Source organism: Oncorhynchus nerka, linkage group LG26, assembly GCF_034236695.1.
Source record: "Oncorhynchus nerka isolate Pitt River linkage group LG26, Oner_Uvic_2.0, whole genome shotgun sequence".
Taxonomy (NCBI): Eukaryota; Metazoa; Chordata; class Actinopteri; order Salmoniformes; family Salmonidae; genus Oncorhynchus; species Oncorhynchus nerka.
The window spans coordinates 18,287,023-18,399,949 of NC_088421.1; the positions used below are offsets into that span (position 1 = coordinate 18,287,023).

At 42.2% G+C, this 112,927-nt stretch overlaps 5 protein-coding genes across 10 annotated transcripts; 1 reads left to right on the top strand and 4 right to left on the bottom strand.

Moving 5' to 3' along the window:
- Positions 1–14,717: 14,717 nt before the first annotated feature.
- LOC115110886 (ral guanine nucleotide dissociation stimulator-like 1) lies at positions 14,718–30,145 on the bottom strand. The gene is made up of 17 exons (XM_065010192.1): positions 29,800–30,145; positions 24,777–25,066; positions 24,080–24,124; positions 23,824–23,993; positions 23,559–23,716; positions 23,214–23,450; positions 22,949–23,052; positions 22,480–22,564; positions 21,527–21,598; positions 20,421–20,507; positions 20,232–20,264; positions 19,753–19,874; positions 19,258–19,347; positions 18,908–19,034; positions 18,181–18,441; positions 17,649–17,763; positions 14,718–17,405 (listed from the first exon to the last, which is right to left on the bottom strand). The coding sequence occupies exons 1-17, from the start codon at positions 29,821–29,823 to the stop codon at positions 17,266–17,268; spliced, it is 2,160 nt and encodes a 719-aa protein (XP_064866264.1). The 5' UTR covers positions 29,824–30,145; the 3' UTR covers positions 14,718–17,265.
- Positions 30,146–46,588: 16,443 nt separating this feature from the next.
- Positions 46,589–71,200, bottom strand: LOC115110448 (choline transporter-like protein 2). 4 transcript variants are annotated; one of them, XM_029636115.2, is made up of 22 exons: positions 71,044–71,199; positions 54,333–54,381; positions 54,150–54,223; positions 53,882–53,966; positions 53,643–53,727; positions 53,421–53,531; positions 53,140–53,200; positions 52,811–52,937; positions 52,635–52,718; positions 52,398–52,510; positions 52,105–52,236; positions 51,738–51,837; positions 51,483–51,575; positions 51,269–51,353; positions 50,850–51,112; positions 50,617–50,711; positions 50,343–50,446; positions 50,091–50,164; positions 49,923–49,993; positions 49,683–49,771; positions 49,475–49,559; positions 46,589–47,531 (listed from the first exon to the last, which is right to left on the bottom strand). In XM_029636115.2, the coding sequence occupies exons 1-22, from the start codon at positions 71,075–71,077 to the stop codon at positions 47,425–47,427; spliced, it is 2,121 nt and encodes a 706-aa protein (XP_029491975.1). In that variant the 5' UTR covers positions 71,078–71,199; the 3' UTR covers positions 46,589–47,424. The 4 variants fall into 4 exon arrangements, with proteins under 4 accessions (XP_029491975.1, XP_029491976.1, XP_029491971.1 ...); XM_029636116.2 differs by lacking the exon at positions 71,044–71,199 and adding an exon at positions 57,292–57,700; XM_029636111.2 differs by lacking the exon at positions 46,589–47,531 and adding an exon at positions 47,843–48,844 and having other exon boundaries at positions 71,044–71,200.
- Positions 71,201–77,103: 5,903 nt separating this feature from the next.
- On the top strand, positions 77,104–85,821 carry LOC115110447 (glutaryl-CoA dehydrogenase, mitochondrial-like). 2 transcript variants are annotated; one of them, XM_029636110.2, is made up of 12 exons: positions 77,104–77,212; positions 77,842–77,961; positions 78,090–78,125; positions 78,249–78,389; positions 78,564–78,626; positions 81,620–81,790; positions 81,887–82,016; positions 83,429–83,645; positions 83,765–83,868; positions 84,021–84,146; positions 84,306–84,466; positions 84,730–85,821. In XM_029636110.2, the coding sequence occupies exons 2-12, from the start codon at positions 77,859–77,861 to the stop codon at positions 84,801–84,803; spliced, it is 1,326 nt and encodes a 441-aa protein (XP_029491970.1). In that variant the 5' UTR covers positions 77,104–77,212; positions 77,842–77,858; the 3' UTR covers positions 84,804–85,821. The 2 variants fall into 2 exon arrangements, with proteins under 2 accessions (XP_029491970.1, XP_064866265.1); XM_065010193.1 differs by having other exon boundaries at positions 77,173–77,263.
- A 697-nt stretch (positions 85,822–86,518) lies between these two features.
- Positions 86,519–87,558, bottom strand: LOC115110885 (synaptonemal complex central element protein 2-like). The gene is made up of 4 exons (XM_029636804.2): positions 87,553–87,558; positions 87,321–87,409; positions 87,028–87,244; positions 86,519–86,886 (listed from the first exon to the last, which is right to left on the bottom strand). The coding sequence occupies exons 1-4, from the start codon at positions 87,556–87,558 to the stop codon at positions 86,692–86,694; spliced, it is 507 nt and encodes a 168-aa protein (XP_029492664.2). The 3' UTR covers positions 86,519–86,691.
- Positions 87,559–96,162: 8,604 nt separating this feature from the next.
- LOC115110446 (phenylalanine--tRNA ligase alpha subunit) lies at positions 96,163–110,501 on the bottom strand. 2 transcript variants are annotated; one of them, XM_065010194.1, is made up of 13 exons: positions 110,431–110,501; positions 103,186–103,323; positions 102,878–102,976; positions 102,643–102,761; positions 101,668–101,760; positions 100,937–101,065; positions 100,704–100,819; positions 100,403–100,487; positions 99,766–99,865; positions 99,459–99,627; positions 98,754–98,831; positions 98,477–98,591; positions 96,163–96,872 (listed from the first exon to the last, which is right to left on the bottom strand). In XM_065010194.1, the coding sequence occupies exons 1-13, from the start codon at positions 110,479–110,481 to the stop codon at positions 96,767–96,769; spliced, it is 1,398 nt and encodes a 465-aa protein (XP_064866266.1). In that variant the 5' UTR covers positions 110,482–110,501; the 3' UTR covers positions 96,163–96,766. The 2 variants fall into 2 exon arrangements, with proteins under 2 accessions (XP_064866266.1, XP_029491968.1); XM_029636108.2 differs by lacking the exon at positions 110,431–110,501 and adding an exon at positions 106,946–107,120.
- Between the last annotated feature and the right edge of the window lie 2,426 nt (positions 110,502–112,927).

The window sequence follows — 112,927 nt, forward strand, 5'->3', positions numbered from 1 at the left end:
GCTATTTTGTAAATTACATCACCAAAGTCAAGGATCGGTAGGAAAGTCAGGTTTACGAGGGTATGTTTGGCAGCATGAGTGAAGGAGGCTTTGTTGAGAAATAGGAAGCCGATTCTAGATTTAATTTTGGATTGGAGATGCTTAATCTGAGTCTGGAAGGAGAGTTTACAGTCTAACCAGACACCTCGGTATTTGTAGTTGTCCACATATTCTAAGTCAGAACTGTCCAGAGTAATGATGCTAGTCGGGCGGGAGGGTGCGGGCAGCAATCGGTTGAAGAGCATGCACTTAGTTTTACTAGCATTTAAAAACAGTTGGAGGCCACGGATGGAGTGTTGTATGGCGTTGAAGCTCGTTTGGAGGTTTGTTAGCACAGTGTCCAAAGAAGGGCCAGATCTATACAGAATTGTGTCGTCTGCGTAGAGGTGGATCAGAGAATCATCAGCAGCAAGAGCGATATCATTGATATATACAGAGAAAAGAGTCGGTCCGAGACTTGAACCCTGTGGCACCCCCATAGAGACTGCCAGAGGTCCGGACAACAGGCCCTCAATTTGACATACTGAACTTTATTTGAGAAGTAGTTGGTGAACCAGGCGAGGCAGTCATTTGAGAAGCCAAGGCTATTGAGTCTGCCGATAAGAATACGGTGATTAACAGAATCATTAGCCTTGGCCAGGTCGATGAAGACTGCTGCACAGTACTGTCTTTTATCGATGGCGGTTACAATATCCTCTAGAACCTTGAGCGTGGCTGAGGTGCACCCATGACCAGCTCGGAAACCAGATTGCATAGTGGAGAAGGTACGTGGGATTCAAAATGGTCGGTGATCTGTTTGTTAACTTGGCTTTCGAAGATTTTAGAAAGGCGTGATGCTAGATAGTATTCCAAACAGATGTAAATAACAATTATTGGCTATCCAGCAAGCTAAATTGACTAAGAGTGAGGAGAAACAATACAACCATTTAACTGTTGTAAATCTCTACAACTGATAAGCTGGTTTTACTATACAAGTATTTGCCTAAGCATGCAGTTAGACATGGATGTAGCTAGATACTGTCTGCCTACCTACCTATGTACATTTGTACAGTCTGGTCACTGTGCAAATGTTGAGGGTTATGCCATATTTATTTATATTAGGCTAGATATTGTTCTAAATGTAATCTCTGTGCCTATGCACATGTATGCCTGTTCAACTAGTCTGTCCTAATAGTGTTATGCTGGCACAGTACAACTGTCATTCAAACTGTGGAGTATAATTTATTATCTTTTTTTGCCTTACAGATAATACCATGTGGTGCCTGGGCTTCTTTCTGGATTGTATTCTTGGAGAGAGACAGAATTCCTTTGCCTGCGTGTGTCATTGTAGCAGAACTGAATCCCGTGAACTGTATCCCTCTCGAATGGATTGAACAAGCGGAAGATTACTCAAGAGGAGATGAATAGCAGTTGGAATGACAATTTCATCATGACCACCTCTCCCATCATCTGCTGATCACCAGTGCTCTTAGCTACAGATTGTTACACCAAATAATGTGATTTATCCAAAGATTTTTGGTATCCATTACTGGGAGTTACAGGAAAGGTACTGTTTGGTGTAGAACCAAATTTTACACCAACCTTGGCGATGCTGTCATCCTCAATTTGTGGAAAAAGGAGTCTCATAAAATGTCTGTGTCCAGTTGCAAGGGGGTCTGTTTGAATTTAGAAAACGTTCAGTTACTTTTTTTGCTCCATTAAGTAATCCAACAATTTGTACGCTGCCATCTTGTCTATTTCATGTCTTCTCTCATTGATCAAGACAGGTGTCTGTCATCATAACATGTGGCATGGACACCTTTCAATGGTCTGACAAACACAGCTGTAGCTCGGCCACCTTCCACCACAGATGCGGAAGGCTAACAAAGGCGGATGCGGTGGATTGAGATGCAGCCCGTGCAAAAGAACACATCTCTAGTTTAAATGTATTAATTCTGATGGGGATTTTTTTAAATTAAATTACTTTGATGCACGAGTCAAGACTCTTAAAGTAGCCACACACTTACAGGTTAATTTAGAATGTGCTCCAAAAAAGATACTAACTTGTGGTAACACGATACAGCTCTGATAATGTACTGTAAATCCAAACCTTCAAAAGCTAACATTACATGGAATCCAATTACATTGTGAATACATGGCATTCAATTACATCAGGTTCAGCAGCGGGACGATTTTTGTTGTTGAGGTGATGGTCAGGGGGCTGGAACATAATGACAAATCATTTGTATTCTGCAAATTGACCGTAAACAGATATTATTTCACATAAACAATCTTTTCAAACCTTGCTTACATTTGTATACGATCACAAACACTGAGTGTAGCCTACAATACATTAGGAACACCTTCCTAATATTAAGTTGCATCCCCCTTTGCTGTCAGAACAGCCTCAATTCGTTGGGCTATACAAGATGTCGAAAGCGTTTCACAGGCCCATGTTGACTCCAAAGCTTTGTTTTCATTTAACAACCACCCGATTGGTTTGTTTGGTAGAAGACAAAAAGGCTATGCTGCGCACATGCTACGGGGTGTGGGGGGATGTGTAATTTTGCTGGTCTAAATGATTTTGACCAGCAGGTGCCACTAGTGTTGATCAAAGCCTCAAGTAATGAACCTATTTTCGACACTATTGGTTGGAAATCCTCAATATGAATATATTATTATTATTTTTTACTGTTGCATTCACTTCTCCCCCCTGCTGCTCCCCCTTTGGAGATTCCCAAACAGACTCTTCTCCTACCCCCACCACCCAAATCAAACTTTGTCACATGCGCCAAATACAACAAGTGTAGACTTTACCGTGAAATGCTTACATACAAGTCCTTAACCAACAGTGCAGTTCAAGAAGAAAAAAAATATTTACCAAGTAGACTAAAATAAAATGTAATAATAAAAAGTAACACAATAAGAATAACAATAAGGAGGCTATATAAAGGGTCTCACCAGTACAGAGTCAGTGTGCGTGGTACAGGCTAGTTGAGGTAATCTGTACATGTAGGTGGGGTCGAAGTGATAGGTAACAAACGAACAGTGAGTAGCAGTAGTGTATGTCGTGGAAATTTCCTGTATTACCAAATCATGAGAGGGCAAACCACACACACAAGTCAGAGTTATCATAAAGTCCATCTTTAATTATATGAGCTTCATCACAACCCTGTGACTCTCAGATCAATTCAGTGTCATAAATTAATTCTCTGAGAGTCCTTACAAAACAGTCCTTAGTGTCATTTATAGCCAAGACACACCCATCAAAACTCACATGACGAATAACAGATCTTAGGAACATTATACAAATAACCTTTTACCAGAAAAAGGAGTATCCCATAATTTATAGCATTAGCTATAAATTATTGTTCAGTTTGGTCTCCTAAACCAAAGCTCTTATCTCATTCTTGGTACCACTTAGGACCCAGAACATTACCTCATCCAATGGAATATATATCAAATACACCCCCTCCTGGACAATCTTACAGAGAGACATGACTGGCACACAGGCATTGTGGAGCCACCTAACTGGTTCCCCATTAATCACACCATCCCTTCACATGGTTTAGGAATAGTTTACAGACACATTCACAGATAAGACTAACCCGACCTGTCCCCTCTCTGGGCCCAAGTATTTTTTCCCACATAAGCATGCTTATGAAAATTAATAAAACATCTTATTTATAAATGTTTCCTAAAGAATTCTGATTCTGCCACGACATGTACAAAAGGGAGGGGGGGTCAATGTAAATTGTCTGGTGGCGATTATATTAATTGTTCAGCAGTCTTATGGCTTAGGGGTAGAAGCTGTTGGAGCCTTTTGGTCCTAGACTTGGCGCTCCGGTACCGCTTGCCTTGCAGGTAGCAGAGAAAACAGTCTATAACTTGGGTGACTGGAGTCTCTGACAATTTTATGGGCTTTCCTCAGAAAACGCCTATTACAGTTGAAGTCGGAAGTTTACATACACCTTAGCCAAATACATTTAAACTCAGTTTTTCACAATTCCTGACATTTAATCATAGTAAACATTTTGTGTCTTAGGTCAGTTAATTTTAAGAATGTGAAATGTCAGAATAATAGTTGAGAGTTATTTATTTAATATTTTATTTATTCATCACATTCCCAGTGGGTCAGAAGTTTACATACACTCAATTAGTATTTGGTAGCATTGCCTTTCAATTGTTTAACTTGGATCAAACATTTTGGGTAGCCTTCTACAAGCTTCCCACAATAAGTTGGGTGAATGTAGGCTCCTGACAGAGCTGGTGTAACTGAATCAGGTTTGTAGGCCTCCTTGCTCACACACGCAAGGAGGTCAGGGCTTTGTGATGGCCACTTCAATACCTTGACTTTGTTGTCCTTAAGCCATTTTGTCACAACTTTGGAAGTATGCTTGGGGTCATTGTCCATTTGGAAGACCCATTTGCGACCAAGCTTTAACTTCCTGACTGATGTCTTGAGATGTTGCTTCATTATATCCAAATGAATTTCCTACCTCATGATACTATATATTTTGTGAAGTGTACCAGTCCCTCCAGCAGCAAAGCACCCCCACAACATGATGCAGTCACTCCCGTGCTTCACGGTTGGGATGGTGTCCTTCGGCTTGCAAGCCTCCCCCCTTTTCCTCCAAACACAATGATGGTCATTATGGCCAACAGTTCTATTTTTGTTTAATCAGACCAGAGGACATTTGTCCAGAAAGTACGATCTTTGGCACCATGTGCAGTTGCAAACTGTAGTCTGGCTTTTTAATGGCGATTTTGGAGCAGGGGCTTCTTCCTTGCTGAGCGGCCTTTCAGGTTATGTCGATATAGGACTAGTTTTACTGTGGATATAGATACTTTTGTACCGGTTTCCCCCAGAAACTCGGTCTCAACCTTTAAGTCTTTACTGAAGACTAATCTCTTCAGTGGGTCATATGATTGAGTGTAGTCTGGCCCAGGAGTGTGAAGGTGAACGGAAAGGCTCTTGGAGCAACGAACCGCCCTTGCTGTCTCTGCCTGGCCGGTTCCCCTCTTTCCACTGGGATTCTCTGCCTCTAACCCTATTGCAGGGGCTGAGTCACTGGCTTACTGGTGCTCTTCCATTCCGTCCCTAGGAGGGGTGCGTCACTTGAGTGGGTTGAGTCACTGATGTGATCTTCCTGTCTGGTTTGGCGCCCCCCCTTGGGTTGTGCCGTGGCGGAGATCTTTGTGGACTATACTCGGCCTTGTCTCAGGATAGTACGTTGGTGGTTGAAGATATCCCTCTCGTGGTGTGGGGGCTGTGCTTTGGCAAAGTGGGTGGGGTTATATCCTTCCTGTTTGGCCCTGTCTGGGGGTATCATTGGATGGGGCCACAGTGTCTCCTGACCCCTCCTGTCTCAGCCTCCAGTATTTATGCTGCAGTAGTTTGTGTCTGGGGGCTAGGGTCAGTTTGTTATATCTGGAGTACTTCTCCTGTCTTATCCGGTGTCCTGTGTGAATTTAAGTATGCTCTCTCTAATTCTCTCTTTCGGAGGACCTGAGCCCTAGGACCATGCCTCAGGACTACCTGGCATGATGACTCCTTGCTGTCCCCAGTCCACCTGGCCGTGCTGCTGCTCCAGTTTCAACTGTTCTGCCTGTGATTATTATTATTTGACCATGCTGGTCATTTATGAACATTTGAACATCTTGGCCATGTTCTATTATAATCTCCACCCGGCACAGCCAGAAGAGGACTGGCCACCCCTCATAGCCTGGTTCCTCTCTAGGTTTCTTCCTAGGTTTTGGCCTTTCTAGGGAGTTTTTCCTAGCCACCGCGCTTCTACACCTGCATTGCTTGCTGTTTGGGGTTTTAGGCTGGGTTTCTGTACAGACATTTAACATTTACATTTAAGTCATTTAGCAGACGCTCTTATCCAGAGCGACTTACAAATTGGTGCATTCACCTTATGACATCCAGTGGAGCAGCCACTTTACAATAGTGCATCTAAATCTTTTAAGGGGGGGTGAGAGGGATTACTTTATCCTATCCTAGGTATTCCTTAAAGAGGTGGGGTTTCAGGTGTCTCCGGAAGGTGGTGATTGACTCCGCTGTCCTGGCGTCGTGAGGGAGTTTGTTCCACCATTGGGGGGCCAGAGCAGCGAACAGTTTTGACTGGGCTGAGCGGGAACTGTACTTCCTCAGTGGTAGGGAGGCGAGCAGGCCAGAGGTGGATGAACGCAGTGCCCTTGTTTGGGTGTAGGGCCTGATCAGAGCCTGGAGGTACTGAGGTGCCGTTCCCCTCACAGCTCCATAGGCAAGCACCATGGTCTTGTAGCGGATGCGAGCTTCAACTGGAAGCCAGTGGAGAGAGCGGAGGAGCGGGGTGACGTGAGAGAACTTGGGAAGGTTGAACACCAGACGGGCTGCGGCGTTCTGGATGAGTTGTAGGGGTTTAATGGCACAGGCAGGGAGCCCAGCCAACAGCGAGTTGCAGTAATCCAGACGGGAGATGACAAGTGCCTGGATTAGGACCTGCGCCGCTTCCTGTGTGAGGCAGGGTCGTACTCTGCGGATGTTGTAGAGCATGAACCTACAGGAACGGGCCACCGCCTTGATATTATTTGAGAACGACAGGGTGTTGTCCAGGATCACGCCAAGGTTCTTAGCGCTCTGGGAGGAGGACACAGTGGAGTTGTCAACCGTGATGGCGAGATCATGGAACGGGCAGTCCTTCCCCGGGAGGAAGAGCAGCTCCGTCTTGCCGAGGTTCAGCTTGAGGTGGTGATCCGTCATCCACACTGATATGTCTGCCAGACATGCAGAGATGCGATTCGCCACCTGGTCATCAGAAGGGGAAAGGAGAAGATTAATTGTGTGTCGTCTGCATAGCAATGATAGGAGAGACCATGTGAGGTTATGACAGAGCCAAGTGACTTGGTGTATAGCGAGAATAGGAGAGGGCCTAGAACAGAGCCCTGGGGGACACCAGTGGTGAGAGCACGTGGTGAGGAGACGGATTCTCGCCACGCCACCTGGTAGGAGCGACCTGTCAGGTAGGACGCAATCCAAGCGTGGGCCGCGCCGGAGATGCCCAACTTGGAAAGGGTGGAGAGGAGGATCTGATGGTTCACAGTATCGAAGGCAGCCGATAGGTCTAGAAGGATGAGAGCAGAGGAGAGAGAGTTAGCTTTAGCAGTGCGGAGCGCCTCCGTGATACAGAGAAGAGCAGTCTCAGTTGAATGACTAGTCTTGAAACCTGACTGATTTGGATCAAGAAGGTCATTCTGAGAGAGATAGCGGGAGAGCTGGCCAAGGACGGCACGTTCAAGAGTTTTGGAGAGAAAAGAAAGAAGGGATACTGGTCTGTAGTTGTTGACATCGGAGGGATCGAGTGTAGGTTTTTTCAGAAGGGGTGCAACTCTCGCTCTCTTGAAGACGGAAGGGACGTAGCCAGCGGTCAGGGATGAGTTGATGAGCGAGGTGAGGTAAGGGAGAAGGTCTCCGGAAATGGTCTGGAGAAGAGAGGAGGGGATAGGGTCAAGCGGGCAGGTTGTTGGGCGGCCGGCCGTCACAAGACGTGAGATTTCATCTGGAGAGAGAGGGAGAAAGAGGTCAGAGCACAGGGTAGGGCAGTGTGAGCAGAACCAGCGGTGTCGTTTGACTTAGCAAACGAGGATCGGATGTCGTCGACCTTCTTTTCAAAATGGTTGACGAAGTCATCTGCAGAGAGGGAGGAGGGGGGAGGGGGAGGAGGATTCAGGAGGGAGGAGAAGGTTGCAAAGAGCTTCCTAGGGTTAGAGGCAGATGCTTGGAATTTAGAGTGGTAGAAAGTGGCTTTAGCAGCAGAGAGAGAAGAGGAAAATGTAGAGAGGAGGGAGTGAAAGGATGTCAGGTCCGCAGGGAGGCGAGTTTTCCTCCATTTCCGCTCGGCTGCCCGGAGCCCTGTTCTGTGAGCTCGCAATGAGTCGTCGAGCCACGGAGTGGGAGGGGAGGACCGAGCCGGCCTGGAGGATAGGGGACATAGAGAGTCAAAGGATGCAGAAAGGGAGGAGAGGAGGGTTGAGGAGGCAGAATCAGGAGATAGGTTGGAGAAGGTTTGAGCAGAGGGAAGAGATGATAGGATGGAAGAGGAGAGAGTAGCGGGGGAGAGAGAGCGAAGGTTGGGACGGCGCGATACCATCCGAGTAGGGGCAGTGTGGGAAGTGTTGGATGAGAGCGAGAGGGAAAAGGATACAAGGTAGTGGTCGGAGACTTGGAGGGAGTTGCAATGAGGTTAGTGGAAGAACAGCATCTAGTAAAGATGAGGTCGAGCGTATTGCCTGCCTTGTGAGTAGGGGGAAGGTGAGAGGGAGAGGTCAAAAGAGGAGAGGAGTGGAAAGAAGGAGGCAGAGAGGAATGAGTCAAAGGTAGACGTGGGGAGGTTAAAGTCGCCCAGAACTGTGAGAGGTGAGCCGTCCTCAGGAAAGGAGCTTATCAAGGCATCAAGCTCATTGATGAACTCTCCGAGGGAACCTGGAGGGCGATAAATGATAAGGATGTTAAGCTTGAAAGGGCTAGTAACTGTGACAGCATGGAATTCAAAGGAGGCGATAGACAGATGGGTAAGGGGAGAAAGAGAGAATGACCACTTGGGAGAGATGAGGATCCCGGTGCCACCACCCCGCTGACCAGAAGCTCTCGGGGTGTGCGAGAACACGTGGGCGGACGAAGAGAGAGCAGTAGGAGTAGCAGTGTTATCTGTGGTGATCCATGTTTCCGTCAGTGCCAAGAAGTCGAGGGACTGGAGGGAGGGCATAGGCTGAGATGAACTCTGCCTTGTTGGCTGCAGATCGGCAGTTCCAGAGGCTACCGGAGACCTGGAACTCCACGTGGGTCGTGCGCGCTGGGACCACCAGATTAGGGTGGCCGCGGCCACGCGGTGTGGAGCGTTTGTATGGTCTGTGCAGAGAGGAGAGAACAGGGATAGACAGACACATAGTTGACAGGCTACAGAAGAGGCTACGCTAATGCAAAGGAGATTGGAATGACAAGTGGACTACACGTCTCGAATGTTCAGAAAGTTGAGCTTACGTAGCAAGAATCTTATTGACTAAAATGATTAAAAATGATACAGTACTGCTGAAGTAGGCTAGCTGGCAGTGGCTGCGTTGTTGATTCGGGGGCTAGCTGGCTAGCTAGTAGTGTTGATTACGTTACGTTGCGTTAAAAGAACGACAATAGCTGGCTAGGTAACCTAGAAAATCGCTTTAGACTACACAATTATCTTTGATACAGAGACGTCTATGTAGCTAGCTATGTAGCTAGCTACGATCAAACAAATCAAACCGTTGTACTGTAATGAAATGAAAATGTGATACTACCTGTGGAGCGAGGCGGAATGCGACCGGGTTGTTGAGTTCTAATCGGTAGACGTTGGCTAGCTGTTGGCTAGCTAGCTGTGTCTCCTACGTTAAGGACGACAAATAGCTGGCTGCGTTGTTGATTCAGGGGCTAGCTGGCTAGCTAGCTAGCAGTGTTGATTACGTTACGTTGCGTTAAAAGAACGACAATAGCTGGCTAGGTAACCTAGAAAATCGCTCTAGACTACACAATTATCTACACAATTATCTTTGATACAGAGACGGCTATGTAGCTAGCTATGTAGACGGTGGGCGTTAGTTAGCTGGCTAGCTACTGGGCAGATACGTTAGGACGACGAAATACGATAATTACGCAATTATCTTTGATACAAAGACGGCTATGTAGCTAGCTAAGAAGAAATTGCTAAGATTAGACAAATCAAACCGTTGTACTATAATGAAATGTAATGAAAAGTTATACTACCTGCAGACCGAAGTGCAGACCGAAGTGCGGATGCGACTGCTCGCTCCAACCCGGAAGTGTCGACGGCACTTTGAGATATCAGCTGATGTACGAAGGGCTATATAAATACATTTGATTTGATATTAATTTCCACAAAGTTTGCTGCTTCAGTGTCTTTGGATATTTTTTATCAGATGTTACTATGGAATACTGAATTATAAGTGTCAAAGGCTTTTATTGACAATTACATGAAGTTGATGCAAATAGTCAATATTTGCAGTGTTGACCCTTCTTTTTCAAGACCTCTGCAATCCGCCCTGGCATGCTGTCAATTAACTTCTGGGCCACATCCTGACTGGATGGCAGCCCATTATTGCATAATCAATGCTTGGAGTATGGCAGAATTTGTGGTTTTTTGTTTGTCTACCCACCTCTTGAGGATTGACCACAAGTTCTCAATGGGATTAAGGTCTGTGGAGTTTCCTGGCCATGGACCCAAAATATTTATGTTTTGTTCCCCGAGCCACTCAGTTATCACTTTTGCCTTATGGCAAGGTGCTCCATCATGCTGGAAAGGGCATTGTTTGTCACCAAACTGTTCCTGGATGGTTGGGAGAAGTTGCTCTCGGAGGATGTGTTGGTACCATTCTTTATTCATACCTGTGTTCTTAGGCAAAATTGTGAGTGAGCCCACTCCCTTGGCAGAGAAGCAACCCCACACATGAATGGTCTCAGGATGCTTTACTGTTGGCATGACACAGGACTGATGGTAGCGCTCACCTTTTCTTCTCCGGCCAATATTTTTTCCGGATGCCCCAAACAATCGGAAAGGGGATTCATGAGAGTAAACGATTTTACCCCATACCTCAGCAGTCCAATCCCTGTACCTTTTGCGGAATATCAGTCTGTCCCTGATGTTTTTCCTGGAGAGAAGTGGCTTCTTTGCTGCCCTTCTTGACCCCAGGCCATCCTCCAAAAGTCTTCGCCTCACTGTGCATGCAGATGCACTCACACCTGCCTGCTGCCATTCCTGAGCAAGCTCTGTACTGGTGGTGCCCCGATCCCGCAGCTGAATCAACTTTAGGAGACAGTCCTGGCGCTTGCTGGACTTTGTTGGGCACTCTGAAGCATTCTTCACAACAATTGAACCACTCTCCCTGAAGTTCTTGATGATCCGATAAATGATTGATTTAGGTGCAATCTTACTGGCAGCAATATCCTTGCCTCTGAAGCCCTTTTTGTGCAAAGCAATGATGACGGCACGTGTTTCCTTGCAGGTAACCATGATTGACAGAGGAAGAACAATGATTCCAAGCACCACCCTCCTTTTGACGCTTCCAGTCTGTTATTCAAACTCAATCAGCATGACAGAGTGATCTCCAGCCTTGTCCTCATCAACACTCACACCTGTGTTAACGAGAGAATCACTGACATGATGTCAGCTGGTCCTTTTGTGGCAGGATTGAAATGCAGTGGAAATGTTTTTTGGGGATTCAGTTCATTTGCATGGCAAATGACTTTGGACTTTGCAATTCATCTGATCACTCTTCATAACATTCTGGAGTATATGCAAATTGCCATCATATAAACTGAGGCATCAGACTTTGTGAAAATTAATATTTGTGTCATTCTCAAAACTTTTGGCCACGAATGTATACCTTCCTGGTGACTTCTCATGGGGATAGTAAAGAAGAACTCCCTAAGAGAATAATGGCGCAGAGATCCTATGTTTGCAATTCCCTTCTTTGCCACCCTCTTTTCCCAAGACTGCTTCCTAGTTCTGCTGCTATGACTGCATTTCATCAACAACGCTACTGCCATCCTAAATGACCCGTTATACAAAATAAGAAATGTCAACAGCTGGTAGTAAAGTGCCATGACAAACGAGACGTCCATGTCCTCTCCACTGTCCATACAGCAACCATGTCGGCCACAGGGAAGGTGGACCACCTGACGGGAGAGAGAAACATCAAACCAGACTGCGTGCTTGACTATAACCTCAAAATGGGGCAGTGGATAAGGCGGACATGATAAACAGCTTTGTGGAATGCACTCAGAAAACGACCAAGTGGTATAAGATATTTTTCAATTTTTCCAGGGTAGCTTCAAAATACAATAAGCCAATACTTCTGACGCAACTAGCATTGTTTTACAGAGCTAATATAAGAATGTAACTAGCTACATAAGCACGATTGAATATAACACCATAAAGGTTATGACATGAGTAACGTTACCTCGCGTGTCCGCGGTTATAAGGAATATACACAAATATATATTTGCTCCATACACACAGTGAGCTACATTAGAAACGATATAACATGACACAGAAACTATTATAATGGAATAAGGCACTTACTTTGATAGAAACGCAGTCTGGATTTGAAGATGGGTGTCTGTAGTGACGCCTCTAGCACTGAGACGCTGTGCCACTTGGGAGTCATAAGGCCAGGGTAGCTTCAAAATACAACACATGCTAATACTTCTCTGACTCAATTAGCATTGTTTTCCAGAGCTAATAGAAGAATGTAGCTAGCTACCTAAGCATTGAGTATAACACCATAAAGGTTATGAAATGAGTAACGTTACATCATGTGTACACAAAAACATTATGCTACAGTAGAAACGACATAACACGACATGCAGAAAGTATTACAACGTAATATGGCACTTACTTTGATATAATGCACACATTTCCAAAGTAATTATTTGTAACGAAAAAGACTTTGATTGCGATGCAGGCAACAGACGGAAAATGTGAACACGTGTATGCAGGACAGGAGATGAGCAAATGTCTGCAGACTTGAACTGCACAAAAAATTGTGAAGTGTTTGGGGAATTCTGTCCGGGTCAGAAATGTCAACAAAAAGTCATTGGTCCGCAAAAGTAAAAATGACTACTTTTATGTGAATGAATGATTCGGAACACACCTCAATTCAAACTGTTATTAGAAAATAAAAAACTTGTTAGAAAATAATTAAAAATTGAGCGCGGATTAAATGTACTGTTACGTAACAATCACATTCTGGAATGGAGAGAACGTTCTAACACCATGTGCATAAAAAAACTCACGCTGGGGCGACCGTTTGAGATATTTGGAACTCACGCATGAAAGGGTTATTCCTGTATTGACGCTTTGCTTGTTTGATGGTTTGTCTGAGTGTATAGCGGGATTTCTTATAAACATCTGGATTAGTCTCCCACTCCTTGAAATCGGCAGCTCTAGCCTTTAGCTCGATGTGGATGTTGCCTGTAATCCATGGCTTCTGGTTGAGATATGTACGTACAGACACTGTGGGGACGACATCATCGATGCAATTATTGATGAAACAAATGACTGAGGTGGTGTATTCCTCAATGCCATTGGATGAATCGCAGAACATATTCCAGTCTGCGCTAGCAAAACAGTCCTGTAATGTAGCATCCGCGTTGTCTGACCACTTCCGTATTGAGAGAGTCACTGGGACTTCCTGCTTTAGTTTTTGCTTGTAAGCAGGAGTCAGGAGGATAGAATTATGGTCAGATGTGCTAAATGGAGGGCGGGGGAGAGCTTTGCATGCATCTCTGTGTGTGGAGTAAAGGTGGTCTAGGATTTTTTCCCCCCTTGTTGCACATGTGACATGCTGGTAAAAATGTGGTAAAACTGATTGAAGTTTGCCTGCATTAAAGTCCCCGGCAACTAGGAGAGCCGCTTCTGGGTGAGCATTTTCTTCTTTGCTTATGGCCTTATAGAGTTGGTTGAGAACGGTCATCGTGCCAGCTTCGCTTTGTGGTGGTAAATAGACGGCTACGAATAATATAGATGAGAACTCTCTTGGTAGATGGTGTGGTCTACAGCTTATCATAAGGTACTCTACCTCAAGCGAGCAATACCTTGAGACTTCTTTAATATTAGACATCGCGCACCAGCTGTTATTGACAAAAAGACACACACCCCCAACCCCGTTCGTCCAGAGGTAGCGCCTCTGTTCTGCCGGTGCACGGAAAATCCCGCTAGCTCTATATTGTCCGCATCTTCGTTTAGCCACGTCTCGGTGAAACATAAGATGTTACCATTTTTAATGTCCCGTTGGTAGGATATTTATCCAGAGGTAATTTATCAGTGATACAGTTGTAAAAGTGTTTTATTTGTATTAATTATTATTATCCATATTTTGTTTCATTCACTTATTTTTTTACCTGCACTCTTGGATCCCGGAGCATAACATTTTCATTGTACCCTGCAATTACATCTGCTTCCTTGTACGTGTGACTAAACACAATCTAATCAAGAAGCTTTGTTTCCCTATCACTATGAAAACCCCAGCAGTGTTGCAGTTCTTGACACACTCAACCAGTGCGCCTGGCACCTACCCTGTTCAAAGGCACTTCAATATTTTGTCTTGCCCATTTGCCATCTGAATGGCACACATACAGGATCCATGTCTCAATTGTTTCAAGGCTTCAAAATCTATTGTCTCAAGGCTTAAAATCCTTCTTTAACCCATCTCCTCCCCTTCATCTACAATAACAGGTGACATCAATAAGGAATCATAGCTTTCACCTGGATTCACCTGGTCAGTCTATGTAATGGAAAGAGCAGGTGTTCCTAATGTTTTGAACAATCAGGTATATCACTCTAATATGGGTGGGAATACTTTAGAACACATTTCCCAAATTAAAATCACTAGGATCTGATTTGCTGGTGTTTGTAGTATTTTATGTCCAACAACTAAAACAAATCAAAGTGAATTATTTTTTTTGTTCAGAAAACTTGGGGGGCCAAATAAAATCACCCGTGGGCCAAATTCATGGCACCAGTTGGGGAACACTGAATTACATCATGAATATAAGTGCCAGTCTTACAGAATGGCATATGTTAGCCTATATATTCAGAGATATGGAAACCAATAATCTTAGAATGATAAAGGGAAATACAGTGTAAGAAATGTTGACAAACACAGAGAAGGTGTAGAGAAACTTTATTTGGAGCACAGAGACAATGAAACTGGGCAGCTCAGTAAAAGTGCAAGTTCAAATGACCCATTTGCAAGCGCTGGATGAAAGGGTTACGTCAATGATCTGGCACCTCGAGTTATTTATAGCGCCTAAGTGTTTGAATTTCTTTTCACCTTTTTTCAGAATGTTGCATAACCAACTTGGTTCAATCATAGTGGAAAGTTTTAATATATCAAACACTTATTTGCATGATAGTCCTTCTAAATATCTAAATTGAGCTACTGTAGTGTCGTACACTGATATTTTAAAAAACTATTTTGGAAATGCCTATCAATCGGTGATTCATCTGCAAGTTTTAAACAGTCAAGAAACCTGCCATGGTTTAGAATAAAAACTCAACAGAAATACAAAATGCAACATGTAAAGTCTTGGTCCCATGATTTCATGAGCTAAAATAAAAGATCACAGAAATGTTTCTATATGCACAAAAAGCTTATTTCACTCAAATGTTGTGCACAAATTTGTTCACATCCCGGTTAGTGAGCATTTTTTCCTTTGCTAAGATAATCCATCCACCTGACAGGTGTGGCATATCAAGGAGCTGATTAAAACAGCTTGATCATTACACAGGTATGTGCTGCTGACAATAAAAGGCCAGTCTAAAATGTGCAGTTGTCACACAACACAATGCCACAGATGTTTTAAAGGAATGGGCAATTTGCATGCTGACTGCAGGAATGTCCACCAGAGCTGTTGCGCGAGAACTGCATGTTCATTTCTGTACCATAAGCCGTTGTTTTAGAGAATTTGACAGTACGGCCAACCGGCCTCAGAACCGCAGACCACGTGTAACTATGCCAGTCCAGGACCTCCACATCCAGCTTCTTCATCTGTGGGATCGTCTGATACCAGCCACCCGGACAGCTGATGAAACTGAGGAGTATTTCGGTCTGTAATAAAAAACCTTTTGTGGGAAAAAAAATCATTCTGATTGGCTGGGCCTTGCTCCCCAGTGTGTGTGCCAGTCTCCCAAGTGGGTGGTCCTATGCCCTCCCAGGCCCACCGATGTCTGCGCCCCTGCCCAGTCATGTGAAATCCATAGATTAGGGCCTAATGAATTTATTTAATTTGACTGATTTCCTTACGTGAACTTTAACTCAGTAAAATTAGTTGAAATTGTTGCGCTTATATTTTCGTTCAGTATACTTTACATTCAATTGACAAGTGCACACAGCCTTGCCTGATGACTCAAACTGAATTCTTCCGCTGCTCTATCGTTGGTAACAGACTTCAGTCTGAGAGTGCGATCATTGAAGTCGTTTGTGGCGACGTCATAATGAGGGGTGTTGTACAAAACAAGGCATCAGCGGTTGATCATATCTAACCCATCAGCATATCAAAGCCAATGACTAATTTTCTAAATGCCGATTTACCCACGTGTTCTGGCTCAACCCATTGGTTTCTGGAACCAATCAGACGGTCTAGATTGGATTTTCATAATAGAAATCATCAGGGAGGTACTCAAATCAAAACTCATTGCGGAGGAGAAATTAACGTCCGTTGGCGTGGCATTTGGCCGGAACAAGTAGTTTGGGTAGCTAGGCAACACAGCCATGGAGGCCCACCTAATCATCAAGAGCATTATAGGAGAAAAATAGAAAACAATGTAAAAACAAATCTAAGTAATAACACTGAAATGCAACACAGAACCATTTAACACACACATTATCACCATCATTAAAACTTTGACAGTCTGAGTCCATAAATGTTTGTCAGTGACCCCTCTACAGCAGCTGACTGTAGCGTATGTGGAATGCTATCCAGCCAGTCAGGGCAGCCCCTCCTTTCACACGCACAGCCCCAATCAGTATCGCCATGACGGCGGGCTGATACCCTGGGGAACATAGTGATCCGGGTGAGAACATTCCCATCCACTGCTCAGGTGGCAGGCCGTCTCCTGTGACCTCATTCCCTTTTAAGGCTCATAGGGTGTCTCTCCCTGTTGGGAAACGTCAGTCATGTCTCTCATTAAAACAAATAGGTGACTGGTTTTGCTCAGAGGAGAAGAGACAAGAGGAAACAACTATTACGTGTCTGTATATTGGTGTGTGACTGAGGGAGAGAGTCACTGCTGATGCTGTTCCAATGTGACTCCTTTCCACAAAGTAAAGCACCTCAGGGATGTCTAGTAGGAATGTTGAGTATTGAATGGTGGAATTCGTGTAGAGTTCGCTCCACCAATAAATAAAGGACATTCTGTTCAATGGGTTTCAAAAATGTAGCCCCAAATCTGTTGTCTTCAGACGTATATACACACACCACACGTGTATTTTACATGACGTGCCATCATACTATCATCTTCCACCTGTTCCTCTCATGTCACCCACTTGACAACAAACCAAGCAGGGGTCTGTCCATCATGGAACATTTAAACATGATTTTTGTCATAAAATAAAGTTATTAAAAACAAAAACTACAACCAGGTAAATGTCTTTACAAAATCCTTTGAACTCAGTCCTGGTTTGCAGTTACTCATCATTGCCATAGAACGGTGTCTACTTTGAATAACGTCCAAGGCTGGAAGTAGCGCACAGAGGTTTCTTTTGACCCAGTGGACACTGGTGCAGAACAAAGTCAAAGTTTGCTGACGTGCACATAGCGTAGAAGACGTTAGCTTTGTCCGGAATGAGTAACTCTGAAAAACAGAAGATGATGGGGTTGGTATGAGAAAGGAGAATATTACATACAGTATGCGTACACTATTAAAAAGTAAATCATTCCAGGACAACAATATCTTCAGTAATATTTCTACTATAGGTATGTGTAGTTAATGCCAAACTATAACAACTCTTTGCTTGACCAACACTGATCTGCACAGTGATGTGGCATCTTTGAGTGGGCATTGTACTGTGTAAGAGCACTGATTGTTTTAGCTCACCTCTTTCCTGGGAGATCAACTGTGTGAGGGTGAAGTCTTGACAGGTCAGGTGCTCCAGGTTGTGTTTTTCCAGGGCCCTCTGGATCACCTGGGCAGTTTTGTCCTGACTAGTCAGCTGAGAAGGACAAGTCAAACAAGCAGTTAATATGCTGTAATGAGGTAGCGAAAGCTTTGGCTGCAAAACCTCCCTTCAACCAACCAGAGTATCTTAAATAACACCCCCCCCCCCCCTCCCGACTTCGCTGATAACTTCTTTGAGGAAAAATGTACATACTACGACTGTGATATGTGGTTGTCTCACCTAGCTATCTTAAGATGAACGCAATAACTAAGTCGCTCTGGATAAGAGCGTCTGCCAAATAACTAAAATGTAACCAACACAGCAGTTCTTATCTTAGATGTCATCATAACCAAATGTACAGAGCTAGAGTACTACACACATGATCCCTTTTACATTTCCATAACAGGACCCCAAGATAATCCCTACCGCCAGATCCCAACCCAAGCTCACCAGATCCCAACCCAAGCTCACCAGGATGCTCTTGTACATGTTTCCGTTGCCAGCCTCCACACTGACCCTCACTATACAGGAGTCAGCCACCTGTCTGTTGTAGAGGGGGAGGGAGGTCATGGACACAGAGCGCTTGTGATGAGAGGCCAGCATGGGTTTAGGGTGGGCAGCCACTGGAGCAGAGAGGTCAGGCTGAGAACTGGAGGAACAACTGGAGGGAGTGGAGCCATCCAGGGAGGAGGGTAAGGCCTCCGCCACATTTTGAAAGGAGCTGGACAGAGACTGGGACAAGGTAGAGAGACCGTACATGCATGAGTGCCTATGGAAATAATGAATTAGTCTTTCAGTTTGTCTGTCTGAGACATTGACCTCAGCACATTTGTGGACAACTGAAGTATTGAGCCATGCTTCACCAGTGAGGCATGTGCTAAGCAAACACCACTCCTGCTTGGCTTCGAGGACCTGGTCAAAAGACATTCCAGTTCTCAAGGACATCAGTTTCGATGAGATGTCAATGGGGATCACTGTTATGAATGGGAGGTTATAGAAAAAGACACATAATGGCAATTACTTTTGAATTGCTTCATGGTGTAACTACTGGTATTAGTAAAGTGTAACTAGAGGATGTTTTGTAGTGCAGTGTGTTCTATTAAAACATTTGACACAGCTTTAACCAGGGTGTGCAATGACTGACAGAAAGAGAGAGACAGTCAGAGGCATGTCTAAAGGGGATCGGCGAGAACTGTACCTGCAGTCGGAGTGTGGAGGGAGGGGTGGAGAGATCCTCCATCTCAGAGCCACTGGACCCTGAAGACGACACACTGATCTCGTCTGCATGGGTTTTCCTGCTGGATCCCTCACTCACTTTCAGGAGTCTGCAAATACACACAGTTAGAACTTTCCACTAAATTAACAAATGTGGTCAACGTACACTAGTAAAACCTTAAATACTGCATTTTGTCATTGTTCTTTTACAGTTCTTGTTTATTTGCAAAAATGTTACAATAGTTGTATATGTTAGAGATGGGGTGAATACTACTGTCTTAAGTAGACTTAACAAGATGGCAACTGCTATTAAGAGAAGTGTTCAGTACTCACGAGGACAGTTTCTTGCTGAGCAAACGGTGGCTCCAGGCGCTTGGGGAGCAGAGGTCTATTGGAGGCTCCAGGTTTCTGGACAGTTCATAGCTGTGGCAGAACACAGAAAACACTTATGAGCCCCGAAGTCAGGGTGGACTTGTCTAAATGTATACAGCCTTTTGTTCCAGCCCTGCACTAACCCATCTGATTCTAAAAGCCTGAACACACTGCAGCCCTGTGTCAACCCCAGCTCTAGATGGGTTTTCTATTCATTTTCCTTAACAGGCAAAACCAGGGTAGGGATTATGGGAATTGTGTTTTACATGTCATTTGAGTAGTACATTTGGGTATACAGTATATTAGAAAGAGACAATTCAGGTTGTATAAAGGGTTTATTGGCTATAAGGGGCATAATTTTAAGACATGATTAGGCATCATCAATCCTACAAAGCTCACCAGCTCTTTATCTCCTCACTGATCTACAATAAAAGCAGTGGGGGGGCAGGTTCTCACCTCTCCTGGTCAGTGAGCAGCTTCTGGCCCTGCAACCAGGCAGTGATCCTGGTGTGATGGGGCAGGTTGTACTGAGAGCAGGAGGCTTGGAGCTGCCGGATCTGAGAGAGAATCTCAAACTCCTGCAGAGAGAGGGAGATCATGAGCCCATGTCAGCTATGTGGTTGTTATGTAACGTGTCCTGAACTAGTAACACCTGACAACAATTTTAACAGTCATGGGGCTCCAGTAAAGGCTAGGAGATAGTAATTTAGAGCAGTAAGCAAACATCCTTAAGCATAAAGGTGTGCACTTTTCCCTTCGGCATGTGAAATTACCACTAAAATGTGGTGGTGAGTGTACAACCAATTCAATGCATGTCATATAACAAGGGTGAAATATTTATTGGACATGTTCGTACTGCATCTTTTTGTTTTCTTTACATAAAATCCTATTCCCTACCAGTTTAGAGATCGAAGACAAAAACAGCAACAACTTACCCTCCTCCTCTTTTCAAAGTTTATGAGGTCCCCCTGTCAAAAATAGCACAACATGCTATTATACCTGACAATATGTCATATTTATTATCAATATTAAACATTAAGATAGCAATCCGCTAAAGTAAATATAGAGTTAACTTAAAGTAGCTGCCATAACTGAGCAGTCTGTTTCAATGGCTGTTTGCTTACCTCCACAGTATCTGGTAGAGCAGTGTCCAGCATTGTGAGGATAGTCAGGTATGTGCCCAGGTAAGGAACCACCCCATTGGAGGTGCTCTGAGGAGACAACAGTACAGAGACAGCATGTCAGCAGAGGATTCTAGTAACACAGCTTTAGAGAATGTGCATATGATGCTAGAAAAGGTATTGGTCTATGATTACTGTCCTTTCATAGCCTAGTAATCTGTGGCCATTTGAAACATCAGTGGCTAAGGATAGGATGGCTTCCTCTTGTCACACATGACACTCTCGGTCTTTGAATAGATTTCTCCTAGATCTTTCCTCGTGGGTTAAAAGCCGATGGGGATAGGGGGCTTACATGTGACTTCAAGAAGCAGAAACTGCCACCGCAAAATACTGAGTAGACAGTACTAGGATGCTTCCTCCCCTTTCCACCCCCGTAATAGCTTATAATAAATGTATATGTATTTTTTTTGTTTTACTTTCAGATACACAGAATTCTGCTATCATTTCTATTTTATACCCCCCTTTTTCGTGATATCCAATTGCGATCTTGTCTCATCGCTGCAACTCCCCAATGGGCTTGGGAGAGGCGAAGGTCGACTCACGCGTCCTCCAAAACATGACCCCCCCACCCCAAGCCGCGCTTCTTAACGCCTGCTCAACCCGGAAGCCAGCTGTTCCAATGTGTCGGAGGAAACACCGTTCAACTGACGACCAGAGTCCGCTTGCAGTTGCCCGGCCCGCAACAAGGAGTCGCTAGAGTGCGATGAGCCAAGTAAAGCCCCCCCCCCCAGCCAAACCCTCCCCTAACCCGGACAATGCTGGGCCAATTGTGCACCGCCTTATGGGACTCCCGGTCAAGGCCGGGTGTGACACAGCCTGGGATCAAACCGCATGCTGTAGTGAAGCTGCAACACTGCGATGCAGTGCCTTAGACCACGTCGCCACTTGGGAGGCCTCTGCTATCATTTCTGTCCATTTAATGTTGCATGGAAAGAAGTGAAAGCTAAACTCAAACTTATTGACCCCCACTATATATAGATAGATATATATCTCATGTCTACATATCATGTCTGCGATGTCTCTTAATCGCTCTCTGAAGCATTGCTTACCATCTGTCTGGCAATAGGACATCGCTTGGATATCTTGGGAGAAATGTTATCCTTGGCTGTTTGGCTTCCATCCTGAAACGGGGTCAGATAGAAGCTAAATTCAGTCTGCATTTATGGCCTTCCATTGTCAACCTGTCCACTCATCTGCAATGACCTACAGCATATGCAAAGAGTCAGTCAAATATGTTCTAGGTCAGAACTTACTTTACCAGCTTATAGGGTCAACACCACATTGGTTGTTCTTAGAATAGACCCTCACACACACACATTATGTAAACAATATATTGAGCTTTTAAAATCCATGCAAACATGTGAACAAAAGCAGTTTTGTGCTAAGGAGCATTTTGATAAGAACATGTGCCAAAAACACAAATCCTGTGAGGCTGTTAATGCAGACACAGAGAGCAACTGAAACTATTTTTCTGGAACAGCTCAATTGAACAAGGGGTGGACCAATACAGTAAAATTAAATAAAGACATGAGGCAAATGAAGGTGTTTCTCAAGGAACTGCTGGGGAAATTGTCATTAGTGTAGTGTTTGTTGACAATGATGCTAATATTAGCATGTTATTTGGAAATTCTGGACAATATGTAGAATTTTACTTTAGAGCCCGCTCACTGTAACCAGACCTAGTGAAGATTTGACGCAAACACCCAGAGCCGACAGAAAAATAGAACACCCTCTCTTTTGCTTTGGGACAATGGCTTACTATTAACACATTGTAAGGCAATTTCACTAAACATTAACTTGACAGAAAAATGGGTTTTAATAAGTCGTAAAAGTAGAATATCAAGGTCCCTTAAGATGTAAGTAAAGGTCAACTGCTCTCAAAACAATAAAACACTCCATATTGTGTATTTCAACAGTGTCATATCGTCTGCATTACATTTGTGCAGACTCAAGTAAAGAAAAATGAAGTCAAATCAATTTCCTTAAGGTACTTGATTCTTACCCCCACAATGATCTCTCTGTTGCTCAACACACAGTTCTCATCAGGGAAGGTTTCACAGAGGTTATCAAATATGGCCACGCTGTCCCTGAAGAAAAACAAACCAATTAAATCAATCCAAAAATAACACTCAGACAAGACACCACTAGCAACTTCATTACAAAAGATATCCTTGAAGCTTCAAAAGGATTTAGAGTTGGTAAGGCATGGCATGTTGACCTAAAATTATTGTTAAACTATTCTTGACTGACTCAATAAAAATTGCTTATTGCATAGTTATGGCATGAAGTACAAACTAAGGTTAGTTGAATAAAGTAGGTCAATTACTAGTAAATCATTTCCTTACTAAGCCTTACATTCTCAGAGGATAAGGACACCATTGTTATTTTTTTTGGCCATATTCAGTCAATGTTATTGGCCCTCTAGCTTCATGACTCAACTAACCCTTCCAGTATGACCCGACAGTCCGTACCTACACACAGCAGCCCACGTCTTCCTCAGCCTGTAGACAGCATTGGACTGAAGGGCAGACAGGATGGCCCTCAAAGAGGAGAAATTCTTCAGCTGCCGACACTCCTGTTTCAGAAAACAGTCACAAGTTAGAGACTGACTTAGAACTTACTACTTACAACTAAACGCACTGAGAACCAGGATGCAGGTTAACGTTGTGTAAGAAGGATGCACTTGGATTTGAAATTGTATCCCTCAAATGGTCCAAGTCCCTAGATGTGTCTGACCTGTCCTACTCTGATCCACTTCTCAATGACGCAGGCCCTCTGAGCTGGGCTGGAGGCCCTGAGGACAGAAGTGGGGCTGGAGGTGGGCCGGCAGAGCAGGGAGGTGATGACTCGGTTGGTGACTGCATTAAACTGGGCAATGGTGGCGCTAACGGTAGCAGACAGGTTCTCCTTCTTGTCTCTCTGGGACCACACACAGCCTAGACACTGGTAGGGAACCACCTTCCTAAACAGCCCCTGAGAGATGCACAGATAAGGAAGGTAAAATGGAAAAAGAGTGTTAGTGATCCACTCCTGAGGACGCATATTAAGAGTCAGGAATGATCTGCCATGATTGACACTTACAGCGTCCAGTCGGGTGAGCTGTTCTGCGATGCCTGTGACTGAGAAGTCCATGATGTCACCCTGATCCAGTGGGCTGTCCCATTCTAGGCCTTCCTCCCCTGAGCTCTCGTCTTCCTGATTAACCTCAGCCTGGGCAGAATGGCCACCAGTATCCATGTCTATTAAAGGAGAGAGGAATGACAGAAGGGGTTCAACAATGGTATAAAAAATCAAAGGCAATTCACAGAAACGGTTAGGAAAAACAAGTAAATTGAGAATCCTGTACCTTCTCTCTGGAACTTATTAAGCAGAGTTTCAGAGCGCTGGGACAGTGAACAGAAGGAGGATAGGCAGTGCAGGTGGTCCAACAGCAGCCTTAGGGAGGGGTGCTGAGGAGGATCCCGGAAGTCCTCACTGTACTCCTCCAACCAAGTCTGGATCAGGGGCAACAGACGCCTGAGGAGACAACGTGATGAAACAATGTCTTCCCTGTTTCAGAGTCAAGGAAATAAATGTGATCAAGGGAAAAGCAGCCAGCTCACCTCCTGTGACATTCACTGTTGTACACATCTGAAGCCCCATTGTCCCTGTGAGAACAATTAGGAAGAGTGTCAGACTCATCTCAACCGTGACTGGACCACTGTCCTGTTGGTCATATTCTTCTTCAGACTGTTTTTCTTTGGTCTGTCTCTATGCTCTGTTGTTATCCTGACACTGACCTCACTCCAAACTCAGTGAATAAATGTTGTTGTTGTAAAACCTGTAATGGCTAACTACCTGCTGGGTGCTTATTATCATTACATCAAAGATGCTGAGATAGTTTTTTCTTTCTTGCTTCCCTCACAAAATGACTATCTGACGAAACTAAGTGACCATACACAGCGAGAGGTGTTGTTCAAAAACAGCCACTCTCGACATACCCTCATCTGTGTCCAACATAACATTCTGAATCCAATTTGGCTAATCTTATTTGTTACTGTGGTAACTCGGAATGTGTCGAAAGAGAGAAGAGAGAGGGAGAGACATTTTTAGGTCATTTTACCAAACATTCATTTGATGGAAGATGGTAAAACTACACCGCCAAGGTGTTTTCAAACTACAGAGATCAAACAACTTGCTCACATCATTTTATACTGTCTAATTTTAACAGTGAAACAGCTTCTGCATTATGCTCTGAGACAATGGTCAGGTGAAACATGATAGTAGTTATGAGTGCTGTAACTTAATGACATGGCCCACCTCTGGAAGAGCAGCTCAATGAGTGCACTGGTAGTGGTGAACGTCTGGTAGGTGGACAGAAAGATCCGTCTGTAGTCAGGCTCCTGGCAGCAGGGGTCCAGGAGGTGGCTCACTAGCCGGTTCAGGGTGGCTGCCTTCAGCCTGCGCACCTTGCAGGTCCGGTACTGGACGAAGGCAACGCATGGCCGGGCCTCGGTGGGGCTGGCTGGTATCTGGACGGGCTCCCGACGCAGGGTGATTCCATACAACGCCCCCTCCTCAAACTCCTCACCCCACTCCTGCACTGGGTTCTGGGTGGGAAGGAGGAACTCACACAATGAGATGGGGAGACATGTAGACCACTGACAGGACAGATCCTAAAAACCATAATGACCAACTGTGAGACCAGATTGATGTTTATGGTCCATCACAGTAAGCCTATTCAGAGGCATGCCCGCCTTGTGAGCAAAATGTAGACACTTCACCTGGGAGGTCTGTGATACAGGGAGCGCTTTGGGTTTATCAGTTATTCACCTGGGAGGTCTGTGATACAGGGAGCGCTTTGGGTTTATCAGTTATTCACCTGGGAGGTCTGTGATACAGGGAGCGCTTTGGGTTTATCAGTTATTCACCTGGGAGGTCTGTGATACAGGGAGCGCTTTGGGTTTATCAGTTATTCACCTGGGAGGTCTGTGATACAGGGAGCGCTTTGGGTTTATCAGTTATTCACCTGGGAGGTCTGTGATACAGGGAGCGCTTTGGGTTTATCAGTTATTCAGCAGACAGGTGAAAAGACAAACTCATGTTTACATCTGTACACACACTATCACAGATTTTTCTCAGGATATTCACACGTTGGTTTAGCAAAGATAGATTTGGATGAGATTTCTTCGCTTTAAAAAGGTTTAATTCAAATCTCTTAGAAACACTGTACTGTTTACATTAGAGAAAACACTGAGCAGAAATGGAAATATGAATTCAATCACTTTGACAGCATCCCTTTTTCCCACATACATGTTTGCTGATGGAAGAAGTGCTCAGCAAGTTACTTTTTAGACATGAATGGCAAAACATTCAGGAGATAGAGGTGCTCAAAGTTTCCCCATTTTGCATATCCCACCACACCATCAGACATCCATGTCTTAATCATTGGAAAAGATACATGGTTAAACAGGATTGTCAAACTCATTTATAATTTATTGAATACAAAGTTATGATTATTTTTAACCTTTAACGTAAATGATCATCCACCCTGTATTTAAGAGCATGTTGTGTCTCAACTGATGGCAGGCACAACACAACCTCAGATTATGTCAAATAGGGTCAAAGCTACAACATGTGCCAATTTGAACAAATATATTATTTTATGTTTAAGTTTAAATATTTTCCTGTGATGAAGACATGGTTGTCTCATGGTATGGTATGCAAAATATGCCAACTTTAAGCACCTTTCTCTGTTTTGGCATTCAGATCCAAAAAGTCACTTTCTGAGCACTTCTACAATGGGCAAATATGTATGGAAAGTTTTGTTCAAATCAAAAGGGGTGAATTCAAATGGAATTACCCAATTACAACATTTTATACAATAGTCTGCATATTTAGCAGGACAAGGAACATAACTCTAATGTATTCCAAAGAACAACATGAAAAAGGTACACAACTTGCCTATTGAGGACAAGAGCAATGTGGTACAAAGAGACGGCACCTGGGTCAAATAATTGAAACGACATGATCAAAGAAACTGTAAATAAATCAGCATAATCCCCTTTAAAATATGCAACCTATTAAATCTACAGTGGCAAGAAGAAGTACATAAACCCTTTGGAATTTCCTGGCTTACCTAAATTGGTTAACCATACTGTTTGTCTATTGTTGTGACCTGGATGAAGATCAGATCAAATGTTATGACCAATTTATGCAGAAATCCAGGTATTTCCAAATAGTTCACATACTTTGTCTTGCCACTGTATCCCTCCACCCACTCAGTCCTCCATACAAGTCTGTCGCTAGCCCCCAATCAACCTCTCTGTTCTAATACACGCCCCTCATATCTGTCCACCGCTTTCTGATAGAATTTAGGCTTTCCCCCCCTATGTCCCTGTCAAAACTAAACAGTCTGGTTTTAACATTGGCACTTATATTATCCATGTATGAGCAGAGCAAATCAGAGCATTTTAAGTCATATGCCATCTGACAGACATGCAGATGCGTATAGTGGGCAGAGCACTCAAGGCACATTATAATCATTACCCAGCTCCTAAATTACAGAGGGTTACGGAGGTTCAAGGCAGGCAGACGTGTGTCACAATCTAATTATACACACTTGATAAAAGACCAGGCCAAGAAAGAGAGACACTATTATCGGTGTCGTGAGGGGACCAATATCACACCATTGTCCTTTATGGAATACTGCATTACATTATCTGTAGGCCTACATGAGGTCAAGGCACAGAGATCCTAATTCTATGGGCAAGGATACAATACAGTAACAGCTTTATGTTAGTCTTAGGTGCACCAAACTAAATTCAAAACAGACAAGAATTGTCCAATATTGAGACTAAACATAATGATACAAATGATACCAGGATAGCTCTCGAAAACACTTCTTCCCCATATGTGAACTACAATTTCTATGCTTTTTAAAAAAATGTTTAGAAACATAAATCATAGCTTTCAAAATGGTTTTTGAAACACATTCCGATATGCACCTTATATTTCATATCAGCGAGATTTTTTCAAATAAGATAACTTACAGTAGTAGCTTTGCACAAACTGTGTGCCCCCAGTGACGAACTACACTTCCTCCCCAGTTTGTCTTTTTTGAGAGAGATCAAATCTTTTTTAATTTTTATTAACAAATCAATACAGGAAATACATGTGGGAACACAAGTGTATATATAAAGGAAATACATGTGGGAACACAAGTGTATATATAAAGGAAATACATGTGGGAACACAAGTGTATATATAAATAATATACAAAGTACATTTAGGCTAGGGGGTACAATATTACATTACACAAGGACATTAAGGGACATACAGACACTTATAATTCAAACAGCTTTTTTGATAGTAGAGTATTTGTCTTAAAATACAGTTCATTTTCTTTTTGTAAGGTAAGAAAATGTGGTGTTTTGTTTATAAATTTACATTTGTGAATATGAAATTTGGCCAAAAGAATAATGAAATTAAATGACAAATGTTTCAAGCTTATTTCTATCGTAGGTAAAGAATCCAAACAGTACATCTCTCCACAAGTGTAAAATCTTCATAAATGTGTTCAATTATAAATCTGATGTCTTGCCACAGTTTTCTTACATGAATACAATGCCAAAAAAGATGCAACACTGTTTGAGTGGTCATCACAAAATGAGCAATTTGAGTTGATGTTTTCCTTAAACTTCTTCATATAGTGGTTAGCAGGACCATATACACTTCCTCCCCAGTTATGCTTACACACAGGTTAACGGAGAACGCTAGATAGCAAATTAGCACAGGTGGCAGCCTATGTTTTCCGTAAACAAGCGATGTAACATGGAGATATGGCCGTGTAGGAACACTAACCCTAAAAGGTCGGTTGTAATTTAATTCTCGCCGATATGAAACATGATCCTTGTTTCCAATACCATACCGCAAGCGATGCGTTAACGTTTAGAACGAGTGTCGGGGATCTTTAACAAAACTGACCCGACCAGAAAATACTATTGTCAAATAGTTGCTACAGCAGTTAGCAGGTCTAAACCAGCTATAGGTCTAATACTCGTTTTTCCATTCAGGCAGTTTGATCTAATTAATAAATAGACCATGAGGCTAAAATATTGTAACGACCCTGGGTTTATAAGCGCGGATATCGACTCTGCCGCAGAAGCATGCTTTTGCGGAACAGTCGATAGCGCGCTGGACTTGTTTATGGGTTCGAGACCTGCTCCCTGCCTGTTTCATTACAATATGCACCATCTGTCGTTACAGGACAATGATGCAAATACAAGTCTCACTGACAGATATTCATACACTAAATACAAGGATATACTGGACATCCATGCAAGATGCATGCATTGGCAATATGTTGCAGTCTTAATCATTAGCTTATTCATAGACGCCTTCTGGCCAGGGAAGTTTTGTTAAGAACCCAGACATTCGCTCTAAATGTTAACACGAAGGAAACGTACGGACAAGTGGAGGCTGGTGGGAAGAGCTATAGGAGGACTGGCTCATTGTAATGGCTGAAATGGGACAGATTCAATCGTGTGGTTTCCATATGTTTGATACAATTCAATGAATTCCATTAGCCTTTACAATGAGCCAGTCCTCTTATTGCTCCTCCGATAAGGACCGTTGTCTTCTCAGGTATATATTTAATATCAGCAAGAAATACGTTGTTTTTTAAAAATATTATACTACTACCCACCTTTATGGGGTTAGGGTTCCCACACAAACATATTTCCATGTTACGGCGGACAGACAGAAGACAAAGTCCACTACCCATGCTAATCAACTGCTTCTCCAAACACCTGTGTAAACCGAAGACTGATGCCACAAAGTGCCGTCACTGAAAAATACTGTCTGCTGCAACTGTTTTAAAACCGGTTTAAACCGTGTAGTGAGCGTAGCCAATATTTTTCACTCGTAGAATGATTTGGGATGTGACATGAGAGGGTTTTATGTTCCTAAAAATATTACCGCAATTGTGAATCGATTCACGTTTAGATGGAGTATTTGGCTGCCATAACCAATTCACTTCGAAATAGAACAGCCAAGGTTCTTAGATTATACGGAGTAACGCTAGGCTCATTTATAGCTACACATGACTATAACCCTCTGACAAGACAGCACTGTCTGATTTATGACCAACAGGTGTAAGAAGAGATATTAGGCTATTAACCGCATTTGACTCCGTTCAAAACAGTGCATAACCTATAATTCAAAAAGCCTACATTACATTATAGTTCTGAAAATACAGTAAAACTAATAAGATAGTTATCATTTCTAAATGAAACGCATGTCGTACAACTACACAATTCTTAAGCATATCATTGGGAATTACCATTGATATCTCCCATTTTCCCATCTCGTCAGTCACCGAAGAACGTTTATGGTGTGATAACTTCCATCTTGTTCAAACTAAGTGTTGAAGCTGAAAATACACATCCACTTCGAAGGAGTTGAAGTTTACGGCTGCATGGTGATATTAATAAATATTTTACGAAACGTATTTCTTTAAACTACATATTTAAAAAAATATATGTCATGTATTTTTTTTTTATCTGCGTACTATTCGTCACATTTTGCGGCCGCATACAAGTAACACGCTATCACTTGTCAAGCGCTTCCCATAGCTACCTAATGCCTCTATCGCTAAATTCTTCAAGGCGAAGCTTGGCGTTCTTGCTTGAATCTCCCAGCTTTTATGCAGTGGGTGGCGGCTATTGGAAGAACAGGCTTTTCATTTGAGGGCGGTCTTGAGGAAAGGGGGTGTGCTCTCTGGTCTACTCTTCTGTAAGTATTTGCATATTTCCTACAAAAACTACATAGGGGATCATCATCTGATCGAAACTCGAGCTCATTGCTTCTGCAAGTTCATCTTCTGGTGAGTTTTTTGTGATGATAAAGAAAAAACCTGGATGCTGAAAGTAAAATCTGTTGTATGCGTGTTGGCAGCTCCACAACCTATGCATTCTATGGTAAACAAGGGTGGCAGAATGAGCACAATGATAATTAGGGGTGAGTGGGGTAAGTTGAGCCTCTCTTGTTTATAGGAACCATAGACAAAATTGATAATTTGACCAAATATTTAGGAAGAGGTCATTTCATGGAATCTGTGAAGAAAGAATCCACATGGAAAAATGGTAAGCAAGTTAGGTCCAAAAGATTTTCAGCAAGTCAAATGCATTTGTGTTAGAGGTTTCATAACGTTTGTATCGTAACCAAAGTAGATAATTTTAAGAGAGTTCTGTACATCAGTTGGGGTCTCTATAAGCTTCAATATGAGGCCCTAAACCTAGCATGAAAGTGCATTGTTGTAGCTGTGTGGGCTAATATAGTTCAAATGCTTGCCTTGGGGTAAATTGAGCCAGTGGTCATGGTGTAAGTTGAACCAATGGCAAGATGAGCAAATTGAAGTGTTTTCTTCCCATGTGTTGTGCAAGGTATTATTGTTGGGATATGAGGTAAGAACAGGGCCTGGCCTACAATAAAGGTGTTCTAAAAAAGTACAACGTCTTTGTTAGATGTTAAGCCTATGTTAAATGATGCTTAAAATTATAATAATCATTTTGAGTGATTGTGTTGAATTGTGTTTGGGAAATAGATGGACATGGTTTTAAAAAGGTAGTGTATTTCATTCAGTACATACATTTGTAGGTGGCTTAACTCACCCATTCCTGGGGTAAGTTGTGCCAAGAGATACATTTGTTTTGGACAAGCTGTGTTTTCAAAACTAATGTTTACATGCATTCTGATTTTTTCCAGGGATACACATCATCCTGAAATATATGTAGATATAATTATTAGAAAGAATACTAATTTGGCTAAACTTACCCCACTATCCCCTATTGCAAATAAGGACAGAACACAAAAAATGTTTTATTTCTCTCCCTGAACACACCCACACGGGCCCAGAGTCTGCTTCCTCCATTGGCTAGTGCCACTTTTTCATTCTTCACAGCGAGTTGACAGTCTGGAAGACAGATGGACAGACAGAGAGCATTGATTTGGTTGATTTGATAAAGCATGTGATGGAAACAAATCCTGATTTCAAATTTCTTGAAAGAAAGGTCTATTTTTTGTAAATCTCAAATTAGTTAATTCAACTATCTATTCTGCATCTTCTAAAACTCGTTTTTGATTTATACTGAACAAAAATTTAAACGCAACGTAAACGCAATGTAAAGTCTTGATCCCATGTTTCATGAGCTGAACTAAAAGATCCTTAACATTTTCCAAACAGAGTTTATTTCTCTCAAAATTTGTGCACAAATTTGTTTACATCCCTGTTAGTGAGCATTTCTCTTTTGCCAAGATAATCCATTCGTCTGACAGGTGTGGCATATCAAAAAGTTGATTTAACAGAATGATCCTTACACAGGTGAACCTTGTGCTGGGGACAATAAAAGGCCACTCTAAAATGTGCAGTTTTGTTACACAACATAATGCCACAGATGTCTCAAGTTTTGAGGGAGGGTGCAATTGGCATGCTGTCTACAGGAATGTCCACCAGAGCTGTTGCCAGAGAATTTATTAATTTCTCTACCATAAGCCTCTAGAACCGCAGATCACATGTATGGCGTTGTGTGGGGGGGTGGGCGGTTTGCTGAAGTCAACATTGTGAACAGAGTGCCCCATAGTGGCGGTGCGGTTATGGTATGGGCAGGCGTAAGCTACGGACAAAGAACACAATTGCATTTTATCAATAACAATTTGACTGCACAGAGATACCGTGACGTGATCCTGAGGCCCATTGTCGTGACATTCATCCGCCGCCATCACCTCATGTTTCAGCATGATAATGCAAGGATCTGTACACAATTCCAGGAAGCTGAAAATGTCCCAGTTCTTCCATGGCCTGCATACTCACCAGACATGTCACCCATTGAGCATGTTTGGGGTGCTCTGGATTGACGTGTACGACATCGTGTTCCAGTTCCCGCCAATATCCAGTAACTTCACACAGCCATTAAGAGGAGTAGGACAACATTCCACAGGCCACAATCAACAGCCTGATCAACTTTATGTGAAGAAGATGTGTCACGCTGCATGAGGTAAATGGTGGTCACACCAGATACTGACTGGTATGCATATCTGTATTCCAAGTCATTTGAAATCCATAGATTAGGGCCTAATGGATGTATTTCAGTTGACTGATTTCCTTGTATGAACTGTAACTCCGAAAAATCTTTAAAATTCTTGCATGTTGCGTTCATATTTTTGTTCAGTGTAGTTACTGTATGTGTAGCCAATCTGGGTAATTTGGCAGAATTCCGACCTAAATTTAGCAACATCTTTGTTAAAGCTCCTGTGCAGCCAAAAATGTGTTTTCCTGGGTTTTATATATATTTCCACACTATGAGGTTGGAATAGTACTGTGATCTTGTGAAAATTATGATAATGCCCTTTTAGTGTAAGAGCTGTTTGAAATGACCGCCTGAAATTTCAACCTGTTTTGGTGGGATGGGGTTTTGACCTGTCTGGTGATGTTCCTATGTGGTAAATTAGTTAGACCAATAAGAAAGTATGCTCCAAACCTCTCTGCCAATAACAGCTAGTTTTCTGTTTTCCCCTCCCCACTCAGACCACTCCCAGATAATCTTAGCAAAATTCTTGCTTGAGAAATTTATTTTTGCTAAGAAGCTATTTTTGTGTCTTTTTCTAACCATTTTAATTGCAAACATTCACGGTAAAGTAGTTGTTATCCACTCATTGTGGATTTATTCCTCATATTATTTTTCTATTATATCTATTTTCTCTCTGCATGGTTGGGAATGGCCCGTAAGTAGGCATTTCACTGTTAGTCTACATCTTTTGTTTACGAAGCATGTGACAAGTACCATTTTATTTGAAGTAGTTCTTTTGCGATTTCTTCCTCGGTCTGGGTGATATCAGTTCAGTACTTTATCAGAATGTTTTCTTTACACTGTGCTTTTGTTATTTTGAGAAGGTTAAAGAGACTACCTTGTATTGCTGTTTATCTCCCTAATACAACTTTATTTGACCTCATCTGTGTAATTTGAACTGTATTTCCACCAAGGTAGTCCATCTGTCTTTCTGGATATGCACCCTCCTGTAGGTCTGCTACAGGAGGGTGCATATGAGCATAGATATCCAGGAAAAGGTAGTCCATCTGTCTTTCTGGATATGCACCCTCCTGTAGGTCTGCTACAGGAGGGTGCATATGAGCATAGATATCCAGGAAAAGGTAGTCCTTCCGTCTTTCTGGATATGTACCCTCCTGTAGGTCTGCTACAGGAGGGTGCATATGAGCATAGATATCCAGGAAAAGAGAACAGTTTAGTAAATCATTCTAAAACCATTTCAAAATTACAATAATGATGCCTATATGCTAGACAAAGATTGCACAAATATTGTTTCCCACACAATTTTTTGGCCCACACAGACTTCCCTTATTTACATATGATTTATGTTTGGTTGTACTCCACCCTCTTTCAACAGCATTTCTCAGTACTCTGTAGGTTTTCACACTTTCCCGGGAACCACCAAGTCTGACATAAGGGAAAGCTCCTTCTCCGCTCAAAGGTGTGCTAACTGCATCCTGTGTTGCGTGGTGACATCTCCTCAAAGTTGTAGCAGCTCAGCCATTGTTGGTGGTGGCACTTCAGGGAGTCTTGGTTCATCTGATCTCAGGATCGTTCTCCTTAGTAGCACCAATTGAGAGTCCAGTCTTCTCAACACTGCTCTCTGAAGTTCTGGGATGTAGGTGCAGTTTTCTAAGCATAGAGACTCCATTTTAGAGACTTGTTATTAGAGCCTCCTGTAGCTGAAAGATAGAATAATATTTGGTGAGTATTTTGTCTACATAATTTAATTACTATCAGTGCAGAACTGTAGTGTTGACATCTGCTGAAAATATAACAGCAAATGTATTATATTTGTAGTTCTAATAATGGATTTTTTTTGGTTTTACATCATACAAATGTTTTTCACAACCGGGAGGATGACTAACACTTAGATCTTGTTGCCTTCCACATTCTCCAAGTCTGGACGATGGTTATAATGGTTACAAGTGCTGCCAGTGGGGTTCCTGTCTCATAGACTGGAGTAAGGAAAGCAAACCACGTACATGAGTATGTGGTTCTGGAAGGACACCAGCTCACATGTAGACCGAGATCAGGGATGACCAACTCCTGTCCTCTGGGTTCTGATTGGTGTCACACTTTCTCCCAGAACTTTTGCTATCACGCTTGATTAAACTAATTGCAAGACCATGATTAGTTGATAATTGAAGTCAGGTGTGTCAGCTGGGGATGGGGAAAAAGTGTGTCCCCAATCAAGCCCGAGGACTGGAGTTTCCTATCCTTGACTTAGACAACAAATCAAACATGCTCAATCAATTCCAATCCTAATCTGGAATTCGATTTTACAATTTGACAGCAATGACATAATTGCCTTTGATGACTGTCTTATATTTCCAGGGTAGATACTTTCTTTTTTTTTTATTTAACTAGGCAAGCCAGTTAAGAACAAATTCTTATTTACAATGACGACCTACCCCGGCCAAACACTAACCCGGACGACGCTGGGCCAATTGTGTGCCGCCCTATGGGACTCCCAATCACGGCTGGTTGTGATACAGCCTGGAATCGAACCATGGTCTGTAGTGATGCCTTTAGCACTGACATGCAGTAGACCGCTGTGCCACTCGGGAGCCCAAGACTGTACATTCAGTTTAGGATGAAGGGAGTTAGTATTTTTTCTATAATTGTAGAAACTATTAGAAAGAATGACTTCTTCCAGTCATTCAATATAATGTCATGTTACAATCTTATATTCAGTACAATATCATCTTATATTCAGTACATGTGTAGCTTTTGGGATGGGACTGTTTACATCTCATCCAGACAGCTCAAATGGGGAATAACACAGTAATATACTGAGTGCACAAAACATTATGAACAACTGTTCTTTCCATGACTGTAACGGTTTTCTAATGGTGAAGGAGAGTCGGACCAAAATGCAGCGTGTATATTACGATCCATGTTTTAATAAACAAACGTAACATGAATCTAAATACAATATCTACAAAAAACAATAAACGTAATGAAAACCGAAACAGCCTAAACTGGTGCAAACGAACACAGAATCAGGACATCAAGACACTAAGGACAATCACCCACAATACAACCAAAGAATATGGCTGCCTAAATATGGTTCCCAATCAGAGACAACGATAACCACCTGCCTCTGATTGAGAACCACTCCAGACAGCCATAGACTTTCCTAGAACATCCTACTAAGCTACAATCCCACTAACATACACACCAAAACCCCCAGACAAAACACACCACAATACAAAAACTCCATGCCACACCCTGGCCTGACCCAATACATAAAGATAAACACAAAATACTTAGACCAGGGCGTGACAGAACCCCCCCCCCCTAAGGTGCGGACTCCCGAACGCACCTCAACACAATAGGGAGGGTCGGGGTGGGCGTCTGTCCATGGTGGCGGTTCCGGCGCGGGACGTGGACCCCACTCAGTTAATGTCTTAGTCCCTCTTCCTCGCATCCCTGGATAGTCCACCCTCGCCGCCGACCATGGCCTAGTAGTCCTCACCCAGAACCCCACTGGACTGAGGAGCAGATCGGGACTGAAGGACAGCTCGGGACTGAGGCAGCTCGGGACTGAGGGGAAGCTCGGGAGTGAGAGGAAGCTCGGGAGTGAGAGGAAGCTCGGGAGTGAGAGGAAGCTCGGGAGTGAGAGGAAGCTCGGGAGTGAGAGGAAGCTCAGGCAGGTAGATAGATCTACCAGATCCTGGCTGGCTGGTGGTCTCAGCAGATCCTGGCTGACTGGCGGATCCTGGCCGACTGGCGGATCCTGGCAGATCTGGAAGAGTCTGGTTGACTGGCAGATCTGGAAGAACCTGGTTGACTGGCAGATCTGGAAGAACCTGGTTGACTGGCAGATCTGGAAGAACCTGGTTGACTGGCAGATCTGGAAGAACCTGGTTGACTGGCAGATCTGGAAGAACCTGGTTGACTGGCAGATCTGGAAGAGTCTGGTTGACTGGCAGATCTGGAAGAGTCTGGTTGACTGGCAGATCTGGAAGAGTCTGGCAGATCTGGAAGAGTCTGGCTGACTGGCAGATCTGGAAGAGTCTGGCTGACTGGTGCTACTGGCAGATCCTGGCCGACTGGCACTTCTGGCGGATCCTGGCTGACCTGGAAGAGTCTGGTTGACTGGCGGATCTGGAAGAGTCTGGCTGACTGGTGCTACTGGCAGATCCTGGCCGACTGGCACTTCTGGCGGATCCTGGCTGACTGGCGGATCTGGAAGAGTCTGGCTGACTGGCGGATCTGGAAGAGTCTGGCTGACTGGCAGATCTGGAAGAGTCTGGCTGACTGGCAGATCTGGAAGAGTCTGGCTGACTGGCAGATCTGGAAGAGTCTGGCAGATCTGGAAGAGTCTGGCAGATCTGGAAGAGTCTGGCTGACTGGCAGATCTGGAAGAGTCTGGCTGACTGGCAGATCTGGAAGATCCTGGCCGACTGGCAGATCTGGAAGATCCTGGCCGACTGGCAGATCTGGAAGATCCTGGCCGACTGGCAGATCTGGAAGATCCTGGCCGACTGGCGGATCTGGAAGATCCTGGCCGACTGGCGATCTGGAAGATCCTGGCCGACTGGCGGATCTGGAAGATCCTGGCCGACTGGCGGATCTGGGCAGACTGGCGGCGCTGGGCAGACTGGCGGCGCTGGGCAGACTGGCGGCGCTGGGCAGACTGGCGGCGCTGGGCAGACTGGGGGCACTGGCGGCGCTGGACTGAGGAGCACTGGCGCCTCTGGAATGAGGGGCTCTGGCGCCTCTGGAATGAGGGGCTCTGGCGCCTCTGGCATGAGGGGCGGTAGCTCTGACAGCGCCGGACAGGCGGGAGACTCCGGCAGCGCAGGAGAGGAGACAGGCTCTGGCTGCGCTGAACAGGCGGGGCGCACTGAAGGCCTGGTGCTGGAACTGGTGGTACTGGATCGAGGACACGCACAGGAAGCCTGGTGCGGGGAGCTGCTACCGGAGGACTAGAGTGTGGAGGTGGCACAGGATGGGCTAGACCGTGAAGGCGTACTGGAGATCTTGAGAGCAGTGTTGGCACAGGACGTGCAAGGCTAGGGATGTGCACAGGAGGCCTGGTGCGTGAGGCTGGCACCAACTTCACCAGCCGACTAACACGCACCTCAGGACGAGTATGGAGCGCTAACCCAGGTGCCATCAAATCCCCGACACGTTCCGTCGGTCAAATTCCATGCAAAAAGCACCAACACAGCAACTCCCTCATTTCTCTCTCCTCCAATTTCCCCATTAACTCCTTCACAGTCTCTGTTTCGCTCACCTCCAACACCGGCTCTGGTTTTGGTCTCCTCCTTGGCTCCTCACGATAAACAGGGAGAGTTGGCTCAGGTCTGACTCTGCCATACTCTCCCTGAGCCCCCCCCCCAAGACATTTTTGGGGCTGATTCTCAGGCTTACGTCCGCGTCGCCGTGCTGCCTCCTCATATCTGCGCCTCTCAGCTTTCGCCGCCTCCAGTTCTTCCTTGGGGCGGCGATATTCTCCAGGCTGAGCCCAGGGTCCTTCTCCGTTTAGGATTTACTCCCATGTCCAGAAATCCTTATAGCGCTTCTCCTCTTTGGGCTGCTCCTGCCTGTTGACACGCTGCTTGGTCCGTTTGTGGTGGGTGATTCTGTAACGGTTTTCTAATGGTGAAGGAGAGTCGGACCAAAATGCAGCGTGTATATTACGATCCATGTTTTAATAAACAAACGTAACATGAATCTAAATACAATATCTACAAAAAACAATAAACGTAATGAAAACCGAAACAGCCTAAACTGGTGCAAACTGACTCAGGACATCAAGACACTAAGGACAATCACCCACAATACAACCAAAGAATATGGCTGCCTAAATATGGTTCCCAATCAGAGACAACGATAACCACCTGCCTCTGATTGAGAACCACTCCAGACAGCCATAGACTTTCCTAGAACACCCTACTAAGCTACAATCCCACTAACATACACACCAAAACCCCCAGACAAAACACACCACAATACAAAAACTCCATGCCACACCCTGGCCTGACCCAATACATAAAGATAAACACAAAATACTTAGACCAGGGCGTGACAATGACATAGACTGACCAAGTGAATCCAGGTGAAAGCTATGATCCTTTGTTGATGTCACCTGTGTTTGTGAAGGGAGGCATGTATTGTGTATGTGTGCCATTCAGAGAGTTAATGAGAGAGGCAAAAGATTGAAGTGTTTTGAACAGGGCATGGTTGAGGTGCTGGGTTTTATTAAGAATGGAACACCACCCAAAGGACATCCAGCCAACTTGACCCAACTGCGGGAAGCATTGGAGTCCGCATGGGCCAACATCCCTGTGGAACATTTTTGACACGTTGTAGAGTCCATGCCTCAGCTAATTGAGGCTGTTCTGAGGGCAAAAGGGGGTGCAACTAAATATTAGAAAGGTGTTCCTAATGTTTTGTACACTCAGTGAATAACAGCAAAAACAGGTTCAGTGGACAACATTTCTTCTCCACTAAATGTTCAAGTAAATCTGTTGGGTCTCTGTTACCAAGGCTGTCGTGTATGTGAAGACCAGAAGAGGCTGGTGGGAAGAGCAATGGGAGGACGGGCTCATTGGAATGATACCAAACACATCAAACACATGGAAACAATGTGTTTGACTCAGTTCCAGCTATTCCTTTCACACACAAGATCAGACACTCATCTCAGGAGTGAAAGATGAATTAGATTGACCCAAACGGGCCTTTGAAGTCTGACTTCCAGTCTGAGTCTCCCTCCATGGATAGAATTGCGATTACACTGCATAGACATGGCACGTCAAATTGACACATTTTCTTTCAATGACCATAAGCTAAAGAGCTGGTCACCCCAGAAAGACAATGCCAACAAATCCAACAATGTAGGGCTACTAGTGTAACATGTGTGTCATGGAATGGAAAGAGAGTATTTCTCAGTGAGTTGCAATAACAGATATTTGCACAGATGCTCACCTTTCCAGAGAACTTTCACAAAAAAACTTGTCACCCACCCAATCCATATCTGCCAAATATAGCTTTAAAATCAATGACGTTTGTTGGAGGGGTATTACATCCATACTGTATCTGATTAACTATTTAATATGTCACCATATATCAGCCTAGGGCTCTAAACCTGTACCTGTTGTCGTCAGGACCTTCCATTTATCTGTTATTAATGTGTCATCTACAAATTAGGTTATGGGAAGTTAAAGAAATTACAACATTGTTCTCGGTAGGTATGGTTCTGTAACCTATCAAATAACTGTTCTGTCCAGAACAGACATCTAATAGTTTGTTTTGAAGGAAAAGTAAGACATTATTCCGACTGATTGTATGGTTATTACACAGTAATAATTATTACTGATTGGATGTTATTATACAGTAATTATTATAACTGATTGTATATTACACAGTAATTGTTATTACTGATTGTATAGGTCATTACACAGTATGATACTTTAGATGTTGTAGGTTGTACTATTGCTGCTGATAATGTTGATCATTAGTATTGTTTATATTTATATTGATGGCTGTCAGCCCATGACTGATGCACTTGCATTGTATGTATTACCTCTGGGACAAATAAAGTGGAAACTTGAACTTGATTCTTCTCCTATTAATATACAAGTGCCTCACTAAACTGGTTGTGTAAGGGTTGGGTAGTACTTTGTAAATGTAATCGGTTACAGTTACTAGTTACCTGTCCTAAATTGTAATCAGTAACGTAACTTTTGGATTACCCAAACTCAGTAATGTAATCTGATTACTCTGATTACTTACTTTTGGATGACTTTCCCTTTAAAGGTCAACTGCCCCTTAGAACCAACTTCTCTGGTTTTAAACAGTCTATGTGGCATCTATATGAGTCAGAAACAGTAACTCTAGTGTCAAAATGGATTTTAAAGTGTAAATAGGATCATTTGGTCATAAAGTCAGTCTTGTTCAAAACGGAGTTTGGTAAATGACTATGTCATGACTTACTTGAGGTTTTGGTTTGAATTACAATTATGTCAACAATTCATTCTCCCTTTTGCCTATCAACACGTGGTGGCACCATGTTCTCTGGGAAAAGACTGGAGGAGTTCACTTGCATGACCCGTTGCCCCGAGCTGCAGGAAACCTCTCCTAAGGAGGACCAATGGAATGGTCAAAAATGACTAAACCCCACCCACCCGGGGCACCGGGTCACACAAAATGAACTCGCCCACTGGAACCTCTTCCCCAGACAAGACGTGTGGTTACTTCTTGCCCTTGCTTGGGAAATAGCTACTCTAGTGAAAATGGGCTTCCATAAAGTTGTTCATGGAATGGCCTGGATATTGATTACATCCAACTAGTTTCTACTTGGACTGTCAACCGTCAAAAACCTGAGTTTGGTTTATTGTTGCTAAGTAGCTAAGTTTTGTCATTATGTGATAGCCTAGTATCATAGCGGCATAGCCCATGATACTGTGATGCAACTAGCTAAACATACAGCCTCTCCCTAACGTGTAATGTGAGAGGAAGATTTGCATAACTAACGTTGTACCTGAAGACAGGTTTGATCCCTCCTTGCTAACATTAGCTAACTAGCTCATAATCAAGCAAACCTGATGACATGTTTGATGCAAGTATGTTGCCAGCTTGCTTTCAATAATGTTTCAACTCGAACGGGCTAACTAATGTCCTTGTTTGTTGTGATTGAATGGCAAAGACACACCCAAGAAACACTCACATTAATCCACACCCCCAAGACAACTCTCATTTGCCTTTAGTCATGACCGCTAGCATTTCTTAATAACAAGACCAAATCAGGAAGTGCAGTAGTACTTTAAGAGGCATTAGAAGAAAACAAAAATGATCCATCAAACGTGTGTCATCATCGTGTTCTCTGACTTGTGGTCAGACTCACTCAGGTGGAACAAACTTAAACTTGTCATCAATGTCATTAAGAAAACAAAGGTGTCACTGCATTTTTTTCCACCAATATCCTTTCTGAATTTAAAAGTAATCCAAGAAGTAATTATCTAGTTATTCAAAAGTATCTGTAATCTGATTACAATATTTTTTCTGGTAAGTGATTACAGGTAGTTTTATTTGTAACCAGATTACATGTACCTGATGTAATCAGATTATATGTAATTGATGTAATCACACAAACCTGTTTGTAAAACACTTCAGCTCTCAGATTGTTTTCAATCGTCTCTGTTCTGCTGTTGAAATTACGATTAAGGGTTGTACTATTCACAGTGATGCACACAATGATTAAGCAGGAGCGGAGCATTGATTACATTAGCCACTCCTACATCCAGCGGAGCATTGATTACATTAGCCACTCCTACATCCAATCAAATTTTATTTGCCATATGCACCAAATACAACAGGTGTAGACCTTACTGTGAAATGCTTACTTACATGCCCTTTACCAACAATGCTGTTCAAGAATTAGAGCTAAGAAAATATTTACTAAATAAAATAACATTTAAATAAAAAAGTAACACAATCAAATAACAAGGCTATATACAGGGGGTACCAGTACCGAGTCAATGTGCGGGGTACAGGTTAGTGGAGGTCGGGGGGGGGGCATTTGATTAATTGTTCAGCAGTCTTATGGCTTGGAGGTAGAAGCTGTTAAGGAGCCATTGTGGGCCTTTCTCTGACACCGCCTAGTATATAGGTCCTGGATGGCAGGAAGCTTGACCCCAGTGATGTACTGGGCCATACGTACTACCCTTTGTAGCGCCTTATGGTCAGATGCCGAGCAGTTGCCCTACCAGGCGGTGATGCAACCCGTCAGGATGTTCTTGTTGGTGCTGCTGTAGAACTTTTTGAGGATCTGGGGACCCATGCCATATCTTTTCAGTCTCCCAAGGGGGACTGTCTTGGCTCCATTGCAATGTCTTCCTCTAAACCTCATTTGCAGTTTTAGCAGTCGGATGTTCGATGGGCATCTGACATCAGATGACGTCAATGCATTTTCTTAGAATGTAGGATGGTGTTTGTAGAGGGCTAGACATAATTTTGACATTTGAAGTTAAGTGGAATGTGGTTGAGCGTTAGGTGGAGTTTACAGTCCACATTCCTACCTGTGGAGAGAAAGTGCTGCCACAGCTGAGGCTCATGAGTCGTGACTGAGGGTTGACCATTGTGGTTGACCTGTGTGGCTGAGAACACATGGCCCCTGCATACAGGGCGGCAGGTAGCCTAGTGGTTAGAGCGTTGTACTTGTAACCGAAAGGTTGCAAGATCGAATCCCCAAACTGACAAGGTAAAAATCTGTCGTTCTGCCCCTGAACAAGGCAGTTGTTGTTCCTAGGCTGTCATTGAAAATAAGAATTTGTTCTTAACTGACTTGCCTACTTAAATAAATGTTTTCCCATGATTCTTGTGTATGGCCTAATTCTGTTTCAGTCACTAAGTTCTGCAATTGGCAGCAGTTTAAGCAGTGCCCTAACCCCCAATAGGGGGAGTGTACTGTATGGTTGGATGGGGAACCTTTTACTTACATCATGTAACAATCCAAAACAGTACAATTAGTAAAAAGAGGAATTTTAGGATAGTTCACTCCCTCTAAAATCAAGAGGTTTCAGATCTCTAAAGTGATCTAATGTAGAGATGAGTCCTTAACCCATAGTGCAGATGAAGCTCTACACGTGACAATGACAGCAAGTTGAGCGTGTCTTAGGTACATTCTTGCTGAATGAGGCCAACTTTTTTTTGCATGTAAACAGTGGCATGCCTGCTGGAGTCACACTGCGTGCTGAATACCGGTCTGAACATTCCTCATGATTACGCAGAAGGTGAATCCTTTCTCTTCTCACTGTTGGCATAAATCTCTTAGCATTTTGTATACGGAAGTGCTGGTCAACAGTGGCATGTTTGCATGTAATAATCCTTCATTTATAATCATAAATAGCATCATCAAGTACTTGACATTTCTGAAGCAGCCAGACCATGATGCCACCACATTCAGTGCATGCCAGACTGTCTCAAGGCCTGTACCTATAATAATAATGACTTTGTAGCCCTCTGGGTCCACTGGGACAAGAATGAGAGGAATCCATAATACTGTGATTGACTCAGACCTCTGCAATGCTGACGCACACCGCCACCAAGCCACCAGCATCCCTTCACCATTGTTACCCTGTTTGATTCCAAACAAGATACACACTTAGTTGTTACATAAAAGCCACTGTGATATGATCATGTGGTCCTGCCAGCCAATATAAACTGGACAACTTGATTACGTTTTTGCTAAAGGGTTTGAGAAAAATAATAGCACCACTTATATACAATGGAGTTTTGTCCCTATTAAGCTGTGTTGCCTCTGGGGGAAGTGTCCTCCTCTTACGCACTAAACCCCCCATTATTGTGCTGTATAAGTGGCGTGACATACCAGAGCACCAGAGGAAACAAAGTCTTGTGATTGTCACTTGAGACATACTCTATTGAAAAGGCTTTGTTTCCATGGTAAAAGAGCACAATGCATTTTGTTGAACTGATATGCTTTTATTGGCCTTTGTGTATGTAAAGACTCAATGTGGGACTAAAGGGACTGAAAAGGGATGACCTTTCATAGTAGGTTACAAAATATTGTTACACAAAGACCTTTTCATGAAAGACTTCAATAGACGGCACAATAAATGGCCGACCTATTAGATTCAGTTTTGCATTATTCAGGTATTTATGAATGCATATTTTAGGCTACACGTTTAGGGAGAAAAAAGGTGGTATCCAGAACCTAAAAGGTTCTAGGTATAACCATTTTGGGTCCCATGTAGAACCCTTACTACAGATGGTTCTACATGGAACCAGAAAGGGTTCTCCTATGAAGACAGCAGAAGAAACCTTTTGGAACCCTTCTTTCTAGAGTGGATAGGATCAAGTTATTTCCTGAATTGAGTGAGCTGAGAAGGTGCATTGGCTCTGTCAGCACCTCACAGAATCGTATTTGACCCAGGGCACATCCACAGTTCAATCATAGAGTCCCATGAAGGAACCACAGACCATAGGTTATGACCTAAATAATCACAAGCCTATTTGAGGTCACTGAACATATGCCCGAAAGCCTGATCGAGTCATCTCTAATATGTTATACAATGACTCAATTGTAGTGACTGTGAAAAATATAGTCTATGGTGCTGCCAGTTTACGTTTTATGTAAAGTCCTGTTGGGACAATGCCAAGACAAAGTCAGTCATGCTGGTGCCAAGGACGATGGATGCTTCTTGGATCATAATGGTTCCTAGCAGAGCCAGCATTGGGACTGGGAGAGGTATGGAGATGCCTTAGAACTCCATCACCTTCTGCAGAATGAGCTATGCTGAGCTGTTCTTTCAATGATATACAGTTGAAGTCGGAAGTTTACATGCACTAGGTTGGAGTCATTAAAACTCATTTTTCAACTACTCCAAAAATGTCTTGTTAACAAACTATAGTTTTGGCAAGTCGGTTATAACATCTACTTTGTGCATGACACAAGTAATATTTCCAACAATTGTTTACAGATTATTTCATTTATAATTCACTGTATCACAATTCCAGTGGGTGAGAAGTTTCATACACTAAGTTGACTGTGCCTTTAAACAGCTTGGAAAATAATAGAAAATTATGTCATGACTTTAATATCTTCTGATAGGCTAATTGACATCATTTGAGTCAATTGGAGGTGTACCCGTGGATGTATTTCAAGGCCTACCTTCAAACTCAGTGCCTCTTTGCTTGACATCATGGGAAAATCAAAGAAATCAGCCAAGACCTCAAAAGAAATTGTAGACCGCAAGTCTGGTCCATTCTTGGGAGCAATTTCCAAACGCCTGAAGGTACCACACTCATATGTACAAACAATAGTACACAAATATAAACACCATGGGACCACGCAGCCGCCATACCGCTCAGGAAGTGGATGCGTTCGGTCTCCTAGAGATTAACATACTTTGGTGTGAAAAGTGCAAATCAATCCCAGAACAACAGCAAAGGACCTTGTGAAGATGCTGGAGGAAACAGGTACAAAATAATCTATATCCACAGTAAAACAAGTCCCATATCGACATAATCTGAAAGGCCGCTCAGCAAGGAAGACGCCACTGCTCTAAAACCGCCATAAAAAAGCCAGACGACAGTTTGCAACTGCACATGGTGACAAAGATCATACTTTTTGGATTAATGTCCTCTGGTCTGATGAAACAAAAATAGAACTGTTTGGCCATCATTATGTTTGGAGGGAAAAGGGAGGCTTGCAAGCCAAAGAACACCATCCCAACCGTGAAGCACGGGGTGACAGCATCATGTTGTGGGGGTGCTTTGCTGCAGGAGCGACTGGTGCGCTTCACAAAATAGATGGCATCATGAGGCAGGGAAAATTATGTGGATATATTGAAGCAACATCTCAGGACGTCAGTCTTTAAGCTTGGTCGTAAATGGGTCTTCCAAATGGACAATGACCCCAAGCATACTTACAAAGTTGTGGCAAAATGGCTTAAGGACAACAAAGTCAAGGTATTGGAGTGGCCATTACAAAGCCCTGACCTCAATCCTATAGAAAATTTGTGGGCAGAACTGAAAAAGTGTGTGCGAGCAAGGAGGCCTACAAACCTAACTCAGTTACACCAGCTCTGTCAGGAGGAATAGGACAAAATTCACCCAAGTTATTGTGGGAAGCTTGTGGAAGGCTACCCTAAACATTTGACCCAAGTTAAACAATTTAAAGGCAATGCTACCAAATACTAATTGAGTGCATGTAAGCTTCTGACCCACTGGGAATGTGATGAAATAAATAAATCACTCTATTAAATCTGACATTTACGCCCCCAAAGTAGTGAATCTAACGGACATAAGACAGGGAATTTTTACTATGATTAAATGTCAGGAATTGTGAAAAACTGAGTTTAAATGTATTTGGCTAAGGTGTATGTAAACTTCCGACTTCAACTGTATAATTGTCTGTCTGTAGAACAGTTCATTCTGTTTATAGATGCTTAATTACGCCATTCAGAGAGCCGTGAGGATCCACAGTTAGTCAGTTAAACTGTTTTAAATGGTCATCTGCCCTGGCAGGCAGTCACACACGACTAAATGTACAAAAACAACTTTTATTTTGGTTTCAGAACTCCACAGGCACTTAAACAGATCCATACACAACCCATATTTTCCCCTGCTTTCAGCCTCACACCATCTTAATACATTTCTTTACCACTCATTCCCTGGCAATTATAACAGAGAGCAAAGCATTGACGTTTAACAGTGGGTTAAAAAGGGGGCTACAGTACTGTATTAATGGCTTTGGTAATGACAAAGCAGAGAAAGTACTGCAACAAATATAAAGTAGTTACACAATTTCAAACAAGTATAAAATGTATGTCTTAGTACTGCATGTATTAAACTAAATTGCATAGGTTACATACAAAAGTGCAGCTTTATGTAAATGTATGAAATACTTTACTAAATAGATCAGTTCTGTGCTCACCTTCATGTAACACACTCCAAGTAATATTCATAACAAAGCATGCTCATAACACACTGGTGTACAGCTGGTCTGATTACAGTAACATATAGCTATATTCAATAAGAACCACATTTGGTTGCTGGTTTTTGAAAATGAGGTCATCAAAATATACTTAAACAGACAAAAACTATGATTTCATCCAAACCAAATAACTGAATGAAAATGGGGGAAAAAAACATCCTTGTAAGAAGCACTCTGCATGCAGCATTAAAATTCAATTTAGGATTTATACGCCTCACTCGACCAGAGGATGGCAGTGATTGTTTGGACTTATGACAACAGATTGCCACATGGGTACTGGATGAGTGACAGCATGAGGTCCTTGGCCAACCCAGTCTTTAAAGCATACTCCACTATATACAATTACACACCAGAGCTTTTGCCCTTCTCCACACCACATGGGAGAGCTCTACTCTGCTGGTTCAGGCTTATTCTTCTTATTCAGGACTTTGAGGAGGCGGTCAGACATCAGGTAGGGTCTCTCCGCACTGCCATCATTCCTCTCCAGGTCCTCCACTGAAGAATCAAGGAAAACATCATGAGACAAAAATATGAAATGATTTCAAAAGGAAAAACTTGAACATTGTTACATTTCCAAGCAGGGGCCAGATCAGAACTAACTTGTGATGGATTAGCAAAGCTTCAAGGTTACACCAAGTTAAACAGAAGTGCTTTAAGTAATTTAACATGTCATCCTACAAAACATATAATTGGCCTGCTTCTGACAGAATTGGTAAAGCTTGCCTAGTCAAACCCAAAAGGAAGTTCGTTACCTTAGCTTGTTCCCCATCAACACAATGCAGAAAGAGAATGAGGAGGAAGAAAAATAACAGAAAGACTGGCAGCTTTAATCACTAGCAGACATACTACCAACATGCACAATAGCACAAGAAAGAGAGAAAAGAGAAACTGCATTCAGTTAATGCTCATAGATCCTAGGAGTCTCCAGGGCAGTGCATCAAACAGACCTTGCTGACAGGCAAATATTTCAAGGCAATGAGGGATCTGATTGCAATTGCTTTACAGAACAAAAAAGGAGTCACTTCCCTCACAAGCGGAACTAAGAAATACATTTCAGTATATACAAAACTACATATGGCTTTTATAGATCATTGAAAAGATCACATTTTAATAATGCACTGATAGCAGTAATACTAATGATGGAAGCATTGCAGAGATCTTTTGAATGCTTTAACTGTAAACAAATGTGATATCTGTAGGAGGTTCAATACATCAGACCAAAATGGATAGTTAGTCAATTAGGCACATTGTTTCCTATGGCTGACAGTGTTTTCCTTCTAGCAACAATGTCAGAACTGCAACATGTTCACTAAAACATCAGTGGAATTCCTAGCATTGTTTATGGGTCAGTGTCTTTTTTCCAAATCAATGAAACAACTATCATTTGCCAACTCCAACCATTAAGAGCACAATATATATATATATATATATATATACACACACACACACACTTCTATAGGGAGAAGGAAAGACACTGGTCAAGCAGTTGACTTGTCCAAATTCAGGCCTTGATGTCAATCTACCAATCATGAACAGTAGCATGCCCATTTCTACAAGACAGATCTGCAGGTGGAGATCTCGTCCACAGTGTCTTTGCTATGACTACTCCTAAACGTCCTGGTCTTTCCCCTGCATCGGAGGCCACTATTGTTTCAGCTGGACGTGTTGGTCATCTGGCTGATGTGGCGAGGACTGGGTTGGCTCCTCGGTCTCCTTCACAGCCTTGTTCTCCGACAGAATGTCATGGAGCGAAGCTGACATGTAATACGGTCTTGCCAGAGAGCCATCATTTCTCTCCAGGTCTTCACCTATGTGGGTGTGTGTGTGTGTGTACGCGCGTGTGTGTGTGTGTGTGTGTGTTAAATGGGGTCAAGGGATGGTTGATTGGAAAACAGGATGATGAAGGTGAAGGGTGGCATTAGTAAGGGAGATGGAGGAAAACAATATGAATTGAGAAGGGAGAGAAAGAGAAAGTCTGTCAAAATTCCCAGCAAAAGCACCCATTCGCATTTTAAATGAATAGATCAACACCTAAACTTCCCCATTGTCTGCAACCAGAAAGTTAACACTAGTCCTAGATAGCTGGGTTAGGATCAATAACTTAGCAATAAAGCATTATGAAGAACACCAGAATATCATCATGCAATTCATCATTAGTGGCAGGCCAACACCATTAGCAGTGAAAGAGGTCATGAAGAAAGGGAGAGGAGGTCACCGTTTCAGGACAACATGAACTTTAGACACATTGGGACATCTTTACTTCAAAACATGCCATTTAGTAAAGCTTTGAGATGTAAAATAGTTGCCAACATGAGGCAGCCATTTCCTAAGTATACTGTGGACACCATAATCCTTTACCTTCTCACCACTGGTCCCTTGTGTTTGTGGGGGAAAGACATTGCGTAAAACAAGAGGGGGGTGGTTTTACTGTTACTCACAGAAGCAGAGGAAGAGTGTGTCCACACACATGGCGTACACGCTGAAGAAGCCGTGGGCAATAAGGTAGGAACCAACCACCACCGTCTGAGGAGAGAAACACACTCCAACCATTACAATACACAACACCGTAGGTTACACTCAGCTACATTTAAATCATAGATTAAACTACATAACCCACCAGACCCGGAGCATGGCTATGCTACTCACCAGGATGGGAACCCAGTAGTAGTGGAGGTTGGGCGCTGTGTTCTCAAAGGCCTTCACCCTCCCAGAGAAGAAGAAGAACGCAAAGATTCCTGGGAAACAGGACGGAAGAGTTCTCTTCCAATAGCACAACTGGTTGTCAACAATGAAACGTAATAAAATTAAATACAATCATTAGAAGACTGGCCGTACTGAGAGCGTGTTATTGTTCATCATGTTTCCTGTAGAAACAGCCGCACTTACCCACAAGCCCCACGATGAGGAGTTTGCCCAGGAACAAGAGGAAGTCTGTCACCTTGTCCAGGACGGCTACCCTGCAAGGTCAAACAGTGATACGTTGTGATGATCATAGTCCATTTTATAAAGTTCATTAAGTCAACACAAACATTAAGAGACAGCACACTCACTCACCTGATCATGTTCCTCATAAGGAGGAAGAAGGCATCTTTGGCAGACGTGCAGAAGTTCTTGCCATATATCGCCACCTAGAGGCAGCAGACTCAAATTCATAATCAAGCATAAACCAAACGTTCTCCCACAGTTAACATTGACAGATGATCCAGGTGACAAAGCGCCTCTGAAATGAATTATATCCAATATGACATGCATTTAACTGGGTGACATTGGGCACAGCAGGTGCACACAAACAGGTAGTACACAAACCATAATATAGGCATTTCTGTTGATGAACTTAATGAATTTCTCCAGGCACCAGAAGCAGCACTTGAGACAGCACAGTAGGAACTTTGTGCACTTATTTTGGGTTCCTTTAGGGGAGAATAACAGACAGTAGGGCAGAACCAAATCAGAGCCAACACAAGTACTAAAAAACCCAACATTCATACACAGCTAGTGTAAAGTATGATGAGGGTATACAGTGACAGCTGTCTTAATATCAACATACCGTAGTACTGCTAATACAGGATCTATGGCTCACCTTGTAGCTTGTGGTCGATGTACTCCAGCAGAACCCTGATGATTTGGATGATGGAGAGGATGAGAGAGCCAAACGCCAGGGAACCTGTGTGATACCTGAGCAGGGGAGTGAGGAGATGTCACTAACCAACCTTATTAAATGGCGCCAAGATACCCACATATGCAACAGAGCATCATGTACATATCTGAACACCCAACTTGGTTAGGAACAGGAACGTAAACAGTCACACACACCTGAGTGATCTGCCAAGGGATGAGAAGATGGGGAAGGCAGGCATGTCGTCAGGCTTGACCAAGGCCCAGTAGTAGGAGGCAAAGGCCCCAGCCAGGGTCATCTGACCCAGCGCTGTCACAAAGTTGGCACACCAGAAGAACAGGAAGACGTTGTAGAACTGCAGGCCAATCAGGTACTTGTGGTAGACCGTCTCTCCACCGTAGAAGGCAAACAGACACTTGGAGTCTGGGCACTCCGCCTTCATACTGGAGGTGCTGAAGTTCTGGAGGAGACAGGTAGAGAAGAATCAACAGTTGACATTCTATCCTTTGTATACACTTTTATCATGGAGGTGATCGATGGTTCAATGTCTCTCCAATTAAGATCAGGATGTTAGATGGTGACATGTTGCATGGGCTAACGGAAAAGCAGGACTCACAGCTGGCTCGCAGATTTTCCTGGAGTGATCGCAGGCCGTCTCATTGAACACCTTATAGATGGGCTGATTGGAGGTGGACAGGAACCTGGCCAGAGGCTGTCAAGGACTAGAATATGACCCAGAGAACTACAAATCCCAGCAAATACAATCGTTCAGAAGAGCATGTTGAGTTACTCAAGCCTATGAGTCATTTTTCTCCAAACATGAAGGATACACAGCGGTGACAGCCCAGTAGGCGATGACAATGGATAGGAGGGCAAAGGTGAACAAGGGGTAAAACAGGGCTGACATCACATACCCAATGGCCCTGTAAACAAAACATCACAGTTTAGCACTAGAAAGGTCTTATCCACCATCTATGTATTACGCCCCCATTTAAACCACAATGATCTAGCATTCAATGATCCATTTCCCATTCCAATCCCATTAGAAAAGGCTGTAAGTGCAGTGATCACTCCCGTTTCCTGACCTGCTGGCTTCTTTGATGAGAGCGATAGCGATGAGGATTCTATTCCTGAGGAAGATGAGCAGCAAAATGATGACGACCTCCACAATGGCCAGAATAATAACTAAAGAGAACGGGAGAGAGAAAAGGCATACAAATAAATGGAGAATTCAGTCACGGCCATTTATACAGGAATCCTAGTAGTCCTTAGTATCAGTTTATGCTTGCAATAACACCGCAATGCATTATATCTAAGGGTTTATAAAAGTTACCTGGCTAACATTGATCCTGCTTCATGATATACAGTAGAACTCTAATGTATTGGCCCAGGTGTATACCTCCTGAGCCACACTAGCTGTAAGGTTGAGAGGAGGTTAGTGGGGAGACTTACTGAAGGCCAGCCAGGTCTGTCTGATATGCAGGTACACAGAGAAGTCTGTCTGAAAGCCCAGGTCCTTTAGAGTGACATTAGAGCCTGCCTCTGACTTCAGGCTAACATACTCCATGGAGCAGTGGAAGATGCCTGTGGTGCAATACAGAGCATGGCCACAAGAGGGAAGTACAGCATTTAGATAGAGAGATGGGAAAGGGACACAGGAGATGGCTTTGTTGATTAGAGCATTCATAGAGACATGAACATTAAGAAACAACTAAAAATGGGACTTCTGTTGAACTGGTCTTTACCGTATCCAATGACCAGAATCACCATGACGATCATGACCCAAACCATGATCCCGGCCAGGAAGCGCAGGAGGACGATGAAGAGGAGACTGATGAGCATGGCAATCACCAACCCTCTGAACCCCGACACAAAAACAGACGATAGTGGCTACATGACTGACTCTTTGCTGATCAAGTGCTTTGGAATTCAGTGTGAATGCATTACTGCACAATAGTGTCAAAGAGAAGATGCTGACTTACATTAGGATCCAGTACCAGGACTGGGTGTAATCCTCAAAGATCTTCATGGCCACTTGTCGAGCTTCAATGACCACTGTGGCATTCCTATAGAAGAAAATACAGTGACCAATGCTGATTGTAGATGTAGCCCTTAGCACCCATCACAGGAAAACATCATGCAAATTCTATGGACTCACTTGACCCCCGCCACCAGATCTTTGGCATCTCTAATATTCCCCTCCCCGTCATCAAACTTAGAGTTATTTCCCACGGTGATCTCCCCTCCCTTCTTCTGGCCCAGGGCAGGGAAGCACCTACGGGTGACTGGAGGAAGAGGAAGGGGGGTGAAGGAGAAGACACAGGACAATGAGGGAGAGCAGTAAAACAAGGTCTTTCACTTTTTTCAAATTCCAGAAATGGGGAGGATGGGCTGGCCAGATGGAGGGTTGGGGAGTTTGACTCAGAGGAACGGAAAAGGGGCAGGTAGACAGGATAGGGGAGCAAAATAGACTAGAGACGTACTTACAGGGTTTACTTGGTGTCAGCATGGCAGGACACAGGCCAGAACTCAGGATCTGTGTTACAGTCTAAAACACACATGAACAATCAGCACTTAGTATCTCAACCATTGGTGCGGCAATGTATATTCAAAGTTTGAATTGCTCACACTAAATTGCCACTGGGCACACTATTGTTGTAGAACAAAACACTGTCACATTCTTGACATTTTATTGACATTGTCATCCATGTTGATTTTGGAAAACTACTACGCCACCCATCTCAGAATCCTCTTCACATGCTACTCACCAGCCCCTCTAGACCCTCCTTGCAGAAGTTCTTATAATACTTAAAGTCCTCTTTATTGGTGTAGGCCTTCAGGAGCGTCATGAACTTATCAGGGCATTTCTCCACACACATCTGATGGCAAAAGAAATGTAAGGCATGAGCCAAGATAATACAAGTGCATAGGCATGCATAAATAACATGGGGTTCAAGAACGTATCAACTGAAAACAAAGGTTCAGGTCACCTGTGTGGTTGGGCACTGGAACTCCAGCAGCACCATGGGACTGGCACACTTCATGATGTTGAAGTAGAACAGCAGGGGCTTCGTCCTACAATACAAACACAACCAGTTGTTCAGAGAACAGGAGCAGGTTAAAGAAAGTGAATGCCCAGGGGGGGAATGATGGAGACAATCAACACATGAGTGTTTGTGATTGTCTGTTATGTATTCCACTGTGCATGAATGGTGAGGGCAGAACTTACTCCAGAGGTGTGCCTGCCTGCCCACAGAACTGTCCTCTGCTGTCTGTGGGGTAGATCACCTTCCTGGGGTCTCCCTGGGACCAGGCTAGGGGAGAAGGGAACCATCAACAACAAAGAAACAATCAAATACCAGGCATCTTTAACACACAGTCATGATTTAGGTGAGCAGCACTCAGAGACATACCTAAGGGCATGACTCAGGGTATACCCAAGTCCTTAATATGGGGTCAGTTAAGCTTGTTTGTGCCTACAGGACACATTTACTTACCAAGAATTCCCACTGCAACATAGCCCAGTATGCAAATAATGAAGAGGATGCAGCATACAATGTCAGTGCAGCCCCTAGAGTAAAGAGAGAGGGAGACATAGAAACGTTATGGGAACAATAGTTTTTAGATGTGAATGATGTGCCGTCCTGACTACAGTGTGGATGAACTGGCAATCCTCTCACCTGTTATAGATGGGGCCTTTGAAGGTGGGGTCATACTTTTTGGGTTCACCTAGATGGAAAGAATGCAAGTATTGAAACAAACAGTAGGAATACCATTTCAGATGGTAAATGGCTTGCAGCGTAGAAGTTAAATGAAAGTGTACACACTGCAGGGCTGTCAGAAGGCATTTCATAACCAAGATGCACTTTGACACTGTTCCATGTGGGGGCGCCTGCCTCCTAGTTACACATTTCATGGGGTAAACAGAGTGGATTGCCCACTCGTCGACATTCTGCTCCCTTTACTGTAGGGGCAGACACACCTGGCAACCCGACAAATTCCTCTGTAGTGACTAAGCAGCCCTTGCAACATGAGAACCTGCAGTACCACAACACAGTCACAAGAGGTCAGCGACTCTGTGTGAGCACAACCTATTCTTGGGGGACCTTTTCCAACAATGCAGAGTTAAGATAAAATATAAAAATGGTGGCACAAGGAATAATACACAGTGAATACTGAATAACAATAACGAGTAAAAAGTAACATTGTTATATACAGGGAGTACCACTACCGAGTTGATGTGCAGGGGTACGAGGTAATTGAGGTAGCCATCTACATCACAGGTGGTTGGTGGCACCTTAATTAGGGAGGACAGGCTGGAGAGGAATGGTATCAAATACATCAAACATGGTTTCCATGCGTTTGATGCCATTAATTTGCTCCATTCAGCCATTATTATGAAATGTCCTCCCCTCAGCAGCCTCCTGTGATCTACATATAGGTAGGGGTAAAGTGACCAGGCAACAGGATACATAAGACAGTAGCAGCAGCGTATGTGGGGAATGAACTCGTGTGATGTCTCCTTCAGCCAATGTTACATTTGATTGAAGGACATAAGACACACAAAATGACAGATTAACCTTTTCATCAGTATTGATTACTTCTTAAAAGGTAAATGTTGATTAATGCCATGAAAAAGGTATTTTAAAAAATCTGTTCTTGTTGATGTTTCTTGATTTTCTTAACTTGATAACACCCCCCAAATTAAACTAGGCTATAAACCAGTGCACAATATCCTCTCCCTTTCATACCCAATATAATGTGTAACCTGGATCTGAACCCTGGGGTTCCAACAGGGTGAGGAGGAGCACAGAGACGACAGACTCTCCACATCTGCCATCAGCCCACATAAATCAAAGTTACCTAGAGTTACTGTACAATGAGGGAATGAATATATCATGAGCAAACTACATTCACTCATTGCCAGTTCTAAATCCTCAGACGACCAAAAGGAGGCATTAATGTCAACTACATTTAGGCCTAGATGAGAAAAGGTATGGTTATAACGATCAGTCAGAAGTGCTCAAGTTGAGCCATAGTGAATCTCAACTTCCCAGAACATCAATAATCACAGTCTTAAGGTGGATGAACCACTGGGTCTAGACTAGATACTATAGAGTATGACGTTCAGCACTGGGTCTAGACTAGATACTATAGAGTATGACGTTCACCACTGGGTCTAGACTAGATACTATAGAGTATGACGTTCACCACTGGGTCTAGACTAGATACTATAGAGTATGACGTTCAGCACTGGGTCTAGACTAGATACTATAGAGTATGACGTTCAGCACTGGGTCTAGACACTATAGAGTATGACGTTCAGCACTGGGTCTAGACTAGATACTATAGAGTATGACGTTCAGCACTGGGTCTAGACTAGATACTATAGAGTATGACGTTCAGCACTGGGTCTAGACTAGATACTATAGAGTATGACGTTCAGCACTGGGTCTAGACTAGATACTATAGAGTATGACGTTCAGCACTGGGTCTAGACTAGATACTATAGAGTATGACGTTCAGCACTGGGTCTAGACTAGATACTATAGAGTATGACGTTCAGCACTGGGTCTAGACTAGATACTATAGAGTATGACGTTCAGCACTGGGTCTAGACTAGATACTATAGAGTATGACGTTCAGCACTGGGTCTAGACTAGATACTATAGAGTATGACGTTCAGCACTGGGTCTAGACTAGATACTATAGAGTATGACGTTCAGCACTGGGTCTAGACTAGATACTATAGAGTATGACGTTCAGCACTGGGTCTAGACTAGATACTATAGAGTATGACGTTCAGCACTGGGTCTAGACTAGATACTATAGAGTATGACGTTCAGCATGGCGGCCATTAATAATGCAGAGCAGTGGTCAGGGTGCTATTGCAGCATGCATTATAGTGGGCCTGCTCCCAGAGAACATCAATCCACTGGACACAGCAGGTCCACAAGCACAGAGATACAGAGTCTGGATGTTAAAGTGTTAAATGGGCATAATCAGCCGGAGATGCCCTTCAAAGACATGGTGGAAACAGCCTGCCGAGGGAGTGTAGGCTGGAGCAACATGCAGAAACATTTGCCCAAAACAAGTGGCTGATGCATTTATATTTTATCAGGGCTGAAAACAAACAATGTTGCCTGCCAATTTTTCAGCCCAGTCCTTACATATACACGTCCTTACATATACACACACACACACACACACACATACACGTCCTTACACACACACACACACACACACACACACACACACACATGCAGCAGCATTTGATAGAGGAGAGAAAAGATTGACACAATGTTCACTTGCATTTCTCCACACACCTGTATAATCAGCAGGTTTAACCCACACCCATTCTCAGTCATGTTGTCATAATGCCGATACTAGAGGTGTAGTTTCACCCAGTGTCGCTCTTCTCTAGAGACAAATTACACCACCCATTAAACAAGTTCCCAACTGACAGATTCATTAAAACATTCAAGCAGTGAGAAAAGCTCTCTCACTTCAAGAACAAACTTAAGCTACATACAAACCAGCCATCATAAAAGACACAAACAGCTTTTCATAAGGTTGAAAAAGGTCAAACCACATAAACTCTAATGAAACTAAAATCAAGTAGGAGCAATTAGTAGTTACCATTCTTTCCGTAATAGGGTTGCTGCTCAGGCATCTTTAAATTCCTTTCTGGTAGTCAACTTATAAATGACCGGAAAACTCTCCCGCTTTTTCTTCAGCCCTTTTCTGCTTCACTTCCTTTTCCTGCCAACTGGTGTGTTTAAGAAAGTGAGAGCGACAGGTATTGTGGGGAGAAACTTGTCCGACCTGTCAAGAACAGCTCTGAGCACACCCCTGTTCCTCAGAGTCCACCCACTGCCCAACCCCCCAACAGCTGCCTAACTCAAATCTCTGGTCCACCTGTTCCTTTCTCTTTTCCCTTTTCCCTCCACACAGAGCTCTTTTTGTCTGTGTTTCTCTCACTCTCTGCCTTTGTTCCTGGCTTTCTCTACCTCTTTCACACTCTCTCTCTCTCTCTCTCTCTCTCTCCCCCCCAGAGTTTGGTCAGGTAGCTCACCTACAGGGAAGGGTGGGAGCACAACCAAGGCAAAATGGGTGGAGACAATTCCTCGTTTTTCACAACACTGACTCTCCCCTCCCCCTCTGTGAAAGAGCTGCTGGATATCCTTGTGGATCGCAAGCAAACTACACAGGAGTGATTAAAAGCATGTGTTTGGGGAAAAACAAAAATCTGTTGTGTGCACTGGAGACTGATGAGACTCTGGTGGGCTGGTTATAATACTGGATAGATGAGCGCTTTAATCAAGATCTCCAGCCCTGAAGCTATTTTGACTGTCAAATTAACACCAAGCTATATTTTGATAGCTCTAAAAGTTAAACAAGGTATCTTAAATGGCAATTCGGATATTTTTCCACTAATTGACCTTTTGACGAATCAGATCAGCTCTGCAAAAGATCTGGGCCCATTGTTGGTTCTAACAAACTCAGCCTTAAGATGCTTTGGGAAACCGGGCCCTGATGTGAAAAATCTGATGTGGTTGTTCAAAAGACCAATTTGTGGAAAAAATATCAGAATTGGACTGCCTGTGTAAACACAGCTTTTTTAAAACTTCTTTCTAACGGTCACTTCTACGTTTGAAAAATTATTGTCACACCAGGGCTGCGTTCAGTATGTTTTTATGTTCTGGAACGTTCAACTGAACGGCCAGGTTGGGGAATGCTGTATCATGGCCTCTGCCCTTTAAATACGTCACTCATTGAATCAAGGCATGACTCGCCACACCCACCAAATGGGAGCAAATGTACCTCAAAGTCTGTTCAACGTACAAACCGTTTCTGCAACGTAGCAAATGTTCAAAGCAAACTGAGCGCACCTCTGTTGAATGGAGTATTCACAAGGTGCATTCAATTCAAAGCTGCTCATTAGGAAGTTCATTATAGGCTAAGATGGTCTATTATAGTGACAAGATAAACATGTGACCGCTCTAACAATGGAAATACATATCCTCAAAGATGGAAGGCAGGCAGGAGGATGGACCATTCCAGCCAATGAGAGGGCAGATAAGCGTGTGAACAACTGGCCATAGAGATAGATAGAGGACTCATCCTTGTATCTGTGCCATTATACTGTAGTATCTGTGACAAATGGCATCTCCATTTTAAGGTAGTACATTTTCTTATTCTTCATTGGCTGATTGCTTCCAACTCATAGGAATCCCCACCCAGTTGACTACTTTAAAATGGTGGAAGTCCTCAATGGCTAAATCAATCAGGGCTTGACATTCACTTCTTTAGCCAAGTAGGATAGATTCTTGTTAATTGTCCGAAAGCTCAAGTCACTTGTAACCCCCCCCCCCCCCCCCCAAAAAAAGCCAAAAAATATGACTGAAAATGTTTTGTACATTTACATTTACATTTAAGTCATTTATCTCCTGGCGTTGTGGCCTTGAGCAAGGCACTTAACCCCCACAAAGTAAAATACGCACCAGAGTCAGATTATCAAGGCCCTGTTGAGCAGCTGATTTTTTGCAATGTGCTGTGTTCAAGCAAGGCTGGAGCAAAAGCCTGCACACCCAATAGCGCTCCTGAAATCTCCTGGAGCATGATTGGCCTCCCTGCAACAATACAATTACAACCAAATACTTTTTATGTCTTTATAAAATAATTCCCCCATTCAGTGAACCAGAGATCAAATGGCTAAGGTGGGTGAGGTATCTAACTAAGATGTTTATCTATTTATAAGGTTCAAATATTCAGTGTTCAGGGGAGATCTTGACAGCATAAGAGTTACTTGTCAATAAACCTAGTCTAGGAATATTCTTGTAACTTTGTCAGAATTACACGGGCAGTATTGTAATTTGTGCACTTGAGAGACGGTTTTACAACCGGAGTTTGCAGCATTGGTTTCATCAGCACCCGTATCAACTGCATGTCAGCCATTTGTGATTATACACGAGTGCCGGTGGAAAGTTATTTTAGGACATCGGACATGACAATGACACTAATATATGCTAAAAGCTAGATAGTTAATGATTGATATGATTTATTTAAGTGTTATACACCTACCGGTGCCCAGCCCAACTAGCGAGTTAGCCAATTCAAAACATATTGTGTAGTTTGGCTGGTTATCCAGTTAGTCTGTTGTATATCATTATTTTACCTGCTGTGCAAATGTCTCTCTCTCCCTCCTCTGGTAATGGCCCACTGGAACACAGGTGATACACACACCATGACTTTTACAGGACTTTCATTGCTGACCAGCATTTGCTATAACTGTGCAAATAACTCACTAACTAGTAATAAATATCAACAAATGTGCACATGCTGCTGCTTTGATTTCAAAAACGCATCTCGCAACTGCAAGATGTAAAGGCCTGTCAATGCAGGCCTACAATACTATGCTCAGCAGCATACCACCCTGCATACCACTGCTGGCTTGCTTCTGAAGCTAAGCAGGGTTGGTCCTGGTCAGTTCTTGGATGGGAGACCAGATGCTGCTGGAAAGGGTGTTGGAGGGCCAGTAGGAGGCCCTCTTTCCTCTGGTCTAAAAAAATATCCCAGGGCACTAGACTGTCCTGTGTAGGGTGCTGTCTTTCGGATGGGACATTAAACAGGTGTCCTGACTCTCTGAGGTCATTAAAGATCCCATGGCACTTATTGTAAGAGAAGGGGTGTTAACCCCGGTGTCCTGGCTAAATTCCCAATCTGTCCCTCAAACCATCACTGTCACCTAATAATCCCCAGTTTACAATTAGCTCATTCATCCCCCTCCTCTCCCCTGTAACTATTCCCCAGGCCGTTGCTGCAAATGAGAACGTGTTCTCAGTCAATTTACCTGGTAAAATAACAGATAAATAAGATGTGCTCTGCTGAGATTGGGAGGACAGCACATTGCATCCGGAGGACACTGATCCAATACTGATCGGAGTAACCTAATGTTTGATATTGTGATTTTTGCGTGATTGTTTTTTACTTGTCCATCTGGACAACTTAAATCTATATTCTTCTTGTCCGACAATTGTTTTACTTGTCCTAGACAAGCGGACAAGTATTAATGTCGAGCCTTGTCCATGATGAGTCCTCAATCTATCTCTATGAGAACAGGCACAATGCCGATATAAAGTTTTTTTTTTTTTTTCAAAAGTTGCCGAAATGCCATGTGCGTCCACTTATCAATGACTTCGTAACAACCCAACCATTATGAAACTTCTATTCGATCAAATAAGCAAAATAGCAATTTCATTTGGCCACACTTGATTGGATAGAGCATCTACAGACTGACTATCAAAATAAAGTCTAACCTTACATTTTTTTGTTGACCAAATTCAAAACTTTCAATGACCTCCATACGAAAATATCTCACTTCGTGGGCTTATTTTCATGGACATATTTTGGGCTGAATAAAACCTCTCGCTTCGCCTATTCCTCTTTGTTGTATCCAGGTGTGTCCTCTCAGAGCCATTGCATGTCATATTCATAGGTGTTTTCTACCCTCTTGTGGGAACATGACTGTATTACATTGGGTGGTTTCACCCAGCCTGGCTGGATATTCACATATCCATAACCACATCCTGTTGTGCCATTTCCTTTGCTTTCATTTCATTATCACGCTAGCGGGATATTAGACTACTTTTTATTAAAAAACATTTAGCAGTGAGCAATGACAAGCAATATTTATACCAATTCAATTTAGATTGCCTTTGTCTGAACTAGAGGTTGACCGATTAATCGGAATGGCCGATTAATTAGGGCCGATTTCAAGTTTTCATAACAATCAGATTTTTTTTTTTTACACCTTTATTTAATCTTTATTTAACTAGGCAAGTCAGTGAACACATTATTATTTTCAATGACGGCCTAGGAATGGAGGGTTAACTAGTCCAACGCTCTAACCACCTGCCTCTCACTGCACTCCACGAGGAGACTGCCTGTTACGCGAATGCAGTAAGCCAAGGTAAGTTGCTAGCTAGCATTAAACGTATCTTATAAAAAACAATAAATCAACAAATCATAATCACTAGTTAACTACACATGGTTGATGATATTACTAGTTTATCTAGCATGTCCTGCTTTGCATATAATCGATGGGGTGCGTATCGTTGCTCCAATGTGTACCTAACCATGAACATCAATGCCTTTCTTAAAATCAATACACAGAGGTATATATTTTTAAACCTGCATATTTAGCTAAAAGAAATCCAGGTTAGCAAGCAATATTAACCAGGTGAAATTGTGTCACTTCTCTTGCGTTCATTGCACGCAGAGTCAGTGTATATGCAACAGTTTGGGCTGCCTAATTTGGCAGAATTTTACGTAATTATGACATAACATTGAAGGTTATATTAATGACATAAGCTTTGTATTTTTGTGTGTTATTATGTTATAATTAAGTCTATGATTTGATAGAGCTGTCTGACTGAGTGGTGGTAGGCAGCAGCAGGCTCGTAAGCATTCATTCAAACAGCACTTTCGTGCATTTGCCAGCAGCTCTTCGTTGTGCGTCAAGCATTGCACTGTTTATGACTTCAAGCCTATCAACTCCCGAGATTAGGCTTGTGTAACCGATGTGAAATGGCTAGCTAGGTAGCGGGGTGCGCGCTAATAGCGTTTCAAACGTCACTCGCTCTGAGACTTGGAGTGGTTGTTCCCCTTGCTCTGCATGGGTAACACTGCTTCGAGGGTGGCTGTTGTCGTTGTGTTCCTGGTTCGAGCCCAGCGAGGAGTGTGACGACCCTCCCACTCTGTCTGCCGTATTCTCTCTTTGTTCTTGTTTCCTTATTAGGATGCCGGTGGGCGGAGTTGGGAGGGTCGTCAACTACATGGGAAACACCTGGGCCCGGTGTCTCCCAGGATAAATACACCACTTCCCCATTCATGGAGGAGACTCTCTCCATGCAGACACCTTTATAGATTTTGTTGTGTTTCTTGGTGATTTTTGGGTTGTTTGCGTTAGCATCTTTCAACACCCTCTGCATTATCGCATTCATGCATGCAAAACACTCACGTACACTACTGATGACTGATTACACACACACAATTGTATATTATACTTAGTTACTTTATTTAATAAATATATATTTTGTTACTCCTTATCTCCACATTGTCTCCCTTTTGTTACGGGCTTTGAGCCGGTTCATGACAGGAGCGAGGAGAGGGACGGAAGCTATACTGTTACACTGGCAATACTAAAGTGCCTATAAGAACATCCAATAGTCAAAGGTTAATGAAATAAAAATGGTATAGAGAGAAATAGTCCTATAATTCCTATAATAACTACAACCTAAAACTTCTTACCTGGGAATATTGAAGACTTATGTTAAAAGGAACCACCAGCTTTGATATGTTCTCATGTTCTGAGCAAGGAACTTAAACGTTAGCTTTCTTACATGGCACATATTGCACTTTTACTTTCTTCTTCAACAGTTTGTTTTTGCATTATTTAAACCAAATTGAACATGTTTCATTATTTATTTGAGGCTAAATTGATTGTATTGATGTATTATATTAAGTTAAAATAAGTCTTCATTCAGTATTTTTGTAATTGTCATTATTACAAATACTTTTTTTAAAATGGCCGATTAATCGGTATTGGCTTTTTTTGGTCGTCCAATAATCAGTATCAGCATTGAAAAATCATAATCGGTCGACCTCTAATCTGCACCCAACGGGCTGCTGTGTATGCCGATAATAAAGACAGATTATGGAGTATGTTTCATGATGAGCTGTGTTTGGAAAATGGGTATTGATGAGAAGCTTCTGTTGGAATCTCTCCATACTCTTTCCAGGCAGTGTAGTCACTTGTTTTGGCCAATGGGATAGTCTATGTCATTCTGGGAATGTCCAATTTTCCATTCATTACAAGTTAGTGAGAGAAAGCAAAGGCTCCCTCTGTCCTCATTTTCTGTAAGACCCTACTGGCCCCATTATTACAAGCACAGTAGCAGACTGTTTACAAGCTACCAGCACAAAATAGCAAATCAGCAACAGTCTCAACATCTCGATGGGCTATGCACAGGGAGGATATTTCACCCTACAAGAGTTGGATCTCCACTGAATACATAATACAGGTATGACATGAATTCCCACATTTCAGTGTCACATTTTCTCTACAACTTCTCTATGGCTTGAGAAAGGTTTTTAAAAAGCTACAGCACATTAGGAACAAGAGCACCACATGGTATTCTGTTGGGGAAACATGGTGAGTGGGAGTGTGCTGTCAGGCCCTGCCAGCTTTATTCCACTTATGCATCCTTTCTTAAAGGAGTGCCTATGGCCTCAGCTTCACTACATTCACTATCAGGACAAATGTTATTTGCTACATCGGTTGTTGTAATAACTTTATTAAAGTACACTACCATACCTAGATGTTTCCCAAGAATCTGCACAAAGAAATATATATACCACTGTTTCTCTTGTGGACAGAGAGCTCATTGTATAGTGTACTACACAAGGGCCAAGGCCGTTTTACTTCTGGTTTTCTTGAGCTTCAGGTATTTGCTTTGGAACTGTTCTAATGTTTCCTGAGTCGAGTTTCCCCTCAATATTATCCTTCCTCCCTACCCTCTCCTCCTCTCACAGTAAAAACGACCATAAATAAGGTCAACCTTCCATTAAATGTTTTCTGTCCACCATGCCTGAATGTATTGTGACTGTCATTTTGAATGTGTGTATGCACATATCTTGAGAGAACAGAAATAATGTATTTCGTTTGGGACTGGTGAACAGCACTGCACTTAAACAGTATACACTCATCCAATGTGCACTTCTCCTGAGTCAACTATTATACAGAGCATTCGGAAAGTATTCAGACCCCTTCACTTTTTCAAAAAAAATTTATGTTACAGCCTTATTCTAAAATGTATTCAAATGTTATTTCCCCTCATCAATCTACACACAATACCCCATAATGACAAAGCAAAAACAGGTTTTTCAAAATGTTTGCAAAAAAACTGATATCACATTTACATAAGTATTCAGACAGCTCTAGGAAGAGTCTTGGTGGTTCCAAATGTCACGTTCTGACCATCGTTCGTGTGTGTTTTCCTTGTTTTAGTGTTGGTCAGGACGTGAGCTGGGTGGGCATTCTATGTTGTGTGTCTGGTTTGTCTATTTCTATGTTTGGCCTGATATGGTTCTCAATCAGAGGCAGGTGTTAGTCATTGTCTCTGATTGGGAACCATATTTAGGTAGCCTGTTTTGTGTTGGGTTTTGTGGGTGATTGTTCCTGTCTCTGTGTTTGCACCAGATAGGACTGTTTAGGTTTTCGCACATTTATTGTTTTGTTAGTTATTTCATGTCTAGTTCCTTTATTAAAGAACATGAATAACCACCACGCTGCATTTTGGTCCGCTTCTCCTTCACCACAGGAAAACCCTTACACCAAACTTCTTCCATTCAAGAATGATGGAGGAAACTGTGATCTTGGGGATCTTCAATGCTGCAGAAATGTTTTGGTACCCTTCCCCAGATCTGTGCCTTGACACAATCCTGTCTCGGAGCTCTACAGACAATTCCTTCGACCTCATGGCTTGGTTTTTGCTCTGACATGCACTGTCAACTGTGGGACCTTAAATAGACAGGTGTGTGCCTTTCCAAATCATGTCCAATCAATTCAATTTACCACAGGTGGACTCCAATCAAGTTGTAGAAACATCTCAAGGATGATCAATGGAAACAGGATGCACCTGAGCTCAATTTTGAGAATCATAGCAAAGGGTATGAATACTTATGTAAATAAGGTATTTCTGTTTTAGGTTTTAATAAATTTGCCAAAAATTCTACAAACCTGTTTTCACTTTGTTATCATGGGGTATTGTGTGTATTGTTGTAGAACTTTTTTTAAATTTAATCCATTTTAAAATAAGGCTGTAATGTAACAAAATGTGGAAAAGGGGAAGGGGTCTGAATACTTTCCCGAAGGCACTGTATACCCCTGAGAAAAGAGAAGCATGTCATTCAGAGATATCGAAACTAGATATGGAGCCCTGTTGGTGGTTAGGGTAGGGAAGTGTGCCCTCTCTCCAAATATCTCTGCTGGTAAAAACAGCATCCTCTTTATGGTCTGGACTAGATGTCTGTACACTTTGGATCAGGGTTCGAATTACAGAGCTACCAGGACAGCCCCATAAATGTTACAAATATCAATGTTGGTCCAGTCCACTATTTTTAGAGTATCCCAAGACACAATTCCATCCATTCCATGTAATTCCATCCCTGCTCTGGACTTTAATCCTAAAAAAAAACTCTTCTGTAACAATGAATATCTCTGAATATAAGATGCTCCTGAGTCCTAACCATGTCCTCCTCTTCAGTTTCCACTTTCTGAAGCCTTCTGGATAAACAGGCCCATCTTCCTGAGGAGAGAGTGTCACCTCTACTGTCTATCTCCCTAATTTACTCCAGTGAGAGACTCTCTCACAGACAACAGACAGCACTGCACTTCACTGAAACAGACGCCCATTCATGTCTTGTCTTTGTTGTTTTCTCTATTGTGCTCAGAGCAGAGATAGATAGGCCAGAGCCTCAGCACCAACCCATTAGACAACATCAATTAGGTTACTTGGCTATGTTTTGATAACATTGACAAAGAAACGCAATTACATTCTCTAACAGTCTGCTAAATGAACCTATTTCCAAAATAGTGCTCTATTTTCGTACCCCTTACTCATGGCTCTGATTCAGCTACAAAAATCTACAAAACAATGCAGAATTCCAAAGAATATAGTGGTTTTTCACCTTCCAAACATCCAGATGTGACAGACCAGACAGGCTGTGGGAGGGCAGCCAAGTCCAACAGTGATGACTACCAGTCAGGAAGAGGAAGGGCATGGCATACCACACAAATAGACGGGGCTTCCTAATAACTCAACATCACTATTACAGGAATTGATCTCTGCCACTTCTCTTCTCCTCAGGCCCCATGACCCTAATAACTTTCCCTAATAACTTAATCTAACACAGGCTGTCTGCTGTCTGAATGGAAACCAAACGTAACTGCTGTTGGGTTAATAAGTCACATGAGTCTGTTTGGACCAGACTGTGATCAAGCAGATTAAACAATAATAATTGGGGCTGTCAGGGAACACTATTCTCCTTCCCTAGGGGCATGCCACTGGGCACAGACGTCAATTCAACATCCATTCCACGTTGATTCAACGTAATTTAATTTAAATGTTGTGGAAACAACATTAATTCAACCAGAGTGTGCCCAGTGGGATGCCTGTTTATTCAATACAGTTGTTGAGTAAAGCGACAATGTGGGAAGTGATAACACGATGACAGCTGTTGTAATAGAAAACAGCTGGACTGGACTTCAAATGTAAATGTTCATGAATAGCAAAAACTACACTATTGCTCCACTCTTAGAAAGAAAGGTGCTATCTAGAACCTAAAAGGGTTATTTGGCCGTCCCCATACAGGAACCCTTTGAAGAATCATTTTTGGTCCTAGGAAGAACCCTTTTGGTTCCAGCCAGAACCTTTTTGAGTTCCATGTAGAACCCTTTACACAGAGGGTTCTACATGGAACCAAAAAAAGTTCTACCTGGAATCAAAAAGGGTTCTACCTGGAAACAGAAAGGGTTCTCCTACGGGGACAGCCAAAGAACCCTTTTGGAACTCTTTTTTCTAAGAGTGTAGCTAGACCTTGCCAAAGCTTGAAATAAAGATCAGAGAGACTCTGGATCAAGTTTCAAACCACTCTCCTAAATATGTCTTATAATTACACATAATCTAAGACTGCACAGGGCTGTAGGCTGTCTGATCCTGTCAGTTCCCCTGTTATTGAGGTTTCCTGATATGTGTTGGCCTGAAATTACTCCATGATGTGAAATAGGGATGACTATGTTAGATCACAGCCTTAACCCCACTGTATTTCTGAGGCAGTCCTGTTATACCATGAAAACCTCAATTACAACCATATGAACGCATCTACAACATTAGCACGTGGGAGAGTCGGGGTCAAAGGAATGTTGAGAAATGCTGGGGGAGATATTGAAAACCATTTCTTCATAAAAACAGATACAATCTAAAACCAAGTGAGGGCTGTTCATTTCTGCACGGTGGTAGCCTGTGTCAAACTCCCCATAGTTATGTTTTTTGTACATTGCCTTCTTATGTGAAACCCTGACAGATTTCCATGGAATGCAGAAAGACTTCACACGACTGCAAAACAAATGCACAAGGAACAAACAATGAAGAAGAAAAAAGAAGGGCCTCGGTCTACCAATCATCACACTATTTATAACCACACAAACACATAATACCTGATTATCACTAAATATGCTTCCTACTGGACAGATTCCAATATATCTGCACCTCCATCATTATTTTCATTTAAGAGTACTACGCCGAATTTGACAGTCATTTGGGAGAGTCATTTGTGTCACAATATAGTGCTAGAGGCCTTTAACCCCACAACTTTTCACAGAATGTCTTCAACTTTATTTCCTGCCAAGTCACAGCTTACTATTCCCACAATGCAGTTTGTTGTTCAACTGTCTTTTCTTCCCATCACAATCTTGCTCTGGTGTTGACCTGACTGCTTGTTTGTATGAGGGTTATAACACATTCCTAAATCCTGTATAGAGGGAAGAGGAAAACAGTGCTATACACAAAACAGTAGCCTATACTGAGGTTGTAAAATCTATTGTGCCAGGAAGAGAGGGAAAAGTATTGGATAATGAAAGAGAGGGTTTTAAATAATAAATGAATCATCATAAGACAGGCAGAGGGAGGAAAAGGCTGTGTGCGGAGGAAAGAAGAAAAACCGCTTTCATATTGCTGGAGAGGGGAGACAGCTAACAAGTCAACCATAAATCTCGCCTTATCCCTCCTCCATGTTGTTCACAGGGCCCTGCAAACCCCACATAAAACCAAAACACAAACAGTGAAAATTAGAAAATATATCAGTGTTTCTACATCTTGTGGACAGTGTTGAAACTGAAAACAATATTTTAGCTCACAACAAAGGGTTCCAGATGTCTGTGATGCTGCGAGAAAGTCTACATTTTGAGCGAATCTCATTATTTCTTTCTTCTACTGGTTTCCACCATGCTTTGCTGTACTAGAATTACAATGTTAGAACTGCATGCAGCAGTAGCGTACCCGCAAAATGACTGGGTGTGCCACTACTTACACATTTTGGGGGTATACAGTACCAGTCAAAAGATTGGACACACCTACTCATTGAAGGGTTTTTCTTTATTTTTACTATCTTCTACATTGTAGAATAATAGTGAAGACATCAAAACTATGAAATAACACATATGGAATCATGTAGTAAACAAAAAAGTGTTAAGCAAATATATTTTATAGTTTAGATTCTTCAAAGTAGCCACCCTTTGCTTCGATGACAGCTTTGCACACTCTTGGCATTCTCTCACATACTTTTCCAACAGTCTTGAAGGAATTCCCACATAAGCTGAGCACTTGTAGGCTGCTTTTCTATCTCAATTGGGTTAGGTTGGGTGATTGTGGAGGCCAGGCCATCTGATGTAGCACTCCATCACTCTCTTTCTTGGTAAAATAGCCCTTACACAGCCTGGAGGTGTGTTAGGTCATTGTCCTGTTGAAAAACGAATGATCGTCCCACTAAGCGCAAACCAGATGGGATGGTGTATCACTGCAGAATGCTGTGGTAGCCATGCTGGTTAAGTGTGCCTTGAATTCTATATAAATCACTGACAGTGTCACCATCACACCTCCTTCATGCTTCACGGTCTTGGCCCAAGCAAGACTCTTCTTCTTATTGCTGTCCTTCAGTAGTGGTTTCTTTGCAGCAATTCACCTTGAAGGCCTGATTCATGCAGTCTCCTCTGAACAGTTGATTTTGAGATGTGTCTGTTTTTGTGACTGCACTTGAAGAAACTTTCAAAATCCTTGAAATTTTCCAGATTGACTGAAGTAATGATGGACTGTCATTTCTCTTTGCTTATTTGAGCTGTTGTTGCCATAATATGGACTTGGTCTTTTACCAAATAGGGCTATCTTCTGTATACCACCCCTACCTTGTCACATCACAACTGATTGGCTCAAGCACATTAAGAAGGAAAGAAATTACATAAATGAACTTTTAACAAGGCACACCTGTTAATTGAAATGCATTTCAGGTGACTACCTCATGAAGCTGGTTGAGAGAATGCCAAGAGTGTGCAAAGCTGTCATACTCTGAAGAATCTTATATTCTGATTTGTTTAACACTTTTTGGGTTACAACATGATTCCATATGTGTTATTTCATAGTTTGATGCCTTCACTATTACTCTAATAGTTTTTTTTTAATAAAGAAAAACCCTGGAATGAGTAGGCGTGCCCAAGCTTTTGACTGGTACTGTATATTTAAAGTCCAAATTACAACCATGGAGTCAGACTTTATCATTTTGGCAGAGGTTTGTCTACTCCAGCAGAGATTCTTGCTCGTTTTAGGAAGCATAAATTAACTAATGTATTATGAGAACATATCTTCAAGGAAAAACATTTCCCTTACATGAACAACAATTGTTTGGATCCATTAACCTACCAACACCTTTATATTGCAGGGAATAGCAGGTTTTTGCTGACAATAGCTGAAACAATACACACAGTATCTTCTCTAAATTCAAATTCAGACCTACCATGAGGCATTTTTTTAAATTAACTAATCTATATTTGGATGGTGTTCAAATTTCTGTCAGCACAAAGCTGGTGAGTTGTTCTCTAGTGTGCCATACCAGGCTGAGGAATGAAACGACTTGACATGCAAAGGCTGAGTAAGGACACTACAGCTTAACCCTAATAATCGTAAACTACATGTTTACTACTGATTAACTGAAAATGTTAGAGAATTGAAAGAAACTTCAAAGCCCACAGCCTATTTGAGAATCATATTGTATGATAATTTCAGATAGGCTACAGTATTTGCATACAAGTGTGCATTTATTGTATGGAATATTGTGGGCCCTTATACCACTAATTGCTCAGCAGTCTCATTGTTTGGCACAGGGATGAGACCTGTGAGAGGCAACAACAACATAGGCTAATCAAATGCAATCTGTAGGCTCGCCCAAAACAGAAGCATAGACTATTACGCATGGAAATTATGGCTCGAATTGTGAGAGTCAATTTCCATTCGTCTATTCTCTGAAACGGAGACAGAGAAAAGTTGATTGAGTTAGGCTACGTCAATGGGGTAAATCAAATATGTAATAGCCAAATGCTGAGTTAAATTGTTACATGCATCCAGCACAAACCAATACAATGTTGCATTCCACACTCCAGTCTTCTTCATACATGAAAACGAAACTATATGGGGCTAGTCGACTAGCTATCCCAGGACAGTGAAAGCGCTGTTAAAGATATACGGTACCCTATATAAACTAAACAAGCTAACAACTTACCATACTTCGGTTTCTCACCCTCCAGTTCCATCATGAATTAGTGAGTCCACTTGTAAACTAAAATTGTAAGACTACATATATCATAATTCCCAGTCCAAATGGTAGCCTACCGATAAAGTTACTTCGTTGAAATCCACTACAAATCTGAACCAAACTCATAACATTTAGCGAGGCGTTACTTCTTGAAAAAGTTGACCAGTGAATGCCAACAAAACTTTGAATGACGGGCAAATATACGAATCACTGGACGTGGGTGTGAGCACGATGACACTGCTATTATAACGGTACGTCAATGTGACCATATAACATGCAGACAGTATAGCCTATCTATTTATCTTCATATACAGAGCACAGGAACATGTTTTTATACAGTATGATACAGTGTGTCAAGAAGAGAAGTTGCAAGATTTCCTAAAATACTAAATCATCTATGTCAGGACTGGAGTGGATGAACCGCTGTGAAAAGGGACTAGGAGTATTGAGTTTATTTTTATTTTTACAGGGACAGTGCACATTAATCAACGTTTCAGTAAAAGTGCCGGTTTTAGCCAGCCGGCTAATTTTCAACCGCAGTCCCTGGGCAGGTTATTAAAAACAATTACAATATAGACAATAGCAACATAGAACAAGCAAGACATAGCAACATAGGACAAGCAAGACATAGCATACAGACAGAGCAACATAGGACAAGCAAGACGTAGCATACAGACAGAGCAACATAGAACAAAAAGCAGCAAGACAAAATTCATAAAAGCAACACAGTGTTTCCACACCTCACAAGCTACAGACAACAGACAACATGGAAAGCGGCAACACACAGCTAGGGACCATGTTCACAAATCTGATTGACCTTTAGCCATGTCTTCAAGCATTTTGTGAAAGTGTGATATGTGGTGCAGTTATGTGTGTCTGATGGCAGTGTATTCCAGACATGGGAAGCTCTCACAGAGAATGCAGATTTACTAAAGGTGCTTTTCCTTAGGGGAACTATACAGTCACCTCTCATGGCATACCTTGTGGATCTGCTGCCATATGTCTGGGTTTTCTGTTTAACAAAAATATTGAGTGGAGGGGGAGCCAGGCCATTAAGGATCTTGAATACAAGACATGCGTCGGTGTATTGCACAAGATTTTCCCAACTCAAGAGCTCATGCTTTCTAAGGATGTGACAATGATGATGGCTATTGGGCTTCCTATCAAGCACTTTGAGAGCCTGTTTGTAGACAGACTGAATAGGTTTTAATGTTGTACAGCAAGCTTGGGCCCAACTAGTCAAGCAGTATGTTAAGTGGGGGAGTATCATAGTTTCGAAGTACAGTTTTGCTACCTCTGTAGTCAAACAATTTCGTATAAATCGGAAATTAGCTAGGTTGAATTTGGTTATTTGAATTACCTTTTTCACATGCTTTTTAAAAGAGAGGTTGGAATCAAGTATGATGCCAAGGTACTTAAAATCGGATACCACCTGGAGCTTCTCCCCTGACACATAGACATCTGGCTCAGTAGCATCTGTTGCCCTCTTTGTGAAGAACATGCAAACAGTTTTTTTCACATTGAGATGCAAACACGAGTCACTGAGCCACTTTGTAACCTGGACCATTACAGTAGTGAGTTCTTGTGCAGCTTGTTGTTTGCTCTTTGCATGCACATATATCACTGTATCATCTGCATACATTTGAACTTCAGACCCAGTACAGACAGAAGGCAGATCATTAATGTACAGGCTGAACAGGAGGGGCCCCAGTATTGACCCTTGGGGCACGCCCACATCATAGCTACGAGTGGGCGACAGCTCATTGCTCACTCTGACACACTGAGTTCTGCCTTCAAGGTATGATTTCATCCATCTCAAGGCATCAGGGGAAAGTTGAACTTGGACAATTTTGTGATGAGAATCTCATGGTTAACAGTATCAAAAGCCTTCCTTAGGTCCAGAAACACAGCCCCAACAGCACCCCCTTTGTCCATCTTGGACTTCACATTTTCCAGAAGAAAGCAGTTGGCCGTTTCTGTGGAGTGTTTCGCTCTGAAGCCAAACTGCATGGAGTGTAATGTGAAGGGGCTGTTGTTGAGGTGGGCAATCAGTTGTTCTGCTACACACTTTTCAACAACCTTTGACACCACAGGTAGTATACTAATGGGCCTGTAGTTACTCACGTCAGCAGGGTCGCCTGATTTAAAGATGGCCGTTATTATGGCCGGCTTCCATACCCTTGGAAACACACCGAGACCAATAGATGTGTTGGTGACCTTAGTAATGGGGCCAATGAGTGACTCTTTGTAGTTTTTAAGAAAGGTAGAATCCATCCCAAACACATCTTTGGCTTTAGAGTTCTTTAGTGAGCTAATCACCTTGTTCACCTTTGACTCAGAAACCTCCCTTATGATGAAGACAGGTTGAGTGTCATTCACTAGCACTGAGCCCGAGAAACCAATGGAGGGGTTCTGTGTCAGTACCCTGACAGAGTCAATAAAGTAGGAATTGAAGGCTATTGCTATTTCGACTGCATCCTGTGTTAGATTGTTATTCACCATGATTTCTAGTCTTTTTGCAGTGTTACTATGGTCTTTCCCTGTTAACTTTTTTAGATTTTCCATATCAATTTAGAATTTCCCTTTGCTTCACCAATTATGTTAATAAAAAAGTTTGCCTTGGCCTGTCTGATTTCTTTCATCAACTTATTTCTCAACATGGTAAACCTACGTCTGTCATGCTCTAATTTAGATTTTAGGGCTATTTTTAGAGCATAATCTCGTTCTTTCATCAATTTCCAGATTTCTCCATTTAGCCAAGGAAGAGTGCTCTTTTGGCCAGGTTTGGATTTGATTTTCTTTAGGAAGCCATTTATTGTAGTCTGGATTGTGGATAGAAAAACCTTACTATCAGCTTCCACGTCTGTATAGGACAAGAGATCATTCCAGTTTATTCCCTTAATTGCTTTTTCAAAATAGTTTAATTCACTCTTAGGTATTCTGAGTTGATCCGGCTTTCTAACAGTAGAGAGGTTAAACCTGCTCTTAGACAGCTTTCTGGCTATAAGTGTCAGATTATGATCAGACAGAATGATTTAGTCACTCTCTCTGGTTTATTACTGAACACCAAATCAATCTGTGTTTTAGAGCAACAAGTCACCCTGGTTGGCCCTTTAACTAGCTGTGTAAGGTCAAAGGTATTAGTGATCCGTTTGAGGGTTTTCCTACAACACTTGTCTTCATAATTAATGTTAAAATCTCCCATTAAGATGACCTCTTTCCCAAAATCACATTTTCTAAGCATGGTATTAAACTGATCAAAAAACACACTTTGGTGGAAGGTGGCCTATACATTCCAATGAGGGTAAAAGACATTTGGGGAGACAGTGTAACGTTCAGGCCGATACATTCTAGTTCATTATCACATGACCACTCAATTTGTTTACATCGGATATGTTCTTTAATGTAAATCATCACACCCCCTCCTCTTCCTTCAATCCTGTCTCTCCTGAAAACATTGTAGCCAGGCACAATCAAAGCAGCATATGGAGAGTATTTATGGAGCCATGTCTCTGAGAGGCAGAGAAAGTCAAGGTTGGAGTCTGTGAGTAGATGTTGAATTTGATCACTTTTTGGAATGACACTACGAATGTTCAAGTGCCCCCCTAGTAGTCCCTTGGGCTTAGCTCGTGGGTCCCAGATGACTCGAGAGTGATTGACACATTGAAAAAAGTTAAATTTTCTGTGTTTTCTGACGGCTGGGTTTAGGAGTATGATACAGGTTTAAGCCTACTTGCTCAGTAATTTGTTTTCTAGTTTATCAGATTAATTGAGCTACACAATAAATATGTAAGAACTGTGTTGGACGTGCAGTCAAGTTAAAATATTATTTCCAAAAGAAAGAAGAATACTGGAATTGGTGCCTATCTATCCAACTCAGATGACTGGCAAACAATTACATTACACTGGAAGGCATCCCATTGGCACCATATCAACGTGGCTATTGTTCCAAATGTGTGACTGTCCTGGTAAAAAAAAGTTACATAATTCAGCATAACACCAGGTGACTATACACCATGTCCATTTGTTTCTGTCTCAGCATGGCTGGTACCTTGAAGGTCTTACCTAAATGGGCATCTATCTCACTGCAGGATTCCTTAGGGCCTTTCAACAGCACACTGCTTCTGCCAAGTGTCACACAGGATTAAAGTGTTTTTTTCCCCAATTATTAATATATTTCATTCTCATTTAGTTACAGACCTTTTTCTAAATGTGGGATGGGGAGTTGCATGTCTGGAATCAACATCTCTTTGCACATTTAATTAACAACAATCATAAACAAACCTTCAATGAGCTTTGTAGAATTGTATAGCTCCATTATACTCTATCATATTAGTGCATGTTACATTGAGCTCATTACACAAATGCCAATGTGCTGCACTCTACTGGTAAAGTCAGGGCCCAACATCTTAGAATAATATGAAAATGATCCTCATTTTATGATCCAGAGAGAAGGGCAAAGTCATGAAAGTGGTTGCTCAAGTAATCAGACTCTAGTGACTTAATGTTTAATTGTTATCTACAGGAAAAACGTTCCAAGTCATAGTCAAGTTAATGTATGGAATGATAAATTACAATCGTTTTTATCAGCTTGACAGGTCCATATGCAGTGATATAAAGTACTTTGTAAAGTTCTACTTAAGTAGTATCTGTACTTTACATTACTATTTATATTTTTGACTAGTTTCACTTTTACTTTACATTCCTAAAGAAAATAATGTATTTTTTAATCCATACATAGGGCGGCGCACAATTGGCCCAGCTTCGTCCACGTTTGGCCGGTATAGGTCGTCATTGTAAATAAGAAGTTGTTCTTAACTGGCTTGCCTTGTTAATTAAATAAAAAATTTAAAACTTTTTCCCTGACACCCAAAAATACTCCTTATATTTTGAATGCTTAGCAGGACAAGATTTTCCAATTCACTCTGATCTGGAGGACTCACTAAACCCCAATGCTTAATTTATAAATTATTTGTGTGTTGGAGTGTGCCCCTGGCTAATCCACAAATAAAAAATAAATGTAAAAAATTATGGCGTCTGGTTTGATTAATATAAGGATTTTGAAATGATTTATACTTTTACTTTTGATACTTTATATTTTTAGCAATTACATTAACTGTTGATACTGACAGTTGTGGCTGCTTTGCGTGATATATTGTTCTCTACGTTCTCGCCCTTCGTGCTGTTGTCTATACCCAATCATTTTTGTGCCCAATAATGTTTTGTGCTGCTACCGTGCTGTGCTGCTGCCATGTTGTGTTGCTACCATGTTGTTATGTAGTGTTTTTACCATGCTGTGTTGCCATGTGTTGCTGCCATGCTATGTTGTTGTCTTAGGTCTCTTTATGTAGTGTTGTGTTGTCTCTCTTGTAATGATGTGTGTTTTGGCCTATATTTTTATTCAATGGATTTTACATTTTAATCCCGGCCCCGGTCCCCCATGAGGCTTTTTGCCTTTTGGTAGGCCGTCATTGTAAATACGAATGTGTTCTTAACTGACTTGCATAGTTAAATAAAGGTTAAATAAAATAAATAAAAAATACATAAGTATATTTAACACCAATTATTTTAAGTTGTATTTTACTAGGTGACTCTCCCTTTTACTTCAGTCATTTTCTATTATCTTTACTTTTACTCAAGTATGACAATTGGGTATTTTTTCCACCACTGTCCCAACGTTCTGAAAATAGTTCTGAACATGAATGTGGTCAATACATGAAAAGAACCCTCTCATAGCCACGCCTTTAATCTGCACGCCCCCGCCAATAAACCAATCAGAGCTTAATCAAAAACTACGCAACAACATGGAGAGACACTAGAAAGCAGCCATAGGGAGTGGTTAAATAGAGAAAAAAAACGACCAATGCTTTTGCACAAAAAAACATGTTTGAAGTTCATAATAATTTACTTCCCACTATCATTTACATTTGGTTCCAGACATACCATTAACATGTTATTTTATCATTCTAAATGTGGATCAACGTAAATTTGCCACACTCAAAATGGCGACAGAACCTAACCATTCCTGACCTACGTAAGGCAGACGCCTGTGTTAACGTTTGTCCTCCTCTACCTTGTCAATTTGGAAAGGACTACCGAGGCCTGGGTCAAGGATCTCCAGCACTGTAAATTACAGGTCAGTCTATGTATTGAAGTTAGCTAATATATTTGGGACATTGATGAAACAGTAAGTTTGTGTTCGTGTCAAGTAAATAAACTCGATACTATGCTTTTTACATCTTGATACTAGAGCAAGACTGACTTTCAAGCTAGTCTAGCTAACGTAAACTAACTAATCGTATTCATTTATCTGCATGCAGTATTTTGCTAAATAGCTAGCTCTTTTAGCTATCACAACTAAAATGTTAACATCAACTAACGTGGCCAACACACACAGTGAGGTGTGTTAATAGCTGCCAAGTTTCAGTTGCCTGCAGATCATCATTTATCTAGCCATGTACTTTGTAAATAGTTGTGATAGCTACTAGCTAGTGCGAATGTTATCTTGCGTAACAACTTGTCTGCCAACCACCACATCTCTTTTTCAACATTGTCGAAACTAATCACGACTTATTACTCCTCAAACTATCCTATGCAGCTACATGAGTTCAATTTGCTAGTTGCTTTCTCCACCTGCTCTCTCAAATTACATAATTGTTAAAAGTTATAACCCATGTCTTTGAAATGACAACTATTTGAGTTTGTTGCATTGATTTATGGATTATTTTCTTCTAAAACGTTTTTCTCCTTGTTTTTCTCTCATAGAAATTTAGCTACCCATCATGGCACTGAGAAGCGCTGTGTGCCGTCTGCTGGTCAACCCCCAGAGATGTGCCATCATTTCAGCATCAAGATCTCAGGGATCAGTAGCACCTGCACAAAAGGGTATAACATTACTCAATAATGACCTTGCCATCATGAGAACACAATGGTAGCAGTTTTACAAAGCCATTCTTACAATCATCATGCCTCTATTTGTCAGGGGAAGTACTCAATCTGTGTCCTTTCCACAGATGCAGAGAAAGCTAGTGAGAAGAAAGCTAAAGCACGTATGTTGATATCAACTCCTTTCAGATCAATCATACATATATTGCCCTTTTATTATTTTTGGTGTCTGATGACTATTCAGTTGTGCTTCTCTGCTCTATGATCCTTCTCTACTGAACGACCAGCCAAGGTTCAGTTTAACTGGCGGGATGGCCTGGAGCTGGAGGGTCAGCTGACTGAGGACGAGATCATGATCCGAGACTCGTTCCGTGATTACTGTCAGGACAAACTCATGCCCCGCATTCTGATGGCCAACAGAAACGAAGGTGGGTCTGACTTTTGAGACACACCATCACCCAGCCCATTGAGCTATTTATGCCAATAACCTAGGAAGGAACCCTTAAGGATCAGTTTTGCCCTTTAAGATGGAATGTCAATATTATGAATTTTGTCAGTTATGCAAACCATGTCAACATAACAAGCTGCCTGTTTTGTCTTAGTGTTCCATCGAGACATTGTGTCAGAGATGGGGGAGCTGGGTGTCCTGGGCCCAACTATTAAAGGTGAGTCAATACCTTTGTGATCTGGAGGGTGGCCTTGCCGATATCCTGGACAGTAATAGTTTGAGAACATTCCAAGATTTGAAATACATATACATTACCAGGTAAATAATTTTTTCTATATTTACAATTTAGATCAGCTATGCTGGCCTATGGAGTCCCTTGGGAAACCCAACTACTGAACCATCCAATGATGGGATTTATAAATAAATGATCTGGGCTCTCGAAATGACTGATCTCCATTAGAGGTTGACCGATTAATCGGCATGGCCGATTTAATTAGGGCCGATTTCATGTTTTCATAACAATCGGTAACCTGTCTTTTTGGACGCTGATTACATTGCAATCATGAGGAAACTGCGTGGCAGGCTGACCACCTGTTACGCAAGTGCAGCGTCAAAAGGACCTTGTGGCTGCAATGAGCCAAGGTAAGATGCTAGCTAGTATTAAAATGATCTTATAAGAAAACAATCTTCACATAATCACTAGTTAACTACACATGGTTGATGATATTACCAGGTTAACTAGCATGTCCTGCGTTGCATATAATCAATGCGGTGCCTGTTCATTTATCATCGAATCACAGCCTAATTCAACTTCGCCAAACAGGTGATGATTTAACAAAAGCGCTTTTGCGATAAAAGCACATTCGTTACACAAATGTTCCTAACCATAAACATCATTGCCTTTTTTTAAATCAATACACAGAAGTATATTTTTTTTAAACCTGCATATTTAGTTGAAATAAATGCATGTTAGCAGGCAATATTAACTAGGGAAATTGTGTCACTTCTCTTGCGTTCATTGCAAGCAGAGTCAGGGTATATGCAACCGTTTGGGCCGCCTGGCTCGTTGCAAATTGTGTTTCTTCCTAACAAAGACCGTAGTTAATTTGCCAGAATTTTACATAATTATGACATAACATTGAAGGTTGTGCAATGTAACAGCAATATTTAGACTTGTGGTTGCCACCCGTTTGGCAAAATACGGAATGGTTCTGAAAGACTAAATGATAAGTTTCCGGATTTGACCATATTAATGACCAAAGGCTCGTATTTCTGTGTGTTTATTATAATTAAGTCTATGATTTGATATTTGATAGAGCAGTCTGAGTGAGTGGGGGTAGGCAGCAGTAGGCTCGTAAGCATTCATTCAAACCACACTTAACTGCATTTGCGAGCAGCTCTTAGCAATGCTTGAAACACAGCGCTGTTTATGACTTCAAGCCTATCAACTCCCAGGATTAGGCTGGCAATACTAAAGTGCCTATAAGAACATCCAATAGTCAAAAAGGTATATGAAATACAAATGGTATAGAGAGAAATAGTCAACGTGTCATGATTCCTATAATAACTACAACCTTAAACTTCTTAACTGGGAAAATTGAACCACCAGCTTTCATATGTTCTGAGCAAGGAACTTAAGTGTTGAGAATCAGCGGGGTGGAGATGTTACCTACCCCCAGGTGGTGAGGGTAGGTAACAACATCTCCACCCCTCTGATCCTCAACACTGGGGCCCCACAAGGGTGCGTTCTCAGCCCTCTCCTGTACTCCCTGTTCACCCATGACTGCATGGCCATGCACGCCTCTAACTCGATCATCAAGTTTGCAGACAACATTACAGTGGTAGGCTTGATTACCAACAATGACGAGACAGCCTACAGGGAGGAGGTGAGGGCCCTCTGAGTGTGGTGTCAGGAAAATAACAGGGGGGGGGGGAGCAGCCCCCTATCCACATCGATGGGACAGTAGTGGAGAAGGTGGAAAGTTTTTAAGTTCCTCGGCGTACACATTACGGACAAACTGAAATGGTCCACCCACACAGACAGCGTGGTGAAGAAGGCGCAGCAGCGCCTCTTCAACCTCAGGAGGCTGAAGAAATTTGGCTTGTCTCCAAAAACACTCACAAACTCTTACAGATGCACAATCGAGAGCATCCTGTCAGGCTGTATCACCGCCTGGTACGGCAACTGCTCCACCCACAACCGTAAGGCTCTCCAGAGGGTAGTGATGTCTGCACAACGCATCACCGGGGGAAAACTACTTGCCCTCCAGGACACCGACATCACCCGATGTCACTCATTCTGAGCTAGCTATTAAAAAAGTTTGGTTCACAGATCTTGTTGAATCTGAATAACCCTTTAACTGGAACAGAATATGGAAAAATAAGTCATCCTGTAATCCAAGCCATCAATTTATACATTATAAGTTTGTTCACAGACTGTATTTAACACCAAGAAAATATTTCATGATGAAATTGGCCCCAACTCCATATGCTGTGTGAGTGCCCTGCAGTTATATGCTTCTGGGGCAAAGGTACAAGTGCGATGTGCATGAATGTAAATATTCAATGTTTGGCATATATTATGTTACCTAATGATGATAGCTCCTTGAATCTCTCAATCAATCAGAGATGATTGATGGCTCTTAGATGGCAATCACCCCACTCTCCAAGTTCGCCAGTGGATACAGTTACTGTTAGAAGTTATAATTATCGACAGCGAGAATGAATGGTGCTACTCAAGGAACAATTGAGGCTTGGACAAATATACTTGACTGTAAACTGGTGAGCGGGATGGGAATGGGTGGGAAACATGGTTGGCTGTTTTTTTTTATCACTTAAACTCTGTATTTCTTACAGTTTTCTTTATTTTAATTTGAGTGACAGCCTACTGGTACATGTTTTATAAACTTATAATTTGAAATGGATAATGTACCTGTAAGGCCCCCAGGGGTTATATCATTCTCTGTAAGCTTTCAAAGAGGGATTTTGTTTTCTGTGAAATGGACTTTAGTCATTTTGATCACAAAATGTTAAAGGCTATTTGTTTTTGAGAATCAACTATATGTGTGATGCCAAAAGAATTCAAATATAGATCATGTAAATTAGATAATTAATTGTAGATTCACTTAATTCCCTTTTAATGTAGGCCTACTGTTTGTTTTGGAGGTTATTGCCTATGATGTGACCTCTCTCCCTCTACACTTTGACCAGGCTATGGCTGTGCTGGGACGAGTTATGTGGCCTACGGTTTGATCGCGAGGGAAGTGGAGAGGGTGGACAGTGGCTACCGCTCTGTCATGAGTGTGCAGTCCTCCTTGGTCATGCACCCTATCTACGCGTACGGTACCGAAGAGCAGAAGGAGAAGTGGCTGCCCAGGCTGGGTAAGGAGGAGGGGACATCCACATCCCTTAAGCCTCATCTTAAATGACGCACAGTCCTGTTTGTATTTGTCCTGTAATGCGTCCTCTACCTCCCAGCTCGTGGAGAGATCCTGGGCTGTTTTGGGTTGACTGAGCCCAACCACGGCAGTGACCCCGGTGGCATGGAGACCCGCGCTAAGTTCAACCCCTCCAGCCGCACCTTCACTCTCACTGGCTCCAAGACCTGGTGAGTAGAACTGGGAGACTGTACTTCACTACATAGTAGTGCTAGGGAGAAAAAATCAATAGTTACATGTCGCAATATTATTTTTGACGATATTGTGTAATATATATATATATATATAATTTTTGCTAGATGGTGCTAGTTGTCTGTACCTGCACCAAAACTCTGGTATTTTTCATCTTATAGCTTGTTCTCTATCTTCTTTTTAAATAGTGAGCCACCATGTCTTCAGCACTTTTATTTCCTGACTGATCAAAACAAATGTTCTCATGCTTTCTCATCTCTCTGCAGCAGACATATAGTGAGCAATATGTTTGGAACATAACCTTGCAATAAAATCGCAGTATTGAATCACAATACATGAGAATTGCAATACATATTGTATCGTCACCTAAATATCGTGATAATAGTGTAGCGGGAGGTCCCTTGTAATTCCCAGCCCTACTACATAGTGACGGAAACAGTTCATCACCCCATGAGGACTTCAGGACTGACTGGACAGAGATGTATGTAGCTGAATAGCAGGCATTAGGAGAACCTTGATGTTTAGATGTGATGTACTCAGTGTTTTGTGATGTACTCAGTGCAAAGAACTTTAGAATTGCTTCCTATAAATAGCCAATGGATTATATAACAGAACAAACACCTACAGACCACAAACATTGATGAAGGCTACCTTTGTCTCAACACCTTGGAATGCATTCCTCTACTGATTGAAAAGACTACCTATTCATGAAACATCAAGAATAGGCCACTTCCAAAAAATTCTGAAGAATAGGAATATATGCTTTCTATTATACAGAAATCTTCAGAGTTTTTGTATTCATTAGAGCAATTTTTAAAATATATTTTTTAATGTATTTTTCAAATAATAAACCCAAAATCAGGTGGTTTGGCTCTTATCTAAATTGTAAACATTTCACTCTGTAAACTAGTCCACAGGGTGGTGCTGTTCACAAATATATTAATGCTAGGTGCATGAATATTAGGTTCCCCTCAGTTCCCCTTTACTCGGGTTTCACAGAGTGTTATGATTCTGAACTGAGAGACGTCAGCAGTGACTGAACTGGACTTTGTGGTTGTATACTTAACCATTGAGTGCATTGGCCCTCACATTGCGTAAGCTTAACACTGAATAAATACATGTTCATTGGTAACCTGGGCCTGTAGTTCTTGTTTTATATATTTAATGTAACACTGTTTCCTCTGGGGAAATGCAGCTTCAACAACTTCAACAAAATGCTTAGTTTGACATTGAGTACGTGGTTCTGTTCAATTCTCCCATCACGTCTTGTGAAACTTATGCAAAACTGTCCTCATATAGCCCTAAAAACCAGGCTCACTCTGTAGCATACTGATAAAATAGCTCCTCCCTAAATTACAATGCCTTCCCTCATCTCCTTCACCTTCGTCAGGATCACCAACTCCCCTGTGGCGGACATCGCTGTGGTCTGGGCCAAGTGTGACGATGGGAAGGTGTGTGGCTTCATCCTGGAGCGCGGTATGAAGGGCTTCACCACACCCAAGATCGAGGGCAAGTTCTCTCTGAGGGCGTCTGCCACTGGCATGATCATCATGGACGAGGTGGAGGTTCCTGAGGAGAACCTGCTGCCCAAAGTCTCTGGCCTGGGGGTGAGTAGAGGCCAGGATACCGCTCTCATGTACTGACTTTTATGTGGATGGCCAGACTTTCTTATAAGGCTGTTTAACCTTGTTGGTATAAATATTTTGTCTGTTCTCTTTGGCTCTAGGGTCCCTTTGGTTGCCTGAACAATGCCCGGTATGGCATCGCCTGGGGTTCACTAGGTGCTGCAGAGTTCTGCTTCCACGCGGCTCGTCAGTACACACTAGACAGGTGAGGATTCTGCGGCTACTATTGGTATGGGATGTTGTTTTGGATGAGCAGGACCGAGCAAAAGTCTGTAGCTCTTGAATCTTATTTTGTTTTCTCAGCTTTTCTGAGTGAACTTAAGATGTTCTGCTACTCATGATATTTGTTAATCTCAGAATCCAGTTTGGAGTACCCCTGGCCAGAAACCAGCTGATGCAGAAAAAGATGGCCGACATGTTGACAGAAATCACCATTGGTCTGCAGGCCTGTCTACAGCTGGGGAGACTCATCGACGCCAAAAAGTAAGAGGGAACTTGAAATGATGTGACATAATTGTCTTGTAGTGTGACACCACTTTTTAACAAATAACTACACACCATAGGAGAAGTACAATTTCTGGTTGTTTCAGAGTGAATAGAACCTGAGGAGACTTATCTCATATGTCTTCTCTCCTCCCTCAGGGCAGCCCCTGAGATGATCTCTATGCTAAAGAGGAACAGCTGTGGGAAGTCCCTGGACATCGCCCGGCAGGCCAGAGACATGCTGGGAGGAAACGGCATCTCTGATGAGTACCACATCATCCGCCATGTTATGAACCTGGAGGCCGTCAACACATACGAAGGTGAGGAGAAAGAAGGCCATAACCAGGTCTAAGAGGATATGGATGTGGAAGCAAAACTTTTTTATCGTGGTTTATTTCCTCACCAGTAGAGGTCAGTAATATGTAATTTACAATAAATAAATGGGTCATATGGGAAAACCATTGAACTTTCCACAATATTTTCAAATTAGAAAAAAAATGTCTCTCTCCCCTTATATAGTTGCTCAACTTCAGCATCAGCACTGTTCCACATGGTTCCTTATATTGTTTTCTTTGTCTTCCAGGTACCCATGACATCCATGCCCTGATTCTGGGCAGAGCCATCACTGGACTGCAGTCTTTCACTGTTAATAACTAACTGCCTGCTGCTAGTGCTCAAACAGACCACTATCAGAAACCTCAAGTCAATCTGTTCCTTAAACAAAGGACAAGTAGTTCTACACTGCTTTGATGGCTTGTCTTCTACAGTAACACTAATGCTAATGTTTCCTCTCTCTTGAGTTTGTAGAATATGGGCTGGTTTTCTGGACACAGATTAAGCTTGGTCCTGGACTAAAAAGCATGCTCAATGGAGAATCTCGATTGAAATGGCTTTTTAGACCAGGACTAGGCTTAGTCTGTGTCCGGGAAACCAGTCCTAAATCTTTATTTTATGCGAAAGACCAGGTCGGGTTTTAAAGGCAAGTCTATCATCGATCTCATGGACAATTCATGAGTGTAATTATTTCAACTTGAAAAACAAAGCTATTTTTCTACTCTCATAAAACCCTAGTACTTACTGGTTTGTTTGGACAATTTCTGTCTAGAATGTGTTTGAAATAGTTTACTATACGGTGGAAGTTGAAATGGTTCAGAATGAATCGCTTGTTTCCTCACAGCATTTGTAGTAAAATGGTTGTTGGACAAACATTTTAAAATGAGGTCATGATCCATACGTATATCCTGAGTTTTTAGAACTGTGATGGTACTAATGACCAGTTATTGAATGCCAAATAATTGATACTGCATGTACTGTTAGAGTTAGGGGGAAAAAAAGTTAAATCAATTGAAGTTAAATTAAGTAAATAAATGAAAGCAGTTTAAATAATCATGCCGTTGTATTTGTGACCATTTAGACAGATCTGAGAAATTTGTATTTGGGGTATTCCATGAAGTGTATTTTGCGTCCCTTTGATATAGAAATTGTGCACCACTATTGAATTTTAAAAGCCTGTTACATTAAATGAAGTGCCCTTTAATATAGATCACACGGAGTATTCAGTAAATCAGATTTCTATTATGACTCGCTAAATGGCCTATATTCAGTACGTTGACATGCTCCTCTGTGCACTCTGACTTCTGGAAGATTTTAACGCACTCAAAAGTTTTCCCCATCACTGAAGTTGTAGTTATTTTGTTGCTTTGACAAGGTCATTTGCAAATACTTATTTAATGTGATTATTGATTTATCTGTACATTTTAAGGTCAACACTTATGTGAACTGAACTCTTTATATATATTATTTTCTAAACATTGAACATCTAATAGTCAAATCATAGTGTAAAAGTAGGTTCTACTCTTTTTGGACATTTTCTGGTGTTTTGTGATGGAAAACTGAGTGGGTCGAGAATAACACGTCAACCCTGTTACCCATGGATAGACAGGCTAGAAATGTTTTAACAATTTGAATGTTGGGTGAAGCTTGCATTCAATTGCCACTGTTGCACACAAGCTTCCATTCCCCCTGTCACAAGGGATTTTATAGCTGCTTTAAGAAGTCATCAACCCTGTTACTTTATTTGGCACTTAATATGCCCTTACTATAGTAATTATTTTTATTTGACATCTTTTGATAGAAAAGCTTTCTTTAATGAAGTTCTCTGCTCTTTATGACAGCATGCATGTTCAAAAAATAATTATACCAAGTTACACTTCTCCAAAGGCAGCGAATTGGTGGACCGACCCATAGGCATTAAGGTGAATGTTTTTGATTCTAAACTGGGCACAAACCTATATTCTGGCCCATTAAATATGTTCTATAATGCTATTTGGTGATGGGTATGAATAAAAATATCCACACTAGTTATGTAATAAATCATTTTTATAAACAAAAGCTTCCAACACCCACTCAGTTTACAACCACTGTTTTATGTTATATTTGACATATACCACAGTCAAACAAACAAGGCATTGCTTTAATTATTCCAGACCTCCCAGAAGTTGGGATGCTATTAGGCAGTTCAAATAAATTAATGGCTGGGTAGATTTCAGTTCTTAGCTGTCTGCTGCAGGCTGTTGTTAATGGCTGATAAGGTCTGACTGGCTCCCTGCAGCTCCATACTGAGCTGACTGCACCGCTCCAGAACCTCAGACAGCTCCTGCAGATTGGCCTCCATCCCACGGCCATGTTCCTCATAGCTGCTGAACATCTGCTCCTTCACCTGTTGGCACACCTCACTCACCTGGGGAGGAACCCACACACGCACTAGTCACAGTCACTCTCCTTCACATAAACATTAGGCTAGACTCGTAATCTAAATGCATTTTTTAACTACCAAAAAATATGACCATGTGCGTTTTACTCAATAGTAGGACAGTGATACCTTATTCATTAACTTGTTCTCGAAGGTGGTCATGATTTCCTGGTCCATGGCTCGGCTCTGGTTGATTCGCTCTATCAGATCCTGGGCCTTCTTCCCTATTTCCTCTATCGTTGAACTGAGAACAGTTGTAGCCCCCTCACCTGGGCGCTCGCTGGAGATACTGTTGTGTACGTCACGTCTATTGGATATGTTTGAAATGTCGATGCCGGAGTCCTCACTTCCATTAAAAAAAAAACGTTAAATACTTAACAGAACACATAATGAATAATACTTTAAACCCAGTAACGCCATACCTTTGCTGTCCATGGCTTTCGTCCAGTGTCACAAACGAAAATGTCTCATCGGGGATGTCCTGTTCTGGCCCATGTCCTTGTTCAGGGTCCTAAGAATACAGAGATAAATGTCAATCAAACCATAACATTTTCTGATCCCTGTAATATACATTGACAATGTGTACAGTTGTCAAAAATAAGTAGCAAATGATTCAAAGGTGCAAGATCTCAGTCATTCAGAGTTGAGCTGGACAGTCATATTTTCCTTCATTTACCTTGGGTGATGAAGGATGATGATGACAAGGTTTTGGTGTAGACTGAAAGGTAGGTGCTGGCTTTCCAAAGAGGAGCTGGGACATTTTCTATGAGCAAAATGTTGCATAGGAAAAATAAATGCAACCGGTATGGAAGTTAGATCATTCTGTAACAACTCAACCAAACCACTTTCTCTAACCTTCTCTGACAACTACTTTAACGTTACATTGGGCTATGCTGGCCAGCTAGCCTAGCTAGGCATAATGCTAACACCAGACTGATCTGATCATGACAAAACCAAATAGGTATCCAGTCTCGAGTTTTGTCAAGGGTAAATCATGTGGTGGTAACCAAAATATTAGGAATATTTAGCGATTTAACTCTATTGGAAACAACAAAATACTGTTGCTGGCTACTTACCAAAATGAATATGTATATTATTCAGTTGCACTGTGTCATAAAAGTTTTCGTCAGAACTGTCTGGCCACCTCGAAAATTGCGCGCGAAAAACGGGTTCTGGAGGACACGTGCTGTGAACTGGTTAGTTGTCAACGTAGATTGACAACAATACTGTATCATGCACCAACACGCATTCTGAATGATTGAATGCATATTCTTTAAAACAATTATCAAAGAAACACATTTTTATCATAAAAAATGACATATTCAAATGAATTGTCAACTGTGAGGCTGGGGTCCGGTCAAGACAGTGGGAGAAAAACATTTACAGTCGAAGTCGGAAGTTTACATACACCTTACCTTAGCCAAATACATTTAAATTCAGTTTTTCACAATTCCTGACATTTCATCCTAGTAAAAATTCCCTGTCTTAGGTCAGTTAGGATCAACACTTTTAATTTTAAGAATGTGAAATGTCAGAATAATAGTAGAGAGTATGATTTATTTAAGCTTTTATCACATTCCCTGTGGGTCTGAAGTTTACATACACTCAATTAGTATTTGGTAGCATTGCCTTTAAATTGTTTAACTTGGGTCAAACGTTCAGGTATCCTTCCACAAGCTTCCCACAATAAGTTGGGTGAATTTTGGCCCATTCCTCCTGACAGAGCTGGTGTAACTGAATCAGGTTTGTAGGCCTCCTTTCTCACACACTCTTTTTCAGTTCTGCCCACATATTTTCTATGGGATTGGGGTCAGGGCTTTGTGATGACCACTCCAATACCTTGACTTTGTTGTCCTTAAGCCATTTTGCCACAACTTTGGAAGTATGCTTGGGGTCATTGTTCATTTGGAAAACCCATTTGCGACCAAGCTTTAACTTCCTAACTGATGTCTTGAGATGTTGCTTCAATATATCCACCTAATTTTCCTCCCTCATGATGCCATTGTAGGAGAGTTAAAAAGGTTTTTCCATCCAACTTCAAATTATTAGAAAAGTACACAACGCAGAACAGAACAACCAGATTGAGGGTCAGTGGCAAAAGCCTGTGAACAGTTCAGACAGATGGGGGAAGTCAGATCGATAGGATTGCCAGTTACTTTATTTTTGGTGTCTATTTTTAATTGTTGCGCTACTGGTGCTGCCTGTTGATGTTCGGTAGGCAGCTACAGTAGCTGAATAATGTTAACATCTTCGGGTTGTGTTTCATTAAATGTATTTTATTTAATCTGGGTGCTTGCGTCACCTACTAACACCCCGGTACCACCCGTAGCTCCCGTTCTCCTCAGTCCAACAAAATACAGAGAGTAAGAACAACTTGTCAGATGGTGCATTGGAGACTGATGTGTTCCTGTCCTGTCTTTTCACAATACTATTGCAGATCAACATAAAAGCCAAAAAGACAGCCATGGTGTTGCTCTTCATTTCTTGGTTCTCCTGTGGTACATATAAGACCCGCTACACCATCTATTTTGTGAAGTGCACACGTCCCTCCTGCAGCAAAAAGCACCCCCACAACATGATGCTGCCACCCCCGTGCTTCACGGTTGGAATGGTGTTCTTCCGCTTGCAAGCCTCCCCCTTTTTCCTCCAAACATAACGATGGTCATTATGGACAAACAGTTATTTTTTGTTTCATCAGACCAGACAACATTTCTCCAAAAAGTAAGATCTTTGTCCCCATGTGCAGTTGCAAACCATAGTCTGGCTTTTTAATGGCGGTTTCGGAGCAGTGGTTTCTTTCTTGCTGAGCGGCCTTTCAGGTTCTGTCGATATAGGACTCGTTTTACTGTGGATATAGATACCTTTTTACCTGTTTCCTCCAGCATCTTCACAAGGTCCTTTGCTGTCGTTCTGGGATCGATTTGCACTTTTCGCACCAAAGTACGTTCATCTCTAGGAGACAGAACGCGTCTCCTTCCTGAGCGGTATGACGGCTGCGTGGTCCCATGGTGTTGATGCTTGCATACTATTGTTTGTACATATGAATGTGGTACCTTCAGGGAAATTGGTCCCAAGGATGAACCAGACTTGTAGAAGTCTACTATTTTTTTCTGAGGTCTTGGCTGATTTCTTTAGATTTTCCCATGATGTCAAGCAAAGAGGCACTGGGTTTGAAGGTAGGCCTTGAAATACATCCACAGGTACACCTCCAATTGACTCAAATTATGTCAATTAGCCTATCAGAAGCTTCTAAAGCCATGACATCATTTTCTGGAATTTTCCAAGCTGTTTAAAGGCACAGTCAACTTAGTGTATGAAACTTCTGACCCACTGGAATTGTGATACAGTGAATTAAGTGAACTAGTCTGTCTGTAAACAATTGTTGGAAAAATTACTGTGTCATGCACAAAGTAGATGTCCTAACCGACTTACCAAAACTATAGTTTGTTGACAAGAAATTTGTGGAGTGGTTGAAAAATGAGTTTTAATGACTCCAACCTAAGTGTTTGTAAACTTCCGACTTCAACTGTAGCTAGAGCACCAGAGACGGGGTATTTTCAGGATGAACTTTGTGTGATCAAACAAACTTTAAAGTACATCCATCTGAGCTCAGCCATTGTGGAAATGTTTTGATATCTGGGGATTAGGCCTACTGAGGTAATGCCAGTGGGATTTAAACAGAAGTGATCAGCAAACTGAAAAAAAGAGAAAAGGAGAGACAGGAAGAGGTTAAAACAAAGTCAAACTAAGGGCTGAATTTCATGTTAGGCAGTTCCTAGGATAGACAAACACCTAACTTCAGAAGGGTGAACAGGAAGATGCAGAGGAGATAGTGTGACAGACAGGAAGCTATAGGCTCAATAGAACTATCATGCTGCACATGTGCAGTAGCTTAATCTGCTTTGGCGACTTTGACGCAATGTCTGGGTCAAACTGATTGATGAGCGGTGTTGTATTGCAAGAATGCCATAGCAAACACTGGAAATGTGTATTTGGCTGGGTCATCTACACAGTGATTTGTCCTGGCAGGGGCTTAGCGGTAATTTAACCCATGCAGTGTCCTTTCAGTTCTATTCCGAGTAAAGCAGATTCAATCCGGACCATGGAAGAATCGTGTTGTAGCGCGCTTGACATTTAAAAGGTAACTTCCAGTTCAGCCGAAATATGCAGCGTTCACCTTGAATGTCGTCTCTGCGAACGCAGAAACATTTCCTTTCAAAGGTGCATTGCCGAAAGGGTTGAAGGATTGATCGTATTGAATCTCGGCTTAACATCCTTTATATCTCAACATACCATAGTCTACTAGGTGTGTCTGATGTGCATTATTTCATTTATTTAGAGGCTTCTATGTGAAAGAAGTGATTCGCAAACTGGAATTCCACCCCCAACATCTCTCAAACATCTCTGCACAGATAGTCTACAGGCACGCAGAAAGGGGGGTATATTGGTCCGCTAAAACACAACTAGTAAAGGCCTAGTGCACTACTTCTGTGAAAAATAACGAAAGCAGGTGGCATGTGCATTCACATACACACGTACATGAAGTATACACAACTTGAGGAGAGGTCCGCATTCTGTTGCAATATGTAGATATATTGGGCAAAACGTTGTCAAAGTTCAGGAGATAATCTCTGGAGGTATTCCAGTGGCTCTAGCAGTTTAAATCCATCAGGAAATGAAGGACATGGGGTGGTCAGATAAAGGCTTGTCTCATAGAGGGAATAAAACCTCTAATCTCTTCAGATTCTGCTTCTTTGCATGTCTACTGCTGCTTTGAAAATGGGGAATTATGAAACAGATAAATACCATACATGCCCAAGCCTGCTCTCTACCTAAGGAAATGGAAGTCAGTCACTGAACATGAACCAGTGTAGCTCCTATTTTGGTAGAAATGATTCGTAGCGTAATAATAATAATAATACATTTATTTGATAGGGACAGTCTATATTGACACATTGAGGCCATGAACTGTATGCTAATTTCCAGTTAGGATTTGGCTCATGAGGTTGCGTTTCAGAATCTGCTAACAATTAGCGCTTACAAATCTAGTTATGGTGTGAAAGCATTAAAGGCCAAAAGGCTTTTTCATTTATGTGCCCTGAATTATTCCCGGCGTTGAAGTATATTCCCTCTAAAACAATCGAGTGGAGATGAACAACTACATATTTTAAAGATGAAAGTAGGTTTATATTGAATAGGAAATGTCTACAATATTTCATAAACAACATGGATTAAACAAATTCGTCCACTACATGCGATCGTGTCGATTAACTATCTCCTGTAAAGGTTCTAATTGGCATGATCTTCACGCCATGAGTCCTTAGTACATTTAAGGAGACATCATTTCTTGGTAATGTAAATCCATCAATTATAGAATTAAGGGAACATTATCAACTACATCTAGCTGATACAGGTTGGCTGTTTAAGTGGAGGCTGGATAAAGTTTATCCCTTGAGTGATGAACAGTGGGCGGTCTAGGAATAGAACTGTTTACTACCGCGTGAAAATTGGTTGGGTTCATTACAGAACCAAGGACAGAGACAGAGGGATGACAAAGAAGCGCGTCAAAGGAAAACTCCAGGGGGACTGATTTATGAACATGGAAATTAATTTCAGATGGACATCCAAAAGTTATCTCCCAATTAGGGACCTTTAAAAAAATCTAAGCAAAGACAGTTTCATCAAAACAGCGGTCGTCCAAAATCAAGGTAAGCAGCTAACGCTTGTACTGTCAAAATTGTATTGAAATCGTTTTGAAGTAATATCTCCATAAATGAAACTATATTTGGTGGAGATATTAACATATATACATGTTTCATGCTTTTCAATCCCCTTTAGGATCATTCGAACTGAGACATCAAAGAAGTTGAGACTTGAGTGTTGCACGGATTCAAGACTCACCACCAATCAAGTCCTTGTCTTGGTGTTGGGGGGGATTGCCTCATCTCCGGACATCAGCGGGTTTATCATCATTAGAGCTATATCGTTTAGGCTACTTTTCCATAATGAATGCCCTCAATTTCACCAGTTTTAATTTCAATGATGAGGCACATGCTTCCCCACTAGTCTACAAATTCGACGTACTAGTCGGGACGGAAGACCCGCTGTACAAGGAATATAAACCGGCAGTCCGGGACCTCATTCCGTTGCCAAAGGCAGTTGTCTACCTGCTGATTGCAGCACTGGTAGTGGTAGGAGTCGCCTATGCTATAGTTGGACATCTGATCAAGGACCTGGCCCTTGATATAACAGGTATGAACTTAAAATGTTCGAAAATCAGGTGGAAATATAACTAATCTATGTAGTTGTTAGGCTGATCCATCGCAATGTATAAGTGTACCAAATAACTTGTGTCAAATAGGCATAAGCCTAAGCTTTTCTATGCAAAATGGCAACATGACTAGCTAACACAGAGATGATCAGGGGCACTAGTCCTGAAGCAAATGTACTTATCTCCAGTGTCCCCTCTGTTTACCCCTTTCATCAGAATGTCTTCTTGGCCCCACTGACGAGGACCTAGAGAAGAACAGAAATCCGGAGTGCTTCATTGCCAGACACCCCCCCATAGTCCTGACCCACAATGCTTTCCACGTGTGGGACACAGATGATGTGGGCTTCCCCATGCCCCTGGATGAGAGCCCCCCGGGCAGCCCTTTGCTGTTTTCTACAATCCCCTACATCCCCTTCTTCCCCACCCATGGCACTGGTAACAACAGCCCTGCTGCCCTGGCCATAGACAGCAGCCCCTGGCCTGGGTACTCGAACTCCCTCCCCAGCGAGATCTGAAAGGAGCCAGCACCAACTCCCTCCAGCCCTTTGGTCACTGGTTGATTCTGATTACACCAAGCTCGTCACAGGACTCAACAGACCTACTTAAGGTTATTAACAAGACAACGAAATGGGTTGAAATGTTAACACCACACAGCAACCAAAGCTTTACAAAGGAGTTTTTGAAGACAACTTTCGTGCTGGTGCTATACAGTATCATCCTGTACTGACACGTAGAATTGTCTACTGCAGGGTTTCTTAATTAAACTATGGGTTGGGACCTTGAGTGGGCCCTGGGTATGTGAAAGGAGGGTCATGAGTTATGAGGATACATCTACAATCACACACTATTTATTCTTAATTTGGGTCATGGGAGGATGGTCAATTTCTCATTTGCGTCTCGAGCTGAAAAAGTTTAATAACCCCTGGTCTACTGAATGGACCCTGTGCAGGACAGGGGTTAATCAAAGGCTATTGCCATGAGATGATGATTTAAAGATGTGCAACACATTCAAAATGATCCAGACTGATCCCATGGAAAAGGATTTGCCATGTTTCATCCCAAACCTATAACCATCAGCTGCCTACACCAGCCCCCTTTCTTAAATAACATTCAAATACTGCTTCAGTATCCATCAAAACATGGAGACTTGGGGGCCTCTAAAAACTGCTATTCCTTTGTAATATAAATGTTGCTTCATTTCAAGATCAAAGTCAAATGATCAAAGGGAAATAATGAGACCTATAGGGTAAAGGCTAAACAAGGGAACTGATTATTGCTAAATCTTAACCAAGCTACTTTAAATAAAACTTTCAGCAAGTCTCTCAGGACTTGGTAGATCATGTTTTGATGAACTCCTAAATGTATTAATCATTGACTTGACGAAATGTCAGATTTTCTGATCAATGCAAAGCATTGCATTCATGGTGATATATGTGGAACTGTGTGCAAAAATGACTCCCAGATGTGGCTTTGGAGTTTAAATGAGAGTATGAGGGTGAACACGATTAAGGACCAGCTAATAGGTTTGTCCACTGGTTGTGCCAACTGAGGAATTTGACTTTACTGTCTGTATCTTCAGAACATGAAAAGGGACTACAATTATACAGTACCACATCAAAGCTGAGATGTTCAATGAAGTAGTAAATATTTGTACCAAGTTCAAACTAAATGGCTATTACATCGGTTGTTATTATTGATTTGGGTATGTAGTGTAACTTTTGCAAGTTAGAAACTGCAAACATGATATGATGCAGCGGAACACACAGAATCAGATTGCACAGGATAAGAAATATATATTTAAATTGAAATTTGCATATAAAACTGGATACAAATACCTATGAAGCATTTTTCTATCCCAGTGCTTGTGAGGATAGTTAGTACCTGGTAGGATAAAACTGCATCTAGAAGTATGTTCCAACTAGAATGAGGTTCTACAGAGAAACTTGGTTGATCTGTTCTGTCTATATATTGTTTTGTTCTGGGGAACCCTTAGCTTGGACTCCCAGACTCTGGTTTAAAATGTTATTTCCAGACGTTGAAGGATTAGCTGAACAGAAAGACTTAAGGAGTTCCTTCATTTGATTAAGTAAACAACCTTTAATCCTGTCTGTCCATTATTGCAGCAGACACAGGTTTTCCCAGTATTGGCAGAGCACGCAACATCATTCTCTTTGTCACAAACTTTCAACAGCATCTATTATGTGCCCTCAAGTCAGCCTCAATAGCATGCAAGGTTTTTTAAAGACTCCCGAATTCAGAAATTCAGCTCCATGTAAGCGTCTAAAGAGAGCACAGGATGCTCAGGCAGACTTGCATGTACCACGACGTCGCTGTGCCAGGTTCATTCAGGAGAAGCTATTCCAGTGAAGTGATTACACATGGCTGAAGTACAACGTCAATATTGCTCCTCAGGATACTGATTTGCATTACAACGTACAGTCTCAGTGATTCAGACTACGGAAGACTTAACTAATACATAACAGAAGAGTGTAGAACATCTCTTCGCAACAGCAAATTTATTCAGAATCTTGCAGGGATTGGGGATGAACTAGGCTACCAGCAAAAAACATCCAATGTGCCGTTGCCTAAAACAAACTAACAGGAAGACTTGACTCTTTATTTAGTACCATATTAAGATATTTTAGGTTACACTTACAACCAAAGTGCTCTAATGTGTTAATTATCTCCTGTGCGCACACAGAGCTAAAAATCTACCCTGTGTACGATGACATGAGACTTAGAGGCGATGAAGGTGATTTGTAATTCCACCTTCACTGGAATGACACAAATAACTCCTAAATCCTCTGGGTTAAACCTTGGCACACATCATTCAACATGCCAATCCACGTTACGCACCAGCCACAACAAGATTGAGGAAAACAAGAATGTTCTTCTGACCGGTTTAAAACCAGACCTGGCACAGCCAGAATAGAATAACAAAAGCTCAGCATTACCAATGGTAATTACATTAGACTTGACGACGTAAATCCTGCTCCTTTCAAACATCTTTATTTGACTATTTCTAATTTGTCTCATGAACTGAGTGGACACAGCACAGAGTTGGTTGGTTTTGTATGGAAGGCTAAAGGGTTTCAAAATAGCATCTTTACTGTACAAGCATTTCATTACATAGGAGCTCAAAGGTAGCCGCTGTGCAGCATTCTAACGTTTAAATTAAAAAAGACTCACTGGTGAAGTTCCTTATGCTCTGATGTAGTGCACACATCAGCAGAGAACACAGTACTAGCACTACCTACCCCTCAGCACATGCATAGATGCTGATTAGGACCAATGATGAGTTATAACTGTTTCATAAATTAAGTTTAAAGTATAATATGTGTATCACTTTCTAAACAGCAGCTAGAATCCAGCTAGAATCCCAGACAAGCTATAAGGAGAAAAGTAAGTCCTCTTTCCCACCCTCTCAAACAGACAGATCTGTCTCTCTGGCAGTCTCTGGCCAGGGTAGATTAAGGGTTCGTGGGATTGTTCAATGTTCATATGGTTACTAATGAGCAAAGGGGTCCTGATGACACAGGCCTTGGATGGGATGTGTATGGTAATGTGAGCCTGTCCAAGTGGAAGCCTGAACAGAATCTAAGAGTCCAGTCGACACACAGGGCTGTCGTAGACCATCTGTAGGTTGACCTTGTGTCCCACCAGCTCACGGATGTTGTTGATGCCATACTTGATCATGGTGGGCCTGAAGGAGATAGAGAAGGGCAGAGGAAAGAGTGTCAGGAAGATGACATAGTACATTATAAGGAGAGATGGAAGACAGCAAAGAGAGAGGACAAACAGGTGATAGAGACAAAGGTCTGTATTGACAGAGGGGATGGAGGAGAGCGATTACAGAGTAGATGATATGGTCCTTCCCAGCTCACTGACTATATCCATTAGCAGTGATTGTTCTCATAGATGCAAGTCCTCAGTGTCACCAGGGTTCAAGCACTCGTAGTAGAGCACAAATATATCTAAATGGTCAATTCTGACCTGCATCTGAGGAAACCATTATTCTAGGCTCATTAGGCGATATGGTGTTTTATGCTCATTGCTCAGATATAACAATCCAGAAGTAAACATGTCAACATGTGGGCCAACAGACTGGTGTTGTGTGCTGGAAACATGGCTGCACATCTGGAGACATGACCACACTACTGTCCACCTTTAATCCCTCTATGGGAAATCACACTGGGATTACAGGAATAACATTGTATATTTTCACATTATGGACACATTTTCCTATTGAAATCCCATGTCCCATTCAAGTACACTAACAGTTGAGACTGTGCATCTGGTTATGAGAGGGTTAAGGTCAGGGTAAGGGATATGGATCTGATGTGAGTCAATTCCAGTGACATAGCTGGCCCAAGAGTGGGTAGTGATGATGACAATATTATTTTTGGATATTATATCGATATCCAAGTTGATTTGTAATTAATAATAAACAAATGGTTTTGCTACTCTAGGTAGCGTTAGCTAGCACGAGTTGGCTGTACCTGCCTATAGCTTGTTTTCCATCTTCTTTTTAAAAACAGTGAGCAAACATTTGTTCAGCACTTATTTCCCTGACTGATCAAAACGTGTTTTCTCATGCTCTCGCTTGTCTCTCTGCAGCAGACATACACAGAGTATAACAAACATTAAGAACACCTTCCTAATATTGAGTTGCACCCCCCCTTTTGCCATCAGAACAGGCTCAATTCTACAAGGTGTCGAAAGCATTCCACAGGGATGCTGGCCCAAGTTGACTTCAATGCTTTCCACAGTTGAGTCAAGATGGCTGGATGTTCTTTGGGTGGTGGACCGTTGTTGATACACACAGGAAACTGTTGACCATGGAAAAAACAGCAGTGTTGCTGTTCTTGACACACTCAAACCGGTGCGCCTAGCACCTATCACCATACCCCGTTTAAGGCACTTAAATATTTTGTCTTGCCCATTCACCCTCTGAATGTCACACATACACAGTCCATGTCGCAATTGCCTCAAGGCTTCAAAATCCTTTAACTTGTCTCCTTGAAGTGGATTTAACAAGTGACATCAATAAGGGATCATAGCTTTCACCTGGATTCACACAGTTTGTCTGTCATGGAAAGAGCAGCTGTTCCCAATGTTTTAGACTACATATCGTATCGGCACCTAAGTATGGTGATATCGTATCGTGAGGTCCCTGGCAATTCCCAGGCAGAAGGGGTTGTGTATTGTAGATATTGTATTAGACAAATGTTGGTCAGTCAATTCCATTACATCACCAGGATCAGTTCTAGTTGAAGAGGGTAATGTGTTTCTTTGTCATTGTCTCACCTCTCCAGAGACAGCCCCCAGGCGATGACCGTCACCCCCTCAGGGAGCCCCATAGGCAGCAGCATCTCTGGCCTGAACATCCCAGAGTTCCCCACCTCCACCCACTTCTTCAGCCCTGGAGAGAGCAGGAATGGACAATTTAAGATGGATTCCGTGTGGATAGGACTGCGTTGTCTATGGGCTTTTGGGTTTGAGTGAGACAAAAGCCCAAGGCCTATACACACATCACACAAACATGAAAAATGTCAGGGTTTGAGGATATTCACAATAACTGTACCTTCATGATAGCTGAACACTTCCATGCTCGGCTCGGTGTATGGATTGTAGGCCGGTTTAAAGCGTAATTTGGTGATTCCTGGAGAAAATAGAAAATATATTTACTTTCTCAGAAATACTATATCTGACAGATAGAGAAACAAGCTCATGTTATACTACAGGCATTAAGATGCATTAGAAGCCACATCAGTACGGACAACTGAACCCACTGTAAAAAAAAATAAGAAAAAAGAATGAGGTACTGGAAGCAGGGTGGGGGTCAATTCCTATTTCATTTGAAATTCCAATTCAATTCTTGAATTCCCTCATTCATGAGAATGTACGTTGAATTATTCACATTTTTTAAGTTATGGAATTGTAAAAACATTTCATCTTTGGAATTGAATTGGAATTCAATATTTTTTATATTTCCCAGTTAATGGAATTAATGCATATAGTATAAAACATTTACTGTAGGATTTGTTTTTAATAATTTCAACCTGTATTCCGATATTTCCAGTATAGCTAGGCTGTCTGAACAGTGACATGATCAGCCTGAAAGCCTGAAGAAATGTAATTTCTAATTGGAGTTTGTGGAATTGTTGGGGATAATATTGAATTATCTCTGAATTCAAAGACTGACCTTTGAATTTGAATTGAATTACATTTCATGGGAGAGAATTTAATGAGTGGAATTGACCCCAACCCTGACTGGTAGAGCCCTCACCTAGTTTATTGAAAAACTGATGAAGGATGCCCATGAGGTCACCCAGGGTAAGGCCATAGTCAGCCACCACTCCCTCAATCTGGTGAAACTCTGCCAAGTGGGTGGCATCCAGAGTTTCATTACGGAATACTCTGTCGATGGAGAAGTACTTGACAGGGGTGAACTTTTCCTGGTAGAAAGAAACATTTGAAATGGTTACAGAGGAGTTGCTCAATTGCTGCAGTTAGAATGTAACATCATGCAATTGATTTCCAATTCATTTGAGTAAATACTAAGACAGCATGAACAAATGTAGATAGTGGGTTACCTGCTGAGCGAGTTTATACAGCATGCGAGCACTGACTGCTGTGGTGTGAGTACGGAGGATGTTCTTCTGAGCCTCCTCAATCTTCCAGTCATACTTGTACCTGTCAAACACAGACATCGTTAAAAATAGAACATGTTGGGCCTCCCGAGTGGCGCAGTGGTCTAAGGCACTAGAGATCCTGGTTCGAGTCCAGGCTCTGTTGCAGCCGGCCACGACCGGGAGACCCATGGGGTGGCGCACAATTAGGGTTAGAGGAGGGTTTGGCCGGCAGGGATGTTCTTGTCCCATCACGCACTAGCGACTCCTGTGGCGGGCCGGGCACAATGCACGCTGACACGGTCGCCAGGTGCAGTGTTTCCTCCGACACATTGGTGCGGCTGGCTTCTGGATTAAGTGGGCATTGTGTCAAGAATCAGTGCAGCTTGGTTGTGTTTCAGAGGACCCATGGCTCTCGACCTTCACCTCTCCTGAGTCTGTACGGGAGTTGCAGCGATGGGACAACGATGGGATACCACAGAATTGGGGAGAAAAAGGGGGTCATATTTTATTTGAATTAAAATAAAATAAACATGGTTGTGGTCATGGTGAGTGTGTGTAAATCCATGCGTATGCATTTGTGTGGAAGATTAGCTCTCACCCCTGTGATCCAAAGCCTCCCTCTGAATGGACCTTCCTCACTCTCTCCAGGTAGTCCTGGGGAAACTCATGGGCCTGAGCTGGGTCTGAGACATATAATAATAGGAGGGGCAGCAGTTACCGGTAAGTTAAATGGAAATAATACTGATGGTACATGATGAAAACAGATGAGTTATATCTAATGGAAATCTAGAGTGTTTTAGCTAGGGAAATCAGATTTCCCTTTCAGCGCATCATCAATAATGCACCATTTGATCCTATCTGGGCATCAAGTCCAGACACAGAGACACCCAGTCGCTCACCAGACAGGAAGAAGGTGTCGTGTTGGTCCCTGGCTGGGTGCTGCTGGGGCTGAAACAGGGAGTCAAAGTTCCAGAAGGAGCTCTCAATGAAGTTGTTGGTGGGCATCTCAGTGAAGCTGAAGGAGACAGGAGTGAGTACACACAGGTCTTAGAACTTAGTCTTACCATACATTAGTTATATAGGATATACTGATGGTGTCCTGCAAGGGCAGAATAGAGGATAGGCGACTGACCCCATCTCCAGGAAGATCTGTCTGAACTGCGTGCGGACCTTCATGAGCGGATGCAGGTGGCCACAGTCTAGGGCCACACCCATGGCCTCAAAGTTATAAGGCTTGAACTTCTTCTCCTTCCAGCTCCCACTGTCACAGACCACAGATAGGTCCATTTGGAGGAGAACATATAATATGTTCTAGAGAACATCAAATATGTTCTAGAGAACATCAAATTAATTTGTGTATATGGCCAAACAAGCAAAGTCTGTGTGCAGATAAAACATGGTGGCAAATAAACAAAAACACTCATTTAATTTTTGGGACACCTGAATACAGTTCTGTGCCAAATCCCCTCATATGATAATGCAGACCAAGTGCATTTTCATTCATCTATTTTGGACTACGAGAACCAACAAATTGTTTCAGACAATCACATGAAAACCAGGCTTGGTCAAGAGATCACCTGCATTTTGAGAGAGACTGCAGTTTCCAGGTAAAGACCAAACTTATTGGATCATGCGCGGTACCTAATGAAAACACTGCCAATTTGACTACAACATTCAGTGATATGAATAGAAATGACACAGACATCACTGTGAGAGAATGAACCACTTAATACATTTGCCTTAGGACAGGGTCCTCAGCAGCAGCATACAGGTTAGAAATACAGAATGAGGAATCCCTCATCCATCTTAGCAATCATAGAGCGACCATGTCAAAGTTGACAGTTAAAGCAGAGCAGGATTCACCTAGCGATCATCTCTGGGGTGAGCTCTGTCTCCTGCTTGGTGATGGTGGTGCTGAAACAGCTGCCCTTTGTGATCCAATAGGACTTGACCGTCCTAATATTCACAGAAATAAACACAATCATTCTCATTCAAACTGCATAAATGTGGTCATTTGAAAGTGTTATATCACATGAGTCACAAAGGCCACAAGAGGTGTCATCTTGGGGAACATTGGAGATTGGGAACATGTGGTGGTGAGTGCCTGGGACACTATTTAGCAAATAGGAAGTAGACAATTAACAATCTGTTCTAAACTCTGGACACGTGGAACGTCGCAGGGTTGAGTTCTCATACTGCTGTTCATTTATGATATTAAAACCGAACAAAGCCTGGGGCTGGAAGCATGCCATTTACGGCAGACAGAGACAAACGAGAAACAGAGAGAGCTACCTGGGGGAACAATGGCCTGAGCTAGCGACGCAGCCAACAGTCTCACCAGGTACAGTATTAACCTCACCACTGGGATCCTGACTGACTGGACCCAGAAAAGTACTTGTGGTCCTTTAGCTGGTGCATTCATTTAGTAATAATGTATATAAACACAATGTTAGGGTATTCAAATCATTGGGTGAACTAGACATCGACTCAGACAAGGCGACAACATTGACTCACATCTGATCTGTGAATATTATGGAAGTAGGATGTAACTATGATATGACATAATTTATATTCTAATCCAAACCTGCATTTCTCAGCTGTTATTCAACTAAAGACTTAGGGGTCAACAAGTCAGAGAACATCATCAGCATGAGACTATGCTGAGGCTAGTTGTGACTGGGGCATCCTGAACATGCCTGGATGCCAGATGATTGAACACTGTTGTACTGCTGAATGGCATCTATTGCCATCTACTGGTAGATATCAGTTAGGCATATACTTAACATTTCACAGACGTTTTCACAGTAGTCAAATATTATCAACCGGTCTGATTCTTACACTTCAGAGAGCAGTTTGCGTTTCTTCAGCTCATTCTTCTCCTTCTCCTCCAGTTGAGACGCCTGGCCTTTCTGTACCAGGAGCAACTTGTCCCTCACCAAGTCTTCTAAGCGCTCCACCTGGGTACACACACACGAAATTGATGCTTGTGTGTCATACTTATTTTCCCCATTATAACAGCAACACTCACACTCAATCACAAAGCACACCAAGTCAGATGTGAAGATGAACTCACAGTCTTGAAGATCCTGGGGCCGCCCTCGTGGCCCTTGTCTAGACGGATCCACTTGTTGGACATGGCCTTGCTGAAACCCACCTTCCCAAAGGCTAGTTTCTACACAGAAATAGAGACAAAACTATCTGTAAACACTGCCCCAATGTCCCAAGTAGGGAGCATATACTCTATATTGCTATGACCCAAAATAACAATGTAAAGACCAACTTTAATTCAATTCTTTATTTTTCAGCCAGATGTTTTTCATCCAAATAAACATAACATTACGGTACATATGATTTGTTCAGGCACCCTGCAGGTCCTCTCACCATGAGCTGACTCTGAGGCATCCCTTCCTCTGGGATGGAGCTGACGACTCTGGCCTCATGGCTGCCCTGCTCGGCTATCTCACAGCCTTCCCCAGTCAGCTCCCAGTGCTTTGAGGAGCGCTGCTCAGCTGAGATCACCTGTGCAGGAAAACAAACAACCATGATCAAAATCATAATGGAGGCTTGAGGCAGAGGACCACCAATCTTCTCAAGGTCTGATTGGTGTACACATCATGAATTAGCTATCACTGCACATTATATGTTTACCATGGGCTCATTTTGAGATCCAGTGACAATAACAGCTCCCAATTTATTGACTCTGTGTAATTTCTCAAAGTTGACATTATGGTATTTCGTATTTTATTAGGATCCCCATTAGCTGTTGCAAAAGCAGCAGTTACTCTTCCTGGGGTCCACACAAAACATGAAACATAATACAGAATGAGATTATACAGAACATCAATAGACAAGAAAATAACTACATGCATTTTTTTAAAGGTACACGTAGCCTACATATCAACGCATACACAGAAACTATCTAGGTCAAATAGGGGAGAGGCGTTACTCTATCTGTTTTTTTGAAACCAGGTTTGCTGTTTATTTGAGCAATGAGATGGAAGTTCCATGCAATAAGGGCTCTATATAATACTATACGCTTTCTTGAATTTGTTCTGGATTTGGGGACTGTGAAATGACCCCTGGTGGCAAATCTGGTGATATATGTGTGTCAGAGCTGTGTGTAAATTGACTGTGCAAACAATTTGGGATTTTCAACACATTCATGTTTTTTATAAAAAGAAGTGATGCAGTCAGTCTCTCCTCAACTCTTAGCCAAGAGAGACTGGCATGCATTATATTTATATCAGCCCTCTGACTACAATGAAGAGCAAAACGTGCCGCTATGTTCTGGGCCAAATGCAGCATAACTTGGCCTTTCCTTGCTGCACTGGACCACACAACTGGACAATAATCAAGATTAGACTAAACTAAAGCTTGCAGAACTTGCTTTTTGGCGTGTGGTGTCAAAAAAGCAGAGCATCTCTTTATTATGTCTAGACTTCTCCCCATCTTTACAACCATTGAATCTAGAGGTCGACCGATTAATCGGAATGGCCGATTAATTAGGGCCGATTTCAAGTTTTCATAACAATCAGAAATCGGTATTTTTGGACACCGTTTTTTTTTACACCTTTATTTAACTAGGCAAGTCAGTTAAGAACACATTCTTATTTTCAATGACGGCCTAGGAACAGTGGGTTAACTGCCTTGTTCAGAGGCAGAACGACAGATTTGTACCTTGTCAGCTCGGGGATTCAATCTTGCAACCTTACGGTTAACTAGTCCAACACTCTAACCACCTGCCTCATGAGGAGCCTGCCTGTTACGCGAATGCAGTGAGAAGCCAAGGTAAGTTGCTAGCTAGCATTAAACGTATCTTATAAAAAACAATCAATCAACAAATCATAATCACTATTTATAACTACACATGGTTGATGATATTACTAGTTTATCTAGCATGTCCTGCGTTGCATATAATCGATGCGGTGCGCATTTGCGAAAAAGGACTGTTGTGTGTACCTAACCATAAACATCAATACCTTTCTTAAAATCAGTACACAGAAGTATATATTTTTAAACCTGCATATTTAGCTAAAAGAAATCCAGGTTAGCAGGCAATATTAACCAGGTGAAATTGTGTCACTTCTCTTGCGTTCATTGCACGTAGAGTCAGGGTATATGCAACAGTTTGGGCCGCCTGGCTCTTTGCGAACTAATTTGCCAGATTTTTACGTAATTATGACATAACATTGAAGGTTGTGCAATGTAACAGGAATATTTAGACTTATGGATGCCACATGTTAGATAAAATACAGAACGGTTCTGTATTTCACTGAAAGAATAAACATTTTGTTTTCGAGAAGATAGTTTCCGGATTCGACCATATTAATGACCTAAGGCTCATATTTCTGTGTGTTATTATGTTATAATTAAGTCTATGACTTGATATACAGCACTTTTGTGCGTTTTGCAAGCAGCTCTTTGCAATGCTTCAAGCATTGCGCTGTTTATGACTTCAAGCCTATCAACTCCCAAGATTAGGCTGGTGTAACCGATGTGAAATGGCTAGCTAGTTAGCAGGGTGCGTTACTAATAGCGTTTCAAACGTCACTCGCTCTGAGACTTGGAGTAGTTGTTCCCCTTGCTCTGCATGGGTAACACTGCTTCGAGGGTGGCTGTTGTCGATGTGTTCCTGGTTCGAGCCCAGGTAGGAGCGATGAGAGGGATGGAAGCTAATCTGTTACACTGGCAATAATAAAGTGCCTATAAGAACATCCAATAGTCAAAGGTATATGAAATACAAATCGTATAGAGAGAAATAGTCCTATAATTCCTATAATAACTACAACCTAAAACTTCTTACCTGGGAAAATTGAAGACTCATTTTAAAAGGAACCACCAGCTTTCATATGTTTTCATGTTCTGAGCAAGGAACTTAAACGTTAGCTTTCTTACATGACACATATTGCACTTTTACTTTCTTCTCCAACACTTTGTTTTTGCATTATTTAAACCAAATTGAACATGTTTCATTATTTATTTGAGGCTAAATTGATTTTATTGATTTCTTAAGTTTAAAAAAGTGTTCATTCAGTATTGTTGTAATTGTCATTATTACAAATACATTTTATTTTAAAATCGGCCGATTAAATCGGTAGCGGCTTTGTTTTGGGGTCCTCCAATAATCGGTATCGGTGTTGAAAGATCATAATCGGTCAACCTCTAATTGAATCTACATGTTTTGACCATGCCAGTTCACAATCTAAGGTAACGCCAAGTAATTTAGTCTCCTCAACTTGTTCAAAAGCCACACCATTCATTACCAGATTCAGCTGAGGTCTAGCACTTAAGGAATGATTTGTACCAAATACAATGCTCTTAGTTTTAGAGATATTCAGGACCAGTTTACTGGCCACCCATTCCAAAACAGACTGCAACTCTTTGTTAGGGCTCCAGTGACTTCATTAGCTGTGGTTGCTGATGTGTATATGATTGAACCATCAGCATACATGGACACACATGCTTTGTTTAATGCCAGTGGCAGGTCATTGGCAAAAATAGAAAAGAGAGGGCCTGGAGAGCTGCCCTGCGGTACAACACACTTTACATGTTTGACATTAGAGAAGCTTCCATTAATTACCATCCTATACAAGTAGATTGCCTTAATGACGATTCAATAAAAGCTCATATTGAAAATGTCTAACAGTTTTTAGTCAAATTCGCGGATTAGCAGTGCAGCTGAACATTCAGTCTGAACAGTCACCATTGCCTTGGATTGTAGTCCACACTGCATTGTTGGATTGTTCTGTGTGTCTTGACAGGGATGCACGTCTGTAATAGCATTGTCACTGTATTCAATAAGAGTAGCTAAATTATGTATTTATTCATGGTCTACAATTATTTAGTCTTCACAATAGAAGGTTGCTACCTAGGTGGCCAACATGATCCCGTTTACGTCCCTATTGCATCACTTTCCTATCCAATCGCCCATCATCATAGAATGAACAGAAAAATGCACGCTTGACGCCCAAAACGATATTTAATTACATAATTTATAAAAATTAGATTAGGGTTAAGGTAATGGTCAGTTTTAGGTTTTTCCTAGTCGGTTTAAGCATCAGCTGTGTCCTTAAGTTCTCCGCCGAATGAACAAAGTGGACGGTCGCTTAACTTCTGCTTCAACACGGGCAGGTAAACTCACATCACCAAGTGCCTGTAGGCTCTTCACAGCCCCGACGATAGCTTGGTGGTCCACACCAAGACTGGTTGCAACATCCTGACTGTCGAGACCACCGTCCACCTTTTCCACCCGCCGAAGAAGCGTTTCTACAAGACCAGTGTCAGCCATGCTTGTCACAGCGAAGCAGAAAAGAGACCGGTAGTGAGCTCAGTATTGAATATGTCGAAAGTACTGGAATACAAGAGCCAGTATTTTGAAATACCGTAAACTCCTCAGAACAAGCGAAAATTAATACCTGAATTGACATCTTGAAGAATTTTAAAAAATCCACTACACACTTGATTTATCCCTTGCATTGCATGCAATGTACTGACAGTGACTGAATTGCGACTGAGGATGAGAATGGATATAGTTAAATGACTGAACTGATATATCTTGGAAATATTGTGCTTGTTGTAGGTAGGTGAAGTTTAAATGGATGTAAGATCAAACAGTTGCAATTATGTTTTTCTGAATGGCTCTCAACACCAGGATTGTCGCACGAAAGGGGGGCTATGACGTGTTTGCCTATAACTGGAACGAATATTTCAATAGAAATATAATACAATTTTAATTTACACAAAAGCAAATTACTACACATATTCCTTGTTGAGAGATTCAAAAAGGACTAATGGAAACAGATACGGAAATCCAGATGGATAGCTGTACCAAATATAAAATCATGTAAATGTCAATTGTTGGTCCCGTGTTTCATGAGCTGAAATTAAAGTTCCCAGAAATGTTCCATACAGAGATAAAGCTTATTTCGCTCAAATTTTGTACACAAACTTGTTTACATCCCTGTTAGTGAGCATTTTTCCTTTGCCAAGCTAATCCATTTACCTGACAGGTGTGGCATATCAAGAAGCTGATTAAAATGCATGATCATTACACAGGTGCACCTTGTGCTGGGACAATGATGGGCCACTCTAAGATGTGCAATTTTGTCACACAACATAATGCCACAGATGTCTCAACTTTTGAGGGACCGTGCAATTGGCTTGCCGAGTGCAGGAATGTCCACCAGAGCTGTTAACAGGGTGTTCATTTCTCTACCATAAGCCGCCTCCGTCATTTTGGAAAATTTGGCAGTACGTCCAAACGGCCACACAACTGCAGCCCAACACCTCCAGCTTCTTCACCTGCGGGATTGTGTGAGACCAGCCACCCGGACAGCTGATGAAACTGTGGGTTTGCGCGACTGATAAGGTAAGCTCATCAGGTAAGCTCATCTGCGTACTCATCATCCTCAACAGGGTCTTGACCTGACTGCAGTTTGGTGTCGTAACTGACTTCAGTGGGCAAATGCTGACCTTCGATGGCCAACTGGCTCTTCACGGATGAATCCCAGTTTCAACTGTACCGGGCAGATAGCAGATAGCGTCATGTGGGCGGGCAGTTTGCGGATGTCAACGTTGTGAACAGAGTGCCCCATGGTGGCGGTGGGGCTATAATATGGGCAGGCATAAGCTATGTAGAATGAACACAATTGATGGCAATTTGAATGCGAAGAGACATCGTGGTGAGATCCCGAGGCCCATTTTCGTGCCATTCATCTTCCGCCATCACCTAATGTGTCAGCATGATATTGCACAGCTCCATGTTGCAAGAATCTGTACATAATTCCTGGAAGCTAAAAATGTCCCAGTTCTTCATGGCCTGCACACTCACCAGACACTTTTTCCCATTGAACATGTTTTGGATGCTCTGTATCGACGTATAAGACAGCATGTTCCAGTTCCCACCAATATCCAGTAATTTCACACAGCCATTCAAAAGGAGGGGGACAACATTCCACAGGCCTGATCAACTCTATGCGAAGGAGATGTGTCATGCTGCATGAGGCAAATGTTGGTCACAGCAGATACTGAATAGTTTTCTAATCCACGCCCCTACTTTTTCTTTATTCTCAGTCATGTGAAATCCATATATTTAGGGCCTAATAAATGCATTTCAATTGTCTGATTTCCTTATATGAACTGTAACTCAGTAAAATCTTTGAAATGGTTGCATGTTGCGTTTATATTTTTGTTCAGTGTATATTTGAAAAACATCCCCATAGCATTATTCTGCCACCACCATGCTTCACCGTAGGGATGGTGCCAGGTTTCCTCCAGACGTTACGCTTGGCATTCAGGCCAAATAGTTCAATCTTAGTTTCATCAGACCAGAGAATCTTGTTTCTCATGGTCAGAGTCTTTTAGGTGCCTTTTGGCAAACGGTCATGTTCCTTACTGTAAGGCAAACATCTAGCAAACCAAAGGTTCCAAATTAGAATCTTATCACAGAATAACTTTAGCATTTGAGCTACTTTGTAATTATTTAGCACGTTAGCTAACCCTTCAACAATAGAAAACATTTGCGAACGCTGTTAGCTTGATGTTGACTGTGAACGAACGTTAGCTAACAGTTTGAAAAGGTATTCTCACAGACTCATCTCCAAGCTCATCAAAAGCAACTGCTAGTAGGGGAAGCAGTGCTTCAATAAGATGGGGACCAAAATAAATTTTTAAAATCCACAATTGCTCTAGCTGCAGCAAGCACAGCTGCTCTACTTGCCGCATCCATATCAGTTTTTTCTAACAGAAATGGAACATTCAACCAACTCTGTTGAAAACAAACATAGTTAGCCACGAGGGTTTGCAAACGGAAGCCTTGTTGAACGGAACCTCTAGTTTTCCATACCTACAGCTGAGAAGATCGTCCAAAACATGCGCAGGAAGCTAGAACACCTGTTTGGCACTACTAAACTCCTGACTGACAAACTACGCACAGGTGACACACACCTGCTCAACACCATTAGTGCTGAGATCACAGCTAAAGTTAAGAATGTATTTAAGGGTCCCAGCAGTCTCAATGTAACAGTCAGCACTACCCTCAGACTCTTATCAGAGGCTACTAGGAATAGGACTCCAACAGAAGAGGACTTGCTGGTTCACTCAGACACTGTGAGGTGCAATGTCTCTCTCTTGCACATTCAGATATACAATGACACCAAAAAAACAAAATCATAGACTTGCATGACTGGCAGCTCATTGATTGTGTTGTGAGCAAGCTAGATTTATTTTAAGGAGTCACAGTGTTGAAAACAATGGCCAACCTCTGTCTTGAGGGGAAACAGACTAGTCCTTCAAGATATGTTTTTAGTGAGTCCAGATATTGGTATTAACTACGAGTTTGTCCTCAAATACATATTCTGCATATTTGTAGGGATGATCTACCCTGAAGCACAGATCACAGACCAAAGCTTTTCACTCTGTAACAAGCTGTAGTTGAACACCTGCTTACCTTGGTTCTGGGCTTCGTGTCAAGAGCTCATATGAGCAGAGCAAGAAGACAAGAAGCCTGGCATGCTGTACCACGATTATACAAAGTTGTTTCGCCCAGAAAATAGCCCGAAAATCGAGACCTTCATAGCAGACATAGAACCGTGTTTTGTGGTGGCAGACATGATCACCCTGGCTCACCTTGACAGTCCAGCATTTTCCCAAGCTTCCTCTTACTCCATTGAAAGACATCAAGACTGAGCAGGTAATTCCTGTTCTGGTGATGGTACCAGAGCCCGTCTCCACTCCACCATCTGTAGGTACAAACACATAGCTGGCATCCCACCATATATATATATATATATATATATAATTTGGTTCACTCCAGACCTGACTGCCCTTGACCAGCACAAAAACATCCTGCGGCATACTGCATTAGCATCAAATAGCCCCGGTGATATGCAACTGTTCAGGGAAGTTAGGAACCAATATACACAAGCAGTTAGGAAAGCTAAGGCTAGCTTTTTCAAACAGAAATTTGCATTCTGTAGCACAAACTCAAAAGTTCTGGGACACTAAAGTCCATGGAGAATAAGAGCACCTCCTCCCAGCTGGCTATCCCTACCCCGCTCAACTGCCCTGCACCCCCCACAGCAACTCGCCCAAGCCTCCCCATTTCTCCTTCACCCAAATCGATATAGCTGATGTTCTGAAAGGGCTGCAAAATCTGGACCCCTACAAATCAGCCGGGCTAGACAATCTGGACCTTCTCTTTCTAAAATGATCTGCCGAAATTGTTGCAACCCCTATTACTAGCCTGTCCAAACTCTCTTTCGTATCGTCTGAGATCCCCAAAGATTGAAAAGCTGCCGCGGTCATCTCCCTCTTCAAAGGGGTAGACACTCTAGACCCAAACTGCTACAGACCTATATCTGTCCTACCATGCCTTTCTAAGGTATTCGAAAGCCAAGTCAACAAACAGATCACCGACCATTTCAAATCCCACCGTACATTATCTGCTATGCAATCTGGTTTCCGAGCTGGTCATGGGTGCACCTCAGCCATGCTCAAGGTCCTAAACGATATAATAACTGCCTTCGATAAAAGACAATACTGTGCAGCCGTATTCATCGACTTGGCCAAGGAGTTCGACTCTTGTCAATCACCGCATTCTTATCAGCAGACTCAACAGCCTTGGTTTCTCAAATGACTGCCTCACCAACTACTTCTCTGATAAAGGTCAGTGTGTCAAATCTGAGGGCCTGTTGTCCGGACCTCTATCAGTCTCTATGGGGTTGCCACAGGGTTCAATTCTCGGGACGACTCTTTTCTTTGTATATATCAATGATGTCGCTCTTGCTGCTGGTGATTCTCTGATCCACCTCTACGCAGACGACACCATTCTGTATACTTCTGGCACTTATTTGGACACTGTCTTAACAAACCTCCAGACAAGCGTCAATGCCATACAATTCTCCTTCCGTGGCCTCCAACTGCTCTTAAATGCAAGTAAAACTAAATGCCTGCTCTTCAACCGATCGCTGCCCGCACCTGCCCGCCCGTCCAGCAATCACTACTCTGGACGGTTCTGACCTAGATGGACAACTACAAATACCTAGGTGTCTGGCTAGACTGTAAACTCTCCTTCCAGACCCAGATTAAACATCTCCAATCCAAAATTAAATCTAGAATCGTCTTCATATTTCGCAACAAAGCATCCTTCACTCATGCTGCCAAACATACCCTCGTAAAACTGACTATCCTACCGATCCTCGACTTCGGCGATCTCATCTACAAAATAGCCTTGAACACTCTACTCAGTGCCATCCGTTTTGCCCCACATACTACCCACCACTGCGACCTGTACTCTCTCGTTGGCTGGCCCTCGCTTCATACTCATCGCCAAACCCACTCGCTCCAGGTCATCAACAAATCTTTGCTAGGTAAAGCCCCGCCTTATCTCAGTTCACTGGTCACCATAGCAGCACGCGCTCCAGCAGGTATATTTCACTGGTCACCCCCAAAGCCAATTCCTACTTTGGCCGCCTTTCCTTCCAGTTCTCTGCTGCCAATGACTGGAACGAACTGCAAAAATCACTGAAGCTGGAGACATATCTCCCTCACTAAGCACCAGCTGCCAGAGCAGCTCACAGATCATTGTACCTGTACATAGCCAGTCTGTAAATAGCCCATCCAACTACCTCATCCCCATATTGTATTTCTTTATCTTGCTCCTTTGCACCACCCCATTATCTCTACTTGCACATTCATCTTCTGCACATCTATCACTCGTGTTTAATTGCTATATCATAATTACCTTGCCACTATGGCCTATTTTATTGCCTTATCTCAACTCATTTGCACACACTGTATATAGACATTTTCTACTGTATTTATATCATTGATTCTTGAAGAATATAACTAAAGCCTCATGAGCCTAGTTCAACTGTCACACTCCATGAGAAACCAAAATATGCACTTGTTTTTCTCCAGTTTGTAAACATTGTAAATCTGAACAAACACCGTATAGCCTCACGTGGTTAAAACACTAATTTTGGGATCATGGATGGTCAGTCCTTGCATCAATAGCGGCCTATTAATCTCAGTGGTTACATTTCTCCAGGCCCATCCCTCAGCTTTTTACCAAAACAGAGGCGGCGTCTGTATTGTTTTTATCTGTGGATTTGCCCTTTAAACA

Bases quoted from the DNA above. Each gene is read 5' to 3' on its own strand.
- LOC115110446 (XM_029636108.2), bottom strand. From the start codon at position 107,092: ATGGCTGACACTGGTCTTGTAGAAACGCTTCTTCGGCGGGTGGAAAAG. The intron at 102,762-102,877 runs GTGAGTTCATCT...GTGTGTACCCAG, and splicing joins GCCCCAGGATCTTCAAGACT to GTGGAGCGCTTAGAAGACTT. The intron at 99,866-100,402 runs GTGAGAGCTAAT...TGTGTTTGACAG, and splicing joins GGAGGCTTTGGATCACAGGG to GTACAAGTATGACTGGAAGA.
- LOC115110886 (XM_065010192.1), bottom strand. From the start codon at position 29,823: ATGGGAAAATGGGAGATATCAATG. The intron at 25,067-29,799 runs GTAATTCCCAAT...CTTCCCACCCAG, and splicing joins GAAAATGGGAGATATCAATG to AACCCAGTGCAGGAGTGGGG. The intron at 23,451-23,558 runs GTAAGTGTCAAT...TGCATCTCTCAG, and splicing joins AGCTCACCCGACTGGACGCT to GGGCTGTTTAGGAAGGTGGT.
- LOC115110885 (XM_029636804.2), bottom strand. The intron at 87,245-87,320 runs GTATGGCGTTAC...TTTTAATGGAAG, and splicing joins GAAAGCCATGGACAGCAAAG to TGAGGACTCCGGCATCGACA. The intron at 86,887-87,027 runs GTATCACTGTCC...GTTCCTCCCCAG, and splicing joins AGAACAAGTTAATGAATAAG to GTGAGTGAGGTGTGCCAACA.
- LOC115110448 (XM_029636111.2), bottom strand. From the start codon at position 71,077: ATGATGGAACTGGAGGGTGAGAAACCGAAGTATG. The intron at 51,113-51,268 runs GTGAGTCCTGCT...TGTCTCCTCCAG, and splicing joins GGAAAATCTGCGAGCCAGCT to AACTTCAGCACCTCCAGTAT. The intron at 50,712-50,849 runs GTGTGTGTGACT...TCCCCTGCTCAG, and splicing joins TCCCTTGGCAGATCACTCAG to GTATCACACAGGTTCCCTGG.
- LOC115110447 (XM_029636110.2), top strand. From the start codon at position 77,859: ATGGCACTGAGAAGCGCTGTGTGCCGTCTGCTGGTCAACCCCCAGAGA. The intron at 77,962-78,089 runs GTATAACATTAC...TCCTTTCCACAG, and splicing joins AGTAGCACCTGCACAAAAGG to ATGCAGAGAAAGCTAGTGAG. The intron at 82,017-83,428 runs GTGAGTAGAACT...CACCTTCGTCAG, and splicing joins CTCACTGGCTCCAAGACCTG to GATCACCAACTCCCCTGTGG.